Raw genomic sequence first — 141,354 nt, 5'->3', positions numbered from 1 at the left:
TAGCCTGCAGGCTTCCTCCCAGTGCTGCTAAGCTCTCTATTGAATCAGAGCCACTCAATGTTGTTGAAGGGGAAAATGCTCTCCTGCTGGCTCACAATATTCCAGAGAAACTTCGAGCTTTTTCCTGGTCCAAAGAGATAGACATTGTCAACAGACTTAAAATTGCATCGAAGGTAATTGCTAAGAAAAGTTGGCTGGCACCCGCTTACAAGAATAAAGTGACCGTGTACCCCAACATATCCCTGCTGTTCCACAACACCACCCAGGAGGACACTGGATTATACGTCCTACAAACCGTAAATACAAAGTTTGAAGTTCAAGAGGCACATGTGTACCTCCACATATATAGTAAGTGATTCTTTGTGACCTCTGGGCTCTCGTGGGGGTCATTTCATTTTGCACACACAGGATTGACTGTGTGGGATTGATTGCGTCTCCTCTATACTATGTCTCCACATATGGGTTTGAGTACTTAGTACAGGACACACATTGGGTAGACATACTAAAAAAGACCATAGTCCCTCACCTGACTCCACCTATAGAGGAGGCTGTGTGCTGAGTAATTCAGCCCAAGGATGTCAGTCTGCCCCAGAATATTTGAGGTGCTCATCATGAATATGGCCTTGAGCAAGATGTCATGGGAATCAGGAATGGTCTATCATGGAAACTATGGTTTCACCATGGTGAGATGAGCATCAGGCAGCTCTAGATCCAGACCTCTGTTCCAGACTCAACTCTGTTTACCCTGGAGAACTTGTGTCCAGGGCTAGAATTTGACTTTGTGTCAGAGCTGACTCGGAACAAGGCTTTAACCAACTGTTCAAGACCCACAGAGTGTGGAAACAACTGTGTACTGCCATGATGGCTGCAGTTAGCAAGGTCATTGGGGCATCTTCTACATCTGAATCTCAGTGGACAGTTGCCAGGAATAAGCCAACTCCTCTTATGGGCTTAGGAAACTTCAGAGGAAGTCCAGGCTGCCCAAGGGGAGGGACAGAGGAGACAGGTCTTCAGGGTATTCTTTGTCCTTAGGGTTCAGCCTAATGAATACTCTCCTTTAGCTAAATGGTAAAAGATGCTGCTGATTTGGGTAGCTCCCCATCCAAAGATCAGACCATTGCTCACATCTAAGCTTAGCTTTGGGACCTGACAAAAATCATGCACTGTGTGCACTTGTGAAGGGAAGTAGGGACCAGGATACACAGAGAATAAACCAGGGCCACACAGGCCATGGGTGACAGCTCTAAGCCACAAGAAATCTGTGTATTGTCATAGCCTCGAATTCTCTACCCTGGAGGGTTTATTGAGTGTCCATTGACTACAGAGGGAGTGATGGATACGTCTGAAGGGTTATTGTCATTTCCACTCCCTCTTTTGCTTTACAGAGCCTGTGACACAGCCGATTCTCCGAGTCATCAGCACCTCAGTTCCAGAACAGAGCTCTGTGGTCCTCACCTGCCTCTCAGGTGATACTGGAGTCTCCTTCCATTGGATTTTCAATAATCACAGTCTGCAGCTTACAGAGAGGATGACACTGTCCCCAACAAAGTGCCAACTCTTCATCGATCCTTTCAGGAGTGAGGATGTTGGAGAGTATCAATGTGTGGTGTCCAACCCAGTCAGTTCAAAGACCAGTCTCCCACTCAACTTGGTCATGAAGAATGCGTGACCTCTCTCCTCTCATCCTACAGATTTGGGGCATTTCTTTATTGATCTGGTACAGCAACAAGAAAAGTTATGAGGTGAAAATGATCGGTCACCAATCAGGTACAGCCAGCATGGTGACTCATGACTGTAATCCTGGGATAAATGTGTGCACCAGGATAGGCTTTCTAAAGGGAAAAGAAGAAATTAATACAGTGAACATAATTGCAAGATTTCAGAGCTTAGGTTGTGGATCCAACATATAGATAGTTCTCAGAATTCATGGAAGCCAATTTCGTGAGCCCCCCAAATTCTGGATGTTCTGACTCCCCTGTTAGTATGGGGCAGTGTTTGCATGGAGATAAAGGCATCCTCTCATATGCTCAGATATATTGCACTTTTAATTGAATCATATAAACCCAATTCTGCCTAGGCACCAGTCATACATATGACGTAAGAAAGAGTGACAGGAAAAGAGACTGCTCTGTTTCTTTGTACACATAACTGTTTACTAAACAGTATGGATGCTCTGTTTGAGGCACACATGTAAAAAATATGGCAAAAGGCTGACATGCACTGTTTCTATCCAGAGATTGGCACTCATAGGGTGATATCCCACAAGATTACTTTTCTTGTTAACATTTTTTGAGACATACATGGGATTTCCCATTTGGCCATTTTGAAGTGGGAAAATAAGTGGACCTGAACACATTTATCTTATCATGTGGCCATCAGCATTGTCTACTTTCAAATCTTTTTTAATCCAGTCCATTCCCTCCAGTCCTGTCCAACCCATCTATTTCTTTGTCTATGCATGTAACAAAAGAGGGCATCCAATTGTTTGTGGTCATTATTCATTTACAGAAGTACAGCTCAGGTGGGTTTGTTTGCTCACCAGTTTCAGAAATTTCAGTAGAATTTTTAGGATTTTCTACAGATAAGCTTTGTCATCTGCAGACACATTTTACTGCTGACTGGCCACCTTTCATTTCTTTGTCTTTCCTAATTGCTCTGTCTAGGGAATACTGCACAGCAGTGTCCACAGCAGCATCCTTTGTCTATCCTGGATCTAGAGGGAAAGCTGTCAGCATCCCCACTCAGCACTGAGTTGGCTGGGTTTCCACATGTATGCCTAATGCACTGGCCTATCTTCTCACCCAGTTTGGCTGCTTTCAAAATTAAAAACTATTCACTTTGTCAAATGCCTTTACTGATTCATAATATCGAGGCTAGTTCTCCATCAGTTTTAACCACCAGGCTTCTTTTCTGTGCTGTCTAGGTGAGCTTCAGGTCCTGTTTCTTGTAGTGCTGTAGATGGTCAGGGGGAGGGTCGTCTCTCACATTTGTTGAACACACGCGGCCACAGCAGCATCCTTGTGCTGATCCAGGTCTTAGACAGAATTTTCAGTGTCCCCACTGAATTCAGTTGTCTCTGTGTTTCCATGTGTGCCTACACTGCACTGGAATAGTATTCTACTCCTAGTTTGCCTCTTTTTATCCTTAACAACTGTTCATTTTATGTGGGTGGAGATGGCATTCACCTTTAATTAGGCACCACTCGGGAGGCAGAAACAGGTAAATCTCTGTGAAGCTGAGGCCAGTCAGGACTACAAAGGGAGTCCCAGAGTGGCCAAGTTTATATGGAGAAACACTGTCTTGAGAAATAAAACAAAAAGAGTTTTCATTTTGTCAAGTCTCATTGGTTTTGTGTTTCTTCATACTTCTATCTCTGTATGTGCTGGGTTTCTTGGAAGGTGTCTGTTTTATCTGGGTCACTCAACAGTTAGCAAACAAGTATTGAGTAATCACGAAAGTCATAGAATTCTGAAATTGAACTGTAAGGTATCGAATTTCACTTATAATAGCAATAATGTTACTCTTTTAAAAACGTTTTTCTTCTGCAGCTTATGCAGATTGCCATGTCTATAATGACACTGTTCCCCGCTGCCTGAAATGCAAAACAGAGTGCAGCACAGCATTGCCGCACTCATCACCCCTTTTATATGTTCACAGATTACAAACATCTATCTTTACCAGCCACACTTAGGAATGTAGTTTAACACATGAACTCCCCCTCTCACTTCTTAGAAATTACAATCCCCTCCTCAATTTACCCCTTTGCCTCTTAAAAATGCCTGGGCATCTCACAAGTCATGTCCACGCTGAGCCACAAAGGAGGCTGAGAGTTATCCCCTCTGTGTAGCACCTATCTGTTTTTATGACCCTAAGAAATGCAAGTCCTATTGCTCCTATTGCCAGAGAATTGCTGAGTGTGTGTGTGTGTGTGTGTGTTTGTATGTATGTATGTATGTATGTATGTATGTATGTATGTATACATGCAGAAAACTTTGCAGGTTGGCAGAACAATAAAGAAACGGATGTGGAAAAGCACATAGTGGATTATTTATTTCACTCTCAGAGTTTTCTAGTCCCCATGCTCGTCATAGCACTCTCTATGAACCCTGAGTTGTAATTGAGGCTGGTATTCTAGGCCCCTGATACATTCCTAGGTCATGCCTAGATTCATGCTTCATCCTTTGGTAACCAGTGGCTCATGTCAGTCATGAACTACCTAAGAAGAACTGCCCATTTTGTGGTCCAGCTGGACCACTGAGTTGGAAGCAGGCCTGCTTCTAGCATCCTGGTGAGGTTTCTGTTCAGACATCAAGTCCTGAGGACAGGTTGTCAGAAAACTCAGGGAAGCAACAGGGAATTCTCATCACCACCTATCTTTAGGACAGCCTTAGACAGCAAAGTTTTGGAGGGCACTGGCCCAGGCTGAGCTGTGGTGGTCAGTGCATTTGGAGGGACACAGCACTCTGGGCTACACGGCCATCCTAGGTCTGTTTACCATTAAGTTCTTTATCTCAGCTCACATGTAACAATCTGTACTTCTTCCTCTTAGCGCAGGAGGCCCCACCATCTCTGAGCACTTGGATACCATCCATCTGATTCACCTTACTTCATACTTTGGTCAGCAAGGAGGTGGTGAGAGGCCAACACTACTCAAATTAGACCCTCATAAGTGTCAGAGGTCCCAAACAGAGCCACATCTTCTCTGGTGTCTGTACAGCCTTGCTATATACAACCATAAGAAATTACTCCACTCAGTGGCGGTCAAGGGCTAGGTAACATTAACATGTGAACCTTATTCTCAGTATATAACCTACTCTGTGATGTATAAATGGTCAGAGTCTCTCGTAAGGTATCAGAGTGAAGCTGTCAAGGATCAACAGACTATCACTTTTCTCAGTTTCATTAGGACTGGCAGAGAATGCCATAGGTGTGTAACTTGAGACTCAGTGAGTTTAACATAATGTGACCCAGTCTACATAAATGTTACCTGTGAGTAACTTTTATTCCTTCATGGCAACAAATGTGTAATCACACGGGACCAGAGACAGACCCCTCAGTTCCTTTTGGTTTCATGACATGAAACCACCTATACTAACACTTTGGTTGGCCAAGTAGTTTTGTGCTTGCTCAAAAGCATCCATCCATCCAGGTCCCTGCAGGAGCCAAGTATGACACGGGGAACATATGTTTGGCAAATCTCAGGGTTACCACATGATGGAGAAATGTGACATCTCATACACAGGATCACTTAACACCTGCATAGTTGAGGTGGTGGAATCCGGGCTGTTGTGCTTGGCTCAGAAAGACTGCCTACTGAAATACAATCCTAGACTCAACTTGGTGATAGTTTTGGAGGTTGACACGTCTCTCAGAGCTACTGTGGCCTCCTAAAGGTGCGAAATTCTGTTTTTCTGTAGTGTTTCCACTTTTGGATTTGTTCTGTTTACTCCATAAACATTCCACCTGTTAGAATATTCATTCAGGCATGTATTAGGTTTTTTATTTTGTTTATTGTGTAAATTAATTTTTGTTTAAATTAAAAACAATCTTATTTTACACACCAATCTCTGTTACCTCTCAGTCTTGTCCTCCCATTTCCCCCACCAGCGCCCCCAGGCTATGTCTCCCCATCCACTCTCCAGGGATGGTAATGCCTCCCATGGGGGATCATCAAAGTAAGTCACTTCATTTGGGCCAGGAGCTAGGGACTCCTCCAAGTATCTAGGCTGAGAGAGTATCTGTCCATAAGGAATGGGATCCCAAATCTTATTCATGCCCTAGGAATAAATACTCATCCCACTGCCATAGGCCCTGTAGACTGCCCAGTCCCAACAACTGCAGGAGACATGGTTTGGTCTTATTTAGGTTCTCCAGTTGTCAGACTGGGATCTGTGAGCTCGCACTTGCTCAGGTCAACTGTCTCTGTGGGTCTCCCTCGCATGGTCTTAACCTGTTTGCTTATCACTCCTCCCTCTCTAAAATGGATTCCATTGTCTCAGGGTTTAGCTGGGAATCTCTGTTTCTCCTTCCATCAGCTACTAGATGAAGGCTCTATGGTGGCATTTAAGGTAGTCATCAATCTCATTATATGGGAAGGGCATTTAAAGTAGCCTCTCCACCATTACTTAGATTCTTAGTTGGGATCATCCTTGTGGATCCCTGGAGATTTCTCTAGTGCCAGATTTCTCGTAAAGCCTGTGATGGCTACCTCTATTTAGGTATTTATTTTCTTGCTCTCCTATGCTCCTTCTCTACCTTGACTTTCTTGATCCCTCATGTTGTCTTCCCACTCCCCTTCTCCTCTCCTTTTTCTTCTACCTCACTCCGCTCCCCGATGCTCTCAATTTACTCAGGAGATCTTGTCCCTTTCTCCATTGCTGGAGTCCATATAAGTCTCTCTTAGGGTCTTCCATGTTTCCTAGCTTCTCTAATGTTCTAGACTTTCCTTTGCTCTATGTCTAATATCCACTTATGAGAGAGTAAATACCATGCTTTTCTTTCTGTGTCTGGGTTACCTCACTCAGGATGGTTTTGTCTACTTCCATCCATTTGCCTTTAAATTTTAATGTTTCATTGTGTTTTTCTGGTGAGTAGTACTCCATAGTGTAGATGTACCACATTTTCTTCATCCATTCTTCAGTGGAGGGCCTTATAGGTTGTTTCCAGGTTCTGGCCATTACAAATAATGCTGCTATGAACATAGCTGAACAGATGTCTTTGTGGTATGAGTTTTCATCCTTTGGGTATATACCTAAGAGTGGAATTTCTGGATCTTTTTTTTAATTTTTTATTTTTTGAGAAGATAAGCAAGATAGACAGATTCTTGACCCAACTAACCAAAGGAAATAAAGAGGTGACCTAAATGAGCAGAATCAGAAAAGAACAGGAAATAATTACAATAGGCACCAAATAAATTCAGACTAGTATACAGAATACTCTAAAAACCTATAGAACATTAAGTTGTAAAATCTAAAGGAAATGGACAAACATCATAAGAATTGCTGGATCTTGTGGTAGGCTGATTCCCATTTTCATGAGAAACCACCATACTGATTTCCGAAGTGGCTTTACAAGTTTGCATTTCCACCAACAGTGGAGGAGTGTTCTCCTTTCTCCACATTCTCTCCAGCATAAAACTGTCATTGGTGTTTTTGATTTTAGCTATTATGACAGGTGTAAGATGGTATCTCAGAGTTGTTTTGATTTGCATTTCCCTGATGGCTAAGGATGTAGAGCAATTACTTAAGTGCCTTTCAGCCATGTTAGATTCCTCTACTGAGAATTCTCTATTTAGATATATACCCCTTTTGTGTCTTATTGACAGTGTCCTTTGCCTTACAGAAATGTTTATGTTCCAGGAGTTCCTATTTATTGATTGTTGCTTTCAGTGTCTGCTCAATTCGTGTTATATTTAGGAAGTTATCTCCTGTGCCAATTCATTCCAGGCTATTTTCCCACTTTCCCTTCTGTCAGGCTCATTGCAGATGGACCTATGATGAGGTTGTTGATCCATTTCATTTTGAGTTTTGTGCATGGTGATACATATGTATCTTTTTGCATTTTTCTACCCATTGACACACAGGAATGCATCAGCATTTGTTAAAGATGTTTTCCCTTTCCATTGTGTCATTTTGGCTTCTTTGTCAAAAATTAGGTGTTTACAACCAGAGAGTCTGGGAAAAAGGGAGGACTCTAAGGGAGATATGCATGGTAACCCAGAGAATGTGAACAGGACAGAATCTTCTGAGGGGACTGGGAGCAAGTGGGAGGGGTGAGGAAGCTGGGAGAAAGAGAGGGGTGAAGAAGAGGGCAGAGCAGGACATGGGGGAGCAGGAATGTTGAGTCAGGGGAAGAACAGAGGAGAGAAGGATGAGAGATACCGTGACTGAAGGAACTATTATAGGTTTGAAGAGAGACCTGGCACTAGTGAGATGTCCAGAGGCCTACAAGGATGACATCAATTGGCAATCTAACCAATAGTGGAGAGGCTACCTTAAATGCCCTTCCCTGATAACATGATAGACGACTTCCTTGTCTGCCACCTGAGAGACTTCATCCAGTGGCTGAAAGAAGAGGCAGACACCCACAACTAAACACTGAACTGATCTCCTGAAACCCAGTTGCAGACAGGGAGGAGTGATGAGCAAAGGGAGTAAGACTTGGTGGGTGAAACCCACAGAAACATCTGACCTTAACAAGGGGGAGCTCATGGGCCCCAAACTGATAGCTGAGAGGCCAGCATGGGAATGATCCAGACCCCCTAAACATGGGTGACATTGAGGAGTCCTCAGCAATCTATGGGGCCTCAGGCAATAGAACAACATTTAACTCTGTCATCCAGATGAACTTTGGGAGCCCATTCCATGTTGAGGGATGCTTTCTCCACTTGGATACATGGGGGAGGGCCTAGGCCATGCCCCGGATCATATGACAGACTTTCCATGTCCCCCATGAAGGGCCTTATCCTCCTTGGAGAGTGGAGTGGGGGTTAGGTGAGGAGCTGGATGACGGTTGAAGGGGGGCAGGAGAGGAAGGGAGGGAGAGAACAGGGATTGACATGTGAAGCAAACTTGTTTCTTTTCTTTTTTATTACTTTAATATTAAATAGCTTGCTTTGCATGTCAATCCCAGGTCCGTCTCCCTCCCCTCCTTCCACACCCATCCCCACCTCCTCCAGCCTCCCACCCTATCTCCACTTCCTTCCACATAGGGGATATCTAGAGTCTGTCATTTCACTCAGGGCAGGGTCCAGGCACTCTCCTAAGAGTCCAGGCTGAGAGAGCATCCCTCTTTGTGTTATGGACATATGAAGTTATGGATAAACACTGATCCGCTGCCCAGGGCCCCATAGTTTGCCCAGGCCTCCTCACTGACTCTCAAACTCAGGGCTTCTGGACCAGCCATGCTGGCCTCCCAGCTGTCAGTCTGGAGTCCAAGAGCTCCCCCTTGTTCAGATCAGCTGTCTCTGCTCGTTTTGCCAGCCCATTCTTTGCCAATTTTCTCATCGATACTCTCTCTCTGTCACTTGGTTCCATGGGTTCAGTTCAGTGTGTGGGTGTTTGCCTCTGCTTCCATCAGTCACTGGATGGTTGTTCAGATAGCTGTCTTTGTTGGTTTCACCATAATTGTCTTGACCCCTTTGCTTATTACTCCTCCATCTCTGTCACTGGGTTCCTGTGGGTCAGTTCAGTGTTTAGCTGTGAGTATCTGTCTCTGCTTTCATCAGTCACTGGATGAAGGTTCTAGGATGGCATATAGGTAGTCATCAACCTTATCATCAGGTAGGGGCTATTAATGTAGTCTCTTCACTATTACTTAGTTTTCCAGTTGGTGTTATCCTTGTAGATCTCTGGAAATGACAGCTGTCTCCTCAAAGCTATAATGACTCCTACTATTATGGTTTCTCTCATCCTGGTCTCCATAAACAAAGAATACTTAGAGCAGCTAAGAAAAATGTCAAATAGCATATAAAGGCAATCCTATCAGAATTACACCTGATTTCTCCATGGAAACATTGAAAGCCAGAAGGTCCTGGATAGATATTCTCTCAACACTAAGAGACCACGGATGCCAGCCCAGACTACTATACCTAGCAAAGTTTTCAATCACTATAAATGGAGAAAACAAGATATTCCATGAGTAAACTAGTTTTAAAAAATACATATCCACTAACACTGCTCTACAGAAAGTTCTGGACGGAAAACTCCAGTCCAAGGAAGTTAACTACAACCAGAAAAACATAGGCAATAGATAATCCCACTTTACCAACACTCAAAAGAGAAAAGGGGTGGAAATCCACATACAATTCCACCAAGAACAACCATTCCAAAACAAATGACACAAACAATCAAAGGTCATTAATATCCCTCAATATTAATGGTCTTAACTCGTCTATATAAAGGCACAGGCTAACAGCATGGATTCCAGGACAGAACCCATCCTTCTGCTGCATACAAGAAACACACATCAGCTTCAAGGACAGATGTTAACTTTATTTTTTAGAGATTAACATTATTGGCTGGGTCGTGGTCACACACACACCTTTAATCCCAGCACTTATGAGGCAGAGGGAGTCGGATCTGAGTACAAGGCCAGCCAATTCTACAGAGCTAGTTCCAGGACAGCTAGGGCTATACAGAGAAACCCTGTCTCAAACAAAACAAAACAAATCTAACAGAAAGATCAACATGTAAATCAGTCTAATTCAAGATCCAGCAATTCCACTCTTAGGTATATACCCAAAGGATGCACATTCACACAACAAAGAAATATGCTCAACTATGTTCATAACAGCATTATTTGTAAAGGCAGAACCTGGAAGCAATCTAGATGCCCCTCAACCAAAGAATGGATAAAGAAAATGTGGCACATTTACACAATGTACTACTTCTCAATGGGAAAAAAAACAATAAAAATTTGAAATTCACAGGAGAATGGATGGAACTAGAAGAAACCATCCTGAGGGAGGTAACCAGACACAGAAAGACAAATATGGTATGTACTCACACATGAGTGCATATTAGATATAGAGAAAAGGATTACCAGCCTATAAATCCAAAACCCCAGAGAAGCTAGGAAACAAGGAGGACCCTAAGAGAGACACACATGGTCACCAATGAAAGGGGAAGGAAAAGACCTACTGAGTAATTTGGTAGCATGGTGGGATGGGGAGGGAAATAGGAGGAAGGAGAGGAGGGAGACCATAAGAGATAAGTAAGATGGAGTCAAAGGAAGAATAGATAAGAAGAGCAAGAAAAGAGGCACCTTAATAGAGGAAGCCATTGTAGATATAGAGAAATCTTGAACTATGGAAATCTACAGGGATCCATAAGGATGACACTACGAATTCAAGCAATACTGGAGAGACTACCAATGACAGCTTATGCTGGAGAGGATGTGAAGAAAGGTCAATACTTGTCCATTGATGGTGGGAGTGAAAACTTGTACAGCCACTTTGGAAATCAGTATGGAGATTACTTAGGAAAACAGGAATCAGTCTACCACACTACCCAGCAATTTCACTCTTAGGCATATACCCAAAAGATGTCCATTCTTACAGCAAGGATGTCTGTTCCATTATGTTCTTAGCAGCATTATTTGTAATAGCTTGATCTTGGAAGCAACCTAAATGCCCCACAACTGAAGAGTGGATAGAGAAAATGTAGTACATTTACACAAAGGAGTACTACTCAGCGGGGAATAAAAACAACAGAATCTTGAAATTTGCAGGCAAATGGATGGCACTAGGAGAAACCATCCTGAGTGAGGTAATCCAGTCACAAAAAGACAAGCAAGGTATGTACTCACTCATATATTGATTTTAGACATGCATCAGGGGAGTGTCAGCCTACAATCCCAAGGCTAGTGAGTCTGGGAAATAGGGAGGATCCCAAGAGATATGCATTATACCGCAGAGAAGTTGAAAGAGGCAAGATCTCCTGAGCAGATTGGGAATATGGGGGGAGAAAAGAGGGAAAAAGAGAGGGGAGTAAGAGGAGAGTAGAAGAAGACACAGGGGAGCAGGAAGGCTGAGACTGAGTAAGAATAGGGGAGGCAAGGATGAAAGATACCATAATAGTTGGTGTCATTATAGCTTTGAGGAGAGAGGTGACATGAGTGAGATTTCCAGAGATCTACAAGGATAACACCAACTGGAATACTAAGTAATATCGGAGAGACTACATTAATAGCCCCTACCTGATTATAAGGTTGGTGACTACCTCATGTGACATCCTAGAACCTTCATCCTGTAACTGATGGAAGCAGAGACAGATACCACCAAACACTGAACTGAACCCCTGGGACCCAGTAACAGAGATGGAGAAGTGATGAGCAAGTCGTTCAAGACCATGCTGGAGAAAACCACAAAGACAGCTGACTGGACAAGGGGGGACTCTTGAACCCAAAACTGATGACTAAGAGGCCAACAGGGAACTAATCCAGTCTCCATGACTGTAGTGTCAGTGAGGAGGCCCCAGAAATCTCTGCGGCTTTGGGTAGTTGAATAGTGTTCACCATGGCATACAAATGAACTTTGGGAGCCCATTCCACATGGAGGGATGCTCTCTCAGTCTGGACACATGGGGAAGGGTCTAGATCCTGCCCTGGATGAAACGGCAGAGTCTGCATATCCCCACATGGAGGGCCTTACCCTCCCTGGGGAATGATGTGGTGATTGGGCTGTGGGAGTGTGTGGTGGGGGTGGAGCTGGTGGAGGGAAAAGGGGGAAGCCAGGATTGACATTTGAAGCATGAATGTTTCTAATAAAATAAAAAAGCATATGTAAAATTAAAAAAAGAAATGCTATAAAGACTTGTGGTATGTCAGAACAAGGAAAAACTAAACTTTTAATCATAACCAAACATAAAATGAAACATCTGGACATAAAAGTATTTGAAGAAAATTTTTAAAATTATCTGACACTGTAATAAAATATACTGGGAAATCAAATCCAAGAATATATCTGAAAAATCATCCACCATGATCAAGTAGGTTTCTTCCTTGAGATGAATGGACAGTTCGAAAATTGAAAATCTATCAATGAAACACACCATGTAAACACACTGACATGGAAAACTACATGATCATCTCACTAGATGCTGAAACACCTTTGACAAAATCCAACACCCATTCATGATCTTAATGATAAAGGTCTTGGAGAGATGAGGGATAACAGGGACATACTTAAACATAATAAAGGCAATATACAGCAAGACAACAGCCAACAACAAACTAAATTGAGATAAACTCAATGTTTACTCTAAAATCAAGAACAAGACAAGGCTGTCAACTCACTCCATATCCCTTCAATATTGCATTTGAAGTTCTGGCTAGAGCAATAAGAGAACAAAAGGAGATACAAAGTGGAAAAGAGTAAGTCAAATTTTAGTAACTTGCAAATGATATGACATTTTACATAAGGGACCCAAAACATTCTACCAGAGAACACCTACAGCTGATAAACACCTTCTATACAGTGGCATGATACAAGATTAACTAAACAACCACAGTAGTTTCCTTTGTGCAGATGATAATAGGGCTGAGAAAGAAATCAGAGAAACATCACCCTCACAATAGCCACAAATAACATAAAAAATCTTGGTGTAAATATGTGAAAGACCAGTATGGCAAGAACTATGGGTCTTTAAAAACAGAAATTAAAGATCTCCCAAGCTCTTGGATAGGTAGGATCCACATACTAAAAATGGCAATCTGACCAAAAGCAATCTACAGATTCAACGCAATCACTATGAAAATCTCAACACAATTCTCCACAGACCTTGAAAGAAAAATACTCAACTTTACATGGAAAAACAAAAAACCTAGGATAGCCAAAGCAACCATGTACAATACAGGAACTCCCAGAGGCATCACCATCCCTGACTTCAAGCACTACTATAGAGATATAATAATGAAAAGAGTTTGTTATTGGCATAAAAACAGACAGGTAGACAAATGAAATCGAACTGAAGATCCTGATAGTAATCCACATACGTATAAACACCTAATTTATGATGAAGAATCTAAAATCATACATCAGAAAAAAGAAAGTATCATTAGCAAATGGTGCTGGCATAATTGGATGCTGACATGTAGAAGACTGTAATAGATCCATATATATCACCATGCACAAAACTTAAGTCCAAATGGATCAAAGACATCAACATAATTCCAGCTACACTGAAACTCTTAGAAGAGAAAGTGGGAAGTATTCTTAAATGAATTAGTGCAAGAGACCACTTCCTGAACAGAATACCAGTAGCACAGATACTGAGAGAAACAATTAATAAATGGTACCACCTGAAAACTAGAAGCTTCTGTTAAAGCAAAGGGCACAGTCAACAGGACAAAACAGCAAGCCACAGAATGGAAAAAGATCTTCACAGCTCCTCTGACAGAGGGCTGATTTCCAAAATATACAAAGAACACAAGAAGGTAGTCACCAAAACACCAAATAACACAATTGAAAAGTGGGGTACAGAAATCCTGAGCCAGATAACGCAGTCACAAAAAGAGACACATGGTATGTACTCTCTCATATATGGTTTTTAGACATAGATCTGGGGAGTGCCATCCTACAATCCCATGGCCAGAGAGTCTGGGAAACAGAAACTTCATTCACTGGGTGATGGAAGAAGAGGCAGACTCCCATGGCTAAGCACTGAGCTGAACTAAAGAAAGTCAGTAACAGAGAGGGAGGACTGATGACCAAAGGGATGAAGACTGGGCTGGTTTAACCCCCCAAAACATCTGACCTGACAAGGGTTAACTCTTGAATCCTAGACTGATGCCTGGGAATCCAACATGAGACTGATCAAGACCCCCTGAATGGGGGTGTCAGTGAGGAGGCCTAGGTAATCTATTGAGCCTTGGGCAGTAGATCAGTATTTATCCCGAGTATACAAATGGACTTTGGACTCCCATTCAACAATGTGAGATGCACTCTCACCCTGAACTCTTGGGGGAGGGTCTAGGCACTGCCCTGGATAAAATGACAGAGTATGGACACACATATGGAGGGCCTAACCCTCCCTGGGGAAATGAGGGGATATTGGGGGTGTTGGGAGGAGAGCACGGGAGGAGGGGTGGGAAAGGGAGAGGGACCTGGAACTGACTTGTGAAGCAACCTTGTTCCTAATTTAAATTTAAATTCAAAAATAAATAATAAAAAAAGAAAAATGCAGGAAACACCCAATGGAAAAAAATAAAGAATTCTCAGTAGAGGAATCTAAAGTGGCTAAAAGGCATTTTAAAAATTGCACAACATCCTTAGCCATCAGGGAAATGCAAATCAAAACAACTCTGAGATACCGTCTTACACTTGTCAGATGGCGAAAATCAAAAACACCAATGACAGATTATGCTGGAGAGGATGTGGAGAAAGGGAAACACTCCTCCATTGCTGTTGGGAGGGAAAACTTGTACAACCACTTCGGAAATCAATATGGCAGTATCTCAGGAAGATCCTCAAGATCCAGCATTTCCACTCTTAGGCATATACCCAAAGGATGCACATTCACACCACAAAGAAATATGCTCAACTATGTTCATAACAGCATTATTTGTGAAGGCAGAACTTGAAAGCAATCTAGATGCCCCTCAAGCAAAGAATGGATAAAGAATATCTGGCAAATTTACACAATGTACTACTTCTCAATGTGAAAAAATGAAAATTTGAAGTCCACAGGTAAATGGATGGAATTAGAAGAAACCATCCTGGGGTAAGTAACCAGACACAGAAAGACAAACATGGTAGGTTCTCACACATGAGTGCATATTAGATATGGAAAAAAGGATTACCAGCCTATAAATCCACAACCCCAGAGAAGCTAGGAAACAAGGAGGACCCTAAGAGAGACACACATGGTCACCAATGCAAATGGGGAAAACCAAGACCTAATGAATAATTTGGTAGCATGCTGGGATGAGTAGGGAAATAGGAGGAAGGAGAGGAGGGAGAACCTGAGGGATCAGGAAGATGGAGTCAAGGGAAGAAAGGATAAGAAGAGCAAGAAAAGAGACACCTTAATAGAGGAAGCCATTGTAGATATAGAGAAACCTTGAACTATGGAAATTTACAGGGATCCATAAGGATGACACTAAGAATTCAAGCAATACTGGAGAGGCTACCATAAGGCCCTTCCCGTATAATGAGATTGATGACTACCTTAAATGCCATCTTATAGCCTTTACCCAGTAGCTGATTGTAGCAGAAGCAGAGATTCACAGTTAAGCACTGGTCACACACCTGGGATCCAGTTGCAGAGAGAGAGGAGTGATGAGCAAAGAGGTCAAGGTCATACTATGGAAACACACAGGAACAGCTGACCTGAGCAAGTGGGCGGTCATGGACCTGAGTCTGACAGCTGAGGAAGCAGAATAGGACCTAATCAGGCCCCATGAATGTGGGTGTCAGTTGGGAGACCTTGGCAGTCTATGGGGCCACTGGCAGTGGAACCAGTATTTAACAGTAGTGCATGAATGGACTCTGGGAGCCCCTTCTTTATGGAGGGATACTCTCTCAACCTAGATACATGGGGATGGCCTAGGCCCTGCCCCAAATGTGGTAAGAGACTTTGATGATCCCCCATGGGAGGCTTACACTCCCTGAAAAGTTGATGGGTATAGGTGGGGGGTTGGTGGGAGGCATAGGAGGATGGGATGGAGAGGTACCTGGGATTAGTATGTAAAATAAGATTGTTTAAATTTAAATAAAAATTCATGAAAAAAACAAAGAAAGTAGAAACAAAAACTTGCTTAAAATGACCTGATGGCCCAGGTCGTATGACAGGTGTGCTGGTTAGTTTGAGTCACCTGAAACAAGCTAGAGACACCTGAGGAATCGTGAGACATTTCCTCCATCAGCTTCCTGTATGAGTAGATCTATATAACACTAACTTAGTTATTGATTGACGTGTGAGGGACAGCCCACTGTGGGTGGCACCATTCCTAGACTGGCCATCCTCGGCTACACTATGAAAAGGTAACTGAGCAACTGATGGAGAGCAAACCAGAAAGCATCATTCCTTGATCATCTCTGCCTTAGTTCCCATGGGTTCAAATAATGATACAAATAAAGAATAATATTAGAGAAAAATCAGTGAATCAAAAGATTATTATCCAACTTTATTAAAGGCATTGACATGCTTTAATGAGTTTAGCTTTATTTTTTTAACAATTAACATTCTTGGCTGGGTGATGGTCACACACACATTTAATCCTAGCACTTGGAAGGCAGAAGGAGGTGAATCTCTGTCAGTTCCAGGCTAGCCCAGTCTACAGAGATAGTTCCAGGAAACTCAGAACTACACAGAGAAACCAGGTTTCAAAACAAAGCTAACAGAAAGATTACCATTGCTAATACTAGAAGTGAAATGTGAGACCTTGCTGTGCATTCTTTAGATTACTATAAATTCTGTGAGTATACACAATAGCTATGTGCAGACTGTTGAAGTGAGCTAGAAGAGGAAGAGAAATTCCTAGAAGCCCAGAACCTACTGAGATGGAAGCAGGAAGAGACACATACTTGAAATCAATAGAGACACTTGACAAGTTGAACAGTTTTAATGATAAAAACAGTGAAATTAGGTGTAGAGTGTAGGCCATTGCAGTATCAGTGCATGTAGAAACTGATAGTCAGCTCATATGAAAACCCACAGTGAACTCAGTACTCAGTGGAGACACTGACAGCTTTCCCTCTAGAACCAGGATCAACAAAGGATGCTGCTGTGGACACTTCTGTGCAGTATTCCCTTAGAATCCAAGACAGTAGGCAAGACAAAGAAATGAAAAGTGGCCATTCATTCAGCTGTAAAATACATACATATATATAATATATATGTATATATTATAATATATATATTATCAGGAAAAGGGACCATGAGCAAGGTCACATTGTAAATGCCATTCTCAGGATGAAACAGACACTGTGCCCTAACTAGAAGGATATTACATCTGTACATCACACTGTGGAACAAAACTACTTAGGAAGTGGGTATATCCAAAGAGAACCACTGGAAGTCCCTCTCCAAACACATGGATTACGATTGTCCAGAAAATGTTGGTATTCAGTGAAACTATTGGAGCACATGAGAGGGTGTTTATCTCTATGCAAACACTGTACCATTTAATCCCCACAGATTCTGTGAGGTGGCTATGTATTTGATACACAACCTAAGCTCTTAAGCCCTTTGCAGTATTGAATACCATGTCTGAGATCTAAGATTAGATATGAACAATGGCCTGCTATTGGTATGGGAAGCTGCTCATATCATCAGCATCTGTTACTTGTTTCCTCCGGAAGAGAATTCCCAAGGCTGGATCTCTGGGGACAAGGAGCTGCTGGGAGGAACTGTCTCCTCCGTCTTTCGCCTTGGGGACCTGGCATTCCTTTGAAGTCTCCATCAGAACACTTGGCTTATGTCACAGCACCTGTCCACTGACTCTGGAGAAGGAAATGTCCAGGTGACCTGAGAACTGCAGCTGTCATGGCAGTACACAGTAGGTTCCACACTCTGTGGGACTTGGACAGTCAATAAAGCCTTGTTCCCTGTCAGCTCTGATAGAAGCAAAATTCTAGCCATGAGGATGTGTTCTCTGGGGTCAACTATAGTTGGGTCTACAACAGAAGACTAAAGCTGGAGCTTCCAAATTCTCACCTAACTGATTCAGTAGTAAGCTGAGCAGTGATAGGTGACTGCCTACAGGCTAAAAGGGAGGGTAGAATAGAAAAGAGACAAACTCATTAATATTGAGATATGTATTGTCTTTGGATGGAGTACTGAGAAACTTAGGTCCATCATTCAGTGATGTGGAAGGGAGTACCTGTCCGACTCAGAGGAAACAAGAGAGTGAGCTCCATGACCTCAGTGTACCTGCCTATGTCACTTCATCTTGTGTGTAACTCTCTCCTCAGGTGTCTCCAGAATATGTGAGGGATGGGGGGCCTTCCTGTTATCCCTGATCTCTCTAGGACCTTTATCATGAAGGGGTGCTGGATTTTGTCAAAGGCTTTTTCAGCATCTAGTGAGATGATCATGTGGTTTTTCTTTTGCAGTTTGTTTATATGGTGGATTACATTGATAGATTTTCTAATGTTGAACCGTCCCTGCATTCCTGGGATGAAGCCTACTTGATCATGGTGGATGATTTTTCTGATGTGTTCTTGAATCCAGTTTGCTAGTATTTTATTGAATATTTTTGCATCGATGTTCATGAGGGAAATTGGTCTATAGTTTTCTTTCTTAGTTGTGTCTTTGTGTGGCTTGGGTATCAAGGTAATTGTAGCCTCGTAAAAAGAGTTTGGCAGTGAGCCAGTCTGCACTTCCACTAACAGAGAGTCTGGGAAACAGGAAAGAACCTAAAAGATATACATGGTACCCAAGAGAAGAGAAATGTGGCAAGATCCTCTGAACAGATGGGGAACATGGCGAGGGGTGGGGGGGAGGGGAACCTGGGAAATACAGAGGGGGAGAAGTGGAAGAGAGAGTAGGAGGTGGAGGAACAGAAGGTCGACTGGGGGGGTAGGATAGGGGGAAGAGGGAATCATAGGTTAGAAGACAGATCAGGCACCATTGTGACCTCTAGTGATCTAAAGAGATGACACCAATTGGCAAGCTAAGCAATAGTGGAGAGACCACCTCGAATGCCTATTCCTGATAGTGAACTTGATGTCTATAACCATCCTGGAGCCTTCATCCAGTGACTGATGGAAGCAGAGGCAAACGCCCACAGTTAAATACTGAACAGAACCCAAGGAACCCAGTGACAGAGAGAGAGGAGCAAAGAGCAAATTGGCAAAGAATGGGCTGGCAAAAACCAGCAGAGAAAGCTGATCTGAACAGGGGAGAGCTCTTGGATCCCAGACCGACAGCTGGGAGGCCAACATGGGACCGATCCAGACCCCCTGAATGTGAGAGTCAATGAGGATGCCTGGGCTACCTATGGGGTCCTGAGCAGTGGATCAGTGTTTATCCCTCAAATACTAACAGACATTGTGTGTCCACAACACAAAGAGGATTGCTCTCTCTGCCTGGACTCTTAGGGGGAGTGCCTGGACCCTACCCTGAATGAAATGATAGACTCTAGATATCCCCTATGTGGAAGGAATTGGCAATAGGGTGGGAGGATGGGGGGATGGGGGGGGTGCGGGAGGAGGGGAGGGAGAGGGAACTGGGATTGACATGTAAAACAAGCTATTTAAAATATAAAAAATAAATAATAAAAAAATGAAATAAATAAAGGTTAAATGTGATTGAGAAAGACACCAAAAGTCAATTTCAGTCCACATACATGCACTCGGATGTGCACATGGACCTACCCACACACATGCACACAAAAGGCATGAACAACCAACCAGAGGACATACCTCCAAACAAAAGTGACTCCAAACGCTTACTTCCTCAGAATGCCTCCAGAGCTCCTAGCCCATCTGTGATGGAATTTTTGCTGTCCCTGCCTTGCGCAGGTGACCACAGCTTCACCACAACTTCATGTGTGCAATAACCATGTCATGCGCAGAGCGCAGCATTCCACAGCTCTTCCTTCCATCCTCCAGCTCTTAAATTCTTCTGCCCCCTTTTTCTCTATGTTCCCTAAGCCCGTGGTAGGGGCAGTTGACACAGATGGTATCTCTGTTTTGAACAACAAACATAATCACATTGGGTGGTTTTATTCCTCCCTTTCACAGAAGCCTTGCAAGCTCAGGAACAAGATGCGGCAGCAGAGGTGTTTGAACAAGGTGATGAAAGTACGTATTTGTGGCCAACCGCCGCTAAGGAAGTTGGGTGAGAGCCGCACACAGCATTCACAGGAGGAGGTGGTATGCTAGTGTCACTGATCTGTCCACCGGAACCTTCCTTGTGAGTCCTGGGCACGAACATAGTGGAAGGAGCCACGGGGCTCAAGGTGATTTCCTTGGGGTGGTAATTTATGAAAAATCCAAAATAACCTGTAATTCCTGCAAACTGGGAAACAAGCACAGCTTATTTGACTCATTCTAGACACAGCTTAGAGTAATCACCTACCCTGATCAAAATTAAAGATTTTCTTAGGTTTCAAATTAGCCTACTAAGTGACGGGTCTCGTTGTATTTTTTTTTTGCTTCAGTGGTTTTATCATATGCTATACATAATTGGTTTCATTAAATTTTCATTCACCTAGCCCTTCTTCTGCTTTGATCATTGATTTTGATTGCTGGCCACCCAATGTGTTTGATTGGGGTTGCTCCCAGGAGAGTCTAGGTAAGAGACATTTACAGAAACATGGGCGGGCACCTTGCCAGTGGATTCACCACTGAAGACAATCTCATTGCCCCAGCCACCATTAACTACCCATAGGCTCCCAGGGAGGGGCAGGGCCTCGCAGGCCTCAGGTTGGCCTCACACTCTGTCTGAAGCTGGGGATGATCTTGGACTCCCAATCCTCCTGCCTCCACCTCCTGAGTGATCGCATGAGAAGTGGGGGGGCCCCACATCCAGTTTACGTGGTGATATAGGGGTTGAACCCAGGGCTCCACGCATGCTAGGCAGGCACTCTGTTGACTGAGCCACATACACAGGCCCTGTTGCTGGTCCTCTTCACCCAATAGCTCACAGGTGCTGCTGTACAATGTTTCTTCTTCTCCTCTCCTCCACCACCTAAGATCTCTTCTTCCCTTCTCCAGGTCTCTTTCCAGTTTCATCTCTCTCTCTCTCTCTCTCTCTCTCTCTCTCTCTCTCTCTCTCTCTCTCTCTCTCTCTCTCTCTCTCTCTCTACACACACACACACACACACACACACACACACACACACACGAGAAAATTTGCATTGTTTGTCTTCCTGGGTCTGGCACATTCCACCTAACACAGCAATTGACAGTTCCTTCCATTTTACTGAATGAGTAAAATGTCATTGTAGATATGAATCCATACTTTTTTCAGTCCTTGTGTTGACTTACAATATTCCATTGTGAGGCTTGGCATTATCTTTAAATCCCAGCACTCGGCAGGCAGAGGAAGGTGGATCTCTGTAAGTCCCAGGGCAGTCAAGACTACAAAGTTAGACCCTGTCTCAAAAAATTAAATAAGCAAATGCATTCCATTGTGAGGCTAGAGATGGCTCAGTGGTTAAGAGAACTAGCTGCTCTTGTAGAGGTCCAGGGTTCAATACCCAGCACTCATATAGTAGCTTTGTAACCATCTGTAACTCCAGTAACCAGCAATCTGAGCACCCCCCCTGAACTTTGCAGACACAAGACATGCATATGGTATGTATACATACATAAATATTCAATGTTTATTTTTATTTATGTGTATTGCACATCATGTGCCTGTGTGTGACTATGTGCACATAAATGCAGGTGTCTGCAGAACCAGAAGAGGGTGCTCAAACCCTGGACCTGGAGCTGTAGGCTGTAGACAGTTGTGAGCCACCTCACCTAGGTGCTGGGAACTGAACCCTGGTCCTCTGGAAGAGCAGCACTAACCTCAGAGCCCTCTCTCCAGCCTAGACACTTCTGTCCATTAATCTGTCTATCAATCTATCAGACTTTAGAAACGTCAGATGCCAAGAAACTGCCAATCTCCCAGGAATCTCACAGTGGGAGAAGGGAAAGGCTGGAACCTGGGACCAGCCAGAACAGAAGAGATTCCACACAGAGCAGCCCATTTTGTTGGATACACTGGAGGCAAGACCATTAGTCAGTGGTGGGTAGGGATCACACCTTGATGAGAACTATGTAGATGTACATGTCCCTGGACCTCTATCTAGCTCTCTATTTTACCCTCACTTCAGGATCCAAAAGATGGACTATGGGGGAGTCGGATCAATAGAGACCTATTAACCTCTGATCTTTGTCCCATTTTCCAATGTGGCCACACTGAAGAAATTTCATTTTTTCTGCATTTTATTATTAATGTGGCTGTTCTAATTGACTTACTGGTGGGACCTAGCTTGATACCTCTGCCTCCTGAGTGCTGGGCTTACAGATGTGTACCACTCTACACCCAGTCTATGCAATGCTGGAGACTGAACCCCAGGCTTCATTCATGCTAGACAAGCAGTCTCCAGACATCTAACTACCAGCTGAGCTATATCCCCAGCACTGGACTTAGGTCAGGTCATCCTTTAAGAGCCATCTGGTACCCTGAATATTGCTGAGCATCATGTCTAAGCCCAATAACATATACATTTTACTAATTGGCTTAGGATGAAAATCACCCAAAACGCACAGCTGGAGAGCAACAGGGAACAGCTTGGTATTCTTATCCGCTGAGAAGATGTCTCTGACATCTATCTGCCCAGAGTGGCTACAAATTCTGATGATCCTGGAGACAGCAAGGAGATCCCATTAAGTCCATCTTCTGGTTTACCAGATATCATACTCAGAAGCTGTTCAGAGCCTAACGAACAAATTCTTCATCTCAAGACTCAAATAGATAATGGCAGGCACCCAGGACCTAGCACAAAGACCCAACGTTGGAACTTCTTCCCCAAGTGATCTCTTTCCATCCCACCATTTGAGCTCATGTATGGATGACCAGTTCTGACCTCTGATCTTTCACCCAAATCCTTTACTCTCCCTGATCAGTCACCCACTCCCTTATTCTGTCCTCTCTGCTCCATCCAATGAAACTTTATTGACCACTGCCTACCCCGGCCATATGCCAGCCTCTGTCTTTCTCCAATCAATATCAGGGAATAAGTCCTGCTCTCCCCTCCTGACCAACGTTCCTCACCTCTTCCCCCCAAACCTGCTAAACTTAAGAAGGGCCTCCTTCACTGGGTTCACCTATCCAACCTCAAGATAACTTCCTTCTTCGTATCATCCCCATGAGGACCCACTCTCCTAAGTTTCAGAGGACTCCAAGATCAGCCATTTTGTCCCCAGTTCCAAAAGAATGAGGCTTCACCCTGGCAGCCATACTCAGCTCCCCTGGATTGGACATAGACTTTTCCTCCTTTCCCTCTTGTCTGTTTCTGTCCAGGGTCATTCTTACATATGGAGATTTGAGGTTCAAGAAACCCCCACTTGTGACAAACAGTCCTTCCAAATGCAGTTGGAAAATTGTTCCATAGCAGGTTGTCAGGAGCCAACTAGAATTCCTGCCACACCTATGTCTACCCCTCCCCACTGCAATTCTTGACCTTTTTGTCTGCTTCCTCTATGACCAGACAAAAGGCTATTGTAAAGATTGGCCAGACAGATATGAAGGCTGCCCATACTGGTCCTACCAACACCATCATCCACATATGGATCCTCACTTCAATCCCTCTTCTAGCAACAATATGGAGCCCTTTACCTCTGTATCCTGGACCCACAAGACCACAAGATCCTAGGTGGGAAATGGACATTGTCAGTAAGCTCTAGTGTTTCTTCAACCCTGGGTACCCAGGGAGCACAATTAAAATCCAGAGAAAATATATCCTGATTACTCAATCCCTGGGAATAGAGGAGGTTGTTAACATTCCTCCAAAATTATAACCACTTTAATGTCCCCTCTCCTAAATAACACAGACCTGTCACTTTGTCTCCTGCTTCAGACTCTGACCTTGGCCTACCAGCTCCTTAATGTCACCCAACCTGACATCTTTGGGAATTTTTGGCTGTGTGTTCCTCCTGGGACTAGCTCACAACTGCTACTAACACCTTCTCCTGTAACCTTACCTCACCATTCACCAACTGCCCCAGCCTAGCGTTGCTGCGACTCCCTACCTTTTCCGTATCACTCTCTCTGTTGTGGCAAAGAAAGTGAGGGGCATTAAATCTTCTAGACTGCAACAAAACCTTAACCCTCAACACCCAGATCAGCCCCAGTGTCCTGCCATTCATAATACCTCCATTCTTTCCAGTACTCAAGTCTACCATCACCCACCTGCTAACTGGTCAAGAGTTTGCATGTTAGTATTTCTCTTCCCAAGTTGAGAGTGATACATAGAAAAGAGCTCCTACTGATTCTGGCTGTAAACTCAATAGCTGCCTAACGTAATAAAAAGGTGGTTCTAATATCACACCTTCTGTCTGTTGAAGGAAGAACTGCAGATGTTGCCACTGGGATAATTGAAAAAACCACAAGGAAAAAGAAATCCAGGCTAAGCCTGCTCGGGAGGCAATCTTCTCCAATCATATATAACTTTCTCAGTACCTCTAGACTGTGTATCCTCAGGAAACCTGAAAAAAAATGCCCAGCTGGGACATCTGGTCAACCCGCATCCAGGAGAAAGAGAACGAAGTCCAGCCCAAACATTTGATCCACCTGCTTCATCCATGAGAAAGAAAGGCTCACCTGTGGGGGAATACTGATCTTCCACGATACATTCCCACTTCCTGGTCCTGCCTCTGAGATATTGATAAGGACTCTGATTTCCCCCTGTAGTCAGAATGGGACAGACTCACTTTCAAAACTCTACCTCTCTGCTTTTTCTCGTTTGGTTTTTGTTTTGGGTTTTTTATGGTTTTTCAAGACAGGGTTTCTCTGTAGCTTTGGAGCCCAACCTGGAACTCTTTCTGTAGACCAGGCTGGCTTTGACTCAGAGAGATCCACCTGTCTCTGCCTCCCAAGCGCTGGGATTAAAGGTGTGTGCCTGGCACTGATTTTTGTTTTGTTTGACTTTAATATTTGATTTTTAATTATATGCATATGGGAGAGTTGTGTGCACTTGTGGGGGAAGGTGACTGCAGAGCCCAGAAGAGGGCCTTGGATGCCCTGGAACTGGAGTTGCAAATGGCTTTCAGCTCTCAATGTAGATGCTGGGAATCAAACTCAGTTCCTCTGTGAAAGCAATTCATGCTCTTATCCCAGAGTTTCTCAGCCTGTGGGTCACTACCCCTTTTGGGGGAAGGGAGTCAAGCAACCATTTCACAGAGGTCACCTAAGACCATCCACATATCAGATATTTACATTATAACTCATAGCAATAAAATAATGTTATAGTTGGGGGATCACTATAAACATGAGGAACTGTATTAAAGGGTCACAGGATTAGGAAGATTGAGAACCACTGTCTTAGCCACTGAGCCATCTCTCCAGCCTGAGGATGAGCACATTTATTGGCAGAGTATTTATTTCCCCCTGAACCAAATAAGACTTGGGTTTCATCCCTAAAGAATCAAGAATTGGACCCACCTGCCTCATGTGGGTCCTCTCGGATGGCCTGAAAGCCAGCCAGTCAGGTTGACCCACCCTGCCACTACAATGAAAAAAGAGATGATGGAGAGTAGGGAAAGGTGGAAGGGGCAAGCGGTGTGTGTGTGCAATGGACAGAAAGAACTGGAGATGTGACAGCAGAAGTGACAAGTGTGAGAGAGTACTGAGGTCGATGGTGGGACATGTCTATGCCTAGTGGGGTTAACAGGGTAGTGTGCAGAAGTCTGGAGCTTACGAAGATGCAGACTCGGCCCCCAAGCACAGTTCTGAGCCATGGGACTGCCCTGAATCTGGGCAATGATGGAGGTCCAAGATAAGAAATGGTTAGCTTTTCTGGATTAGACCTTCTCAAAGGATCACTGTGGTCCATAATGCCGATGAGGGCCACGTGTGGTCGGCGATCCTGATGCAGCCAGGGGGGGGCCGGGTTAATGTGCATGGTCTGTGTTAGCACCTAACATCATCCAGCTGTGATTGATCTATGCCTAAGCCTGGAGCCATGTTGATACCCACGGGCCGTGCTGCTGCCAGGGGCTATATTGATATGAGTGTACTGTGCTGCCACCTGAGGCTAAGGTGGTATTTGAGTCCGTGCTGCTGCTGAGGGCCATGTCTGGGTCCAAAGTCCTGCTGCAGCTGTGGTCTGTGTTGACGTCCCTGACCCATGTTAACCACCAAAGGCTGTACATCTGTCTATGCAGCAGCCTGAAGTCATAAGGATGTCCACTAGCCATGCTGCTACTGGGGGACCCATACTGATGAGTGACCTGCATTGCCACCTGAGGCCACGTTGACGTCTGTGGTCCGGGCTGCCTACAATGGCCTTGTCTGGGTCTGTGGCTCTATTTTCCCTGGGGACCATGTGCATAATCTGTGCTGTCACCAGAAATCGTGGGAGCCCATGATCCAAGCTCCCATTGATCGTAAAGAACAAGGAAGCCGTTTTTGCAGTGGTGCCGATGACTGCAGACACACAACTGAGAAAGAGGGACATAAAAGTCTTTGGTGGCAACCCCCACCCCCACCCCTACCCCCACTCCCACCCCCACCCCCACCGTCACCCCCACCGTCACCCAAAGAAAAAGTAACAACCTAAGCAGGTTTTTCGAGATAGGATGTCTTTGTATTGTTTTGGAGCCTGTCCTGGAACTCCCTAGGTAGACCAGGCTTGGTCTCGAACTCACAGAGATCCACCTGCCTCTGCCTCCTGAGTGCTGGGATTAAAGGCATGTGCCACCACCATCCAGCTTCAAAGAGAACTCTTAAAAGTGTAAGAAAGAAGCTGGGTGGTGGTGGTGGCACACACCTTTAATCCCAGCCCACCCCCCCAACTCTATGAGTTTGAGGTCAACCTAGTTTACAGTGAGTTCCAGGACAGGCTCCAAAGCTACACAGAGAAACCCTGTCTCGAAAAAAAAAAACAAACAAAAAGTGATAAGGATCCTGAAGCGTAGCTCTCCATACCTAATGGCTTCTGGCAGGGGAGCAGCAGGGAAAGACTCCACTCTGTTTAAGGGGCAGGCCACTGAGAGTTTGACCACCGTCCAGTGACTTTGCAAATAACACGAATTGGACTCTTTTTATTTTGTTAGGGGGGAAGCAGACACGGAAGGACTGGGAAGCGAGTGTGATCCGGGTGTGTGATGTGAAATCCCCAAAGAACCAATAAAAGCATTATATTGAAAAAGGAATTGGGCACTGAACAATGGGTGAAGGAGGAACATCGGGATTAATGAGGTCTTAATGGGGGTTCAAGGCGACAATGTTTCAGTGTGTGACCAAGCACAGACTAGCCGAAGAAACAGCAACGCCCACATGTTTCCTTACTTACAGCCTCCTGTTAACCAACCCAAAGCATGATCCATCCCTTGCCCAGCCTATCCGTGCTGTATACACACCCACCAGCTAGTCACTAGTATCTCAGTCATTCAATGATTGTGGACAGGGAGTCACTCACCCTGTTTTTCATCGTTTCTTGGTGTTTAAAGCAGTGAGATCAGGAGGAACCAGTGAACACTTCCCGATCCCTAGAGATGGACCAGGGACAACAGAGACAAGGCTGGCTTCACACTGGTCATGCTGTCCACCCACTCTCATAATGAAACTAGGAGTGCCAAAACTCCAAACAGTCCTCACTTTGTAAGGGACTGCGTCTACCTCACACATGGCTCAGTGGCCAGAGTGAGCTCGCCATCTAGTGGACACTCTGGGCTATGGCTGACATGATGCAAATAGAAGATCAGTCTGATGGGACTGTGGATTTAAGCACCTTGAAATGGTGCATCCGACAGCATCCAGGTTGAGATTTAATAATAAACAATGTACCCAGTACTTACTTATGTGAAATAGAATTAGGTGTTGGAGAGACAGCTCAACGGTAAAGAGTAGCCCTGGTCCAGCTCCCAGTATCTACATGGTAGCCCATAAACATGCAAAGCTCCATTCCCAGGGGATCTGATGTCCTCTTCTGCCTTTTCCAGCAGGGCACATATGTGGATCACAGACACACAGGCAAGCAAAACACATAGGCATCAACTTCGAGAATGAGCAGAATCAGGACTGGGGGTGTGGCTCGGTTGATAGAGCACTCACCCAGCACGTAGGAGGCCCTGGATTGCAACAGTGAGGGTTAAAAACTGGGCACCGGAGCCGGGCGTTGGTGGCGCACGCCTTTAATCCCAGCACTCCGGAGGCAGAGGCAGGCGGATCTCTGTGAGTTCGAGGCCAGCCTGGTCTACAGAGCAAGTTCCAGGACAGGCTCCAAAGCCACAGAGAAACCCTGTCTCGAAAAACCAAAAAAAAAAAACAAAAAAAAAACTGGGCACCGTGGTACATGCCTGTAATCTCCGCACTTTGGGAGGCGAGGGCAGAAGGATCGGGGATTCAACATCCTCCTTATGCGTACAGTGAGTTGGAGGCCAGCCAGGGCTACTTGAGGCCCTATTTCAAAAATAATAATGATTCCAAGTGAAGTGGCCAGACCCGTAAAGACATGTGTTGTCTCTCATACGTGGGTGCTAGCTTTGAATCTTCAGCTATGTGTGTGTTGAAACTGGAGCACCCATAGAGGTCAGGAACCGAGTGAGAGGCGGGCAGGGTTTTAAGGGCGGGGAGGCCAAATGCAGATGGCGTAAAGAGATGGCGAGTGAGAGAGCAAGAAGGGCCACATGGGCCAAGGGAGAGGCAGGATAGGTGAGGGACAGGGACGACTAACACTGAAGTCCTTTGAAAATGTCATTGTGAGAGGCAGGGGGATCTCTGTGAGTTCGAGGCCAGCCTGGTCTACAAAGCGAGTTCCAGGACAGCCTCCAAAAAAACAATACAGAGAAACCCTGTCTCGAAAAACCAAAAAAAAAAAGTCATTGTGGAAACCTGCTTATTGCAGGAGCATCCAAAAACATACATACATACATACATACATACACACATACATATGTAAATAGTTTAAATGGGGTTGCCCTTTCTAGATGTCATAGGATGTTGCATAAGAAGCCCACAACCAAGAACAGGATGCCTCTGTTGGGCCTAAGAAGGCTCGGATGTGAGGTCCAGTGTAAACTCCTGAGCCTGACTAGAGTTTGGCGACCTGTCTCTGGCCTGTAACCTCCACGTGGGGGTGACTCAGCGAGGCCTCCTGTAAGACTGTCCCCTGCCTGGCTACCTGTCAGCTTGGTGGAATACTATTGGCCCTTACTCCTCACGTCACCTTAGCCCATCCTGAGAGTCCCATCCCCTACCTCAAGCCTCTGTAAGTTCCTGCCTGTTGGAATAAGGCGAGATCCTGCTTCCACAGACTCCCGACTCAGTGTGTATTTCTCCTAACTAGGAGTGGGGAGGGTTTGACACTCACCATCAGGCTCAGCCCCGGGAAGAGACTGGCTGGACCGGCCCTTCGACACAACACCGGACCCAGCATACCTCTTTTGCCGAAGTTGATCAGTAGGGTCCTGTGACGCCCAAACATCACAGGATTGCTCTTGCTTACCTTCCAGACCTTCATGGTAAAATCCTACTGCTTAAGATACCACCTACTTGGGTGGTAGAACATGAAGGAATAAAGCTGGTACTCACCTGGGAGTTTCACCACTACTGACCAGCTATCATAGTGCTAGAAGGTGTTATGCAGGTTACCAGAGGAGACAAGTAATCATTAATTTTACACAGCTGTGAATCCCACTAGCTACAATAACGGCCAAGATACGTCAACTGATACAAAGTGACATGAGAGTAACCAACCACTTTCTATTGGACTTAGAGCCCACTCCACAAGACAGACAGATCCTATGCCAAGAACCACTAAGGACCTATTGCTAGACAGGTCATGGGCTATAGGTAAAAACCTATTACTTTGCTTAAAAAAACATACTCCTAATGATTTATCACTACACCCATAAATCAGTACTTCTGTCTTGGGGTTTCTACTGCTGTGAAGAGACACCATAACTGTGGAAACTGTTATAGGGAAAACATTTAACGGGGTGGCTTGCAGTTTCAGAGGTCCAGCCCGTTATCTTCACGGTGGGACATGGCAGTGTAGAGACAGACACGGTGTTGGAGAAAGGAGCTGAGAGTTTTACATCTTGATCTGCAGGCAACAGGAAGTGGTCTGAGATGCTGGGCGTGGGTTGAGCATGTATGAGACCTCAAAGCCCGCCTCCACAGTGACACACGTCCTCCAATAAGACAGTGCTTACACCTCCCAATAGTGCCATGCCCTTTGGGGGCCTCTTCTTTCAAACTACCACGGTATCTCTCACCCCTCACCCAAGACGGGTCTTCTTGAGGTAGATGGTTGAATGAATGTTTCTGCCCAGGCAGGTCCCACGCCCTTGAGCCCTAAATAAACACACAGACACTATAGTAATTATAAAAACTGTTGGCCAGTAGCTAGGTCTTCTTATTAGCTAGCTCTGTCTTAATTATTAACCCATTTCTATTAATCTAAGTATTTCCACATGGTCTTGGCTTACTGGAGAACACCAGACACGTCCTCTCTTTCTGGTCTCACATGGTGTCTGCTGTCTGCCGATTCTTCCCAGAATTCTCCTTGTCTCCTAGCTCTGCCTATACTTTCTGCCTCATTGACCACAGTATTTTATTCATCAACCAATAAGGGAAACATATATATAGAAGACGTCCCCATCAACAGATGGCAATCAACGTGGAGTCCCTCATCTGGCAACAGGCAGAGAACAGAGACTGCTCTTCCCGAAATGACACGTCTATAACATGCCCACTTCTGTCAAGGGTGAGAGAACATGGTGAAAGAAGGGACAAAAGATCCTAAGAGCCAGCGGTGATGGATGTCTACACTGAAGCCATGTTGCTCTGTTTGCTTGTTTAGAGGTAGTGACACATAGGAACTCACAGCAATTGTGAAGACAGGCGCAAAACCTGGACAACTTCCAGTCAGACAAAACTGCAGCATGGGGTGGGGGTGGGCACAAATCCCCATCCGTAGCAGAACAGCTGAGAGCTTCAAGGAAATGGAGAGTCCATTTCCTTAAAGGCGTGGCCCCTAGTAGGTCTACCATGATCTAGCAGAAGGCCACACACCCAAGGGTGCATGGCAACCCGAGGCAGACTAAATGAGGTTTTTTGTTTTCTTTTTAGACACAAATTTGGGGGAGGTAAGGAAGTATAGGTGCATCTGGGAGAGGTTAGGGGAAGAAGTAGGGGACAATAACACCAAAACATATTGTATAGCAGGGCAGTGGTGGCACACGCCTTTAATCCCAGCACTTGGGAGGCAGAAGCAGGTGTATTTCTGAGTTCAGGCCCACCCTGGTCTACAGAGAGAGTTCCAGGCCAGGCTTCAAAGTTACAAAGAAACCCTGTCTTGGAAAAAACAAAAACAAAAACAAAACCTCCCTCATCTGTCTTTCCTACACCTCTTAATTCAGCCCAGTAACATCGGGATCCTCAGTATACACTTTCATCCAATCAGCCACACACTCAAAATGTTCATTTGGTCAGTCATTGGTCTGGTTCAAGGCTTCTGGCAAACCATCATCACTGACCCCCCCCCCCCCCCACGGAAACTCTTCTCAGATATCCTGCTGTTGGCCCAAGTCGTGGAGATCCTGTGGTTATTGTTCCTCAGGACCAGTCCCTTCACGAGCTCCAGCAGGTCATAGATGGGGTAGATGCTAAGATGGGCCCGGAATGTAGGTCTAAGTGGTATCTGAACTGGTTGGTCTGGACCACTGGGACTGCTCACCTCAGGCAAGGGCAGGGCCAGCTCTCCTAGGCCCATGGTAAGGCATTTTCTTAATTAGTGATTGACTTGGAAGAGCCCATTGCGAGCGGTGCTATCCCTGGGCTGGTGGTGCTGGGTTCTATAAGAAAGCAGGCTGATCGGCCAGATGATGATGGTACAGACTTCGTAGACTTTCTAGATAAGAGGTGGGGTGGAGGGGGAAGTGGGGGTGCAGGAGGAGAGGAGGGAGGGGGAATTGGAATGTAAAAAATAAATTAATGGAAAAAAAGGAACGAAAGCAGGCTGAGCAAGCTATGGGGAGCAAGCCAGTAAGCAGTATCCCTCCATGATCTCTGCGTCAGTTCCTGCCTCCAGGAACAGTCCCTGTTTTGACTTCTCTCGGTGATGGACTGTTATCTAGAAGTGTAAGCCAAAAGGGGGTCAAGACCATTTGGGGGGGTTACCCACGGAAACAGCTGGCCTGAGCTAGTGGAAGTTCACTGAGTCCGGACTGACAGTTGGGGAACCTGCATAGGACCTAACTAGACCCTCTGAATGTGGGTGACAGTTGTGTGGTTTGGGCAGTCTGTGCAGCCACTAGCAATGGGACCAGGATTCATCCCCCTTGAACTGGCTTTTTGGAGCCCATTTTCTATGGAGCGATACTTTGCTCAGCCTAGATATGTGGGGGGGGCTTGCCCTCTCTGAGGAGTGCATGGGGTGGGGAGAGGGAAGGTGGGGGGAACAGGGGGAGGGAAGGGAGTGGGAACTGGGATTGGTATGTAAAATGAGAAAAGATTGTTTTAAAATAAAAAGAAATGTTTAAAAAAAAAGTGTAAGCCCCAACTTGCTTTGGTCGTGGTGTTTTGGGTTTGCTTGCTTGTTTTCAGTTTTTTAGGAGAGGGTTTCTCTGTGTAACAGCCCTGCTTGTCCTGGAACTTTCTCTGTAGACCAGGCTGGCACTGAACTCATAGAGATCTTGGTCATGGTGTTTAATCACAGCAATAATAACCCCAACTAAGACAAGCGTTCACTGGAAAGGGAGACTAACAAAACCAATTTAAGGGCACCCAGCAATTGGAGGGCAGTGATGTGAACCATTGGTTTCTGGTTACCCTGAGAGAGTGTCTTTCTTCATAAGAATTACACATGGGAGGCCGGGCATTGGTGGCGCACGCCTTTAATCCCAGCACTCGGGAGGCAGAGGCAGGCGGATCTCTGTGAGTTCGAGGCCAGCCTGGTCTACAGAGCGAGTTCCAGGACAGCCTCCAAAGCCACAGAGAAACCCTGTCTCGAAAAACCAAAAAAAAAAAAAAAGAATTACACATGGGAGTATTTGGGTGACTGGTGAAGGGTCAGTCAGTGAGGGTGCCTGATGCCAAGTCTGAAGGGGTGAGTAGGATCCCTGGGACCCACAAGGTGGAAAGAGAAACCCAACTCCTGCAAGTTGTCCTCTGACCTCTCTGTGAGTGTTGTGATGTGCATGCTTGTGTGTGTGTGTGTGTGTGTGCACTCACATGAACGTGTACATGCATGCACATGTGTGTAAAGGAAATTAATAAATACATAAAATGCAATATGAAATTTTTCATCCAGGCATGATCGTGCCTGCCTTTAATCCCAGCACTCAGGAGGCAGGGGCAGGTGGATCTCTGTGAATTCCAAGCCCGCCTGAGCTCCACAATGAGACTATCTTAAAAAAAAACAGTAGAAGAAAATATCCAGATATTGGGGTGTTGTGTCACCATGTATTCCAGAGGATTCAGAGAGCAGAGTGACTGACTATCATAGCTCCCTCAGAAAGAAACCAGGTTAAACTGCATGACAGGAAAGGCATAAAAAGTCCTCACCATATAATATGTCAGTGAATTTACTAAATTGTAATATGAACCTAAGCGTGATGGTGCATGACCATGGTCCTAGCACCCAGGAGGTGGAGGTAGGAGGATCAAGAGTTATAGGCCATCGTGAGATACATAGGAAGTCTCTCTCTCTCTCTCTCTCTCTCTCTCTCTCTCTCTCTCTCTCTCTCTCTCTCTCTCTCTCTCTCTCTCTCTCACACACACACACACACATACACACACCCTCTCATATACTCACACTCACTCCCACACACTCTCTCACACTCACACATAAACTCACACACGCGCCCGCGCATGCGGACTGGAAAGATGCTGATCAAGAGCAGGGACTGCTCTTGCTGAGGACCCAGGTTCGCTTTCTCACAATCTTTTGTGACTCCAGTTTCTGGGGATCTGTCACCGGTTCCTGACTTCAACAGGTGCTACATGAATGTAGTACTCAGACACCCATGCAGGCCAAACACCCATGCACACAAAATAAAAATATTTGCTTAAAGGAAAAACTAGAGGCCCGGTTTTGGTCGTGCATGCCTTTCATCCCAGCACTCGGGAGGCAGAGGCAAGAGAATCTCTGGTCTACAGAGTGAATGCCGGGATAGGCTCCAAAGCTCCACAGAGAAACCCTGTATTGAAAAACAAAAAGAAAAACTGGAGCCAGGCAGTGGTGGCACAGGTCTTTAACCCCAGTACTGTGGAAGCAGAGGTAGGAGGATCTCTGTGAGTTCAAGGCCAGCCTGATCTACAGAGTGAGTTCCAGGACAGGCTCCAAAGCTACAAAGAAACCCTGTCTTGGAAAAAGGAAGGAAGGAAGGAAGGAAGGAAGGAAGGAAGGAAGGAAGGAAGGAAGGAAGGAAGGCTGGAAATTTTTAGTTACATTTATTTTCATGTGCAAATAAGAGAGACAAAGAGAGAGAGTCAGACAAACAAGAGACAGAGAGAGAACATATATAGAAGTCAGAAGAATTGCAGGATTCTGTTCTCTCTTTCAACCTGTGAGTCCCAGGCATTAAAATCAGGTCATCACACTTAGTGTTAAGCACCTTTATCAGCTGAGATGTCTCTCAAGCACCCTCAAAACACATCGTTTTTATAATTTTTTTTGGTTTTTCGAGACAGGGTTTCTCTGTGGCTTTGGAGGCTGTCCTGGAACTCACTTGGTAGTCCAGGCTGGTCTCGAACTCACAGAGATCCGCCTGCCTCTGCCTCCCGAGTGCTGGGATTAAAGGCGTGCGCCACCAACGCCCGGCTAATTTGTTTATTTTTATTTTATGTGTATTGGTTGTTTTGACTGTATATGCTCCGAGTGAGGGTGTCAGAGCCCCTAGAACTGGAGTATAGACAGTTACGAGCACATGGCTGCTGGGAATTGAACCCGGGTCCTCTGGAAGAGTAGTCAGTGCTCTTAACCACTAAGCCATCTCTCTAGTTCCTCTCCCTGCAAAGAGAAAAGAACTTAAAATCTAAAATCAATCCATTAAAAATATGTGATGTATGTATGTAAATATTTCTTCACAGCCACATAGAACACAGGCATCAGTAGAGTCATCCCACCTCCTGCCACCAGAGGGCACACCAGGCTTAGTTAGGGCTCCATTGTGAATTTGGCCCCTGCAAACTTCTTGACATCCTTTTAAAACACTGAGGATTCCTAAAGTGAGCCATGTGAAATGGAGAAGTGGGGTATAGTGACCCACTCCAAGACCTTGAGGGTCAAAGGTAGAGGGATCAGGAGTTGAAGTTTAAATTGAAAAATCTCAATGTCAGGTACAGGATACTTCCCTAGGTATCCTGGAGGTCTTGGAGCCTCTAAAAGCTTCCAAAATGATAGAGAATTGTCATTGCTCTTAGCCACCCATGAGAACTAGATAGTAAGACCCTGAGAAGACAGAAGACACAGAGAAATCAGGCTAAAAGGAATCTGGAAGTTTCCTTCCTGCTGCCTCAGGTTCATAGTTCTGGAAGGTGCTGGAGAGGCTGCTAATGGGGAAAGGCATCAATGATTTCACCCAGCTGTAGGCTCTGCATGCTACAATACCAGCCTGCAAGGCAAGGTGTGCTCAGTGGTATAGTAGTGCCACAAATGTCCCAGGCAGAACCAACTGCCTTCTGATTGGATCTGAGGCCCAATCCACACAAGGGGTTTCATGCCTGGTACTGTAAACCTGACCAAAAATCTATAACTCAGAGGGGCATGGATGGACTCCAGGGGGAATCTCCTGCTGATGGCTTCCTAGATAAACATGAAGTCAAACTGCCTCCTAAACATGTCTGCTTGTATACACAGACTAATGCAGCTCTCAGCTGCAGGGACTTACACATGGCCATAGCTGAGAATAGGGTTTTTTGTTTGTTTGTTTAGTGCTTAACCTAAACAAGTCATTTCTGTCACCTCTCCTCCAAGACCAAGGAGACATGGATAAGGGGATGATGGATAGGCTGTAAGGACCAGAAGATAGGGAAGAGAGCCCTAAAATGTTGTCTTCTGGATATGACACGGACATTACAAACATGAGCACACAGCAACCGTGGTTACATGCACACGACCTGCCCCACACACCCCTCAAAAAAAAAAGGCATGAAAGTAGGAAGAGGGCTAACTGGGGAAGGGTTAGAAGTCAGCAAGAGCAGGAATGGATAAGAAAAGTTAAAAGGGAGCCTGGCGTTGGTGGCGCACCCCTTTAATCCCAGCACTTAGGCAGGCAGAGGCACATGGATCTCTGAGAGTTCGAGGCCAGCCTGGTCTACAGAGCAAGCCCCAGACAGCCAGGTATGTCTGGAAAACCTTGTCTTGAAAAAGAAAAGTTAAAAGGGAGTGATTTTGACTACAATGCACTATATACAAGTTTGGACTAATTTAAAACTTAAATTACTATAATAAATTATAGCAAACCCCTCAATATCAGGGCAATGATAATCATCGAATACCCCATGGCTGTTGGGAACCGTCAGTGGACACTAGGGAGAAGAGTGAGCTTTGCCCCTTGGAGGTCAATGGTTAAAAAAGAAAGAAAGAAACTCTGGAAACACCTCAGAGTAACCCCCCCTCCACATGCCTACGAATTCTATTTTGAGGATCCTCGATCTCTACTTCCGGTTCTTACCTCCAGTCAGCTCAGAGCTCCTCAACGATAATTGCTTTATCAACTTCTTTTTATCATTGTGAAGTAGAATACACACATACGGTAGATGCCCTGTGGACCAGATTGCTAAAAAGAACAATGGACTTCAGACTCAGTGGTAGAGCCCCTGCCTAGAACCCCCCAGTGAGGGGCTAGGGGTTGGGGGCGTGGCTCAGTGGTAGAGCCCCTGCCTAGAATCCCCCAGTGAGGCCCTAAGTATGTGGATTTCTAGAATGAAACCATTTTTATTACTGTGTGTGTGTGTGTGCGTGCGTGCGCGCGCGTGCGTGCGTGCGTGCGTGTGTGTGTGTGTGTGTGTGTGTGTGTGTGTGTAAGTCAAAGGACAACTTTCTGGAGTCGGTTCTCTCCTTTCAAGCCGTGGGTCCCTACTAAATCAACCTTCAACCTGGGAGGAAGAGCACTCGAAAATGAGCGTGCAGCATGTCCAAAGGTCCTGAGATGGCGTTTGCCCAATAATCCAAAAACAGTAATGCCATTTCTGCCTGCCGCAGTGTGGAGTGTGCCCAAGCCTGCTGGTGGAAGGAACGCCGCACCGGCACCCTCGTCTGTTGGTGCCCCACCCCCTCTCCAGCCTACACAGGAACGTCCTTCCTTACCCCGCTGTACCGCCTTCCACCTGTCCGTGGTCCCTGCGCACGTCTCTCTCGTCGTTTCTCCGTGGGTGTGATGGAGCTACAGCATATTTACTTGTCAGAGGCTTAATTATTCATCCGCAGGAACCTGCACAGGGAGTTAAGAGAGGCCACGGGGTCAGGGTGGAATGGAAAAGGGGTGGACAAGGAAGGAGAGGTGGGGGCGGGTCCAGAGTGGGATCCCCACAGTGGAGTGTCTCTGGCAGAGCGAGGGGTTGTGGAACACGGATGGAGAGGAGCTAAGTGTGGAGAGGAGAGGTGGGGGCTTGGTACGTTAGGAAAAGGGCAGGGGGAAAAGAGGATGAGGGGCGGTTTGGACGGGGTGGGTGTGGAGGGGCCCGACTGTGGGTGGTTATGCTGGGAGAGACAGCGATTGGGAGCTGGAACGCAGAGAAGAGTGAATCAGAGGGTTCCGAAGTGAACGCTTGGGAGTTCAAAGACTGGAGGGAAATCACGCCTGGCGGGCTCGGACTGCAAGGAAGTCTGAGGCAGGGGCGTGGCCGGGGGTGTGCATTACACAGGATTCCCCCACCCCCCTGGAGTTCCAAGTCTTCTCCTTTAGTCCCTCCTCCTCCTTGGGAGTAACAAGCCCACCTACCAATCAAAGCCGCGGGCTGGGCAAGGAGTAGCCAGTAGCGTGGCAGGGGCGGAGCTGGGGAGGGGGCTCACACGACCAGGGGAGGGGGCGCGGGGCATCGAGGGCTCAGGAACTCCGAAGGGCGAGCCATGGCGTTGGGGCTGCAGCGCATGAGGTACAGGGCTTCGGGGATTGGATGATGGGGACTGGGGGCTCTCCTTGACGGGGGTGTGGGGGAACCCCTCATCTGTGGGGTGTGGCTCAAGTTGAGGATACTCTGGGGTGCGCGATTGGGGACGCATCCCCGACGCACCCTCCACCCTAGAGGGTTGCAGGGGATCTGGGATTTATCCCAGAGCTCCAGCTGTCCCGCCCCCCTCCCCAAGAACTGCTCTGGGTTTGTGAGCTGTGATTTCCTGATACACCGGCTTCAGTCCTCCTGGCTGGGAGTGAAACTCCAAGTTCCTATGGATTGGAGGTGGTTGCGTTTGATCAGTGGCCTCTCTTCCGAGAGAAGCTTTCCTCGAAGCCCCTGGATTGAGTCTTTCTTGGCCGTCAGACTCTTGTGATCTTAAAAAGGGATCCCCAAATTGAGGTTTCCCCGAAATAGGGAGCCCCTGGTAGACTTCCACTTGACTCCCAGAAGAGAGATTATCTTTTATCCTACCAATCTCCCAAGCTTCAAGCTGCCCTAGAAATGACCGGGAAGAATGTCTCGTTAGAGTCTATGTGGGACCCAACCAAGGTCCTTTATCCTTTGGGAAAAAAAAGTGGGATGATATCTGGGGAGGGGAGTTCAACACCTGTAAACCTAACACTTGGGAAGCTACGGGAGAATGATGATTTCAAAGTCAGCTCGGCCCACATGGCAAGTTCCAGACCAGCTTTGGTCTATACATAGAGAGACCTTGTCTCCGAGAGAGAGAGAGAGAGAGAGAGAGAGAGAGAGAGAGAGAGAGAGAGAGAGAGAGAATTTTTAAAAAGTAGGATCACCCCTTTTTAATACCAACGGGACAAGCCTGACCCACTTCCCAAAGAGCCTGGTTCTGTTCCATTCATCTGCCCCCGCCCAGTCTGTAATTGAGGGAGGAGGGCCCCACCCAAAGCCTATTTGAGGGACATCCTTCCGAGAGATGGATGCCCTCACTGATGAAGCGACGAAAGCAGCGCCTTCCTGTGGCCGGGCACAGCTGGGCCACCCTGGGAATAGGTTGGATTCTGTGTTCACCTTGCAACAGGTGCAAAGGCCTTGGGACCATAGCCAGGTTACCACAGGAGACCCCAGAAAGCTAGACCCTCGGCATTCCCTGTGTAAACTGAGGCATCCCTTCAAGTCTCACCACAGTCCCTCCTCTCTGGTTCTCTTGGTCTGATTGGTTTTCTCTACACCCCGCTTTTACCCCCACCTCAACTCACCCGGGCTCCCCTTCTCCCGTTCTCCAGTTCTATTCCAACTCTGGCTCTGAGCCCACCAGGGAACTCCCTCCCCACCCCTGCAAGGACAGCCCTGGCGCCGCCCGTGAGAGCGTCCCCTTATGGTTGTGAGAGGGGCCTCTCTTAGCAAAACTAGGGTGCCCCCCCTCGGCACCCAAGGCCAGCCCTTTCCTGTGGTGTCATCTGATGGAGCACACCCACTGGTAACTCGCACCCGCCTCCCGGCTGCGCTCCGGTCTTCTCCTGCGCCCACAGGATGGCACTTGGCATCCGAGGGGGCTTGGGTAACGGTAAGTGGTTCTCTTCCGGCCGTGCGCACCCCTTCTTTCTTCCAGCTTCCAGCCATCTCACCCTTTGTGGGTGCGTTCTTGGGAAATCCATAATGACCCATTGCCCTGTACCCACCTGAAAGCAGGGATCCCCGTAAGAACGGGACTGGTGACTGGCACCCCACTGGATAGCCAAATGACCACACTGTTGAGACCAGAGAGGTTCGGCACTGGTCCCTACCCCGAGTCCTTTCTCCCAAAAACTTGCCACCTGGCCTCTCAGGTAACCTCCAAGCAGCATCAAAAGGGGTCCCTGCCCAGATATAAAGCTAAGCCTCCACCACAGCTTAAATCCTCTACGGTTTTGCCAGCCCCCCAGTACCAAGCTGAGAGTCAGAAGAGAGGGCCAGAATGTGAAAAAGAGGCTCTCCTAATCTCCTAAGCCTTTGGGGTGGGCAAAGAGATGGGGTCCTTGCTCTCTTGGCTAAGGGGCCCTGGGCCCCAAGTCTCCCTTCCCAGGCCTCACCCTGGGCCTCTTGGCCACACCCTCTGTTCTCAGCTAGAACACGGAGTAAGGGTGGCAAAGTTCCAGGCGCACGTCCCAGGCTGGGCACCCTGCCAAGGGGTTGGACCAGAGCTGGGCCAGCTAGGGAGATCTGCAGCAGACAGGAGAAAACGACTTAGGCCACCAGGCAGAAAGGAGCAGGCAGGGGTCCCTTGGCTGGCGGGCACACCCTCCTGAAGAATTAACCTTTTAGAATGCAGGCCCTAAAGCCAGGGTTCAAATGCCCAAGCTGTGAGATCTTGGCCCAGAGATTTCTTCCCTTAAGCGCCCACTTTAAGTCTTGGATAAGAGGGGGTCGGATCTCTCCCAGTGAGGAAACATGTGCCCCTCCCCCCCACACACACACCCAATGAGGTGCCAGAAGTCAACAGACTTGACTTTCCTAGGGATTATTATGTTATGTGGCCTCAGGCAACTTCTGTCACCTGTCTGAAGTGGCTTCCTTAAGCAGGAAGGCAGTGATGGGTACAGACCGGGGTAGGGGGCTTAACTGAGAAGCCACTGAGCAGGGCAGATGGGAATGGGCATGAGAGTCTAGGAAGGATCGCGTGATTGGCACAGGACGGGGTGTCATCGCTCTGAACCTCAGACTCTACCTGAGACAGACAGCCTGGCCTCGAACTCACCACATCCGGGGATGAACTCCTCACCCTCCTGTTCCCACCTCCCTGGCGCTAGACAGGCAAGCCGGTGCCACCACACCATTTATGTAGTGCTTCAAGGCAAATGCCCACCCCTCTGAGCTACATACATCTCAGGCCCCCTTTCTACCTTTAAAAAAAATCAGTTTACTTCCAAACCCGTGTGGATGGGGGAGGGGCTGTGTGCTTGTCTGTGGGAGTGTGCGAAGGTCAGAGGGCACCTTGCAGGAGTCATTTCTCGACTTCCACCCAGGTGGGTTCAGGGGTTCGAACTCAAGTGGTCAGGCTTGGCCCTGTCTCTGCCTTTTTAAAAGGGAGAGTGTCACTTCTGCTGCGTGTAATAGCTGTAAGGCTGCATGGGGAGGGGGGTGTCGCTAGTTCCTGAGCGTACAACACGCATCACTGTTATTCTATTCCTTTAAGGCATTCCTGTAAAAACTGGGCATGTGCTTACACACTCATAATCACACACACAAATACTTGCATGCATGACTAACTATTGCACATTCAGAGGCACATAGGTTACTCCAGGGTACAAAAGACTCATAAACTAGAGCCTTTCATTACTAACACTAGCCAATGGCTGGGCCTGGCTTCCTAAGCCTCTGACATATATTAACTCATTTAATCTTCAAGCCCCGGGAGGAATCCATCATGGTGATACAGCCCTATGACAGTAGCACCCAGGGAAGAGGCAGGAGGATCTTACGTGTCAGGCCTGTCTGAGCTACACAAACAAACAACAAAAAAAAACACCCTTTGAGGAGGTGGGGGTCATTACTGTGCCCAGGGAGGTTAGGCAACCTGCCCAAAGTCACACGGCAAATGAGCAAGGGCAATAATAGTGTCAGAATTGGAACCCTGACCCAGAAGAGGCAGCCCCCACTGTTTCGCAGTAAGACCAGAAAGTCAGCCAGAGGCCCATACTTCCCGTCAGAACATCCGGAGAACAGACCGAGAGGGGAAGGAGGGTCCCTTTGCAGCCACCAGCTGGCTCCTTCCATGGAGGAAGAAACCCTGCCACCCTAGCCATGCAGAGTAGGATTACAGAACTCAGCTGCCCGGGAGGTGGGGCGCCGGCCCTACCCCCACCCCATTCCCCCTCTCTCTCCCTCTGTCCCAGGGCCCCCAGCTCAGGGAGGCCCGCCCGCCCCCACCCTCTGGGCAGGAAGACAAACAGGACTGGAACAGTACAGTACAGGACGGAATGTCCTCTGGGCAGGCAGGACTGAGGCCCCTGCCCCCACCAGCCGAGAGGGAGTTCATGAGGGCGCCCCCTTGGCTCCTCCAATCCTAGGCCAGCCTGCCCCCGTCAGGGCCTCACACAGCCTCGCACTAACGGCTTCCCATCCCACCCCACCCCACCCCCGCACCGCACCCAGACTGGAACATTTTTGTAGCCCTCCCACCCCCAGAAGTGGCCTCTGCTCCCCGAATTGATGACTATTAGGAAAAGAGCAGCCTGCTATCCCAGAGTCGGCTTCCTGGGATAGGGGGCGGGCATCACACGGAGTTGCTTAGAGAAAAGTTGAGGTACCTCATTGACTGGGCTCAGCCCGGTACTGGTGGTGTGATCTCTTGGGCAAAGAGCTTCACCCTTCAGAGTCTCCATTTCCCCCCTTATAAAGTGGGTTTTAAATTTGTTCCCTCTGTCGAGGCCAGACAGAGTGACGTGCTTACAGATTTATAATCCAGCACTCAAGAGGTGGAGGCAAGATCAGACGCCTAGAGTCATCCTCGACTCGGGCTACGTAAGACCATGTCTCAAATAATAACGGGGCGCAGTGGCACACACTTTTAACCCCAGCTCTAGGGAGGCAGAGGCAGACGGACATCTGTGAGTTCGAGGCCAGCCTGGTCTACAGAGTGAGTTCCAGAACAGCCAGTGCTACACAGAGAAACCTGTCTTGAAAAACCAAATAAATAAATTGGCCACCGCCACCACTCAGCCCAATATACCCCCCTTTTTTTTTTAAGAAGAAAAGAAAACATTCAAAAAGAGACATATAAGTCAAGTGTGGAAGCACAAACCTATAACCCCAGCACTTGGGTAGTAGAGGCACAAGAAGGATCGGGTGTTCAAGGCCAGTCTGACCTACGCAGGGAGACCCTGTCAAACAGACTGTGGTGTCAGATAAAGTTTGGGGTCTTGGTTGGTTGGTTATTAAAACAGGGTCTCACTACGTAGCTCTTACCGGCCTGGACATGTAGACCAGGCTGGCCTCGAATTCAGAGGTCTGCCTCCCAAGTGCTGGGATTAAAGGCGAGCGCCACTAAGGAGTTTTAAATGGGTTTGGCACTTGGCGCGCGGGGGGGGGCTAACAGTGAATATGGGTAATTGATAGATAATAATATTACTGGTGAAAGATGGAGATCTCTCTCTCTTTCTGTGTCTCAGGCATTTGAAGTGTATTTGAAGGGTATAGGTGCTGGGCAGAACACAGGGGTTGGCTTGCAGTGTCACCCTTGCTGGGGCCCTGCCCCTCTTAAGGCCCCTTTGGTTAGGCTTCGAGATATCTCTGTGAGAGTCGGCTTGTCTGAGGAGGGGAAGCTCGGTGGGAAAGGAGCCCGGGAGGGTGCTGGCTCTTAGTACTCCCTTGGATTCAGCTCTCCCACCCCCTCCCATCGGGAGGCCTCCCTATCCCTCTAGCTCCGGGAAATGAGCTGCAGATAAATCCTGGGGAGGACAGAAGGCCTTAGGCACACATCCTGGGGGAGAAGCCCGAGCCAAGGCCCGGCAGGGAGGGCCACATGGGCTGGGACCAAGACAGGTAAAATTTGGGGCAAGGAGAGAAGCTGCCGGGGTCCAGCGATGTCGCCGGGGCCCCAAGTGGGCCCACATGGGACCTGTCGTGTCCAATTCCCTTTCCACACACAGGTCGAGCACGGAGCTGCGGAAGGAGAAGTCGCGGGATGCGGCGCGCAGCCGGCGCAGCCAGGAGACGGAGGTGCTGTACCAGCTGGCGCACACGCTACCCTTCGCGCGCGGCGTCAGCGCGCATCTGGACAAGGCCTCCATCATGCGCCTCACCATCAGCTACCTGCGCATGCACCGCCTCTGTGCTGCAGGTGAGCCCGGAACACGCCCTCGTGTCCGTCCCTGTCCCCCACCCCACCCCACGCCACACCCGCCGCCCCTGCCCCCATGCGGAGGTCCCGCCCCTGGGAAGCCTTTTCCCGCCTCCCTGGCCCTAGAATCCTCCCTGGACGAGGACCCACCCTTCGAGTGCTGGACCAATCGGAGCCCTGGGTTCAGAAAGCCCTTGTGAGGCTCCACCCCTTTGAATCTAAAGGCGGCCCCTTGAAACCTTAGGCTTGATCTTTGGTGGAGACTAAAGTCTCTACCCTCTTGATTTTGTTTGTTTCCTTTTTGTTTCTTGATTTTTCTTTTGTTTTGTTTTGTTTTTTTGAGACAAGTTCTCACTGTGTAGCTCTGACTGGCCTGGAACTTGCTATGCAGACCAAGCTAGCCTTGAACTCACAGAGATCTGTCTGCCTCTGCCCACCCACCCAGTCACCCAGCCTTCAAGTGCTGGGATTACAGGAATGCACCACCACATCGGCAATTTATGTGTTTGTTCTGTTTTTGTTTTTGTTTTTGTTTTTGCCATACTGGAGATTGAACCCAAATCCAAAGGGTGTGGCACCCAAACACTCCACAACTCATGCCCCCAGCCCCTCACTGGGGAATTCTAGGCAGGGGCTCTACCACTGAGGCACACACATCCCCAGCCCCTCACTGGGGCTCTACCACTGAGCTACACCCCCAGCCCCTCACTGGGGGATTCTAGGCAGGGGCTCTACCACTGAGCCATACCCCCAGCCCTCCTTTTACTGTTTTATTTTGATACAGGGTCTTACTAGTTTGCTCAAACTGGCCTTGAACTAACTTAGTAGGCCAGACAAGACTTGAATTCTTGATCCTTCCGCCTCAGTTCCACATAACCACCATGCTTAGCCAATCCTGGTCCATCCACCCCAAGAGGCTCCACAACCATTTTTTCAAAATTTCTTGATAGCCTCTCTTCACCCTCTCCCCTCTCCCCTCTTTTCCTCTAGTTCCATTTCTTATTCTCTTAGCCACCAGAGACTTGGGTACTCACTCTCTCTGTCTCTGTCTCTGTCTCTATCTCTGTCTCTCTCTCTCTCTCTCACACACACACACACACACACACACACACACACACACAAATGAGAGAGACCCCTAAAAATTGGAAAAGGTTGAGCATCTGTCCATTAAATTCATTAAATTCCTTGCCCACCTGGTGGGGGTGGCACACACCTTTAATCCCAGCACTCAGGAGACAAAGGCAGGCAGATCTTTGTGAGTTCAAGGCCAGCCTGGTCTACAGAGCGAGTTCCAGAAACCCTGTCTCAAAAAAACAAAAAGAAAAAAATTCCCTTGCCCCATAGAATTCGGAGGACAGGAGGGATGCCCCTTTAGAATTCTGTCATCTGTCCTCTGATCTCCTCATGCACAGGAAATCAATAAATAAAATGTAATAGAATTCTGTCTTCTAGAAGTCCCTGACATTTTAGAATTCTGCCCATCTGGCAGGCCATCCATACCCTCCCCAGAAGAGTTCTAGAAAACTTACAACTCTAGAATTGCAAGCGCCCCCGCCCCAGGCCACTTTGAATTTCAGCTCCTCAGAGAGTTCAGTCTTAGAATCTTGAGGGGTTCTGTCCCCTCTGGGAGTCCACATTGCTCTTTCCAAGGCTTAGTGGCCTGGCCTGGCTTGAGACTCCAAGTCTCTAGAATTCACCCCCCACTCTCCTGGGCATTTCTTTTTTTAAGGGGGGTTTGAGACAGGGTTTCTCTGTGGCTTTGGAGGCTGTCCTGGAACTAGCTCTTGTAGACCAGGCTGGCCTCGAACTCACAGAGATCCTCCTGTCTCTTCTCCTGGGCATTCCTACGAGTTCATGTGGGTGAGGAAAGATGGAGGGAAGCTAGCCAGGGTGGATCCGTGACTGACCACAGCTGCTCCATCCTCCCCCTCCCCGCCGGCTTGGGCACCAGGGGAGTGGAACCAGGTGGGAACAGGGGGAGAGCCACTGGACGCCTGCTACCTGAAGGCCCTTGAGGGGTTCGTCATGGTGCTCACCGCCGAAGGAGACATGGTTTACCTGTCGGAAAATGTCAGCAAGCACCTGGGCCTCAGTCAGGTGAGCCCGCCTTCTCTGTACCTGCACCTCCCCCACTGATGCGGGGGAGGGGGGCCGGGGCGGGGACCATGGTTCACCACCACCTTGGGTCTTCCTTTATGAAGTTCACAGTGTGGCAGAGGGAAGAGAGGAATGTCACCAGACCGAGTGGGGGAAGCTGTGATGGGACAGCCTAGCTGTAGGGACTGTGGAGCCAGAGGCCTAACCTAGCCTGGGAGGAACCGGACTTGGGGGCTGGTTAGAAGAAAGAGCATCTTAGCTGAAACCTGAACAACTTAGCCGGTCATAAAGAATATGGCGGGAGGGACAGTGGGGATCACAACGGTACATGGAGAAGCCCGGCTCAGGCAAAGGCCCAGAGGTGAGGTGACAAAGGGACGCTTTGGAGAAATGACTAAGTTGATCATGGACCAGAGGATAGTTGATGAAGAGGTCAGATGGTCCAACACACAGATAATGTGTGTTCAAATGAGAGGGTTTGTCTCCAAGGTACTGGGGAGCCATGGAAGGAGTCACAGCGAGGGAGAGGTTGTGCTAAAGAGGAAGAGTCGCATTTGCGGTTTAGAAAGGAGATAGAGGAAGACTAGGGGTTAGGGGGCCTGCAGGGAGTGGGTACCCTCCTCCGATGGGAGAAGAGAAGCTGGGCAAGACATTTGGGGACTAGAATTGACTTTAATTCGTCTTTAGCGTAAACCCTGTGTGAGAAAGTTTGTGTTCTTTTTTCTCTTTCATGTAAATGGCTGTACAGTGGACCTCTGTTCCTTCCCTCTGATGCATAACCCCACTCCTGGTACCAATTTCTCTGTGAGTGTGAACTCTCAGAGTCAGACAAGTGACTGTCCCAAAGTTCCTAACTAGAAATCGATAGAGCCAGCTCTCAAACCCACAAGAGGTGTTTGGGGAAGAGTACTGTGTCATGCACACACCACTGGGTTGGATCCCACTTGTGGGTGATTTTTCATCTGTGTCCCATCCTCCCAGTACCCAGCTCATTTGCTGAACAGAAACAAGTAACAGACTCTTTGACCTGCCCGGGAGGTGTGACTCACCCTTTGCATTTGTGACTCCTGGTTTTATTTTTATTTGTTTTTTATTACTAGTAAAAGTTTCTATTTTATGTGTATGTGGGAGGCCCAGAGAGAGAGAGAGAGAGAGAGAGAGAGAGAGAGAGAGAGAGAGAGAGAGAGAGAGAGAATTGTGTGCATGGCATGTGGGTCCTATATATATGTATGTACATCACGAGCATTTCAGGTGCCATCAGAGGTTAGAAGGGCACATTAGAGCCCCTGAAACCAGAGTTACAAGCAGTTATCAGCCACCTGGTATGAGTCCTGGGAACTGAACCCAGGTCCTCTATAAGAGCAGCAAGTGCTCTTAACCACTGAGCTGTCTCTTCTCCACGCCCTCCTCCCCTTCCTGAGACAGGGTCCTACTATGTAGCCCTACCTTGCCTGGAACTCAACGTGTAGACTAGGCTAGCCTGGAACTCACAGAGATCCACCCATTTCTGCCTCCTGAATGTTAGGATTAGAGGTGTATGTAGGTCGCTTCACCCTGCAGACTCCCGTTTTTAAAGACTTGTCTTACTCCAGAGAGCAACAGACTCACTTCACTTACTTTGTTGAGTTCCCCCCACCTTGAAACAGCATTTCACATAGCCCAGGTTAGCTCCAAACCCACTATATAGCTGAGGATGACCTTGAACCTCTGATCCTCCTGCCTCCACATCCCCACTTCCTGTGTCTGGTATCAAACCCAGGGCCTGGTCCGAATTAAGCAGACATGCTACCAACTTAGCCACATCTCCAGCCCAAACTTTTTTTTTCAAATGTCACCTCCTCAAAGAAACTGTTTGGGGCCACTGTTTTTATACTAGTATCTCATTATGATGTGACCCTACCCTGCTGCCTCCCAACACACACATGTATGCATACCACCCAGTAAAACCCGAAAGGCAAGGATCCATGTATGACTGATCCAGTCACTAGGAAGGGTCCTAGCAATTACTGGGTGCTGATAACGGGTTACTGAACGAAGGAGTGAGTGAATGAGTGACTGAGGAAGCTGTTGACATCGACCAGACTCCTGATTTGGGGCAAAAAATGATAAGCAGAGAGAGAGAAAGGAGGAGCCAGCACGGGGGTCCTGTTAAATGCATTTTCACTACAAACTCTGCCCCTCCCCAGCTGGAGCTCATCGGACACAGCATCTTTGATTTTGTCCATCCCTGTGACCAAGAGGAACTCCAGGATGCCCTGACCCTCAGGCCAAGTGAGTGCCTTGCAAGCCCAGACCCCACTTTTTAGGGTAGGAAACTGACCCAGCTCTCCTCTCCCTGATCCGGCACACCTGCGTAGAGAAAAGTGGAGCGAACTAGCTATGCTCTTAGTGCTCCCTTCCCTGGAGACTCCCTTCCCTGAGGGCTCCCCCTCCCTGGGGACTCTCTTCCCTGGCTGCTCCCTTCCCTGGCTGCTCCCTTCTCTGGGTGCTCCCTTCCGTGGGTGCTCCCTTCCCTGAGGACTGTCTTCCCTGGGGACTCCTTTCCCTGGGTGCTCCCTTCCCTGAGGGCTCCCTTCCCTGGGTGCTCCCATTCCTGGTTCCAGGTTTGGGAATGAGGCTGGGGAGACTTTAAGATTTTATCTTTGCCAGGTGTAGTGATGTATGCCTTCAGTCCCAGTACTGGAGAGGCAGAGGCAGGCAGATCTCTGAGTTCAAGGTCAGCCTGGTCTGCACAGTGAGTTCCAGGACAGCCAAAACTAAGTAGTGAGATCCTGTCTCCAAAAAATAGGCAGGAAGGAAGGAAGGAAGGAAGGAAGGAAGGAAGGAAGGAAGGAAGAAAGGAAGGAAAGAAGGAAGGGTGGGAGGGAGGGAAAGATTTTATTTTATTTTATTTTAAGTAGGGCGTGGGGGGGAGGGTAAGGGCGGGAACGATTGTACATGTAAGTGCAGGTGACTTCAGAGGCCAGACATGGGTTTTGAAGTTGCAGATGGTTGTGAGCTGCCTGACATAGATTCTGGGATCCACACTCTGGTCCGTCTACAAGAGTAGTACCCTCTCGTAACCGCTCTGAGGCTGGGGAGACTTTAACATTCACTTAGTGACATGGCCCCTTTACTGTGCCTTCCTAGGCCTGTCCAAGAAGAAGCTGGAAGCCCGCACCGAGCGCCACTTTTCCTTGCGTATGAAGAGCACACTTACCAGCAGGGGGCGCACGCTCAACCTCAAAGCCGCCACTTGGAAGGTAGGCTGGGCCTGGTCTCAGGGGGTCTGACCCCTGAAGATCTCACTCCCTATTGGATTTGGGGTCTCCCGGGCTCAGATTTGCTGGAACTCCTTCAAACTGAGTCCGATAGGGTGTTAGAATACCTATGAAATTGAGTATCCCGGGGCCAGACATTAAGGATGGAAAAGTCCTCCGCCTCCTGAATTAAGTCTCCCGAGTTTCCCCGAGGGTTAGAATAAGAATCCCAGAGCTCCTCATGACTTTCTAGAATAACCAAGGATCTTTTCTCCCCAGTTCCCTATGGGACCCAGACACAGGTCTCCCAGCCCCGTGGGTAGCCTAAGGCTAAGCTGGGTACTCACAACGCCCCGCTTCACCCAAAGGTGCTGCACTGCTCAGGACATATGAGGGCCTACAAGCCCCCTGCACAGACTTCCCCCAGCGGGAGCCCTCGCTCCGAGCCTCCCCTGCAATGCCTGGTGCTCATCTGTGAAGCCATCCCCCATCCAGCCAGTCTGGAGCCCCCTCTGGGGCGAGGGACCTTTCTCAGCCGCCACAGCCTGGACATGAAGTTCACCTACTGCGACGAGAGGTGGGCAGTGGCTTTGGGTGGAACCACACCCCATACCCCACACCCACACCCCACACCCACCATCTTCTCTCATTGGGTTTACCCGAATTCCCTCTCCCTCCCTCCCTCTCCGTCTGTCTGTTGGGGTGTTTGTGTGTGTGTGTGTGTGTCTGTCTGTCTGTCTTTTTCTCTGGTCTAATCACCCTGCCTCTACCTCCTGAAGGAGGGGGATTGCCAGCATGCTGGGCACGGAACCCAGGGCTTTTTGTGCCTGCTCCGAAAGCATTCTGTGGACTAAGCTACGTACTCAGAAGCAATGACCCTAGGTTCTGCATCCCGGGTCTGTAACATTGACCAAGTGACGTCACCTCTCTATACGTCAGTGTCACCTATCCTGTAGGAAACTAATGTCCCCTCTCTTTCGCCATTGTCGTCAGCACTCGTTGCTGGCACAGTGCATAGCGCAATGCACACGTGTCGTTTTCAGCCTGTATTGGTTTTCATTCTTTCTTTTTGAAGTTTCTGCTCCATCTTTGCTTTATTTTCTTTTCTTTCTTTTTTTTGTTTTTTGTTTTTTGTTGTTGTTGTTGTTTTTTGTTTTTCGAGACAGGGTTCCACTGTATTGTTTTGGACGCTGTCCTGGAATTAGCTGTTGTAGACCAGGCTGGTCTGGAACTCACAGAGAAACGCCTGCCTCTGCCTCCCGAGTGCTGGGAACAAAGGCGTGCGCCACCACCGCCTGGCTCACTTTCTTTATTTTATTTATCTCCTCTGTTTCTTCTTTTTCCACCCTTCCCTACACACACACACACACACACACACACACACACACACACACACACACTAGTGTCTTTTTTCACTTATTTACTTATTGTTGTGATAGGAGTGGAATGCAGGACCTTACACATGCTTGACAAGGGCTCTACCACTGAGCCACACCCCCACGGGACATGAGGAGCCCCCACAGGTGGTGGGGCTGATTCTAGACAGATGGTCTACCACTGAGTCACACACCCAGCCCCTCACTGGGGAATTCTAGGTAGGGGCACTAGCACTGAACCACACTCCAGCCCCTCACTGGGGGATTCTGGGTAGGGGCACTAGCACTGAACCACACTCCAGCCCCTCACTGGGGGATTCTGGGTAGGGGCACTAGCACTGAACCACACTCCAGCCCCTCACTGGGGGATTCTGGGTAGGGGCTCTACCACTCAGCCACACCCCAGCTGCTGGAGAATTCTAGGCTCTACTACTAAGGCATGCCCTGAACCCTCGGCTTTTTGAGATATGGCCTTGCTGTATCCCAAGCCTAAAATTCACAATCCTGCTTCAACGCCTCAATGCTGTTTTCACAGGTGTAAGTTGCTACACTCTATTCTCTGTGTTTCTTACCCTCCCTTTGCCTTCCTGTTGCTGCCCTGTCTCTTGTCTTGCTGCTGTTGTCGTCTGTGACACCTGCCCCTTCCCTCCATCTGGGCCTTGACCAGTAGTACCTCTCCATTTTACTTCAGGATCGCAGAAGTCGCTGGCTACAGCCCAGATGACCTGATTGGCTGCTCTGCCTATGAATACATCCACGCCTTGGACTCTGATGCAGTCAGCAGAAGCATTCACACTTGTAGGTGACCAACATGTCCCCAGGCCAGAGCCAGCTGCTGCATGACCCCCATCTCACAGCAATCCCTGATCTCTTGAACAGAAAGCCCAGGGCTTTGTGGGACTCCTGCCTCCCCCTGAACCCCAATGCTAGGATCTGCATTGTCTTCTAGGACTTCTCATTCCAGTTTCCTGAGCTTTCTCTGCCATGAGCCTGATCCCTACCCATTCTCTCCCCAGTGCTGAGCAAGGGCCAGGCAGTTACAGGGCAATATCGCTTCCTGGCCCGGACCGGAGGCTACCTGTGGACTCAGACTCAGGCTACGGTGGTGTCAGGGGGACGCGGCCCCCAATCAGAAAGCATCATCTGCGTCCACTTCCTGATCAGGTGAGCAGAGGGGTGTAATGCGTGCAGAGGGGTGCATAGGCAGGTCTGTGTGTTGAGCATGTATAAGGACGTGTATACCTGTGCCTGTGCAGAACGCATATCGCCATCTGAACACACTTGTGCGCCATCTCCGTGTGTGTGTTTTTGTTTTCTTTTGTTTTGTTTTTTCGACACATGGTTTCTCTAAGCGGTCTTGGCTGTCTTCGTACTCTGTATAGACCAGGCTGGCCGCAAACTCTCAGAGATATACCTGCGCCTCTGCCTCTGCCTCTGCCTCTGCCTCCTGCCTCCTGCCTCCTGCCTCCTGCCTCCTGCCTCCTGCCTCCTGCCTCCTGCCTCCTGCCTCCTGCCTCCTGCCTCCTGCCTCCTGCCTCCTGCCTCCTGCCTCCTGCATGTTAGGATTAAAGATAACTACTGAGCCAGGCGGTGGTGGCACACACCTTTAATCCCAGCACTCGGGAGGCAGAAGCAGGCTGATCTCTGTGAGTTCCAGACCAGCCTGGTCTCCAAGGCAAGTTCCAGGACAGTCAGGGCTGTTACACAGAGAAACCCTGTCTTGAAAAACAAAACAACAAAATATTTACTGGGGTTTGAGCTGGTCTCAAATTCACAGCAATCCTCCTGCCTCCAGCTCTCGAGTACTGGGATTACAAACGTGAACCACTAGGTCTAGACCAACAGTTCCTTTCTCATGGTGACTAGTGGTCATTGGAGAATGAGTGGACCAATGTTTATTTATCCATGTGCCAGTTGGAGGACTTTAGGCTGTTTCCTGTTTGGGGGGATTATACAAACAGCCATTATAAACATTCTCAAGTGGGATTTTGTGAGAATGGACATTTTCATTTCTCCTGGGTAAACATCTAGGAGGGGAATGGGTGGGTCATATGTTTCCATGAAAATTTAACTTTTTAAGGCACTGAAAAAAACTGTTTTCACAGTGATGTGGTATTTTGCATTCCCTTCATCAATGTATGTGAATTCCAGTGGTGCCAACATCGAATTGATAAAATCCAGGGTAGAGCATCTGCTTAGAATGGCCCAGTGAGGGGCTGGGGAAATGGCTGGGGTGGGGGTGTTGAGCTCCTGCACAGAATCTCTCAGAGAGCAGTTGGGGGTATGGCTCAGTGGTAGAGCCCCTGCCTAGAATTCCCCAGTGAGGGGCTGGGGGTGTGGCTCAGTGGTAGAGCCCCTGCCTAGAATCCCCCAGTGAGGGGCTGGGGTGTGGCTCAGTGGTAGAGCACTTGCCTAGAGTACACCAGTCCAGAGACATTCAGTCACATGTTTAAGGACACATAGCTCAGAAATGTCAGAACTGAGATTTGAACCCAAGCTGCTAGCTTCATAGTCCTTGTTATCAACTTCTGTGTAGTGATGCTTAACTGAAAGGTGTTTGTGGAATGAATAAATGAATGAACTCCATGTAGCCTATATGAATATATATGACACCAAGTACATAGAGGCTTTCTTGTGCATGAATGTGTCTTTTCCTCTAAATACTTGGGTGTCTGAAGGCGTGTCTGTGTGTCTGTGTGTGCCGAGTGTGTGCCTGTGTTGCTATTTATGTTCTGTCTTTTAATGGGATAAAGGTGGCTGTCTTAAATTGGTACATCTCCAGGACAGGTCTAGTGAGGATAGAGTCATAGCTTCTCCAAGAGCTGCAGGAAGCTCTAGACCCACCTGCCTTCTGCCCTATGGGATTATTATGCTAATAGGATGCAAATGAATGCATGGTCCTTACCCTCAGATTCACTCCCCCCAAAGCCAATTTACCCAGCCAGCTTTGGGTTGTCTCCAGATCCAGAGACTGTGGGATGGGAGGTGCGGGGGGACAGAAAAAGGATGTATTTATAAACCTGTTCCCTTGAGGATGGAGATGTCTATGAATAGAAGCTTCTCAAATAAATACTTATTCATAGAAGTATAGCTATGAATTCTTCATATTTGGAAATGTAATGAAGAATATGGTTTTGGGGAGGGGTTGATTTGGGGTTTTTTGTTTGTTTGTTTTTTAGTTTCTTGGAGACACAGTTTTCTACAGAGCAGACAAACATCAAATTCACTGTGTAGCTGAGACTAATTTTGAACCCCTGACCCTCTTGCCTCCCAAGTCTTGGGACTACAGGCAGAAGCCATCAAGTCCAGCACGTTGTTTTGTTTTGTCTTGTTGAGACAGGGTCTCATGGTGGTAGCTCAAGCCAGCCTCTAACTCTCACAATTCCCACCTCAGCCTCACGCGTACTAGAATGTATGTTGGCTCCAGCAATCCCAGCCTTTAAGTTTCTTTTCATCACCGTCACAGGAGCTAGGGACACAGCTCAGTGGAAAAGGGTTTGCCTAGCATGCATGGGATCCTGGGTTCAATCTCCAGTACAGCAAACAAACTAACTAAATAAATAAATGTCATTACAGATTGAGTGTCCCTTATCCTAAATATTTGAGCGCAAAAGCATTTCTGAGGGGTTAGGGATGTAGTTCAGTTGGTAGAATGCTTGTCTAGCATGCTCGAAGCCCGTCGTTCCTCCCCAGACCCCATAATCTGAGCATGGTGGTAAGTGCCTGTAATCCCTGCACTCAGGAGGTGATGACAGGAGAATCAGAAGTTCAAGGTTTTCCATGACTACATAATGAGGCCAGTCTGTGCTACACAGAGACTCGTCTCAAAAACAAACAAAATAAACCCTGGTGAGAAAGCATTGTGGGAAATTATTTTCTGAGAAATTCCTGTCAGCTCCTAGGTGATATGGCCTCTGTAGGAAGACACTGGAAGCAGCCGCCTGGGGGCAGGTGGGTGGGCCAGGACACTCTCTGACAACCATTCTTCTTGCTTCCCCGCTCCCCCACCCAAGCCGGGTAGAAGAGACCGGAGTGGTGCTGTCCCTGGAACAAACAGAGCAACATTCTCGCAGACTCCCTCAACGGGGTACCTCCTCGAAGAAGGGTATCCCTGGCAACAGTCTAGGTATGGATGGAGGCCATTGTGTCCTCAGGGCCCCCTAGAGGAAAGGTCAAATGCATTCACACAGCTCACAAGGCCGTGGGGGACCTTCCGCAGCCTCCCTCCCACCAAGCCACACTGGTTTCCCCTCAGCTCTCGGGGCATGCCGCAGCACATTTTTTTCCCTCCGCTGCTGCCTTCCTGCGTGCAGTTCCTCTGATTAGAACGGCTTCCCCTTCCGTCCTCCCTATATCCACCAGGGAGATGCTTGCTTGAGTTTCTGTGGCCCTCTCTTCCTCCCGCTGTGTTTCCCTACTGCTCACACTTCCCTGCTCCTTGGGGCGGGGCAGGGAGTTGTCTCCAGTAGTCAGTCTTAACACCTCGGACCACATGATGTCCAGATGCCACTAGATGTCTGCAGCCACTAGGCCCTTCCCCCAAGGACCCTCCAGGGCTCCATAGCAATCTGACTGTGAAATGGCCTAGCTTGAAGCCCTCTGGCCATTCATCTCCATCCGTAAACCGTAAACCTAGTCTAGGCTGAGCACAGCAGAGTAGGTCTGGCCCTCGGCCCTGTGTGATTGCACTGTTCTGTTCATCCTGCAGACCCACCTCCTCCCCGGATCCTGGCCTTCCTGCACCCTCCGGCCCTGAGTGAGGCCTCCCTGGCTGCTGATCCTCGCCGTTTCTGCAGCCCAGACCTGCGCCGCCTCATGGCACCCATCCTGGATGGGCCTCCCATAGGCGTCACCCCCAGCACCCCACAGGCTACCCAGAGACCCCAAAGTCCTCTTCCGGTAAACAGTGTCACCTCCCTGAGCACACAGAACCCGTGTTGCTTGGGCCTCTGGCTTGAGTCTGTTCTCAGTTTCTCCATGTTTGGGATAAGACGGGGTTTCTCTAAGGCTTAAGTTACAAGATAAGTATGGTGACACACACCCAAGATCCCAGTACTTGGGAAGCTGAAACTACATGAGACAATGTCTCAAAAACAAAAACAAGCAAGCAATAAACAAAAACACCCTTCTTTGGATTGCTATTTGACCACCTGCAAGCTCCAGCTTAAGATCCCCCTCCCCCTCCCCCAAGATCTTACTGTCAACACTTGCAGACTCAGTCTGTGGTGTTTCTGCTCTCTTCCAGGCTGATCTCCCAGATCAGTTTCTAGAGGGCTTAGAGAATGCTTACAGACTCTCAGCTGCCCGGAAAAGCAAGACTGTGGAGACAAATCTAGATAAAGCTCAGGTGAGGACTGGCTTAGAACAGGTCATCTTATCTGGCTTTACAGAAGGATGGATGGATGGATGGATGGATGGATGGATGGATGGATGGATGGATGGATGAGGATGGGTGGGTGGGTGGGTGGGTGGATGATGATAGATATATGGGTGGATGATGACACTTTGAGAGACACGGAGACAAAGAAGGAGAAAGTTGGAAAGAGACAGACAGGGGAATAGAAAAACAGAGAGACAGGGTTTAAGAAGAGACAGATGGCCGCGCGGTGGTGGCGCACGCCTTTAGTCCCAGCACTCGGGAGGCAGAGGCAGGTGGATCTCTGTGAGTTCGAGGCCAGCCTGGTCTACAGAGTGAGTTCCAGGACAGCCTCCAAAACAATACAGAGAAACCCTGTCTCGAAAAACCAAAAAAGAGAGAGAGACAGATGAAGAAGATGAAGAAGAGCAGATAGCATGAGAGACAGACACAAAAGAAAGAAGAGACAGACAGAGCTGGAGAGGCTTGGTCAAACACAAAGACACAGAAAGAGAGACACAGAGAGTAACACAGATGCCGGCTGTCACAGCTATCACGCCTTACAGCTAAATGGGAAAGACACGCAGAACCGTGTCTGACCTGACTGACCTCTGTGGAAGGGGCTTGGACCCAAGGAGAATCCTTGGAGCATCTTGGGAACTGACTATCACACAGTCATTGTACCCATTTGAGAGATAGGGCAGGAAAAGCAGCTCTTCAGACAAACACCTCAGAGGAGTGAACACCCAGCAGCCAGCTTAGGGCTGCCTACCCAGGCCATGGCTCCTGCTGTAAACTCGCTCTGCCCCCTTACAGGACCCTGACACTCTGGACTTGGAGATGCTGGCCCCCTACATCTCCATGGATGATGACTTCCAGCTCAACTCCAGCGAGCAATTGCCCAGAACCCACCGCAGACCTCCCAGGGTGACCCGCAGACCCCGGGCTCGGAGCTTCCATGGCCTGTCGCCCCCGCCCCCGAGCCCTGAGCCCTCCCTGCTGCCCCGCTGGGGGAGTGATCCGAGACTGAACTGCTCCAGCCCCTCCACGGGGGATCCCTCCACAGCCTCCCTGGTGCCCGGAACTAGGAAGAGGTGAGCCATATGAAAGACATAACACAGGCATGCAGAAGGTCTGTGCAGCAGCCCCCTCCCTCAGCATGATCCCGTCCCCACATCTCCAGTCAGGTCCTCCATGTTCCCAGCGTACTCCAGGTTTATTCCAACCTTTGTAGCCCCCTCTGGAACCCCGCCCACTGCTCTCACCATTTACCCAAATACCACTGCAGCCAGCCATCAGCCATTAAGGACACATTTGCATATGACTTATTGGCACTTTTTGTTACAACGAGAAACCGGGACTGGGAATATAGCTCTTCAGTAGAGAACTTGCCTAAAATCGACCAAGCACTTGCCTAGAATCCCCCAGTGAGGGACTTGGGGTGTGACTCAGTGGGAGAGCACCTGCCTAGAATCCCCCAGTGAGGATTTAGGCACGTGGTTCAATGGTAGAGCACTTATCTAGAATCCACCACTCCAGATACATCAGTCACATGTTTAAGGTCACATAGCTCAGCCTCTCATTAGGAGATTCTAGTCATAACCCCAGCCCCCTCACTGATGGGTTCTAAGCAGTTTCTCTAGTGCTGAACCGTATTGCCGTTGTGGGGGGCGATGGGTGGATAGATGGATAAATGGGTGGGTGGGTGGGTGGATGGAGAAATGGGAAAAATCAGTGGATGGATAGGGGGATGGGTAGGTAAATGGGTAAATGGACAGATAAAAAATATCAATAGATGAGTGGTTGGGGGCTGGAAGGTGCCTGGGTGGCTAGATGGATGGGTAGCTAAGTAAACGGAACACTCAGAGGATAGGTGAATGGGTAGCATGAGAGACAGAGACAAAAGAAGGAAGACAAAAGATGGAGCCTGCGAGGGTGGGTTAATCCGTCGATGAATGGAAGTGTAGATGGGTCACCGGATGGATGAACAGGACGATAGAACGAATGAGAGTGAACGAATGAATGAGTGGACTGATAGGTGAGTGGGTGGGCGGGTAGGCTGAGCGAGTAGGTGGGGGGAGGAATGTGTGGATGAATAGACAGGAGGGGAGGGGAGAAGGTAGAGGAAGGCTCATTGTGTGGAAACAGATGGGTCACAGTGCCAAAGAGGGAGACGATGGTTGGTGGGGGGAGGGGTGGATTGGCAGGCCTGTATGCAAAGGACTAAACCATTGTTTGGGGCAGGCGTCAGCTTCCGACACGGGGACCCACGCTTGCCCAGGTTTGCTGTGTTTTGAGAGTCTTGTCTGTGTCTCTACAGGGCGCTGGCCCAGAGCTCCGAGGACAAAGGGGCGGAGCTGCTGGAAATAAAACCTGCCAAGCGGTCCCCCAGCCTAGAACCTGGAAGCTTCCGGCTGCCTCCCCTCAGCCTGGTAAGTTTAGAGAGTTGGGGGTGGGGTTCTTCAACCCTCTGAACCTAGCAGGTTTCAAACCTCCTGTTTCATAGATGGGGAAACCAGAAAGAGCCAGGGACTGGCTGAAGGTCAGATGGAAGACCGGACCTTGATCCTCTTAAGTCTGCTAATGAGCGTGAAATGGCTTTGCAAATACACGGCTAACACCAATAAGAGACGAGAAGTAGATTAAGAGGAGTGAGGCAGTTCATCGGATGAGGAGGAATCTTCTCTGCTTCCCTGGGGTCCCCCTCCAAAATGAGACGCCTCGGTTCTGGGGTACCCATACAGAGTTTAAAGAATAAACATTGAGTGTGGTGGCCACGCCCATAACCCCAGCCCTAGAGAGACTGAGGCAGGAGGATGAGCAGATTGAGGTCAGCATGAACTACAGAGTTAGAGCCTGTCTCAAAAAACAAAGTGAGAAAAAAGATTTATTGTGCACAACAGCAAAATCTGGATTCTTTCATAAAGCTTCCCTAGATTGTATGACTTCCACAATACCTCTGTTTAACGCCTCCCTGTCTCCCAAAGAACTCAGCTCCAGAGTCTACAAGAACTGTTTGGATATGAAGGGGGGGAATGATAATATCAGTAGCTCTCATTTACTGTGTGCTGATCCTGGCCTCAGTAAGTACAACGCACAAGATTAATTTATTTAGCCAGATGTGGTGGCTCGCACCTTTAATCCCAGCACTCCTGAAACAGAGGCACGCAGATCTCTGTAAATTCCAGGCCAGCCTGGTCTACAGAACGAGTTCCAGGACAGCCAGGGCTACACAGAGACCCTGTCTCAAGAAAAGCTTAAATGAATCAGTGTCATTATGGTGAGACAGTTACACAGAGGAAGTTAAGCAGTTATTATCCCTCAGCCTAGACAGCACACCTAGGTGGAGTGCAGAGAATTTAATGGCAAGATTGTGGCGTGAGTACAGCGTCTGCAAGCCACAAAGACTCTGTAGCATTGGGGCCAGCACTACCTCTAGACGTTAAAGCTTAACACCTTCCAGAATGGGACACGGCCAACCTACTGCAGCCCAGCAGGGAAAGAGCTGTATGCCACCTTCCTCCTCCTACACCTGCTAGGGTTACCCATCTTCTTAGTACAGTAGGAAAACAGCAAAATTGCACAGCAATGGAGTCAGCCTCTGGGGGCACAGTCATCCAAGAGACTAGTACTCTCCAGACTCCAGTTAACCCCTGCACTATACAGTCTTGTCAAATGTATGATGATGGTGGTGGTGGTGGTTGGGATGGTGATGGTGCTGTTGTTGATGATAATGATGGTGCTGATGCTGATGATAACAGTTATTATGCTAATGATGGTGATGGTACTGCTGTTGCTAGTGATACAGATGGGACTGATGATGTTGAAGATGCTGTGCTGCTGTTGATGATACTCAGGCGAATAGTGATGCTGCTGCTGATGGTGTGCATTCTGACGATGGTGATGATGACCACTCTGTCTCCCTAACTTTCCAGAGTTTCCTTCTGCAAGGTCGACAGTTCCCAGGGAACCAGCAGGATCCAAGAACCCCACTTCTGGTTTCCCACGAGCCCTTGGGTGAGTCCCAACAACCTGGGTATACAGAAACTTCAGGTCCCTTCCCCTGATGGTTCCACAAATGACTAAGAGAAGAATGGAACCGTCTTGGGGGTAGGTGAAGGAGGGTGTCTTGGCTAGGGTTATTTTTGCTGTGATGACACACATGGCCAACAGCAACTTGGAGAGGAAAGGATATATTTCACTTCCACTGCCACACTGCAGTCCAACACGGAAGGAAGTCAGAGCAGGAACTTGGAGGCAGGAGCTGATATGGAGGCCATGGAGAGGTGCTGCTTACTGGCTCTCTCCTCATGGCTTGCTCAGCTGCTTTCTTAGAGAACCCTGGACCACCAGCCCAGGAGTTACTCCATCCACAATGAGCTGGACCCTCACCCATCTATCACTAACTAAGAAAACGTCCTACAGACCTTCCTAAAGTCGCATGGGGGCATTCTCTCAGTTGAGGGTCCTTCCTCTCAGATGACTCTAGCTTACATCAAGTTGACATAAAACTATCCAATGTAGAGGGTGCCCTCAGGTAGCCCTCCCCTCTTCTCCTGAGCCCTGTGGAGAGAAACAGAGACTCTAAGGAGGGTAAGAACTGACCAAGGCTACCCCTTGGGACGGAAGCCAAGGTCTTGTGGACCCAGATGGGGCTCCCCTTCGAAGCTTGCCCAAGTTGAAGTCACTCCACAAGGTAGCTCCCAGCCGCACAGCTTTGGGACAGGTGCTATGAAGCCTCACCTCTCCTGTCCACCGGTGGGAACCAATGACTACAGTTCTTACCTGGAGGACCTGTTTGGAGAAATTGATTTATGAGGGGGGGGGGATGCATGAGCAGAATTCACCCAAGAACTATTAGGTAGTAAGTACTCAAGAAACACCTCCCCTTGTGGCTGCAGGGTGGGGTGATCCTGAATCTGCAGCCTTTTGCTGCACCATCTTTTTGTTTTTGTTTTGTTCTTTTGTTTTTCGAGACAGGGGTTCTCTACAGCTTTGGAGGCTGTCCTGGAACTCACTCAGTAGACCAGGCTGACCTGGAACTCACAGAGATCTGCGTTCCTCTGCCTCCCGAGTGCTGGGATTAAAGGTGTGTGCCACCAACGCCCGGCTTGATTGGGTGCTAATCCTCTTCTGATTTCCCTTCCCTTTTTCTGCAGGCCTAGCTCCCTCGCTGCTCTCTCTCTACCAGCATGAGGAAACTATCCAGTCCCGGAACCACGTCTCACCAGCAGTGGGCTTGGCCCAGGTCCACTGAGTCAGCCCTCACCCCAACTCCCTTCTTCTACCCCAGAAAGGACTCATCCACACTCCACACCATCAACCCACACCCAGGACAGAGCCTCTCTCCTCTGAGTGCCCCTCACCAAGCCTCCGGCCAGCGTCAGACCTACCTCAGTCCCCAGCCCTCTGCCTTCACCCATTCAGGGGCTTCCTGGAGTGTTTGCAGCTCAGTGACCTCTGGGAGGGGGCGTGTGACCCCTCCACGTCCTCAGGACTTCCCTTGGAGTTCTCCATAGTTGGTTACCTCACTATCCCTTTCTCTGACTGTCTTTGCTTTATTTGAGGGGGTTGAGGGGTTGAGAGAGTCTGGGATCTGTCTCTGATCCTGGCTCCATGGAGTTCGGACGGCCATAATCACATTTTGTTTTGTTTTTATGTTTTGTTTTGTTGTGCTTTCCATCACTCTACCATTAGCTTTACTTTGTCCTTCTCGCGATGACACATTCAGGCACCCTGCGCTGCACAGGGTCCACAACAATGCGGGACTCTGATCTTCCTCCTCCTCGGTGACAGAGGGGGATCAGGATCCCCTCACCCGCGGCGACTTGTGGAGTCTCAGCCTCCTGAGCTGCCACCCAGCTCTGCCTTCCCTTTCTGCTCCTGACTTCCTGCCCGGCACCAACCTGGCCTGAATCATGACTTCATTTGTGATCTGTTTTAAGGCGTACCCAGCAACTTCCTCCACTCTGCAGACCCATAATATCTGACCCTAGATTTAGAATACTTGACTCCTACCTTCATTGTTTGTAGACTGTGCAACATCTGGCCTTCCCTGGTCTTAGGCTATCCCACTTTCCATCTTCCCTGGTTCTACACAGCAAGAACCAGGGCCTCCCTTGTATCTAGACCGTGCAGCCCCTGGTCTTTGTTGGTTCTAGGTTGTATGTCCTCGGGCCTTCCCTGGGCACAGGCCTGTGCCCTCTCTGGTTCTAGAGTTTCTACTCCCTGGTTCTGAAGTGTTCAATCCATGGTTTCTCCCTACCTTCATTGTTTGTAGACTGTGCAACATCTGGCCTGTGCCCTCTCTGGTTCTAGAGTTTCTACTCTCTGGTTCTAAAGTGTTCAATCCATGGTTTCTCCCTAGCTTTTGGACTCAGCACCCTCATCTGTTTCTAGACTGAGAGCTGTGGGCTTCCTTGACTCTAGACTGTGCCACCATTAGTCTCCTCTGGTTCTAGACCCATGACCTTTGGCCTTCACTTGTTATAGACACTGTGGCCCCTGGCCTCCATGGTTCTAAGCTGTGTTATTTCTGCCTTCTTCAGTTTAGACTAGGCAACCTCTGATCTTCTCTCTCGTCTGTACGTTCTCTGGTGTTTTGCCTGATTCTAGACAGCACACCTTATGACCCTGCTGTGGTTCTAGACCATGCCATTTTTCCGGCCTTGTCTATGATTCTAGACTGTGGGCCCTCTGCTCTTCTGTGGTTCCAGAGGAATGGTTCTCAACCTTCCTAATGTTGCAGCTCTTGACTACAGCTCCTTGTGTTGTGGTAATCCCCGACCATAAAATTGTTTTATTGCTACTTCCTAACTGTAATTTTGCAACTGTTATGAGTCATAATGTAATTATCTGCTATGCAGGATATCTAATATGCAACCCCCAAAGGAGTTGAAACCCACAGATTGAGAACTGTTATTCTAGATTATACAGCCTGTGACCATCTTTGATTCTAGGCAATGATGCCTCTAGTCTTCATTGGTTCCAAACTATATGACCACTAACCTTCTCTGGCATTCCCTGGTTCTAGACTGTGCTGTCACTAACTTCCCCTTGTCTCTAGACTGCATCACCTCCAATGTGGTCTGCTACAGACCTCAGTTTCTTCAAACCCTTCTAATTCCAGATCTCACAGTCTTCAGTTCTTTCTTTAACTGGCTCTCACAGTTCCTGGTTCTGTCTGTTTTCAAACCTCAGTGTTTTAAAGTGTGGTTTGAATTACCTAATCTCTGTAAGGCTCTCTGAGGCTAGAGCCTATAACTACTAGAATCCTCTTGATACCAAATTCATTCTCTGATTTCCTCTGGTTCTACCTCTTTTTAAAAATCCCTCTAGTTCCCATGCCCTCTGCTCCCCGTCATTGCAGACCATTTGCATGCATGGTGTTGAGAATTAAAACCAGGACTTTGCACCTCCTAAGCAAACACTCTACCACTGAGCTATAACCTTGGTCCTTTTTTTATCTCTTATTTTGATACAGGATCTTGATCAATTGCTCAGACTAACCTTGAACTCACTCTGTAAACCTATGCAGGCTTTGAACTCATGATCCTCCTGCCTCCACCTCCCAAGTAGTTGGGACTTTCAGGCCTTTGAGACAGAGGCCAGTTGATCTTTTAACTGACGATTCCATCTTGTTTCTGGATTCCACAACTCCAAGCTTCCTGTTGGCTCCAATCTTTTGATTTGTAAGATATTTGGTTTCAAGTCAAGATCTCATTTTTAATCGCTTTGGTCCCAGACCTCACAATGTCTTATTTCTCTTCATGTTTCTGCACTCAAGAATTCAAGAATTGCTTTCCCCCAGTAAGGAAGGGCGAAGTGAGTCTTATGTCTTGAACTTGCAGCCAACTCTTCTTGAATCAGACACCATGTGCCCATTCTCTTGGGTTCTCGATTTCACCACCTCCATCGTCCCCAGGTTTTGAACTATGCAAACTCTAGACCTTGAAACTTCCGGGATTCTCTGTTCTCAGATGACCTGGTGATCTGCCTATTAGTAAGCTTCAAATATCAAGCTAGGGGTTGGTGATGCACACCTTAATACCAGCACTTGGGAGGTAGAGGCAGGTAGATCTCTGTGAGTTGAGTCCAGCCTGATCTATAGAGAAAGCTCCAGAATAGCTAGGGCTATGCAGACAAATCCTGTCTTAAAAAAACAAAACAAAACAAAAAACTCCTGCGTTTTGATACTGTTTTGAAACAGTGTCTCAAAAGGCACTGACCACTACTAAATTGCCATGTAATCAAGGAATACCTTGGACTTGTGATACCCCTTCACCCACCTCCCGAGTGCTGGGATTACCTGCATGTCTGGTTTTATGTGGTGATGGGTATTGAACCCAGAGCCTCATGCATGCTAGGCTGGTACTCTACCAACTGAGCTACACTCAGCCTCTGTAAATGTCTTCTAAATCTAGACCTTGCCCCATGAGTTCTTTTGGTTCTAGACCCCACAATTGTCAAGTCCTCCTTACTTCAGCTCTTATGACTGAAATTACCCTGAATCTAGAACACATCTTGAAAATAGCAGCTGATAATGTCTTGCCTTATAGATTTCTCTAGTACTAAACCTTAGAACCCCAACTCTTTCCTATTTTAGATTGTAAGATCCAAAAAATCCCTGTGGATTCTAGAATTTAGTTTGGGGGCTTTTTTTCCCCTCCCAGAGAGGAGGCAGGATTTCATGTAGCTCAGGGTGGCCTTGAACTTCTGATCCTCTGCCCTCCACCTCAAATGTTGGGATTAAAAGAGTGCACCATTGCAATCACTTTATGTGCTGACAGGGGTGAAACCCAGCTTTGTGAGACACACGCTCCGTCATAGACCTTTTCTAATGTGCCACCACTCATGAATCACTGGGGTCTGGGCCTCTGACTTCTGATCCTATTTCTTCAGGTTCTAAGAATGCAGCCTCCCAGTGGGCTTGTAGAATGTTTCTTGTTATAGAATCTAGAACTCACTCTGTAGGTTCCCCACATGCCTTGATTCTTTAGGTCCAGATCTAATCCTTCTAGCTCTGCTCTGGGCTTCCCAGCCCTCAGTTCTTCCCTGACCTCTCAAGGCTTCCCAGGCCAGATCCTCTGCTCATGAACTTCATCTCCAAGCCCCTCCCGTCTTGTAGCCCTAAAATTTCTCTATCCTAGAACCTCTTTCACTCCTCACCCCGAGCCTCCAGGCATGCCCTTAACCTTAACTTTACTCCAGGTATCTAGGGACCTGGGGCTCCCTCCCCTCCCTTGGGGTTCCATCATCCAGCCACTCAGGCACACGCACAGCCCTATCTGCATATCTTGGGGTGGGGAAAGAGGGCAGGACCCCTCAGCTGTCTCCCACCAGCTACGCACCCTCCTGACCCCAGCTCCCTTTCTACAATGGTGCTACTCTTGGTCTTCCACAGGAAAAGGCTCCCCTCTCTGTCCCATTCATGATTCTATGGAAGGCACCACTCAATCTGTCTCTTGTCAAGACAGAGGTGGCCTGTCCAGGTGCTACAGGGAAAAGGGTGTGAGCCTCCTCTCCCCTCATGGGTTTTGTGGGCCCTCAATGGAAGGAACTGTCCTGACTAGGAGAGAGGAAGGACATGCCCCAGCCATGCTGGCTCAGAAACCCAAAAATGTCTCCCAAGCCACCATAAAGACCTCGCCTTGGCAGGCACCAGAGAGATGTGTGTTGACTCATCTGTGGGGCCACTTTGGAGGGTGTGGGTGTACTGTGTAGCTGGAATCCATTGTCTGCTTGTGGACAATGAGACAAAGCCTATTGTAGGCCAGGTTAGCCCCAAAACTCACTATGCAGCCAATGATAACCTTCAACTTTGATCCACCGCCTCTATCTCGTAAGTGCTGGGATAACATAGGCATACCACCACATTTGGCTTCTGTGTTTCTTTCCAATCCCCATCCTGCCTGTCTCTCTCTCTCTCTCTCTCTCTCTGTGTGTGTGTGTGTGTGTGTGTTCTTGCATGAGTCTGTGTTATGTATGCTGATGTCGACATTTTGGGTACTCATGTGGGGTCTGTGTGCAATACTTCAGTATTGAGAACAGGTGTGATAACTCTTACATTTTGATGCTAGGATCTGTATGTTTTTCTGTGGTTACTTGTGTGGAAGCATTGTGATTTTTTCACTGTGTGTGTGTGTGTGTATACGTGCGTGTGCACGCACGCATGCCATGTGTGTAGACATCAAAGGATGACTTGCAGGAGTTGGTTCTTGTTTTCCGCCATGTGGGTCCTGAGCATCATACTCTCAGGGCATCAGGCTTGGTGGCAGCATCATTACTTGCTGGCACTTCTCAGGAGCCCGTGGAGTTTATTTAATTCGGGGTCTGATATATCCCTGGCCAGCCTTTAATTCACTATGTAGCTAAGAGCTTCTTATCCTCCTGCCTTTATCTCCCTAGGGCTGGGATTACAGGCATGCTTCACCACACCCGTTTTATTTGGGCCTGGGGATCGAACCCGGAAGCTTGCTGCATGCTAGCCAAGCACTTTACCACTTGATCTATATGTCTCCAGCCCGGCACTGTGGTTTCTTTTTTAACGTCTGGATGGTGTTGTGATACTGCATATGCGTGTGGGACTGGTTAGCACACTAATTTCAGAAGAGCGAGTGAGTGTGTGTGAATGTGTGTGCGTGGGTGATTGTGAGTCTGCAGATTTCTGCGTAGGAGGGTGTGTCTGTTCCGTTTCATCTCTGTACATGTATGTGTCACTCTTCTATCCCTGTCCCTTGCTCCTCGCAGGCAAGAAGACCACTTTTAAGTTGTTGCACTTTGCTGTGCCTTCTGCTTTAAAAATGTCTTTCCCGAGGATGTACCTGGGTTGATAAAGCGATTGCCCAGCACGCACGAAGGCCTGGGTTCCATCCCCAGCATCACGTAAAGCAGTCAGTGGCACGACCTGTAAGGCCAGCACTTGCTAGTTGAAGGTGGGAGGGTGAGGAGATCAAAGTTATCTTCAGCTGCAGGGCTGAGCTTAATGCCAACAGAGGCTACATGGGACCCTGTCTTTTAAAACAATGCCTTTCTCCGTCTGCTCTCATTTGGTCAAGGAGCTCGGGTCTCTGTTCTAACACGCCTCCTCCAGGAAGCCACTTTTGCCTTCCCCAGTTGGGTAAGGTCCTCCTAAACGCCTGGAAGTCCCCTCATTCCAGCTCTATTGACTCTGTCGCACTCAGGCTGCCTGTAAGGTACTCAACGTTGAGTGTCCTTATCTGCATCTCTTGTTCAAACACTGTAACTCACATGAACTTTCTGTTTGGTTGGAGGGTGTTTGTTTTTTAAGCTGGGAAAAAAGAGAGAGAGAGAGAGAGAGAGATCAAAACAGGGTCTTACGCTACAACCTAGGCTGACCTGGAACTCACTCTATGGCTCAAGCTGGCCTCAAACTCATGGCAGTCCTTCTCCCTCAGCCTCTCAAACTCTGGGGTTGCAAGTGTGAGGCACCAGGCCAGGCTTCTCTCAAACCTCCTCTCATTTATCTATACACGGGCACCATGACTATTGCCTCTTTACAGGGGAAGTCATACAATGCCTTACCCGAGGTCACGCAGTCTCAGGAAAATTCTAAGCTGGATTCGAATGTATTAAAAACATATTGCCTCCAAAAAAATCCGAAGAAAATTCACCATCCCACATGATTCCACTGGCACCGACAGAGGCAGTCAAATTGGAACTTAGTTCCTAGGAATCAGATTCGGACTCTGACTTCAGGGAGACTTCTCAGGGGTATATTGATTCCTGTGAATTTATGTCCTCACGTGTAAAATGGACAAGATACCAACACTCCAGGGTTGGTTGTGGTGGGGAGGGGGGCGCGGGGGAAGTATTTACAGAGACTCACCTGTGAAGGTAGAATGGGAAGGTAACCCAGTTATGTGGGGTCTAAGGGAGCAGTGCAGTCTGGAGATGTTGCCGAAGGCCAGCCTAGTTACAGCTTCTCATCAGAAAGAGTTTGCGTTTTCTCCTAAGGGAGTTGGGGAGCTATGGGAGGCTGGGGCGGGTGCCAGCCTTCCAGTGTTCCAGCAAGATGCCTCTGACTGCCATATGGAAGGTAAACTGGAGGAGGGAGGATGAACCTAAGTAAGCATCAGAGGAGGCTGAAGCTGTGATCTAGGCAAGGGAGAGGCAGACAACAACCCGGGTGTCACTTAAGACATTCCGGCGTGTTTGTGACAGGGTCTCAAGCACCCCAGTCTGGCCTTGAACTTGAGATTCTGACCCTCTTGTCTCCCCACCTACCAAATGTTCGGATTACGGAGGTCCGTCTTGCAGTCTGGTTTTATGTGGTGCTGGGACGGTACTCGAGCCTGGAGGGTGCTAGTCTAGTTAGAGCTACATCCCCGGTCCTGGTCCTTTAAAAAGGACCATGATGCAGCAAGCCTTTAATCCCAACACTTGTGAGGCAAAGGTAGGTGGATCTCTGTGAGTTCAAGGCCAGTCTGGTCTACACAGCAAGTTCCAGGCCAGCCAGGGCTACAGAGTGGGACCCTGTCTCAGAAAAATCAATAAATAAACACTATTTTTAAAAAATTCTATTGAACCCAGAACACAGTACAGTTGATACTTGTACAAGACTTGAGAATCCAACGCCCTGTTCATAATCCAGAAAGACTGATTTGCAAGGTTCAAATTTTACTCGGTTTCCTTGGGGAACTATGCATTTTCCAGAAGGGTCGGTCACTGGGGCGTCAGGAGGAAGGCTTATTCAAGGTCACATGGGGAACAAGGCAGCACCCAACTGCGGAGCAGGTTCCCGATTGGGAAGGGTGCTGCTTTGGAAGCAGCCCCCGCCCCACCGCCCGAGGCATCACAACCCAATCACCAAGCCTAAACGAATCCCTGAATCCCGGGTCTCTGAGACCCAAGAAACTTTTGCTGCCTCAGAACTCTCTAACTTTGGGAGCAGGCGCCCTCCGAGCCACCCCCACCCTCAGCACTACAACCTCCGTCTCTTTCTGATTGGCTCCTTCCGCGAGGGGCGTCTGGTCACCTTGTCCTCCCGGCACTCTAGAGCGGGTGGCGGGAGGGGGGCCCGGCGACGCGCAGGCGCGTCAGGCGTGCCTTTGGGGCCCGCGCTTTACGACACTTGTGCGGCAGCGGCGGCGGTCACTCGGCGCTCCTTCGCGACGGTTCGGCCTGGTGCCGCGAGCGGCCGTTGCCAGGGTGGGGGGTCGCTTTGCGGCATGGCGATGGCGGAGGGCGAGCGGACTGAGTGTGCTGAGCCCCCCCGGGACGAGCCCCCGGCCGATGGCGCTCTGAAGCGGGCAGAGGAGCTCAAGACACAGGCCAACGACTACTTCAAAGGTGCGTCCGGTCCGGACCGGGGGTGAGGGAGGGTGGACGAGCGGCCCAGGCCGTGGGGGTGCTGGGCCCCCGCGGGGAACCATGGCAACGCGGAGCAGTAGCCAGGGCGCCGAGCAGGTACTGCCGAGTAGCCCGGCGCGAGGAGGAGGCCCAGGATGGACGCCAGACCGGGGGGAGAGCTCCTGAGAAGTGGGGTACGGAGCAGAAGCTACTCACTGGGGGAGACTGAGGCAGGCTCTGCCAAACGATAGGGGGCAAGCCGGGAGGGGGACCGACATGTGATTGCTGCCAAACGTGAGACCTAGGTGGAGGTCAGACCTGAAGAGGGCGCTGCCAAATAGTGACATGTGTTTAGGTGCCGGCGATGGCGCTTGCCGAGCGGGGGAGGTTGAGTATGACCCGTGGAGGGGGGGATTGTGGGGACGGAAACAGGTAATCAGATCGGAAGGCGGCTTGGGGGTGATCCGAGGTAGCGAGTGGAGAGCAGAGGTGGAGCAGGAAAGAATGGCGTGGTCTTGGGCTCACATTGAGGTGTGGGGACGCGTGTCCATTCATTCCCTCCGTACATTTGCATGGGCTGTCCTGTGCTGGGCTCGGAGGCTGCGGCGATGCATGAGACGCCTGGCTCGGGTTCAAGCAGGATCGATAATTGCTAACTTTGTGACGAGCGCTTTGGATCAAAGTGTCAAAGTAGGGAGTGCAGGCTAAAGTCTGCTGTGGATAGCGGGGTTGCCTGCGGGGCAAGGCTTCTTAAGGGGAATAGGGAAGGAGTTTTGCACGTGGGTCAGTTGACATAGCTCAAGGACCCTGCGGCTTAGTTGGAGTTTGAGCAAGCTGGGGGTGGGGGGCTTGGAAGACTGATACAAGGTGAGATCAGCATAAGGGAGCCAGATCATGCAAAATCTGTGAAGTCATTACAAAGACTCGGTGGCGTCTCCTGGGCTGTCCAGAGAGACACATGCAGGAGGTAGCTGGGCCAGTCTGGGCTGGAGAAAATGTTGGGTGTGACCAGCCTATGGTTGGAGGTGCCCTGGGAATGGATGGGTGAAGTCACCTACAGTAAGCGGGAGCTACAGAGAACCTAGAATGGCATTTTCCTGTTTCAAACGGAAACGGGCCTGCTGAGGAAAAGTGAGATCTAAGGGAAACCAGGGGAGGTGCCACAGGCTAAGAGAGGCAGGCTTCTCCAGAAAGCACTCCAGTTGCCTGATCGCCCCAGGCCTTGGCTCCCAGATGGAGGTGATGATGTTGACTGAGCAGTTTTGAATGATAGAGCCAGCCCAGAAGGTCCTGGCTTGCAGGTGAGTGCCAGGGAGGAATTGGGGGCCCACAGGGCTAAGTGTCTCAGTTCTGAAGGAGAGTGTAGAAACGGGGGGCAGATGGCAAGAGGGAGTGGGTGGGGGGGTCCCCAGGAATGCTATCTCAGACATGGGCCAAAAGAGATACAGACCCAGGGAAAGAGATCCATCTGCAGGAAGTGGGAGAGGGTAAGAAGGATCTAGAATCTTAGGGAAAGGTGGGCCCTAGCGGTGCTAAGTCCAGACACTGTGGTGCATGCCTGTGAACCCAGCTCTGGGGAGGCTGAGGCAGGAGACCTGTGAGTTTAGTGACAGCCTGGAATACACAGCAAGACTGTGTCAAACACAATAAAGGGGGAGCGGGAGGTGGAGCCTTAGAAGCCGGGTGGGCTTAAAGATGGCACCCGACGGGCGGCAAGGAGATATGGAGGGTTTTAAGAGAGTGGTCCAGCCGGTTCTGGGTTCGGGTACTGGTCCTCCCGGCTGGAGAGAGGAGGTTGGAAGTGAGGGTAGTTGAGAGGGTGGAGCCTCTGACCTGACTGGAGGGAGGAAATGAGGCTGGCTTCCTAGAGACAGAGACCGGCAGGATTGGTCAAGGCCCAAAGGGGATGGAGGTGGTCAGAGTTAGGGTGAAACTACACACAGCTGTTTTCAGCAGGCCCCTGGAAGGGACTTGAGCCTTCAGCTCTGGAGAAATAAAGCTGCTTCACATCTGTGTCTTCTAAAGACTGGGGTGGGGGACAGGAAGCCCGGAGGCCAAGGTAGTGGCTTGAGCGGAATAGGACTCTGCAGGGGAGGCAGCGTTTAAAGTGGGAGGGGAGTTAATGGGTGCAAGAGATGCTGTCCGGACCCTGCAGAGCTTGTGGGGCTTAGGAGGCTGCCAGCACCAGGTGACCAGGCCCATCCTGAGGGAAGCGACCGGAAACTGGGCTGCTGTCGCAGCTGTGGGAGAAGGAGTTAGCCATGGGGAGGGACCCTTCCCCCTAACCCACACACCCACCTTCCAGGTCCTCAGGTCCAGGCTCTCAGGAACCTAGGGCAGGGCAGCCAGCAGAAGAGCCTGGCCTAGAGCTGGCTTGAAGGAGCGCCCTTCCTGGTCCAGGCCTCCCACTGAGGACAGGCAGTGGCAGGCACAGACCCCCAGGCTCAGACTACAAGAATACCAATAAAAGTAATAATTGTAGCTGGCTTTCTCTGCACCCCTGTGGTGGCCAGGGGCATGGGGGTGGCGGTCGGTCTAGGTTTATAGAGGAAGCCGACTCAGTGAAACTTCTTGCCCAAGGTCAGAGTGTAAACCGAAGGCGGATATCCCCTTCCTCCCCACGTGCTCAGCTCTCCTTGTTGGGCTCTTCTGGCCTCAGCTGGGAGAGAGGGGTGCTCTGTGAAGGAAGGGGGTGTCTCAGGGACTCGGGAGGCCCACCCCCGAGTCACAGAGGATTCCTCAGTGAGCTCAGCCCTGCTGTTAAGGCTCTGGGTATAGAGCCTGTTTCCCGACTCAGCCTCGGTCCAAAGGAAGCGAGGCCTCTGCTCTTTCCCCGTCTTCCTGAGGAAGGAGGCTGTTCTCACCTAGGCGTCTTCATGATCTAAGGGTTGGGCTGGGGAAGGACCACATGGTGGTTCAGGGAACTCCTCTGTGAAGGAAGATAAGCAACTGAACCTCTTCATACCTGGAGGGTCTATCTGCACTTTTGTGTTGGAATCTGCACCACTGGGGTCAGGCTACAACCCCTCTGCCACTTGGTGAAGTCCCGTCTCCCCAACTGAGTACTAGCCAGCAGCCTCTGGAGCCCAGCCAGGACACCAAGGAAGCCCTCAGAGGCACTGACATCCCCGAGAGGGGCCCTCTAAGCCGTGCCGCCCACTGCACCTTCCTGCCTTAGTGGCTTCTGGAAAGTTCTGGGTCCTGCCGTCTTGGGGCTTATGGGCCTAGGAGACAACCAGAGTGACAGAACTGGGGTGGGGAAGGTGGGGACCGGTTGGTGCCTCGCCCAGACCAGAGGTCAAGTGGAGCTTCCTGAGGGGACGTTTGGGCCTTGTGACCAAAGTCCAGGAAGGACTGCGGAGCTGCACCCCAGGACCAGCTGCGCTGCCTCTGCGGTGCGGTCTGCCTTCCCTCATTCTTCCCTTCCTCTCCCCTCCCTTGGCCAATTGCTTCCTTCCCCATTCGTGGAGCCGCCTCTACTGACCTCTACTGACTCTCTCCCCCAGGTCTTGGATCAGGCCCTCAGGCTGTCTGGGCCTGGAGCACTTTGTCACTGTTATCTGGGGTCAGATCTCTCTCCTTGACACACCAGCAGTCCCTGGAGGGCTAGGCTGTGTATCCAGACCAGGTGCGAGCTCTAGGAACGAAACAGACACCTCCCTTGCAGTGTGTGGGTCGGGCAATCAGTCACTGTGTGCTCTGAGAGCTGTGAAGGGGGCTCAGGGCAGGAACCCCCCTTCAGGTTGAAACTCAAGTGCAGAGAGGGTCTTTAAGTTGTCCAAGTACACCCAGCCTGAAAAATCAGATCCACGCCACCTTCCCGTTGTCCGAGCCTGGTGCTATGCCAGGCTCCCACCAGGGCACGTGAAGGGGTAGAGGCATTATCATTCCTGCCTGCCTCGGGATTCCCATTGCCGCTTGCCGTGTGACCTCAAGCACAGGCTTTTCCTGTCTGAGCTTGAGCAACCCTCATCGGGAGATGGGCAGATGTGGCTTTCCCCCTCTGGTTCCTTGAAGGGTTGTGTGGCTGCTGGCACATTCTAGGCCCCCAGCCTGGGCAGGTCTCTCAGAGGCAGCTCAAGGCCTTAGTTCTGTTTGTTTAGTGAACCCTGGGGAGGAGGGGTCAGGCCTACCTGTGCCAGTACAGACCGGGGCTGTGACCTTGAACTAGGCCTCTGTGGTTTGTGTCAGGTGAGCACCAGATGGTGCTTGTGCTGTGGAGACCGGAGAATCCCACAGGTTGGTGAAGAGCCCAGGGCCCAGCTGGGGCTCAGGTCACGTACAGTCTGACCTTTTGCCTTTGGTGGGGAGTTACCCTTGCCCCTCCCCAGCCCCTGCCCGCTGCACCAGCTGACTTTCCTCTCTTTCTCTTCCCGTGCTCCGCATCTCTGGACCTGTCTGCTTGCTCTGGGCATCTGGGCAGCCCCAGGCCCCAGCTGTCTCAATTTGCCTGGCTTAGATGCTGGCACTCCCTGACATGTCCCTCTGATCATGGGGAGACTAGGAGCCTTGAAGGAAGTAGCGCCCAGCCTGGACTTCGTTGGGCTGCTGTGTGGATTGACTCAGGTTCTGGAGATTGTAGCCTGAGCCTCAAAACCTGGGCTATGGTCAGACCTTGGGGACAGGGAAAAGGGACAGATTTCATACTGAACCCCAGTCTTCTCGTTAAAAAAATGTTTTTATTTTATATGCACTGGTGTTTGCTTGCTTGCATGTCTGCGTGGGGGTGTCGGATCTTGGAGTTACAGACAGCTGTGAGCTGCCGTATACGTCCTAGGAACCAAACCTGGCTCCGCTGGGAGAGCAGTCGGTGCTCTTAACCACTGAGCCGTCTCTCCAGCCCTAGTCTTCTCTCTTGTAACAAGGACCGTCAGTCTAGGGTGGATTCCTACCTGTGGCAACAGGGCTTCATGCCTCCTTCTCCTCCTCCACAGCCAAGGACTACGAGAACGCCATCAAGTTCTACAGTCAGGCCATCGACTTGAACCCCAACAATGCCATCTACTATGGCAACCGCAGCCTGGCCTACCTGCGCACCGAGTGCTACGGCTATGCACTGGGCGATGCCACTCGGGCCATCGAGCTCGACAAGAAGTATATCAAAGGCTACTACCGACGGGCGGCCAGCAACATGGCACTGGGCAAGTTCCGAGCTGCCCTACGTGACTACGAGACGGTGAGCCGGGCCTCGGGCATGGGCCAGCTCCCGGCACCCTAGCCAAGTGGATGGGGGGGGGCACCAGGCATGGGTAGAAGCTGCTCTGTGTCACCTCTATACACGGGCTCGCCCAGAATGGCCGTGAGGCCTCCAGCCAGCTCCACGCTACCCCTCTTCCATCACGCACTCTGTGGCCCTGGACAAGTCACCTGGCTTCTCTGGCTTCCTGTGCCCTGAGCGTGTTGAGAGCAGACCCAGCCTCGGGTGGCTGCAGGAGAGTTTCTGCTGTGTGCGTGCTTGGAGCCGTGCGGGCACAAGGCCTGTGGTCGATAATAGCTCAGCCCTGTGACTGCTGTGACCGCGTCTAGTGGTGGTGATTAGTAGTGGTAGCAGTTGCTGGCAAGGACCGGGCAAACCTTTGACAGCTTGAGACTGGCAGGCGGGAGCCCTGCGTCACCGAGCAGGGGAATGACTGTAGGTAGAGAGTAGGGCTTGCAAGAACATAGAGCAGGGTGACACACCGTGGAGGGACAGCCTCCAGGGACATGCTCCCCTGTGGAAATGGGAATGAGAGAAGGGACCTAGGTGGCAGTTCCTCATCCACTGCTGCCTCCTGCTGATGTGCTCTGACAGTCCTGACGACAGTAGTAGGGACTGCCAGAGCATCTGCTTGGGACAGGTGTGCTCTGTGCCCTCCACAGAGACTGGCTGGCTGAGTCAGTGCTGCCCAGAGAGTGGAAGGACATTGCCCATGTCGTCCAGGCGAGGATCCTGAGGTCCCAGCCGGTAAGTGCCGGTGCTGAGATCCGAACCACTGCAGCCCCTGACGGCATCTCTCCTCCGGACAGTCAGCTCCCGGCTCAGGAACTCTGACCACTGCTGACCTTGCCGAAGGCAGCCCTTTCACAGAGGACCCTCTCTGTGTGCGCACAGGACCCCAGGAGGGCTGAGGAGCCGTGCCTGCTGTCACTCAGGGTCAGACCAAGTAAACTTAGGTCAAGTGACACTTAGCACAGGGCAATAGTATGAAGGGGACCAAATGCTACCCCTGGGGGTGGGAAGCAAAGCGTCTTTGTGAGCGTGGTATCCAGTCCCCTCCCTGGTCCCTTGATGTCCCAATCTGAATTACAGTAGGCAGAGCAGTGGCCACCTCCAGAGCAGCGAGGGTTCTGGTGCAGTGGTGAATACAGGTCATGGGGGCGGGGAGCAGGAAGCCAGGTAGTGAATGAACACCCAAGGACAGGCGGGGTCTCTGCCCCTCTGGCCTCACAGAAGCATCTTTACTCAGGGTAAGGAACTAGGTTCTTTTGAGTGTTCTCAGGGTTGTCGTCTAACTCTGATTCCCTGTGAGACTGGGCACGCTGCATCCGAACTGTACCCCAGGCTATGCGGATGCCACCGCGATGAGGGACGTCCGTAGCAGTCTGCAGAACCAGCTTGAGGTGGAGCCACACCCAGCACCTAAGTTTTCAGCCCTGGACAACCCCAGCAGGAGCCTGGGATCCTTATCCTCCAAGCCTGAGGGGCTGGGCTTAAGGCAGCTCCCAGCCCAAAACTTCCTCCTGGAAGATGCTGGAGTTCATGGAGGACCTACCCAGGTCGTGACCTCTGGGTCAGGAACTGTGTGGTGTAAATGGAGCTTTCTCTCCCATCTGCCAGTTCTTGAATAAAAAGGCTTAATATCAATTATAATTGCTTGACCACTGGCTCAAGCATATTATAGACTAGCTCTCATAATTAAATTAGCCCATTTTTACGAATCTGTATATCACCACGCCGCCATGGCTTACCGGTAATGTCCTGGCTTCTTACTGCTTCTTCGGCTATATGGCGTCTCCCTGACTCTGCCTTCTTTCTCTCTGCATCTCTGTTTGGATTTCCCACCTAGCTATATTCATCCCTGCCATAGGCCAAAACAGCTTTGTTCGTCAACCAGTAAAAGCAGCACAGATTCGCAGCATGCAGGACATCCTTGTGGCCTTGGATGGAGCAAATGAACCAATGGCTCCCCCTCTATGGCCTGTTCCAGCCTCCCTGTGTACCTGGAGGCCTCGGTATGGCTGTGAGCGTTGTGCATGTCGAATTTACCCCTGTACAGAAAGGACACACCCCTCTCCAAGGTTACCTGGAAGGAACGACAGCTGGGACTGAAACCCAGCTTCATGGTTGAAACGGAGTGGGTCTCTGAGTCAGGAGCCCTGTCTGCCATCAGCCCTCCGTCTCCAGCAGAAGAAAAGCGGCTCGTTCTGTGAAAAGCCTTGTTTGCGTGTGTGAGCATAGGTGCTGTCCACTGCCGGCAGCATCAGTTTCTTCCTGTGGGCTAGAGTCAGGTGTGCAGCCACGGGAGCAGAATGTGAAGGCAGGGACTCCAAGATCTGGATGTCTATGTCTAGGTTGGTGGCCGGCTCAGCTCAGACCCAGCTGTGTTACTTCAAATGCCTTGGTCCTCGCCTGTAACCAGGGAACACAGAGGCCTACGTTGGCAGTGTCACTATGAGGGTTGAGCGAGTGGGTACATTTGGGGAGGGCCTGCTGTTTGCTCTGCATCAGCCATGTGGTCTGGGTAGCCAGCCCACGGTGAAGCGGGCCTGTGGCCCCTGGTTTATGCCAGTGCCAGAGCGTTGCAAGGGCACAGCACCTGGGCATGCGTGTTTGCTCCCCCACTCGGGGGCACACCTACACACACTTACCCTCTTCTCCCAGCTAGCCCTTCCACGTGGGCCCACCCCTTTCTGGGTCACATCGCAGTTGGTGTCACTGTGTTCTTTACGATGCACTTGGAACAAGGTCAGCCATGCAGACCCAGGCCAGACCTGGGCAGTGGGAGGGTCTTCCTCTACTCTGCCCTGTCTCAGGCTCCTGTGGAGATTTGTTTGGTTTAGGATAGACTTTACCTTTGTGTGTGTGTGTGTGTGTGTGTGTGTGTGTGTGTGTGTGTGTGTGTGTGTGTTTTAAGATTTATTTATTTATTTATTATGAATGCACCATCCTGCCTCTGTGTGTGCCTGCAGGCCAGAAGAGGGCACCAGAACTCATTACAGGTGGTTGTAAGCCACCATGTGGTTGCTGGGAATTGAACTCAGGACCTCTGGAAGAGCAGCCAGTGCACTTAACCTCTGAGCCACCTCTCCAGCCCCCACCTTTGTGTTTCTTAGAAATATGTTTTGATGCCCCGATAGGGTGATAGAAAAGAAACAGACAGAGTTGGCCATGAGAGTCATTTCATCTCCGTGGTCCCCTGATTTACAGGTGAGGAAACCGGGGCTCAGAGGTAAGGCACGTCACTCCCCGAAGTCTCACAGGAATCCCCAGAGTCAGGCTCCTAACCATTGCATATGTGCAAGCTCCTGGCACCATGCCGGCCCCTGGGCGGGTAGCACTGGTGGTATCCCCACCCGCTTCATCATTCAGGCACTGGGTGTGTCGTGGTAGATTCGCTCACTAGAGAAAGGATGTGTTGTGTGTAAGGCTGTCTCTGTCTACCTGCCGGGAAGCCTGGCTTTTCTCTGCTGTGTAATGTGCCATCTGGCCCCTCTGGGCCAAATCTCATTGTCTATGCTCTGCAGGTGAACCATAATGCCCTTTTCTGGTTCTTCTTGCTGATCTGTCTCCCTTATACTCAGGTCTGAAATGTAGGTACTTTGCTTGGTATCCACAGCTGACCTGAATGACTGGAGCTCTGATGGTCTGGATTGCTCCCAGGTGGAGGGATTGTAGGCCTTGTTGCCAGCAAATCTGTGTGAGTAATAGTGGAACTGCCTGTGTCTGCTGTGGGTGTCATGATGGAGGGTATGTACCCTGAATGGCCTATGCTCTCCCAGTGAGTCCAAGTTCCCAAACACGTGTCCCAGTAGTAGTGACTACTGGTGAACCCTGACAGCGGACAATGCCATTTGTTGTTGTTTTTCAACGCTGAGGATGAAATCCGGGGCTGTGCAAGCACTTCACAGCTGAGCCATGCTCCCTTTCTATTCTTTCTGTTTTTATAAAGTCCTGGATCCTACCACGGGGACCTCATCTAATTCTAATTACCTCACAAATATCAAGCACTATGCCACGAAGCCCTACCTTCAGCCCCTGAAGATGGCAGCCTTTAGTTTAGTTTGGTTTTTCAAGACAGGGTTTCTCTGTATAGCTTTGGAGCCTATCCAGGCACTTGCTCTGTAGACCAGGCTGGCCTTGAACTCAGAGATCTGCCTGCCTCTGCACCACCACCACCACCGCCTGGCCAATGGCAGCTTTTAAAGCCATCTCATTGCTTCAGAAGTATGGTTGATCGCATGCACCTTGAACAGATCCCAGTTTCCCCCAGTGCTGCAGGGTGTACTTGAACCCTATGAATATCACAGAACACTGCCCCAGATGCAGTCCACATGGAATCTTTTGTTGCTTATTTTTGCCTTATGAGAGAGTCTGGATGTGTGACCCAGGCTGTCGTTGAACTCCTAGAATGAAGACATCCCCCTGCCTGGGCTTCCAGAATCACAGGTAGACTGGGCACGTCACTGCCCCTGGCTTCGGTCGCCACTTTTTAAAGACATGATCATGGGCCAGGTGTGGCGGTGCATGCCTTTAATCCTAGCACTTGGGAGACAGAAGTTAGAGGCTAACAGATCTTTGAGTTCAAGGCCTGCCTGGGCTGCATAGTGAGACCCCGTCTCGAAAAAAGGAATGAAATGTCTAGTGCTGCCACTAAGTTCTGGTGCAGTGGGTCTCAGCCCCCAAGGAGTCTGTGGTATGAGACCGTACCCGTCCTCGGGAGAGGAGCTTGGCAGGGCCATTTTCCTGTCATACCTCGCCATCACTGCCACACTGCCTAGCAGGCTTGGGAACGGAGTGCTTGCTGCTGCTGGGTGGGCCTGCTAGTAAAGTCTCACACCAGTCTTTGTGGGGTGCCAGCACCACTCCCTGCTCTAGAAACTGGGGGTGTTGAATGAGCAAGACACATGCCCTGGAAGGCCAGAACCCCGAGCCTGGAGCACTGTTAACCTCTCTGCTTCGCATGGGTGGTTGCGTTCAGAAGCCTGGGCTTTGACACAAGCTAATCCAGGAGTGCGCAGAACCCTGGCCTTTTGGGTTAATAACTGTACCACTCTGTCTAGTGGGGATTGTGCTGCTCCCCACCCCCCCATACACACACACACACACACCACACACACAGAGTCGTTCACCGCAATGGCCGCACCCAACTCCATCTTTCTCCTTAGCCTGCAGTCCACCTGAAGACAGGTCTGGCTTCTGGGACATCCTTGCCACCCTTTCTTCCTTTAGGAGGCATTCGTGTCCTGCTGAGGACACAGCTCTGTAGCCCCAGTGCCAGGTCAGGTGGGAAGGACATTGTTCCCAGCCTGGAGGCTTCATAGGAGAAAGGAGGTTGGAATTAGAAGTGTGTGGGCAAGGGCAGTGTGGCATACTTGGCCCTGTGAGAGGCAGAACCAGGCCACATAGAATGAATGGGTAGGCCTTGAGGGCCAGACTTGGAGCCATGTGGATTTCATCCGGGGAAGTAGAGGGAGACTGGCCACCCCGCCGCTCCCTGGGAAGGACTCTAAGGGCTGCCTAAAGCTGGCAGCCCTCAAGCTTGACGCCACACCCACTCCCCAGTAGAACTGTCTGGCGGGTGGCCCGGCCCAGGTCTGCCCAGCCTGCTCCCGGCCAAGCACCTGCAGGGAGTAGCGGGTGTCTTTGCCCAGGCTCTGACTCACTCAGCCAGCCAGCTTTGGGGCAGGAGGGGGGGAGCAGGGAGCATTCTGAGGGCCAGCGCTACGACTTCCTTCTCTAATGCACAGAAGCTGTAGAGGGCCAGTTTTAGGGTGGCTGTGAAGGTCAGCAGGGATGTAACAAAACTTTTGGGGGGTAGATACAACACACGTCTGCTTTCCCTAGATAGGGATCTTGCAACAGACCGCACCGCCAAAGTCCAACTTCATGAACCAGTGAGTTTTATCGGGATTACCTAATAGGATTGAAATGACCGGCTATCACCAAAGCCTGCCCCAGCATGGATGACAGCTCACAGAGCTAGGAATCTGGAGTGCACAGCTACAGACAGCTCAGCATACTGGAGAATGTTCTTTCCTGGTGCCTCAGTTGGTCTAAACCTCCTGCAGGCACATTGGCTGGTTTCTGTTTCTTCTAGGCAGCTGGTCTGGTCTCAGAGACTCCCTTGTAGTTTGGCTACTCTTAGCCGTCTTCATTGCTTACTCTGGCAGGGAGGGCCTAGTGAATCCGGGCAATTTTAGGGACTTCCTGAAGCCATTTTGAGCTGTTTATCTGTCTGCTTAAAGAGTCTTTCTGTAGGATGGAATGATTCAGTCTCCGAGGAAATTGTTAGACATCAGCAGGTCAGACTGGTCCCCTTACAGTTATGGCAGCCGAGCTAAGGCTCAGAGATGAAGTCTGTTGCCCAGAGTCTCACTCTGTAGGCCAGCTAGCCTGGTATTAACAGTCATCGTTACCTCCTAATCGCTGAGATTAGATTTGCACCACCAGGCCCGGCTCTGTCTCTGAGCTCCTGGAATTGGAGTTTGCAGGAAGCAGGACGGAGCAGTGCAGGCAGGCTCCTTTTCCTGCTGTGGCCCCAGAACTGCCTCATTCATTCTTACAGCTCTTTCCGGTGATACTGTTACCAGTGTCCCCTCCCAGAGAGGAAACTGAGGCCAGCTCGCCTACCCCAGGCTAAGCTAGGAGGGCTTGACTGCGTCTCCCATCCCATTACCAGAGGACACAGGACAGTTGGAGCCTCAGTCTCCAAAGCCCCAGGGGAAGCAAGCTGCTGGCTACCACCTGCACGGCCCACCTCGTGTGCCAAGGCCCTGGTTCCTGCCTCTGTCCTTTGAGCAGACCCCCACTGTAGACTAAGGGACAGTAAGGTGTCAGCAGTCCATGCTGCTCTAAGCCTAGCATCCCCTCCGCTCCCCACACTGGCTGTGCTGGGAGCCTGGGACCTGTGTGCTCAGCTGGGTCCCCGTTTGGTTTTAACGGGGCCACAGTTGTTTGGTGAGGGCATTTGAACATGCTAATGCCCTGACCTCGAAAGCCACCCTGGGGGGCAACTTGGCGTGGGGACATAAAAACTGAGCCCTGGGTGGCAAGGCCAGGGTTGTCCTGCTACCATGTGATAGCCCCCAGGCGGTCTGACTCTGGTCTTTGCTCCGCTCAGGGCTGTGCAGTCCAAGGCAATTGCAGTGACCCTCCCTGGTGGCTCACGTGGGCTAGGTGGCTGACCCTCCAGAGTGTGACACCTCTTCCCTCTCTTCCTGGCCAGGTGGTGAAGGTGAAGCCAAACGACAAGGATGCTAAGATGAAATACCAGGAGTGCAGCAAGATTGTGAAGCAGAAGGCCTTCGAGCGGGCCATCGCGGGCGACGAGCACAGGCGTTCTGTCGTGGACTCTCTGGACATAGAGAGCATGAGTGAGTGGGCCTGGCTGCACGCCACAGTCCCTACAAACTCTTCACTGCCACACTTAGTGGGCAAAGGCGGGGTCTCGGGGGACGTTTGGGAATGTAGGCGTCACCCGTAGCTGCCGACTGTCTTCCTTAGCCCTCTCCCCTCCATCTTAATCATAAGAGTGGGAACCCTTGCCGGGCGGTGGTGGCGCACGCCTTTAATCCCAGCACTCGGAGGCAGAGGCAGGTGGATCTCTGTGAGTTCGAGACCGGGCTGGACCGATAGCCTCCAAAACAATACAGAAAAACCAAAAAAAAAAAAAAAAAAAAAAAAGAGTGGGAACCCTTGATTAAGCATGAAGTGGCTCGGAACTTTTCTTGTGTCACAGCCTAACGAGTGCCTTGCTCTAGTCCGTTCCCCTGCAGTTAGGCTCAGGGCCCGTGATGCCAAACAAGTGTTGGTTCCATTGCCACCACCATGTCTTGTGGATGGTGTGGCCTTATTCGCTGTCACCCTTGGCTTTGCCCGATGGGGTGTGGACACTGTCTTCTATCGGCATGGGGTTTCAAACCACAGGGAGTGCCATGCCTAGGAATCCGCCACAGTTCCAGTACTCTGTGACAGTGCTTCTGACTTGGGGACAGAGAAGGAACACGGAGATGGGGAGGAAGAAACAGTAGGATTGTGTGACGTATTTCTTAACAAGAGCTGTCTGCTCACAGCACCCTCTCGCCCCCAGTCACGTGTTCCTTGGGTTTTTCTCAGGTGTGTGAGTCCAGGCTCTGTGTGTATGGGGGTCAGGGACATAAAGGATCTCTCTCACTCAAGTCCAGACTGGCCTCAAACTCATGACAATCCTCCTGCCTCAACTTCCCAAGTGCTGGGGTTACAGGAGTCACCCTGGCCCATATCTCCTCTCACCTTAGTCAGTCAGACCTTTGGGTGCCTGTTCCACTTCTGGTGAGCTGGCTCTAAGGAGCAGGTCTCCCTGCAGGGTTAGATGTTATGGTCTGTACTGTCACTGGGTGTGAACAGATGACAGTTGTCCCCCAGGTCTGTGCATTGTCCTTTGGTTTCCTGAGCATGCTCCGGCCATTCCCCAGCCAGCCACCCACACACCAGGCAAGCAAAGCCACAGTCTCTAGAGACAGTGTCGAGTCCTGTCAACCCGTTTGTAGCCCCCAAGGCCACCAGCATCACCCCAACTCGCCAGCTATTGAGGGTGCTTCCCCATAGGACTATCCCATAGCTCCCAGCACTTGCACCATCTTTACAGTGCTGCGGCTCCCATGTCCACTCGTTTTCCTGGAGCAGGTGACCTTCTTGCATGAGCCCTGGGGACATGAGGGAACTGCTGATGGGCATCGATCATTCCTGCTTCAGTGAGCTCCTCCGACCTTCCTGGGTCTGTGTTCCAAACACATACCCCTTTACCAGGCCAGGCTCCCATTGCCTTCCCGTCTGACTGTGTGTCAGCCCAGGTGCAGGCATGGGCTCAACACCACCCAGTCTGTTGGAGGCACCAAGCAGAGCTGTTCCCCTGCTTCTGTGGGGGAGGCATCCTCCCGGGTGGAAGGTTGTCCTTTCACATTGGGGTGGCCATGCCTATACCTAGCAGCTTTAGGTCCTTTGCAAGCTGTGAGTAGGCACTGTCCAAATGTCAGGAAATACCCAGCTTCTCAGAGTGCGCCTGAGGAGCGGTCCCCCTGCTCCTAAGGGCCTCTCCCCACCTTCCCAGGTGTCGCCACTTATGTGATGCTTGTGAACCCTGCTGTCCCTAGAGTGACTCACCTAGAAGTTATGGTTTCTCAGGTTGTCCCCTTCAACACAGGGACAGCCTCAGTCACTGTCCCACTGCAAGGTAGAGAAAGCCCTCACATTGAATTTGTCTGGCCCAGAGTTTTTGCTATAAACCCCAGTCAAGGCTATGCCTAGGGCTGCTGCCCAGAAATGTTCCCTGACTAGCCCTCCTGTCCCTGCTGCACGTGGCTTGGGCAGCATGCCCAGTTCTTATTTGATAATGTCCACTTACTCCTGCCAGAATGTGGACTCCACGCTTGTGTTTAATGGCGAAGGCAATTCCTGGTGAGGTATACTGTACATCCCATAATACAGTCAGGTGAAAGGGGTATGTATGTCACAGGAAGTGTGTCCAAATATACCAGCTGTGAACCTTTAGCACAGCTATTAACACTCCGGGTCACAGTCCTGTCAACCTGTGAGGTCTTACTCATTTTATTTCAGTGTGTGTAGGTGTTTTGCCTGCATGTGTATATCTGTACACCGCTTGTGTGCCTGTGCCCTCAGAAGGCATTGGATTCTCTGGGTCTGGAGTTAAAGGTGGTTGTGAGCCACCCTAGGGGGCCTCTGCAAGAGCAGCCAGTGCTCTTAACTGCTGAGCCATCTCTCCAACTCCAACCTTCACATTTTTTGGGGTTTTTTGTTTGTTTGTTTTTCAAGACAGGGTTTCTCTGTGGCTTTGGAGCCTGTCCTGGAACTAGCTCTTGTAGACCAGGCTGGCCTGGAACTCACAGAGATCCGCCTGCCTCTGCCTCCCGAGTGCTGGGATTAAAGGCATGTGCCACCACATGCGCCTTTTACATTTTTTAAAGATTTATTTATTATATATACCCACAGTGGGCAGGTCTTCCCACCTCAGTCAGTACAATAATCTCTCCATAGACAGGCCCGGCAGCCCGTCTCCCCGTGATTCTGGACTCTGTGTAACACTAACCATCACACAGCCTGGTGTATCCTCAGCTCTGCAACATTCTAAGCCAAAGCCAGGGTCCTGCATTCGGACCCTCAGAAGCCCCTGCAGGACAAAGCCAGGGTCCTGCATTAGGACCCTCAGAACCCCCTGCAGGAAGTCTCCCTTAGGGAGCTGCTATTGGAATCACAAACACCTCCTTCACACCAGGCCTTCTGCCCTCAGAAGTGTCTTGGTCTTCCCTCTGACCCTTCCTTTAACTTTTGGTGACCAGAGGTCCAGCAGGTGCTGTCTGTTGTCCCTGTGTGACGTTTCCCCGGATGCTGCTGGAGGCTGAAGTGGGTCTCAGGCCAGTGTGGGACCCAACACTGTCTGCTGCAGTTGTAGCCATCTTAGAAAGCTTTGCCAAGAAAGTGAGCCCGTCACATTTTCTTAGAATGTGGAGCTGGCGCCTTTAATGAGAGCACAACACAGCTGTGTCCCTGTACAATGTGTGACCACGTGGTCACCCAGAAGTCATACTCCTTCCTTCCCCCTCTTATCTTCTTCCTTCCGGACCACACTCCTGTGAACCAGAGCCATCCCAGCGAATCCCACTCCGGGCCCTAGTATATCAGCAGATCACAGTGTTTCCTCGTCTGGCTTAGCAGTCAGCACAGACTCCTGGTCACCAAGACGGAGTGCAGATTTCTCCGCCAGTAACCAGGTCCTCCAGGCTGTAGTGGGTACCATCTGCAGATGGCTCTGACTCTAATGAGTTCTGACACACTGGGGCGCAGCCCCAAGCTCCCTCCCACAGACACCCTTTAGAGACACATTCATTGAATACCGTGTTGGGTGAGTGTGCCTGTGTGTGCCAGGGTGCCTATGTGGGACCTGCCGCCTCCACGGCATTGCTTGTTCCAAGTCCCAGATTTGTTTTGACCATGCCTCTGACCCACCGGGGATGAATCAGGCCTCCCCACGGTCCGCTCCTCAGGCTTCCTTAGTTTGTCAAGTGACTCACAGAACCCAGGAGGGTGTTTACCAGTCAGTGAGTGTGCAGTCTGGAAATGAAGAGCTGCAGAGGGGAAGAGCACATGGACATGTGAGCTGCCCTCCAGCGTCCTCCGTGGGTCCTAGACTAGGAGCTCCCAGGTCCCTGGCTTTGCCTCGGGATCTTGACTACATAGACGGACACTGGGTTAGACCGTCACCATTGTGCCACCAGACTCAAGTTCATCTGCTCGCCCCGAGAAGCCTGGGAGCCAGCTGTATTGGAGGACCTGCCTCCTGACAGCGTGACAGGAGCTAGCTAGTCTGCCTCCCTCCCAGACACACCCTCTCGGGGTCTTCATCCTCCAGGGAGTGCGTCATCGTCTTTTCTGGCCTGAGTGTCTTCACAGTGGGCCTTGACTTCCTGGAGGCACGGTGCACCGTGCCTCTGATGGACATGCCACGCTGCTGTGCAGTTCAGCCTGTGTTGCTGGTGCACAGTACTAGGAGGAGTGGCCCACATTCTGATGTCACCTGAAGGTCACCAGGTGCTCTGGGCTGTGAATCTGAAGAGCAGTTGTTTGGCAGTCACCCTCTTAGCCGCTCATTTACAATGTGGGGCACAGGGAGGGGGAACCGGCTCTCCACAGGCCAGGTGCCAAAGGAGGAAGCCACTGCCTAGAACTGGCCAGAGGGTTGAGGGAGTTTAGGAGCTGTGGGCTAGCCCAGGAGCACCGTGGCATCATGGGAATCTTAACTGCCTCATCTCATCACCCCATCCTTCCTGCCCCCCCCATGGCTGACGTCACTAACTGTCCCCCTTGTCCACACACCAGCCATTGAAGATGAATACAGTGGGCCGAAGCTGGAGGACGGCAAAGTGACAATCACTTTCATGAAAGAGCTCATGCAGTGGTACAGGGAACAGAAGAAACTGCACCGGAAGTGTGCCTACCAGGTAACACACCCACATGCCACACACATCTGAGACCGGGCCAGTGCTGCGTGCTGGGCACCATGCTGAGGGTTCCCACACATCCTCATCCAACACCGCAACACTCTGTAGGTGTTGGGCAGTGCCATTACACAGTGCGGGGTTGGAAAACTACCCCGGCTCCAAGGGAGACCTTTGGGAAGGCATCAGAAAGGAATTCTTTGAGAGCATGGCTGGCCCAGGTTGGGGCTTGAGTAAGAGAGGACGTGCATGGTTGGGAGGGAATCTCAGAACTCAGATAATAGAAGTCACTAGTTTTGTTTTTGTTTGTTTTTAAAGATTTATTTATGTATATGAGTGTTCTATCTGCATGTACTACTTTATGCCAGCAGAGGGCATCAGATCACGACCATAGATGGTTGTGAGCCACCATGCGTGTGCTAGGAATTGAACTCAGGACCTCTGGAAGAGTAGCCAGTGTTCTTAACCGCTGAGCCACCTCTCCAACCCCTAATAGAAGTCGTTTCTATGATAGAGTTAGCCTCCTGTGATACAGTCACAGCCTGCCATGGTCACTGCCTTCCCCTTCCCCAGTGCTTAGCCCCAACAGGAGCTACCCACCACCAGCCTGAGCAGCTGTTATACCCCGCCCCTACCCCACCCCTCTGAGGGACTACTTGTCACTGTCTGTGGTGTGATTCCTTCAGGATTTTTGCTGGTGGTTTTTTGGTGACTTTGTTAGTTTTCTTTTTGATTGTGATGTTGGCTGTTTGGTGTAGCAAGATCAGCAGTCTTTTACAGCTTCCTGAGTGGCCTCCTCCAGTGTTTTGTTTTGTTTGGGGTTATTTGTTTTTTTGGTTTTTTTTTTTTTCCGAGACCTGTGGTGGAACTCTCTGTTAGACCAGGCTGGCCTTGAGCTCACAGAGATCCACCTGCCTCTGCCTCCCGAGTGCTAGCACTAAAAGCATACACCACCACTGCCTGGTGTTTTTTGGTTTTGGGGTTCTTTTTATGATGCTTTCTCTTCTCCCCAAATTTTTGGGGGTTTTTTGTTGTTGTTAAACATGCATGGAAGTTGAAAGACGAGCAGTTAATAGCCACATACTTCTCAAGGGTGTGGGAACTCCATCCCTTGCTTTTAACAGAACCATTTGAGAATCAATTGGAGCATCCTAACCTGTATCCTAAGACAAGAACATCCACTTGCAGGACTGTGGTGTGTTCACTTGTCTCCCTGATAGGACACCGAGTAGTAAATAATATGGGCAACCCACAGGCTGTCCACACAGCCTAGAACACTGGTAAACACACTTGGCTTTTCTCGAAGTCATGTCAGTGTGTGAAAGTAACATCAGCGAGCGTCCTAGTGTTTTCCTATCTTTAAGGTTATTGAAGGGGTTGTTGAGACAAGGTCTTAACTGTATACCCCAGGCCATACAGTGTGTGGTGGCGCACACCTTTAATCCCAGAACTTGGGAGGCAGAGGTAAATATATCTATGAGTTCAAGGCCAGCCTGGTCTACATAGGGAATTCTAGACCAGCCAGAGATATACGGTGAGTAAGACCCTGTCTGAAAAATAAAAAGAATAAAACGAATATATCCCAAGTTATTAAACTTAACCTGCCGGGATTACAGGTGTGTCCCCACACACCCCCTTAAGCAGATTGTTAGAACGCCAGTACCCCCTGCAGGGTAGGAGGTCCCCCGCCCCCTTCTCTGCAGAGAGAGGCTTATATTTTCAGGAGCTTTATGACCATGTATTTACATGTGTGCAGGCCCTCTGTGTATGTGTGCGTGCACCCACATGTAGTGCATGCATGTGTGTCTGTAGGCGTGAGAACACCTGTACATACCTGCAGGTGCCAGGGGAGGCGAAAGACAGGGTCTTATCAACTGGAAACTCACAGGCTCCGGGAATCCGCCTGTCTCTGCCCCCTCAGTGCTGGAATGACAGACAGACAGACAGGCGTGTGAGTGCACACGCGCGCGCGCGCGCGCACACACACACACACACACACGCTGGGGATTTGAACTCAAATCCTTCAAATCCTAGCCAAGCAAGCATTCTTACACACTAAACCAGCTATCTGTTTCTAGGCTGTTTTTTTTTTTTTTTAAATAAGATTTCCTATACTGTGAACCCACCATTGTGTTTCCTAATGCTGATGAATTATAAAAGATGAGCCACCATGTGGGTGCTGGAAATCAAACCCTGGTCGTCTTTAAGAACAGCCAATGCTCTCAGCTGCTGAGCCCCCAGTCACGGTGATTGAATGACACATGGGCCCCTCAACCCCTCTTGAGGGCCACCTCAGTCTCTGGTGAGCACCCAGTAGTCCGGGCCATCGCAGCAGCTCCTGGGCAGCTGAGGTTTCCAAGGGCCTTAAAGGGGCCGCACCTCGAGCTCTCACCCCAGCCAGCTCTCCTTACAGCCTGCCCTGTCTTCCAGATCCTAGTACAGGTGAAGGAAGTCCTCTGCAAGCTGAGCACTCTGGTGGAGACGACGCTGAAGGAGGTGCGCCTTGTGCTGCGGGTGCAGGGTGGAGGGGCACGTGCAGTCGGGGAGGGCGAGCAGCCCAGTGGGTACCTGAGAGACCACCTGCATGACCTTCGCCCCTCCCACCCGCCCCCTTCCTCGTTGCCATGTCCCCTGCCCTTGTGTCTTGCATGGGTTTTCTGATCTGTTGTGACCTCTCCCCTCCCCTCCCCTCTGCCCCCTCCCCACATCTCTCTCTGGGCCCCTCCCTCTCCGGTGGCCTCTTTTCTTCCAGACAGAGAAGATTACAGTGTGTGGGGACACCCACGGCCAGTTCTATGACCTGCTCAACATATTTGAGCTCAACGGTTTACCCTCAGAGACCAACCCTTACGTATCCTCCGTGTGCCCCCATGTGGAGAGGGCGGTGTCCCGCCGGGAGGAGCCCCAGAACCGCCATCTTGCTGCTCCAGTCCAGTTCTTTCTGTGACACCAGCAGTGGCCACCCTGCCCTCGTGCTCCAGCTTCCGTTCCCTCATCTGGGCCGTGGGGTGCTGAGGTCTTCCTCGCAGGGCTGTTGGGGGGTGATGAGCAGAACCGCGCTCAGTATTTTCGAGTTTTGTCTTGTTTCATTTGGGGCTTTTTTGAGGTAAGATGCCTTGTATAGCACCTGCTGGCCTTAACCCTTGAGCTTCCTGCCTCCCGTCTCTCGAGTGCTGGGCCTGTAGGCGTACACCACCACCCAGCCTCTCCTCGTGTGTCTGGCATGGGATAGTTTCCTGATGTTTAGCCACAGTGTAGGGTCCCTAGGCTGTGTGCTCTTGGGAGGAAGGGTCTGTCCCATCTCGTGTGGTTTGAGGACTGCTCTTGGGGAACAATGGCTCTGCCATTGGCTTCCCCAAGACAGGGGACGTTGGGTCCTTGTGACGGCCTCAGTCCAAAGGCGGGCCAGGGGTGCACTCCCTTTGGAGGTGCTGACAGGAACCTTGGCACCAGGGGGACAGGAGGGACTGCCCCCGACCCATCCACCTCCCGCACCATGGTTTCCTTGACAAGAAAGATATTTAATGGTGACTTTGTAGACCGCGGCTCCTTCTCCGTTGAAGTGATCCTCACCCTCTTCGGCTTTAAGCTCCTGTACCCAGATCATTTTCATCTTCTTCGAGGTAAGGAGGGTTTTATCGTGACCACCACCACCCCCAGTCTCCCCATCTGAAAATCAAAGAGTAGTTGAGCCACACATTTCGTGAATTCACCAAGCTCTGCGTGGGGCCGCCAAGTGAGGTTGCACAGCGTGTGTGCTGAGGTGCCACACTCGCCACAGACAGCTCGGTGCGGGGCTTCCCTGCCCTGTGCTGGCCGGTGCCACACAAGAGGTTCAAGGGTGCCTTTATCTGGTTTATATGTAGCAGAGGTGTGAACAGCCTTCCTGGGGAAACGAATCTAGCACTAGTGAGTAGGGAGGTGGACACTCATTTGCCAGACTCAGTGCCAGCCTGCCACCACTGGGCAGTGCCATGTTGTCTCCAAGTCTACGCCTGAGATCGCCAGGTAGGTATGTGATAGCCTGGAGGCTGAGGGGCCCTCTGCTGTCCCCCTGTTGCGGCCAGGCAACCACGAGACAGACAACATGAACCAGATCTACGGGTTCGAGGGCGAGGTGAAGGCCAAGTACACGGCCCAGATGTACGAGCTCTTCAGTGAGGTGTTCGAGTGGCTCCCGCTGGCCCAGTGCATCAACGGCAAAGTGCTGGTGAGCAGCCGAGGTCGTCCCACCCCGTGCCGACAGCATGCTGGTTCGAGGTGGCGGGGCAGGGCGGGGCTCCTCTCCTCAAAGAGACACACCTCCCCCAGATCATGCATGGAGGCCTGTTCAGTGAGGATGGCGTCACCCTGGATGACATCCGGAAGATTGAGCGGAATCGGCAGCCACCAGATTCAGGTGAGGGGACCCCCCCCGCCCGTTAAAGTCCCAGAGACTGTGTCACTGAGGACATAGATGATGTGGGTGGCCTCTGCAGGGTGGTGGCATTTGAGATGGCCCCAGAGGAAGGGCGAGGGTGTGGCCAGTGGGGGGGGAGAGCAGAGAGCGAAGGGGTGGGGTGGATAGGGCTGGCCCTCAGGGTCCTGCTGGACGGCACACGGGAGGCCACACCCTGAGAGCTACGGACATTGTGGGAGCATGGGCCCTGCTGCTGGACACTGGGGAGCCACAGGAGGCTTCGGGCAGCTTCAGGCTTGTAATGCATTGGATGGGGGGGAGGCTGCAGCCAGCTCAGACCTGGTGCAGGCCCTGAGCCCTGGCCAGAGTGATGTCCCCGACCGGACCCCAGCACCGCTACCACCACGCTGTACTGTGGGGTAGGCCCCTGTCTGGTCAGCCCAGAAGACAAGGCTCTAACACTCTGCCCCTCCCCCAGGTCCCATGTGTGACCTGTTGTGGTCAGATCCCCAGCCACAGGTGAGTGTGGTGTCTTGCTGTGAGTGTGGGCTGAGGGGGCCAGCCAAGCCGGCAGTCACCCAGAGTCTCTTGTCCCCTTGCTCCTCCCAGAACGGGCGCTCCGTCAGCAAGCGGGGTGTGAGTTGTCAGTTTGGGCCTGATGTCACCAAAGCCTTCCTGGAGGAGAACCAACTGGACTACATCATCCGTAGCCATGAAGTGAAGGCTGAAGGCTATGAGGTGGCCCATGGTGGCCGCTGTGTCACCGTCTTCTCTGCCCCCAACTATTGGTATGTCTTCCCCCCCAAGCCCCCCCTGCCCAGGCACAGAGTTTGTTTTGTGTGGCTTTTGAGACCAGGTCTTAATGTAGTCCAGGGTGGTGTCACACATACTTATGACATTTCTGTTGCAAGCCTCTCAAGTGGTGGGATTATAGGCATGAGCCACTGTGGTAGGTTTGGGCTTTGACTTTCCTCACGGGAAACTTGTGCCATCGAAGGAAGGACACCAAAGAATGGATCCGTGGTGCTGTGGTGAACGCTGTGGGCCGGGCGCTGTCCCCAGCCCCGGGTGTTAGGTCCTCATCTGAGTTCGCCCCCCCCCACTCCATGTGTGTGGAGGAAGCCAGACCACGGGCTGTGTGGGCTCTCATTAGACTAGACCGTGACATCCTGGTGGTGTCACGCCGCTCTGTCCCCTACGCCTCCAGTCAGTTCAGTGGTGGTGAGCTGGGGTCTCCAGGCTCCCGCACCTTTCCCGGGCTTTCCTCCTCCTCCAGCCGTCTGCGGTGCGGGCAGAGTGTCTCTCCCTTGTCTCCTCCTCCTCCTCCCTGCAGCCCCCTCCCGCGTCCTCCTCCCTCCCGCCTCTGTCTCCCGCCTTCTCTTCATCTCTAGCCCCAACCATGCGGCCCCTCTGCCCCTGTCCCTGCAGTGACCAGATGGGAAACAAAGCCTCCTACATCCACCTGCAGGGCTCGGACCTGCGGCCTCAGTTTCACCAGTTTACAGCAGTGGTGAGTGGTCGGCTGGGCAGAGTCCCTCCCGGGCAGGGGCTGAGCGTGAGCGGGGCCTCTGACTGCCCCTCCCCTTCTCCCGCTGCAGCCTCACCCCAACGTCAAGCCCATGGCATACGCCAACACGCTGCTGCAGCTAGGGATGATGTGAGCTGTTCTACGGCAGTGACCCGAGGCCCGCCCAGCCGGGTGGCCCCGCCTTCGGCCTGCTGCCCCGCCCCAGGGCAACGTTGGACCCCCTTTTACTTTGTAAAGTTTGTATTTATTCCCCTTTAGGTTGCAGAGGGGGTGGGGGCAGCGCGGGGCGGCAGAGGACAGGCAGAGGACAGGTCAGAGGAAGGAGCCGAGACTGGGGTAGGGCACAGCCTGGGCATTCGAATGGTGGGAAGGCCAACCCGGGTAGGGGTGGGGCCAAGAGGAGGTCCCGCCCCCTTGTCTGCATGGCTCCTCCCCTGGTAAAGCAATAGGGCCTTACCATAGGAAGATCCCAAAAGAGGGTCATCAGGGAGGTCTTCTCCTGGTAGCCTCAGGGTGGGGCAAAGCTGGGGCCCACCCCCCCAGCTGTTTTATGTTCTGTAATTAAATATGTTAAAATAAAATAAAGTCATTATTGTAAGTCAAACCTCATCGCAGACCGGCATCAGCACTAGAACACCGCGGGCTGACCCTACCAGGGTGGGTCCGGTTCGGTTCTGGGCGCCTCACAATGACGTGGGCATTTCGGACTGAGAGCGAGTGACGACCGAAGCATCCTCTGACTCTGAGGCCCGTGCAGGCTGCCATCTGACCTCAGACCCCTTCAAAGGCCTCTGCACCTACCTGAGCTCTGCAAGGAAACCGGCTCAGATAGTCTCCCGACGGCACCAGCGAAACCAATGTGTGCAGCCCAGATAGTCCCCCGACGGCACCAATGTGTGCAGCCCAGATAGCCTCCCGACGGCACCAATGTGTGCAGCCCAGATAGCCTCCCGACGGCACCAATGTGTGCAGCCCAGATAGCCTCCCGACGGCACCAATGTGTGCAGCCCAGATAGTCTCCCGACGGCACCAATGTGTGCAGCCCAGATAGCCTCCCGACGGCACCAATGTGTGCAGCCCAGATAGTCTCCCGACGGCACCAATGTGTGCAGCCCAGATAGTCTCCCGACGGCACCAATGTGTGCAGCCCAGATAGCCTCCCGACGGCACCAATGTGTGCAGCCCAGATAGTCTCCGACGGCGCCACAAAGCTGGCGTGTTGGCTGCTGTGGGCTCTCAGCAGGGCAATGCCCGGTGCCTGCTCTCCCGGGCTGCATATGCCAGTGGGAGCCAGCCGCCCTGTTTCTCCAGCCTGGGGGCGTGGCTTATCTCAGGTTCTATTGCTGGGAAGAGACACATGACCAGGCTACTCTTAGAAGGAAAGCTGGTTTGTAGTTTCAGAGGTTTGGGCCATTGTCGTGGCGGAAGACAGGCAGACATGGTGCTGCCGAGGTCGCTGAGAGTTCTGGACCTGGATCTCCAGGCAGCAGGGGGAGGCCGAGACACAGACCAGACTTGAGCTGAAACCTCGAAGCCCACCCCTAGAGACAAACCTTCTCCCCACAAGGCCACGCCCCCTAGTAGTACCGCACATGCCGTTAGGGGGCGCCATTCCTATGGAAGCCACCACAGGGCTCCTCTGTTGCCCTGTAGGTCCGGCAGGCACCAGGACCTCTGTCTAGTGGGGCTCGGGTTTAGCTTCACAGCTGAGAACACGGCGTGCTGCGACGGGACATGTGACAGGCCGCTCAAGAACGGTTGTCGGTCACAGCTGAGAAGAGCATGCTAACGAAGGCGGGTGACTGAGGAAGCCGGGCCGCCCTCGGGGTCCGCATCCTCCAGCTAGGTCACGTGTCCAGAAAGTTCTGTCTCCCAGTATTGCCAGCTGGGGACCACGTGTGGGGGACAGCTCCCTTCAAGCCGTGCCAGTCTGACCCCCACATTTCCACAGCCCTTTCCACCTGTTAATACTAACTCAGGAAACTGAGTGTCGGGACCAGTAAGAGAAACTGTTTGCCAGGCAGGCCTGGTAGCCTGAGGTGGATCCCTTCGAAAAGCTGAAGGAGAGCACTGACTCTGACCTCACACGTGCTAGGCAGACGTGCCCTACCCCCAGATGGCCCTGTGTGGTCCTGGCTGGCCTGGAACTCAGCTCTGTAGACCAGGCTGGCCTCGAACTCACAGAGATCCGCCTGCCTCTGCCTCCCGAGTGCCGGGATTAAAGGCGTGCGCCACCACCTCCCGACCACAAAATACATTTCTAAAGTTGGGCTCTGATGTTTCTCTGGACGGTTGTTCAAACCATGAGCTTCCCGTGATTTACTGCACCCTTAACGCCTTAACACGGTGCTGTTTCAGCCTTCTCTAAGGCACAGAGGGGGGCACATGTCATAAAAGGGGACAGCCTCCACTATAGGGACCGTGTGGCTCAACAGTGACCGTTTGCGTGCTGGAGAGCTGGAGAGCTGAGCCCCTCAACAGGGTGAGCCAGGGAGATGGCTCGGGGCTAAAGGAGCTTGCCACCGAGCCCGCCCGCCTGAGCTCAGTCTTCGGAACTCACGTGGTGGGAGGACAGGACCAGCCGTCCTCACACAGTTATCCTCCACCCCACCCTGCCACACACGCATGTTAAAGAGGAAAACTGAAGGCATGTTAGGTTGTCCGCGGAAAGAGCTGGCCGTGCATTTCTGGATGGGCCACCAGCTGCCAGCGTCTTCAGACCTTATTTGAGCCTCCCCAGAAACAGCTTCAAAGATCTACCCAGAAGCACGACTCTTCGTCGGCTCCAGGGTTCTGTCTAGTTGCCAGCATACCCAGCAGAAACATCCTAGACAATGCCAAGAGGAGCGAGGGGTGTGCGTGATTCGACCACAGAACGCTTACCCGGAATCCACCAGTGAGGGCCCAGGAAGACGGCCAAGGAATGCTTAGGAAACTGTCAGGAAGCAGGCCTGTAAACACCTACGGAATTCCACGTGCAGAATGCTGCCCTGCCCCGTCCACACTCTGCTGGGGTGGGGAGCGGAGCGTGGGCGGGCCGCCGGGAGAGCTGCTTCAGAAGGGGGGGAGACACAGACAGACTCAAGTTCAGCAAGTTCAGGCCAGCCTGGCAAAAGTTGGGGAGAGCGTAGCCCAAGCCGGGCTCACCATCGCCCCCTACTGTTGCTGGCGAGTAACCGACTAGAAGGCTGAGGCCAAGGTGTAGGAAATGGACTCGGCTCCACCCATCCATGTGCAGGCCAGGCAGAGGAACACACCCCCAGGCCTTCCGGGTGTGTGACCAGGGCCTAGAAAACTCGAGGGGAGGAATGGGGGGGGGGGGGAGACCTCCGTCCCTCAGCCCCTGCCATGCAAGACCGGAATCCACCACCAGGTGGCGCTCCAGGACCGGTTAAAAACCCACTAGCGATGGTGCTTACACAGGTGTGGGATAAAATAAAGTGTCCGGCCCCATGAACCCTGCCTAGAATCCCCCAGTGAGGGGCTGGGGGTGTGGCTCAGTGGTAGAGCCTCTGCCTAGAATTCCCCAGTGAGGGGCTGGGGTTGTGGTTTCATGGTGGAAGGCTTGCCTGGCATGAATAAGACCCTGGGTTCCATTTGGAGTCAAGAGCTTCTTTTTTTTTTTTTTTTGGTCTTTGGAGACAGGGTTTCTCTGTGTAGCCCTGGCTGTCCTGGAACTCACTCGGTAGACCAGGCTGGCCTCAAGCTCACAGAGATCCGCCTACCTCTGCCTCCCGAGTGCTGGGATTAAAGGTGTGCGCCACCAACGCCTGGCAGGCAATATTTTTTATAATTTATTCTTTTAATTTTCATTTTATGCCGGGAGTTGGTGGCGCACACCTTTAATCCCAGCACTCGGGAGGCAGAGGCAGGCGGATCTCTGTGAGTTCGAGGCCAGCCTGGTCTACAGAGCAAGTTCCAGGACAGCCTCCAAAACAATACAGAGAAACCCTGTCTCAAAACCAAAAAATATATATATATTTTATTTTCATTTTACATTCCAATCACAGTTCTCCCACCCCACCCCTCCTCCTGAACCCTTGCCTCCCCCTCAGAACCCTCCCTTGTCACTCTTCCTCACAAGGGCTCCCATGAGGAGTCAACAAAGTCTGACACAGTAGGTTGGGGCAGGGCCAGGCCCCTCTCCCATGTGTTAAACTGAGCATGGCGTCCCACCATAGGGGGTGGGCTCCAACAAGCTAGCTCACACAGCAGGTCTGTATCGTGCTTCTACTGCCAGGGGCCCCTCTGATAATTCAAGCTTCACAACCATCTCCCACATAAGGAAGGCGTAGTTGGGTCCCCTGGAGTCTCCACAGCTGTAGGTCTAGAACTCATGAGTTTCTACGAGCTTGGTTCAGCTGTCTCTATAGATTTCTCCATCACGATCTTGACCTCTCTTGCTCATGCATCCCCTCCTCCCTCTCTTTGCCTGAATCCCCAGAGCTCGGCCTGGTGCTTGGCCATGGACCTCTGCTGATGGTCCCATCAGTTACTGGATGAAGGCTCTACAATTGACAGTTGGGGTGTTCACCCATCTGATTACAGGGTAGGCCAGTTTAAGCACCTTCTCCACTATTGCTAGGGGACTTAGCTGGGGTGCTTCTTGTAGATTATTGGGAGTTTCCCGAGCACCAGGTTCTCCCTAAGCCCATAGTGGCTCTCTCTATTTTCTCTCTCTCTCTCTCTCTCTTTTTCCAGACAGGGTTTCTCTGTATTGGTTTGGAGGCTGTCCTGGAACTCGCTCTGTAGACCAGGTTGGCCTCGAACTCACAGAGATCCATCTGCCTCTGCCTCCCGAGTGCTGGGATTAAAGGCGTGCGCCACCAACGCCCTGCAGTGGCTCTCTCTATGAAGATACCATTTTCATTGCTCTTCCACTCTGTCCCTCCCCGCCTTGGCCATCCCATTCCCTCATGTTCTCATCCCCCCTCCCCTCTCCCTTACCACCCCCAGTTTACCCAGTAGTTCTCACCCGTTTCCTTACCTAGGGGGATCCCTGTGTCCCTCTGAGGGTCCTCCTCGTCACCCAGCTTCTCTGGAGCTGTGGATTGTAGTCTGGTTACCCTTTGCTTTACATCTACTATGAGTGAATAGATACGGTGTGAGTCTTTGAGTCTGGGTCACCTCACTTCAGGATGGTTTTTTCTAGTTCCATCCAAGAAATGGGCAATATGAATGTGTTCTTGGTGCAGGATACCCTCAGTCAATCATTCTGGCAGTGTCTCATGTAGCTCAGGCTGGCCTCATTGTCCTTATTGTCCTAATGCTCCCGTCTCTTCCTCCTGGGAGCTGGCACTTCATGCATTTGTCATCATGCCAGCCTATTATGCCCTTCGATGTCAAAGGTGTCACCCACCACGATGTCAAAGGTGTCACCCACCACACGAGAGCCAGGGGTTTCGCTCCATCTGAGACAGACAGAAACGGCCCCCAAGTCCCCCGCATCCGGTTAACACCTCACTGCCACCCACTCATCAGAAGGGGCATCCACACCAGAGCAAGAAGATAATACACTGCTTAGCTTGTGGCCTCCAAAGTGTGATTTCACCTGTCCCCCCCTTCACCAATTCTTTTTTTTAAAACGAGACAGGGTTTCTCTGTTTTGGAAGCTGTCGGTCCAGCCTGGCCTCGAACTCACAGAGCCCCTGCCTAGAATTCCCCAGTGAGGGGCTGGGGGTGTGGTTTCATGGTGGAAGGCTTGCCTGGCATGAATAAGACCCTGAGTTCCATTTGGAGTCAAGAGCTTCATTTTTTTTTTAATTTTGGTCTTTGGAGACAGGGTTTCTCTGTGTAGCCCTGGCTGTCCTGGGACACACTCTGTAGACCAGGCTGGCCTCAAGCTCACAGAGATCCACCTGCCTCTGCCTCCCGAGTGCTGGGATTAAAGGCGTGCGCCACCAACACCCGGCTTCTTTTTTCTTTTTTTGTAAAGTCACATTTGTGTGTGTGTGTGAGTGTGTGTGTGAGTGTGTATGGAGTGTGTGTGTGAGTGTGTATGGAGTGTGTGTGAGTGTGTATGGAGTGTGTGTGAGTGTGTATGGAGTGTGTGGAGTGTGTGTGAGTGTGTGAGAATGTGTGTGTGAGTGTGTGAGAGCATGTGTGAGTGTGAGTGAGTGAGAGTGAGTGTGCGTGTGTGTGTGAGTGTGTATGTGAGTGTGTTCGAGCGTGTGTGCCTGTGCACTCATGTGATGTGTGTCAGGTACCTCGGGAAGCCAGTGCACACAGCATGTAGGATCTGGAGCCGGAGTTCCAGGTGGCTGGGCGCCTCCGGATGCGGATGCCAGCGCGTGAGCTTAGGCCTCCGTAGGAGCAGGGCCAGCGCCACACTCGTCATCACAAGCTGTCCCTCTAGGCCTTGCCTCAGCCTCCAGGTGCCAGGCCATGGGGCCGAGTGTGGTTTGTTTACTTATCCATCCGTCTGTCTATGTGTTTTTCTATGCAGGGTCTCTCCTGTACCCAGGCAGGCCTCGAACTCAGGCTCAAGTGGCCCTCCTGCCCCAGTCCCCGGAGCAGCCGTCATGCCGTCTAAAATGCGATTTTTAAAAAACAAGCGAGAGGGGCTGGAGAGATGGCTCAGAGGTTAAGAGCACTGACTGTTCTTCCAGGGGTCCTGAGTTCAATTCCCAGCAGCCACATGGTGGCTCACAACCATCTACAATTCAATCTGGTGCCCTCTTCTGGCGTGTAGGCAGAACACTGTATATGTAATACATAAATAAATCTTTAAAAAAAATAAAAATACTCCAAAGCCACAGAGAAACCCTGTCTCAAAAAAACAAAAAAAATAAATAAATAAAATAAAAATAAAAAACAAGCCAGAGACAACACGGAGGAAGTTGTTCGGGGTCGGGTTGTGTTCCTGCCTGTGTCGTCGTCTTTTTTTTTTTTTTTCCAGCTCCATAGGGCAGAGGGGGCTCCATGATGAGCACAGGAGTTCTCACCCCCATCCCCTACAATGATGAAGCTTAGGGAGGCCAGGAGTTTGAGCTCCACGTTGTCCTACTCCAGGTGATGTGGCATAATCATCCCAGCTGCAAAGGAGATCTGAATGGTACCTGCAAACTCTACACTATCAGGAGTCATCCCAACTTGGTCATGACTCCTGGCGCCACAGTCTGAGGCGCTCGCGTGTGAGGACCCTCCTTCCCCTCGGCCTCAGAGCCTGTCTCTGCCCCTTGGTGTGCCCAGGAGTGTGGCCATGTTCTAGAACTGTCTAGAATGGCTGCAGAAGTGGGCTCTCACTTTGCTCCCAAGACAGCCACAGCCAAGAAGCCTACTTACACTAACTGCACTTCTCATTATGGCCACTAGAGGGCGCTCCAGTCCCGCTGGTCCAAATAACGCAGATGACTAGGCATCTTGTGTAAACTGGATGTTCTGGGCATACTCAACGCCTAACAGCACCGAAGCTGTGCCTGGCTGAATTTGGGAACCAGCTGAGCAGAAATCCCTTGGGGCTCGGTTGGTAGAGTGTTTGTCTAGCACGTTTGAAGCCCTGAGTTTGATCCCCGATGCCATAAACCCTTGGTGTGGTTGTACATCTCAAGTGTCGGTGAAGACTAGGGGACTGGAAATTCAAGAGTATCCTCCACAGCACAGGGCGCTCAGGCAAGCCAAGGCTACATGAGGTCCTATCTTTAAAACAACAAAAACCTTGGCCTGACAATTTGAAGATGCAACACCACTTACCCTGTTGGTCTAGGGTAATGCCAGGGTTTCTCATCTGGATTCTCTTTGGATGCTCCTGCTCGGTGATACAGAAAGAGAACATCATGTTCACTCAAGGGAGGGACAAGCTAAAGGTCAAGCTGACCCAGGTCCGTCCATGTTTTAGGGCTATTCAGTGAGGCGGGTTTCCATAGTGTTATTCCATTCTGGGTTTTGGTGGCGTTGCATGTTGTCTACAGGGGTGTCTAGCGGCATGGGTGTTGATGGTAACATTTGGGTTTTTGAGAGGGGTTGTTTGTTTTTGTTTTTCGAGACAGGGTTTCTCTGTGGCTTTGGAGGCTGTCCTGGAACTTGCTCTGTAGACCAGGCTGGTCTAGAACTCACAGAGATCCTCCTGCTTCTGCCTCCCGAGTGCTGGGATTAAAGGTGTGAGCCACACACATTCCTCCCCCTCCCCGGCTGATGCTAAGTATGGTGAAGTATGTCTGTCAGGTGGTGAAGTATGTCTGTCAGGGGACAGAGGGTTTCCTGGTGTGTGTGGGAACCTGGTGGGTCTGTGAGTCAGAGTGTGAATGAACACTCTGTGTGTGTGTGTGTGTGTTTGTGTGTGTGTGTGTGTGTGAGAGAGAGAGAGAGAGAGAGAGAGAGAGAGAGAGAGAGAGAGAGAGAGTTCATGCACATGTGAGCCAGTGAAGTGAGATACGACATTCATTCACCAAGGACAACTGATGTCTATGAAGTCCCTAGTCCTGTGTCTAATCTGCCCAGCCTCTGTTGTAATGGCACACACCCTCATCCCTGCTTGGGACTCCAATATTGTCCCTAAAGCCCACTGAGCTCCTGGCCCTGTGAGGGAGACTGAGCACAGTCACTAAGTGATACTGTCCGTTGATACTTTTCTTTTTACCTTTAAGGGACTGTGGACAACAGCACGGCCCACCCCTGACCTCTCCCCCTAACCTGGTCATTCCAGACACCTCCAGCTCCCACCAAGCCCACTTTTCCAGGTGGGGTCAACACATCAGTGGGACTTTTCTCTGGACAGGCTGTAAGGGAACCAGCCTTGTCCATGACCAGCAATGCCACACTGAGAACTGCAGTACATTATGTAACTACTCAGTTTCAGAACACTGCAGGGAAGGAAAAGAAAGGTGGGTTTACAAGGGTTCATCATGGAGCCCCTGCCTAGAATTCCCCAGTGAGGGGCTGGGGGTGTGGCTCAGTGGCAGAGCCCCTGCCTAGAATCCCCCAGTGAGGGGCTGGGGGACATGGCTCAGTGGTAGAGTACCTGCCTAGAATTCCCCAGTGAGGGGCTGGGGGCATGGCTCAGTGGTAGAGTACCTGCCTAGAATCCCCCAGTGAGGGGCTGGGGGCATGGCTCAGTGGTAGAGCCACTGCCTAGAATCCCCCAGTGAGGGGCTGGGGGCATGGCTCAGTGGTATAGCACCTGCCTAGAATCCCCCAGTGAGGGGCTGGGGGCATGGCTCAGTGGTATAGCACCTGCCTAGAATCCCCCAGTGAGGGGCTGGGGGCATGGCTCAGTGGTAGAGCATCTGCCTAACATGGGAGCCACGCCCCAACCTCTCACTGGGGGATTCTAGGCAGGGAGGCTCTATGATGAGCCCTTGTAAACCCACCTTTCTTTTCCTTCCTTGTTGTGCTGTCTTGTCTCCCCAGATATCTCCCCACAGGGGGAGAAGAAGCACGGGAGAGCTGCTGGGATAGGATTCTTCAATCACAAGAGCACTGGACCGCTCTTTTCCACCAATGCTCTTTTCCCCGGCTGACTTTCACCGAGGCTGTGTGTGCACATTCATTCTTTCGCACTGCTAGCGGCTGCAGGCTGCCAACCATCAGAGAGAGACCACTCAATGCAGGCTGCCAACCATCACAGAGAGACACCCTCACCTTCCTTCCACCCCCGCAGGCCCTTGGCAGCCCAGTGCCTGGCTATGAGAGGCAATTGTGTACACCGCTCCCCCTTCGAGCATGCTTCCAACCCCAGATGTTTGTGAGCTCGTTCAAAACAGACCGAAGGGGGTGGCAAGGTGACTCGAGAGGTAAGGGCGATTGCTGCTGTGCCTAACGACCGAGCTCAGTCCCCAGAATCCATGTAGTAGGAGAGACCCAATCCCAGCAAGGTGTCTTCTGACTTCCACGGGGACATCGTAGAAGCTGAGCAACAGTGACAGCATTGACAAGAGAGATAGGGGGCTGAGCAGTGTGGCATACACTTGCAATCCCAGCATTCAGGAGGCAGAAGCAGAAGGACCGTAGATTTGAGGTTATATAAGGAGACCCTGTCTCAGAAAACAGACAACAAAAAGACCTCTTCACATTCAAGGGCCACACAACCATCTCAGGCTAAACCACGTTACATCAGGGGCCCCAGACTCGATGCTTTGAGTGCATTTCCTGATGGCTTTTTGTGTTTTTTCAAGACAGGGTTTCTCTGTGTAGTCCCAACTGTCCTGGAACTCACTCTGTAGATCAGGCTGGCCTGGAACTTAGAGATCCACCTGCCTCTGCCTCTCAAGTGCTGGGATAAAAGTGTGAGCCACCCAGCACTCGGGAGGCAGAGGCAAGTGGATCTCTGTGAGTTCGAGGCCAGGCTGGTCTACACAAGAGCTAGTTCCAGGACAGGCTCCAAAACAATACAGAGAAACCCTGTCTCAAAAAAAAAAAACAAAAAACAAAAAATAAGTGTGAGCCACCACCACCCAGCTATAAATTAACTTTCAATTATTATTTTGTGTGTGGGTATTTGTGTTGCATGTATGTGTATCGTGTGTGTGTACCTGGTAAATGAAGACCAGAAGAGGGCGTCAGATCCCCTGAAACTGGAGTTACATATGGTTATGAACCACCACATGGGTGCTGGGAATTGAACCCAGGTCCTCTGCAGGAGCAGTCAGTGCTCTTACCCGCTGAGCTGTCTCTCCCTCACCACGCTCCCTGTGGCTTTTCTGTGCCTTGTCACCAGATCAGTGTGATATGTGAAACCCACACCCTCCTCTAGCACTCAGCAGCCAGAGCGACAGCTTAAACACAGGGCCATCATCATCGAGGAGCCAGCCAAATCACCCCCAACACTGTCCATTAAGAAACCACCTTGCTGGGACCAATGTTTCTCAACCTGTGGGTTGCACTCCCTTTAGGAGTCAGGCATCCCTTTCACAGGGGCCACATACCAGAAAGCCTGCACACCAGATACTTACATTAAGATATTTACATTAAGATTCATAACAGTAGCAAAATTACAGTTACAAAGTAGCAATGAAAATAATTCTGTGGCTGGGGGGTCACCCCAAAATGAGGAACTGTATTAAAGCGTCACAGCATTAGGAAGGTTGAGAATTACTGTTGTAAACATTTTTATTTGCATATCAACTTGAGCCCTCTCTGTAGGTGCAAAGTAGGTGTCCATCAAAGTTAGCTGTAGACACAAGAAAAGGACAGAATAATCCTCCTCTGCCCACTTCGTTTGCCAAGCTGTTAAAGCACTATCCAGGCAAGCAGGCTCCAGGGGCTTCTTTCTTTATATTCTTTGAGATAGTATATCCAGTATTTTTTAAAAATCGATGTATTAAAAAAATCAAGTGTGTCTACAGCTACACCCCCCCAAAATGATGTAATCATAGAAAAACAAGATCATAAAAAGGACCACGGGAAGGCAGGCTTGCTGGCACGTGCCAAAAGTCGTAGCAGAGGCAGGCGGATCTGAGTTCGAGGCCAGCCTGGTCTACATAGCGAGTTCCAGGTCAGCCAGGGCTACAGAGAAACCCTGTCTGAAACAAAACAAAAACAAAAAACCAGGTCACTGGAGCCAGATGGAGTGGAACCTGGAATCCTAGTGCTCAGGCTACTACGGCAGGGGACTGCTGTGAGTTGGAGTACCAGGCCAGCAGGGCTGCATAGCAAGACTGTCTCAAAAAGATTTTTAAAAAAGGAAGAAAGTAAGGGAGGAAGAGAGGAGAGGAGGAGGGAGAAAAGCCGGTAAAGGTGCGCGCGTGCGCGGTGCTGCCCGCGTCCTCAGCCTTCGTTTTCAAACATGGAGGTAGAAAGAGCTTGCAAGGGAGGGGGGCAGCTCAGGGCAGACAGGGTGCAGGGACCCTGGCCCCCCTCACAGCTGTTCCTCTTGTTCTCTGTGCTCCATTTCTGCTCTAGCCTCAGCCCTCAGCACCCTGAGGCTCCTAGCCTCGCCTGCCCTGGGGACTCTCTTGGGCAAGGCTGGCAAGCGGGGCGTGCGCCAGAAGGCCCTTCTGCGCTTGCGAAACCACGAGAACCGTCCCGGGGTCTGAAACCTCACTGTCTTGACCTGTTTCCGGGCCCTAGGTCCTGGGGCTGTCCCTAGGGTAACCGAGCCAGCTGCGGCTTCCGCTACAGCCTGAGGCTCAGCCTCCTCCCTCTGGTCAGCTGGGACCTCCACCCTCTGATTTTCTGCAGCTCCAGTCCCTTGGTTAGCTGGGCCTTCTGCCCTCTGACTATCTATGGCTTCTGCCCTCGGGTCGGGTAGGGCTTCTGTCCTCTGATTGGCGGCAGCCTCAAACTCATGATCAGCTGCAGCCTCTGCCCTCGGATCAGCTGCAGCCCCTGCCCTCGGGTCAGCTGCAGCCTCTACCTTTGAATTAGCTGCAGCCTCTGCCCTCAGATCATCTGCAGCCCCTGCCCTCGGGTCAGCTGCAGCCTCTGCCCTTGGAGAAGCTGCAGCCTCTACCTTCGAATTATCTGGAGCCCCTGCCCTCGAGTCAGCTGCAGCCCCTACCTTCGAATTAGCTGGAGCCCCTGCCCTCGGGTCAGCTGGAGCCCCTGCCCTCGGGTCAGCTGCAGCCTCTACCTTCGAATTAGCTGCAGCCTCTGCCCTCACATTAGCTGGAGCCCCTGCCCTCGGGTCAGCGGCAGCCCCTGCCCTCGGGTCAGCGGCAGCCTCTGCCCTCGGGTCAGCGGCAGCCTCTGCCCTCGGGTCAGCGGCAGCCTCTGCTCCACGTTCAGCTGCAGCCTCTGGCCCCTGGATCTCTGCAGCCTCTGGGGGCCCCTCAGCTGGCATGCCTGTGCCCTGAGCTGGGAGTGGCGCCTGCTCCTTCCTGAGCCGCCTCAAGGAGACCCACTTGACTTTGGGCTTCCAGCATGTGGTACCCAGTGTCTGGTCGCTCCCGTCCTCTGTGTTTCTGGAGCTACCTTCCCCGCTGGAGTGGCTGTGCCTCAACTCTCCAGCCCTCTCAGCAGCGGTGGAGGCCTGCTGGGCCTCGCCCACCTCGGAGCCTGATCTGGGTGTCCAGGCCTTCACCCTCTGTTTCAGCTTCCCCCAGGACACCTGACTGACATACTCCCGCCATCTGTCCGCCTTGGACGGCCTGGGAGGCAGGTTGTCCTCGAACATGGGCACTGGCAGATTGACTCGGCGACGCGGAGGAGGCGCGCTGGGCTTCTTCTCTCCACGGCGGAGGAAGGCCTCCACCAGCTCCTGATCGTCCTCGCTCTCCACGTCGCTGCCCAGGAATTTGCTGCCCAAGTAACTGACCGGCATTTTGCGCACCTTTCTGGTTCTCTGGGAGTCCCTGTTGCCTTTGACTTTGGAGGTCTCGAAGTCACTCAACTCGCTGTCGCTGGCGTTGCTGCTGTCATAGGTGCCTACAATCAGCCGAGGCGGAGGAGTGACCATCAGTGGGATTCTCCTCACTCGGGGCTCCTTGGGCTTTTTGGGGGGCTGGGGTGGGTGTGGAGTGCTCTTTTCGATGATCCGGGCCACGTCTTCCAAGGTGCGGCCCTCCTCCTGCAGAAACTGGATCAGCCGCTCCCGAAACTCGGCTTCCTTGGTGGCTGGCTTGGAGATTACTCTCCACACGCCCCCAGCCAGCCGGACCTCCCGGGGGATGAGCAGATGGTCAACATCCTCCCCAATCTGCAGCATCCCCACCGTGGAGTCCTCCTCTTTGCGGAACACCTTCCCGATCTTCTTAAAGGTGCCCACCGGCCTTAAGGCCTCCACTAACACGTCCAGATCGACATCTTTGCAGACATCAGGGACACTCCAGAGGATCAGGCAATCGGGGGAGGGGAGGAAGCCCCAGGGGAACCAGCCCCCCACGTGACTTTTCTCGAGAGTCTTTAAGATCTCCAGAGTGGACTCTGGGGTGGGGGGCAAGAAGCCCAAACAAACAAACAAACAACTTAGCTTCTAGTCTTGGGGAGAGGGCAGAGAGGGCTCCAGCAACTCTGCTCAAGCAGAGTGTCACCTCCCCGCAGGCGACAAGTACCAAGTTGGGTTTTCTCCCTCCCCTCGGAGTTGTAGCGAGCAATTTTCCAGGATGCTTACGTGAACCGAGGTGCGGTCAGTCCCGAGGCTCAGAGCTCGATCCAAACTGGAAACGCCGGTGTCCCGGCTCGAAGCTGAGAACACACGGGCTCCGAGCGCTTCTCCCTTGGTCCCGACACCCGGGGTGCAGCTGAAAGTTTGTGGGAGGACTCTGCAAACAAAGGCGGCTCAGCGTGGCTGTCCAATATGGCGAGGAGCTTAAAGGCCTCCGCCCAGCCCCGAGGAGGGTCTCCCGCCCCCAGGCAGGCTGCCACGCGCTTCGGGCTGACCTCGCTTGCAGTCTGCGGTGGAGCTGAGTGTGGCAGGAAGTTTCTGGGCGCCCTCCCCTCCAGGGTGAGGCCCACCTTCTTCTCATCTTACACTCTCAGCCTGGGAAGACTGGCAGCGGAACTGGCCACTCCCTTCAGGGCAACCCCCCACAGAGGTGTGGCCGCCCCCTAGGGCCTCGCTGGGGCCAGGGCTTCCCATCTCAGCTTCCAAAACCCACGTCCTCACCTCCCCTCCCCCCGAAAGGCAGCTGGTCTCCAACCTGCCATACTCGATGTGCAAGGCTAAGGCCATCGCAATTACCGGGATGGGACCAGAGAGATGGCTCAATGGTTAAGAGCATGGGCTGCGCCGGGCGGTGGTGGTGCACGCCTTTAATCCCAGCACAGGCAGAGGCAGAGGCAGGCGGATCTCTGTGAGTTCAAGGCCCGGCTGGTCCGACAGCTTCCAAAACAATAGAGAGAAACCCTGTCTTGTAAAACCAAAAAAAAAAGGCTGCTCTTGCAGAGGACCTGGGTTGAGTCCCAGGACCCACACGATGGCTCATAACCCTCTGTTATTCGAGGCCCAGGGGATTCAACACCCTCTTCTGATCTCTGTGAGCACTGCACACACGTAGTGCACGTACATATACGCAGGCAAGACATTTTGCGCACGTAAAAAAAGGGACCTTCAACATAACTCAGTGGGTAAAAACATTTGCCATGCAAGCCTCACGACCTGAATTCAATCCCCAGAACCCACATAAAACCACCTCTACAAATTGTTGTCCAGTCCCCACACGCATAGATTAAACATACGTAAATATGTACACGATGATAAAATTTTAAAATAAAATATTTTCTTAAAAAATAAATCTTTAAACCGGGCGTTGGTGTTGCACGCCTTTAATCAGGAGGCAGAGGCAGGCGGATCTCTGTGAGTTCGAGGCCAGGCTGGACCGACAGCCTCCAAAACAGAGAAACCCTGTCTCGTAAAACCAAAAAAAAAAAATAATAATAATAATAATAAATAAATCTTTAAGATCAGAGAGATGTTGTGGTACCATTAGTTCTTTTTTTTTTTTTTTTTTTTTTTTGGTTTTTCGAGACAGAGTTTCTCTGTAGCTTTGGAGGCTGTCCTGGAACTCCCTTTGTAGACCAGGCTGGCCTCAAACTCACAGAGATCCGCCTGCCTCTGCCTCCCGAGTGCTGGGATTAAAGGCGTGAAACACCAACGCCCGGCCCATTAGTTCTTACTTTACTGTGTATCCCGAGTGACCTCAAACTTACAGCCATCCTCCTGCCTCAGCCTCTGAGTACTGGCCTTGGGGAATGCCTGGGCTGCCATGCCAGGATGAAAGACAATGTTTTCAACGACGACAACTACTGAAAGACCTCGGCATCAAAGCGCCGGGCACTGAACCGAACCCTCTGCCCAAGAACCGGGGCCAGACCACTGGCTGCAAATGCAAGAGGTGATTTATTGAGTACACAGGCGCCTGCGGATGCTACTGCAACTCGGGTGCAGAGCATACCGGGCTTGTAGGGAGTACAATATTTATAGAGTTTTAATGGTTACATAAGTATCAGCATAGCAACAGGCATTCCATTGGCTCATCTTGGGGGCAGGGGTAGTTCCCATGGACTAAGTTTCCTGGTATTACTTTATGAAAGACCCCGGCATGCTTCAGCAATTATTATCCGGGTCCCATGACTACTATGGTGATCATAGACACAACTGGGGGCAAGGGTAGTTGCCAAGGACTAGGTGTCCTGGTATTGTCATATGAAAGTTCCCAGCACGCTTCAGTAATTATTATCCGGGTCCCATGATTGCTATAGTGATCAGACACAATTGGGGGCCAGGGTAGTTGCCAAGGACTAGGTTTTCTAGTATTGTCATATGAAAGTTCCCAGCACACTTCAGCAATTATTATCCGGGTCCCATGACTGCTATAGTGATCACAGACATCCTGTTTTGAGGGTGAGACACCTGGTCTGGGTTTCTTTCATTAGGCAACGGCCTGGCCTTGCTTTTCTTTTCCTAGTGGGTCCTGGGTAGGGGTCTTTCACTACAAAAAAAAAAAAAAAACAAGTAAAGAAGTGACTTTAGGGGCTGGAGAGATGGCTCAGTGGTTAAGAACACTGACCACTCTTCCAGAGGACACGGGTTCAATTCTCAGCACCCATGCGGCAGCTCACAACTGTCTGTAACTCCAGTTCCCAGGGACCCAACACCCTGGCACAAGCATGCATGCAGGTAAAACATAAAAATAAATAAATCCTTTAAAAAAGGATTAATATCAACATATAGCAATTAATTTAATAAATCCTTTAAAAGGATTACTATCAATATATAACAATTAATTTAATACCGATATAAAAACATCTACCAACCGGGCGGGGGTGGCACAAGCCTTTAAATCCCAGCACTCGGGAGGCAGAGGCAAGCTGATCTCTGTGAGTTCGAGGCCAGCCTGGTTTACAGGGTTAGTTTTGAAACCCTGTATCAGGAAAAAAAAAAGAAAGAAAGAAAGAAAAAATTCTTCCAAACATGGAGTGCATACTTGTGATCTCAGTACTTGGAGGCAGGAGGATGAAGAGGGTAAGGTCATTCTCAGCTACAAAGAGAGTTCAAAGCCAGCGTGGGCTACAAGAGACCCTGTCTTAAATAACAACAACCCCAGGGCCTGGAGCGGTGACTCAGTAACTAAGAGCACTTGCTGCTCTTGCAAAAGAGCTGGATTTGGTTCCCAGCACCCACATGGTCACTCACAGTCACCCAAAACTCCAGTTGCAGGGCATCGGACTCTTCCTAATCTCCACAAGAACCAAACATGCACAGACATAGATTGGGGCAAAACAATCAGGCACAGAAAAAAAATAAATCTTTAAAAATTAAAGTGAAAAAACGCTCATGATTGTATTTAACTCGAGAAGACTTTGGAGGTCACTGTTAGCAATGCGGCGGGGAGGGGGAAGGGAGAGAAGGAAGGTACAGGAGATGCCATTTCAGACTGGGGCGGGGTGGGGGCGGGCGTTGCCGGCATCTTCCCCTGTGTCGGTGGCCGTTTCTGCTTACTCTGCCTGGGTAAACATTCCTCCTTTTCACGTGGCTGCGTTCTGCTCGCTCAACCCTCGGCCTTGAACGGTGATTGCCTCGGTAGACTAGCAGTCTCCAAGGCAACCAGGCCAGCAGAGGGGCCCTGGTTGAGCTTAGCAGGGAATTTCCACAGGTCAGGCACAGAGGCAGCCCCTCCTCTGGCCCCACCCACCGTCCTTCGGCCTTTTCTCCCCAAGCCGGGCTGCTTTGAAAGGAAATGTCAAAACGGCCCGGAGACACCGGCTTTAATAATTGGCGGCATGTGATACGTTCTAAATATTGAGGTTGAGGATTTGGCACTGTGGAGGAGCATTTGCCTAGCTAGTACTAGGTCGGGGTTATAAAGAATTCCAAATGATGGGGCTGGAGTCATGACCCAGGAAGTTTGAGCTCTTCCTGCTCTTTCCAGAGGACCAAGTTCGGTTCCCAGTACCCACAAGTTGGCTCACAACCACCTGTAACTCCAGTTCAAGGGGATCCAGTGCCCTCTTCTGATCTCCAAGGGCACCAGACGCACACATGCCACACATACATACACACGGGCGAAACACAGACTGAAATAAATGTAATCCACACATGCATGCACACGGGGGAAACACAGACTTAAATAAACATAATTTTTTGTTTGTTTGTTTTCCAAGACAGGGTTTCTCTGTGTAGCTCTGGTTGTCCTGGAACTCTCTCTGTAGACCAAGCTGACCTCGAACTCAGAGATCCACCTGCCTCTGCCTCCTGAGAGCTGGGAGAACTCCTGCTTAGAATTCCCCCATTAAGAGGCTAGGGATGTGGCCAGAGTGCCAGCCTATAGGAGGCAAAGCCCTGGTTCAATTCCCGATAACAATAATTGAATTTATTTTTTAAATATTTTATTTATTTATTGTGCATATAGTCTTCTGCCTGCAGGCCAGTGGAGGGCACCAGCTCTCATTACGGATGGTTGTGAGCCACCATGTGGTTGCTGGGAATTGAACTCAGGACCTCTGGAAGAGCAGCCAGTGCTCTTAGCCACTGAGCCATCTCTCCAGCCCCCAATAATTGAATTTAATAAATTTGAAAGCTGGTACGCCAGAGCATTATGGAACTGTGGTGCTGTAGCTTGCAGACAAGGAATCTGAAGAAATGAGGCATTCTCCCTTCAGTAGGAGGGTTACTGAAGAAACTTAGCAGGGGAGATTCTCACTATCCCTTCCCTCGGTCTGACTCGAGGCAGGATGGAAATCCTCTGCCACAGGAGACAGCCGACATCTCCTGGAAGAGAGTGCTGAGGACTCAGTCAACCAATCTCCTCTCTATTTGCCTTCCATTGCTTCCCCGCTGTGAGTCCCTGGTTGTCTCGTGAGTCCCTGGCTGCCTTGTGAGTCCCTGGCTGCCTTGTGAGTCCCTGGCTGCCTTGTGAGTCCCTGCCTGTCTCGTGAGTCCCAGCCTGTCTTGTCTTGCTCTGATCCTTCTGAGGCCTGGGGTAAAGTTATTGTCTGGCATGAGGGAGACCCTGGGCTCTATCCACAAGTAAAAACAAAGACCTGCGGCTTTACAAAGTTTGCAAAGTATCTCGCTTTGCTCACTGCCTTCAGGCTTCCCTTTCTCACAAGGATCCCCCAGGCTTGTAACTTTAAAAAAATGTTTGGTTCTGTAATAATTACCGAGCCAGACAGAGTCCCGGATAGAACCGAGGGTGTGGCTCACTGGGATTCCAGCTCTTGGAAGGCAGAGAAGATCAATTCTAGGCTATAGAGACCTTGTCGTAAAGAAATATATAAGGGCAGGCAAAACAGCTCAGCAGTAAAAGGCACTTGCCACTAAGTCTGAGTTCAACTTCTAGGGCCCACCCCATGGAAGGACAGAACCAATTCCCTGCTCTCCTCTGGCCCTCCCACACATACACACAAATAAATACAATATTTTTAAACAAATAAAAAGAACAAAGTAGAGCCGGGCAGTGGTGGCACACACCTTTAATCCCAGCAAATGGGAGGCAGAGGCAGGCGGATCTCTGTGAGTTCCAGGCCAGCCTGGTCTACAGAGCGAGTTCCAGGATAGGCTACAAAACAATACAGAGAAACCCTGTCTCAGGGAAAAAACAAAGTAGGGCTTTCCTTTTTCTCTTCAGGGATAGGAAAGGATAGTTTGAGTACCTGAAGAGCTATTGGGGGGCTTGGGGGGAGGCTGTTTGTAGCCCTTGCTGTTTTGGAACTCCTTATGTAGATAGACCAGGCTGACCTTGAACTCACAGAGATCCTCCTGCCTGCCGCCTCTGGTGTCAGGGTATATAATAACCAGCCAGGGTAGGAATAAAGGAAAGCCTTCTTGAGGAGCCTTCTGGAAGCCACTGACGGGTCTCTGTGTCATCAATCCCGACACCCTCGCCACATTCTTGGACACAGGCTGCACAGCGGGCACACAATTGGAGGTTCCACAGAGATCGTGAAAGCTAGGTAAGTGGACAGGGTTGTCCCTTTTGCCGGCCAGGGACACATTGGGGAAAATAAGAAAGAAGCAATGGGGAATAGTTCCGGGAAGCTTGAATTATAGTATCAAGTAAAAAAGTTACTTGAAGGACAGGGGACCATAGTCAAGGCTAAAACCCTAGAAGGCTTTCTAAACTCGATGGAACGAGCCAGTCCATGGTTCATTACTGGGGGAAGCTTAAATATCACAGATTGGGAGGAGGTTCGCCGTGATCTTCATAGACTTTTACGAAAAGAGGGATCTGAGTCCTTGCCCCTATTCCCATTCTCCTTATGGAGATTAGTGAGGGGTGCACTTTTGACAGAAAAGGTTCACTACCGCCAGGTAGTCCAGGCCACAAAAGAGGCTTTTTCAGAGTTACAAGAGACTGAGACTCAAGCCTCCTTGAGTTCAGGGGCAGAGAGTGAGGATGAATCATCTGAAGAGACCCTGCCAGAAACTAGAGGCTCCATTGTTAGTGAGGATGAGGAGGAGTCTCTTAGCAACAACAACAACAACAACAACAACAAAAAAAATGGGTAGAGATCTCGGGGCACGACCCAAAAAGAAGGCCTCTGGTCAGAATCGGTTATATCCTTCTTTGTCAGACCTAGAAAATGGAAGTAGCTCGGACTCTGACTCATCAGAGGCTGAGAAGGAACAGTAACTTGCTGAGGTTTGGGTCCTTAAAAAAGCACTAAAAAAGACTCAAATTAAGAAGAGCCAGGACAGGGAGAGAAACCCTCCTCCATACTCTGAAAAAAAGGACACCTCCTATCATATGACCCAACCCTTCTTGGACCTTGAGGGAAGACCCAGAGGAGGGGTCCAATGCTGCCCGGTGGTAGACCCAGTAATGGAAGTTCCAGACCGGAACAATCCCCGGCAGGTCATTCGGCGTCATGACCCTTTAAGTTTCAAAGACATACAGGCCATTGTGGAGCACACCCATGCCACTCTCAAACAATATTTTAAGAATAATTTGTCTGCTATGGAGAGACATTGGAACAAACCCTCCCCAGTCTTTGGGATGGGTCAGATGGAAGGATTTGATTACAGGAAAATGGCAGCCACCCACTCCCCTACTAGCTAGGGTCTGAGGGGCTGTTTGTGTTTTCCCTCCAGGAAGTGAGAAGCCCATTTGGTTCCCTGAACGGTGCATCAGGCATGTTGACCCCGATACTACTCCCAATACTAGGATGCTCACCATGATAAAGATGGTCCAACCATCGCCGTACACTCAGGTAAGGGAAGTATGGGCACTGGTGAGGATCCCCTCCATGTTGATGCCAGTTAGTCATTCCAGCTCCCTGTTCATCAATTTTATAGCACCAATAATACATTGGGAGCGGCTGCTGCCAATGAGAGATTAAAAAAATCAGAAACTAGGCCGGGCGGTGGTGGCGCACGCCTTTAATCCCAGCACTCGGGAGGCAGAGGCAGGCGGATCTCTGTGAGTTCGAGGCTGGGCTGGACCGATAGCCTCCAAAACAATACAGAGAAACCCTGTCTCGAAAAACCAAAAAATAAAAAAAAAAATCAGAAACTAGGCCGGGCATTGGTGGCGCACGCCTATAATCCCAGCACTCGGGAGCAGAGGCAGGCGGATCTCTGTGAGTTCGAGGCCAGCCTGGTCTACAAAGTGAGTTCCAGGACAGCCTCCAAAGCTACAGAGAAACCCTGTCTCGAAAAACCAAAAAAAAAAAAAAAATCAGAAACTAAACATTCTGAGTTTCCCCCTCCTAAAAGGGAATCTCTGTTTTATTAAAAATATTTAATATCTCCTGGATTAAATCTCCAGGCCTCCGCCTGACACCGAGGCCAGGAAAGAAAGGGGAACCTGAGAGATCGCCCTCAGTTGGAGGGTGGATTGAGTATATCTTAAGGCTTTTGCCTGAGGGAACATCCTCAGTTGGAGGATGGATTGAAAATGGGTGAATAGCCGGGCGTTAGTGGCGTACACCTTTAATCCCAGCACTTGGGAGGCAGAGGCAGGCAGATCTCTGTAAGTTCAAGACCAGCCTGGACTACCAAGCAAGTTCCAGGACAGCCTCCAAAGCCACAGAGAAACCCTGTCTCAAAAAAAAAAAAAATGGGTGAATCAAAAAAATTGGTAACAGTAAACGAGGTACTGGTATTAAGTAAAGAAAAAGGAAAAAGGTATATGGAATGGAAAAAGTTTGTTTGCATTTAAGGTCAATTTTGTGAGTCATCTCTAAAAACTTTTGGCCAGAAGCCTGGCCTCTCAACCTTGCATCTACAGAATTACAAGGAGTAGGTATGGCTGTAGACCCTGACTGTAGCTCAAATGGAGGAATGATGAAGGGCATACAGACTTTTTAACTTTTTAGTTCAAGAATTGGCTGGAGTTGTTCTTTTACATAGATTTCAACTAAGGAAGTTTCATTTCAACAGACTAATCATGACCTAGGGATAAAGGATGACCGAAAGATGCATGTATGTTCTGAATGTATGGTGTGGCCACACTGGTATATATGAAATGTGATTGTGAATGCGTGAGTGTGAACTGCTTATATGATTAAAAGGATACTTAAATCCCTTCAAAAATAGTCTCGGGAGGCAGAGGCAGGCGGATCTCTGTGAGTTCGAGGCCGGGCTGGACCGACAGCCTCCAAAACAGTACAGAGAAACCCTGTCTCGTAAAACCAAAAAAAAAAAAAAAGTCAAAAAGCTGCCTAAATTGCTTTAGATATAGCCAAAAGGAACATCCAGCCAGCCGGCTAATGTCTTAACAGAAAAGTTAAGATGCAAATGAGGCCTTGTCAGCTAGTGAGAGCTCTATCGGTTAGATTGGGAAAGACTGCTCACAGACTTCAAATAACTTTCAAAAGTTATTTGGGACACAGTACAAGTTACAATCTTTGAGTGATTTTCAGAAGTTTTTGGGAAATACTTAATGGATATGTCCTTTTTAAAGGGCATCTACTAATAATCTAGATAGTGATCCCAATTCACCTAGATAGTTAACTAAGGAGGGTAGACAAATCCTTCTACTGTTATGGTCCAGCTTCAACAGTTCAAACAAAATTTAGAAAATTAAAAAGGGGGAGCAATGTCCCCAGTCCCCACATGACTCATCAAATAATACACTCCTCATTTAAAAATTTTTTTAATGTGAATGCCAGTGAGCAATCTGCTTCAGACAGATTCTGACATGATGGAACTTGAGCAACCATTGCTCAGGTCAAATAGAGACATCCATACACTAGACAGTGGAAAGACCCTAATTTGGGGTTGAGGGCATGTTTGTGTTTTCTTGCAGGAAAAGAATAAAGCTTTGGCAGCTGTCAGAACGTTTGGTGAGATGCATGGAGCAGAGAAAAACTGGACCTGAGACCGTGGGAGCCTACCTAAGCCAGTTTGAGTGAGATCTCCTAAATCAGTGTTCCTGACCCTTGATGTCATCGAATCTACAGCCCAAGAAAGAAAGAAAAGAAAACAGTTGGTTCCAGATTTCCAGTTTCTCAACAGGCCTGCTGCATCAAGCTCCCGGACCCGTGAGTTTTCATCCCAAAGCCAACAGAGAACTGGAAGATTAACAGTCTGTCTGCCTACCTGGTAGTGGGTCCCTAGACACAGAGTTGCAGATGAAGTCTGGGAACTGAACACAGGTCCTCTGGGAGAGTAGCCAGTGCTCCTCACTGCTAAGCCATCTCCCCAGCCCCTCATACAGAGTGAACTCAGTGTACAGTTGAGGATAATCTTGATTTTCTGATTCCCCCCCCTCTTCCTCTCAGAAACTGGAACAACAGGTGTGCACCTCCAAGCACAGTTTTTGCATTGCTGAGGACTGGACCCAGGGGCTTCCTTCATGCCAGCTAGGCAAGCAAGCACTCTACAACAGAGCTACATAAAAACAGCCTGGGGTTTAATTTTTTTTTTAACAGACAAGGTTTCATGTAGCCAAGGCTGGTCTTAAACTCATCCTCCAGTCTCCTCCTCCCAAGAGTGGGAATCAGATCTCAGCACACCCATCTGTCTCTCCACCACTTGTTTTTATTCTAAACAAACTGTTCCACCTTTCACCTCAGCATCAGAAAACAGCCTGGAGTCCAGGGAAGCCAGCCAGGTAGAGGAAAACTTGGAGTTCTGTGTTCTCTCAGCCAGTGGCATCAGATAACATCTCTTTTTTTAAAAAAAAATTATTAAGCAAAACTCAGTTTTTGGAATTTAAAAAAATGCCTTTGTGTGTGTGTGTGTGTGTGTGTGTGTGTGTGTGTGTGTGTGTGAGAGAGAGAGAGAGAGAGAGAGAGAGAGAGAGAGAGAGAGAGCTGTACACACGTGTATGCGGAGGCCAGAGAAGAACTTTTGAGAATCTGCTCGCTCCTTCTACCCTAAGGGTGCTGGGGGTCCAACTCAAGTCATCACGCTTAACAATTTTACTGACCCACTTTTTTTTTAAGTAACCAGATCATTTTCCCAAAGGAAGTCTAATGTGGCTCCCCTACCTCCCCAGCATACTCAGGACACACTGTGGTTTCATTAGCATCCATTTATTTCATTAGTTTATATTTATACAGTAGAGTGTCAATCACAAAGAACAAAGAAGGGTAAACCTGCTCCTCAAACGGGGTTAGGGGGAAGGCTGTAGTAATTTTCTTGGGGCTTTCTGCCTCACACCTGCAGCATGGATGCAGGTAAGTACCAAATCGTTCCCGTTTCATGACCATCTGCAGTGCCCTGTCAGGAAACGTCACCTGGTCCCAACGACTTCCCAAGGATAATGGGCTCCTGGATTCTGGATTCGTGGGCAGCATTTAGTAGCGGTCCACGTTGCTTGCCACGGACACAGTGGCCATATGAGAAATGCCGGGAAACACATGCACGTCTCCAGCTGCAAAATGAGAAGAAAAATGTCACATTGTCCTTTGTTATGCAGCTACTGTGCTGTTATGTTAAACAACTTGCATCAAGCAGGTGCACTGGAGGCTATGCCGCATCTACGGAAGGTCAGGCTGGCGTAATAATTGACACAAGACACACAGTGTTCTGACAATGGGAGAGCCAGGGCCAGGACTGACAAGTTAAATATGGAGCCAAGAACCTCTTCTTTTTTCCCTTTTTCTTCCTTTCTTTTCTCTTTTTTTGGGGGGGGATGTTTTTTCAAGACACGGTTTCTCTGTGTATTCCTGGCTGTCCTGAAACTTCCTCTGTAGACCTGACTGCTCCTGGCACTCTGTGCGTGCTGGGGTGGATGCTCATGCCATCCATGACTCTTATGTGGAGACTTTCCACCATGTGGGACCTGGGGATCAAACTCAGGAGGACAGGCTCTGCAGCCGCATCCCTGGAGTCATCATCTCTACAGCCTATAGAGCAAACAAGCTTCGTGACCATGGATTTGTAAGAAGCTCAAAAGTGTTTGTGGAGACAGCAGGAAAAGCTCTATCCTGTCTGCCCATCGCTGTAACAAAGAAAAGGATGTTGATGCTGGTACCAGAAAAAGCCAACTTGGGAAATGGATAGAAACCAGTGTCTCCGTTTGGGACTTTAGGTTGTGTCAATCAACTGAATTGGAAAACTCCCTTTGGTGTGTCTTGCTGGAGACATACGGACAGAGACAGGTATTTCCAATGGTGTGGCTGCCCAGATGGAAATGCAGAGAGCCTTTGGCTGTGGTGGTGAGTAGTAACTTCCAAGGAATCAAAAGAGGGGATGGAAAGTAAAGTCACAGATAGATCTGTGCATACCCGGGTGTGGTGGTGCACACCTTTGAGAAGTATTTGCAGGTGGATCTCTGTTAGTTCAAGGCCAGCCTGGTCTACACCATGAGTTCCAGGCCAGTCAGGGCTATAAGTTTAAGTCTCGAAACAAAACTAAGAAGATGTACCTGGTGCCCATCAAAGGCAGCACTGAGGCAAGGATGAAAGAAAGGCTCCCACCTACGATGCCAGCACTTGGGGGCAGGGGCCAGACTACTGAAGGAGCTACAGTAGCCCCAAACAAACAAGATATGGGAGTCTCCTTGTTGTAAGATAGTAGAAAAATCAACACATGGGCCTAGGTGGTGGTACAGGCCTGTAATTCCAATCCTAGGGGGACTGGGGCAGGGGGATCATGAGCTAGACAGAGGCCAGCCTGGGGTACGTAATAAGTTTCAGACCAGCATAGGCTACATAGCAAGACTCTGTTTCAAAACATTAAAATTTTGTGTATACACAAATTACAGTTTTTAAGGAGGGGGATAATTTATTTATTTTTATGTGCATTAGTGTTTTTGCCTGTGCATGTGTATGAGGGTGTTTGGTCTTGGAGTTACAGTTCTGAGCTGCCATGTGGGTGCTGAGAATTGAACCCAGGTCCTCTGGATGAGGAGCCAACGCTCTTAAGTTTCTGAGACATCGGGCCGGGCGTTGGTGGCGCACGCCTTTAATCCCAGCACTCGGGAGGCAGAGGCAGGAGGATCTCTGTGAGTTCGAGACCAGCCTGGACTACCAAGCGAGTTCCAGGACAGCCTCCAAAGCCACAGAGAAACCCTGTCTCGAAAAAACCAAAAAAAAAAAAAAAGTTTCTGAGACATCTCGCCAGCCCCTATAAATTACATTTTTGAAAGGCAATTCACCTGGAGCCGTCATAGATGCCTGAAGCTGTAGAAGTTTGTAGGTGTCCTAAAAGGAGACATTCTCTCCACCCATCCACAGCTGGAGTTCATCATGTGTTTTCTGAGGGGGTCCCTGCAGGTGTCATACAGGGAAGGGAACCACTCAAAGAGATAGGAATGAAAACTGGGTGCAGATTGATTTCAGTTGGGATCAGATTTTGGGGAATCTAATAACAGGTAGTTTATTCTCAATGTATTTAAACCCAGTATAATTTGAGAAAAAAAAAAACTTCCCTGGTGTAATACTATCTTTGATGCACAGGAAGTGTATTACATTGAAACTCAACTCAGGTAATGCCATTTCTTCCAAGAAAATGGGTTCTGGAGATAGGCTACCTGTGCTAGTTTAAGAGCCTAAGGGTCTGGACTGGTCTCAGTCATACAGACAGCATAGAGGTCATTTGGGCTATTAGCCACCTCTGGCCATGGTCATTGGAGCCTGGGGGAGCCTCTAGCTATTAGGGTCGCTTAGATTACTAGCCACTTCTGGTCTTGATTGTAAGAGCTTGATATGGCCTGACCCAACAGATAACATAGATCACCAGGCTGTCAATCACTTCCAATTCTCAGCTTTCTGGATGGAAGAACAGGTTTTTCATCTTTCCCACGGCGAAAACAATCCTGTATGCTTAACATTCCTGGTTTCTCTGGAGATCTGCAAGCATAAGGACTTTCGTGCTGTGCTCCAACATTTTCCCTCTTCTCTAGCCTCACATGATACTCAGCTCATAGACCTCAGGACTCATTATTTATTGATACAGAATCCCATGTAGCTCCAACTGGCCTCAAACTTACTATACAGACAAGGATGGCCTCGATCCCTTGATCCTCCTGCTTCTGTCTCCCAAGTGCTGAGATTCCATGAGCCATCATGGTTGGCTTAGTGATTCTCTCTCTCTCTCTCTCTCTCTCTCTCTCTCTCTCTCTCTCTGGGAAGTTCAACTTATTTTTTTTTCTAGAAGAATGTCTCCCCTCTAAGACATGATTACTCAGACTTAATTTGGGGAGACCTACGTGCTTATCTCAGGGTCCATTAGGGGTTGAAGACTCTCACCACTGACCTCCCTTCAGAAAGGGAGAGTTGCCACATATTGAACAGACCCAGCCCTTTAGGGACACATACAGAACAGCAAAGTCCTCAGTGCAGTGGAGCCCAAGGGTAGCCTACGTGTCAACCATGATTTATGAACTGTCCTCAACATCAAGAAGCCCCTGGAGATGGCAGGAAAATAGTGACCTTTGTTCCCGGCAAGAATCTTCACGATAAGTTTTTATGGGGTCAGCTCCAGTTTGGGCAAGTCTACCAAAACAGTTTCAAAAGCTTGCCCTTCATGGATCTTCTCTTCGGGCAGTGGCTCGCAGGCACCTGTCCCCTCTATGGTCTCTATGGCAACAGTCACATGCACTGCTGTGGATTTGGTTCCCTCTGAGGGGCTGGTCCTGCTGGCCTCCAAGTGGCTAAGTCTTTACAAGTCTCTGGGGCCTTTGTCAATCAGAAGTTGCTCTCCTTCACTCAAGCAATAACTCCCACATACATTGGGGATATTCAGTCTCAAATGTTACCCACAATTCCTCAAATACAGAATTAGAGCCATGAGGGCAAGGCTAAAAATCATTGACTGCGTGCCAAGCTCCTGGTACATTGTAGGTGCTCAGAACATTTTTGCTGGTTGGATGAATAAAGTGTCCCACACTCAGCCGTATATGATCTCTCAGCTTACTTTAAATTCACTTTGATGAAAACTTTGCTCACCTAGATGTATCCAAGTAACACCATTATTACTCATGAGTGTCACAGACTATTGGGATTTTTCACCCCTCATTATCCCAAGTACCATTCTGGGATACAGTAGGGATGAAATAGACATATGTAGAGTGAACGAAAGAAAAAAAAAAAGAGAGATGACCCACATCCAACCGGATGTTAGCCACACCCACTCAGCTGTAGTCCAAAACACAGATGAGAGTACCAGGCTCAGGCTGTAGCAAGAGCTCATTAGCAGTTTGCCTAGACCCTCCTAGCGAGGGAGCTGGGTGCATGGATTCTGATAGAGCCCTTGAGGAGCATGCTCAAAACCCTAACACAGTGCAATCCGTAGCGGTCAAGTACCATGCGCAACACTAGGTGATACTCACACTGGCTCAAAGGTCGCCCACTCACTGGCCCAGCTCCTCTTATCCACGCTTACTCTCAAGTGCCACAATGCGATATGCCCTCCCACAGTCACCCCACGCCCACTCGGATGACTCCCACCCGCCCTCCGCACACCCTGCCCCCCCCCACTCACCCAACATCACCTCACAGCTTCTTATCAGAAGCCTGCTGTCGGCGCCGACTTTTCTTATTTTTCTTCTTGCCCTTCTTGCCCTCTTCAGCCTTGCTCTCCTTCCCTGGGTCCTCTAGAGGGGGCATCCCATGCCCCGGGGGCGGTGGCCCCCTTGTCTGCATTCTCCTCCCCCTGCGGAGACAGGCAGCACTTCCTGGAAAGGAGTTCTCCAGGACCTGCTGTGGTGGGACACAGCTCCCGCCTGAGAATGCGAGCCACATCCTCTACCGTCCTGCCCTCTCTCTGCAGGAACAAATTGAGCTTGGTGAGGAATTCGATGTCCTGCCATTTGGGCATGTAGACCACCCTCCACATGCCGCCCTTGCCCCTGATCTCCCTGGGAACCACGTCGTAATTGAGGTCCTCGGCCAACCTAATGATAGCCGCCTTGGATCTATCTTCCTCTAGGTAGGCCTTCCCAGCCACTTCGAACTTGCCCAGTGGTTTGAGGGGAGTGCGTATGATGTCTTCAAATTCTTGGTGGCTACAGTCCTCTGGGATCCCCAGGATCATCAAGGACTTGTAACTGTCCACCTCCAAGGCCTTGCATCCATGTTCTAACAACGCAATGTCCTGGGCTCCAAATACCATCTTGCCCAGCTCCTTGAGGCAGCTGTATGCGCGCAGCTGCGCGGTGGAGCTGCCTCGAGAACCCACGGAAGGATCCAGGGTGCCGAGAGCTGTTTCTGAGGGTGATGAGAAAACGAGGCCTCAAGGGCGAGGCTACTACTAATAGACCCAACCGGTCCAACTCAGTCAAGGGGAATCCAGTCTTCTGCAGCCTGCTCCCTCTGAGCTCACGCTTGGAAGTTGCTAGCAACTCACATGGGCCACAGAATTGGAGCTGGGCGGTCGTGGCTCCCAGGTCCTGGGCAAGGCCTCTCCCAGGAGAGTTTTATGATGCAGACTCCCCTGAACTGGTGGTGGCCTTGACAATCTCTGTGGACCCGAGACCGCTAGTCTCCCTGCTGCTATTGTCACCCTGAGTGCCGTGGGTGGCGACTTGGCAGGTTGGAGTTGGTCGCCTCTCACTGCTGGCCCAGAGGTCGCCCTCACGTGCCCTGTGACAGAGTTAAAGACCAGGATGTGATGGTGGCGGCTGCACTTGCTCCGGCAGTGACGTCATTGCTTTCTTTGCACTGCGGCTCCGCGGTCTCCATGGCAACCGCTAGAGCATTGTCTCTGCCATTGGCGGGGGTACTGCGGCATTGAAATCAGAAACCAAGGCAAAGAGGCGTCATTATAGGAAGCAAGGGTCAGCTCCATCTTTCCTTTCTCAGGCAGGGCGTGTGCAGGGAGGCAAAGAAGATACAAAACAAGCCTGCAACATGGTTAGCGTTCTGAAAGTTATGGTATAGTTAAAGAATAGTGACAAAACCGGTAAGGACGCAGAAGCCAGCTTGAATTGTATCCACCGGCCAATTCAGGGGCGTCTTTCTTTTTCTTTCATTCTTTCTGTTTCTGTCTCTGTCTCTCTGTCTCCCCCCTCCTCCGGCTCCCCAGCCACCAGACATGATCTCATGTCTCCCAGACTGGTCTTGAATTTACTATATAACCGAAATTTTGGACGTCTGATCCTCCTGCCTCCACTTCTCAATGTCCAGGGCTAGCTAGCTACTACATGCCTGCACCGTCGAGCCTGATTTATTCAGTGCTAGGTATGGGACCCAGGGCCCCTAGCTGCCCGGCAAGCTTTCTACCAGCTGAGATACACCCCAGCCGGAGCATTAACGTTGAAAGCAACAGATTGTAACAGACTGATACTCCCCAAATAAAATAAAAACAGCTGGGTCCATGTAAATATACACACATTGAAAGTAATTTTTAAAAAAGTCTTTCCTTTTTTGTTATATTTTTTTTGTGTGTATTTATGGTTGTATGTTCTGCCTGTGTGAATGCCTGTGTACCACAGGCATGCCTGGCGCCGTGGAGAAGAGGATGCCTGATCCCCTGGAACTGGAAATACAGTTGCGAGCCCACCCTCATGAAAACTTCCATCTGAACTCAGACCCTCTGGGAACACAGGAAGTGAGCCTGGAAGATGGCTCAGTGGTTAAGATCACTGGCTGCCCCTGCGGAGGCCCTGAGCAACCACATGGTAGCTCACAACTACCGGTAGCCAAGGGTGGTGACATACACCTTTATTTCTAGCACTCAGGAGGAAGAGGAAGGTTGATCTCTGTGACCTCAAAGCCACCCTGGTTTACATAGCCTGATCCACGTGGCAAGTTCCAGTCCAGACAAGGCTGCATAGTGAGATTTGCACTAAATAAACAATTAAAAACCTAACTACTTAAGCCGGGCGCTAGAGGTGCACGCCTTTAATCCCAGCACTCGAGAGGCAGAGGCAGGCGGATCTCTGAGTTCGAAGCCAGCCTGGTCTACAGAGTGAGTGCCAGAACAGCCGGGGCTACACAGAGAACCCTGTCTCAAAAACCAATAAATAAGTAACCTAGTTACTTGTAATAATAATGCACTCCCTGGCCCCTTTAGGCACCCACACAGGTACACACACACACACACACACACACACACACACACACACACACTTAAAAAGAAATCTTAAAATATTTTAAATGTAACAGCACATAAATTGTCTATGCAACATGGGAAGCAGTGTGAATCCAGCCCTGTGGACACACTTCCTTTCTCAAATTCCAAAGGCACTGGGCTGGGTACAGGGTTCATCAGTCGAGCATTTGCTTAGGACGTTCCTAAGTGGCATGCATCACACCACTGCAAAAGTCACACAAAAAGAGGGCAGGAAGGAGCAGGAGAGATGGCTTAGCTGTTAAGAACACTTGTTCTTGCAGAGGACCCGAGTTCAGTTCTCAGCACCGACATGGCAGCTCACAACCATCTTGTAAGTCACATACAACAATAAATATGTATGTCTTTAGAAATAAGTAAAAGTAAAAACATTCACTTTTAAAAGAAGACGGTGGGAGAGAGAGAAATCACCTTCAACGCTTCTATATAAGCTTGTGGTGTGTGTGTGTGTGTGTGTGTGTGTGTGTGTGTCGCATGTGTGCAAATCCTCTGAGAGGCCAGAAGAGGGCGTCAGGTCCCCTGAAGCTGGAGTTGCAGGGGGTTGTGAGCTGTCTGACCTGGATACTGGGAACTGAACTTGGATCCTCAACAGGAGTAGGAATCATTCTTAACCCATATGCCAACTCTCCAGCCCCACACCCCTTCATTCCTATGCATAGTATCGTGCGTTGTAACCCAGAGATGCATTCTCCTTCAAAAGGGAAGTAAAAATGCTGACCCATAATATTTGCTGCTGGGTTTATGAGTCCCTGGCACTCAGCTGCATGTCCCTGGTCTTATTAGGTACATTCCAAACTGAGAAGCCAGCAACAGAATGGTTCATTTATTTGACACCAGTGTTTATACCTTTCGCCAGGCTCCGGGTGGTGTGCTGAGCATACTTGAGTGTTCAGATGGGACAAGCTATGCATTTAGGAGCCCCGTCTCGTGGTTACGGCAGGCTGGCTCTGGCTGTTTACAGTGGGGGGAGGGAGGAAGACGAGAATGTTTGCTGGAGGGAGGCGAGGCCCTGGTGTGGGGTGAACAGAATACACTGGTTGGGCTTGGTGAGCCTGGAACACATTTTGCTGTCGTTTAGGGGGCGGTGCTGGCTTCACTGCCATTACTCTGGAGGAGTGAGCGCTTGGTACATTATTCTTATTCTTTCTAGTAGTTGATGGGCCGTAGGCATTTCGGATGGATCGGGTGGGGCAGGTATTCTGTAACTCGGGAGTCACTTAGAATACTAAGTGTTACACAGCTCAGATGGAAAGGTATTCTGGAGCTCGGGAGCCAAGGACTACCACAGGCTTTAGTAAGTATAGCAGCTTACAGCCCCGCCTCAGGGAAAGGCGTCCCCAGTTTATTGGCTCTGCTCTGGCAGCAGACAGTATTCCAGCTAGGGATGTTTTGCCCAGTGTAGCAGTTTTACTCCCGCAGGAGAGGGTTTCCCGGGTGAAGTTGCTACAGTTCAGCTCTGCTCCCGGGAGAGTGGAGAGCCCAGTGTAACAACTCCATTCTGCCAGTAGAGAAAGTGTTACAGCCCTGCTGGCTCCCCTCTGCCCAGGGTGGTCTCTGCAATGCAGTAAAAGAAGATCTTCACCCAAAGCTCATCCAAGGGGTTTATTGGGAGGGAAGAATCCAGGAGAGTGGCTGCCCTCTGCCAGAGTGGCAGAGGACAGCCTGGTAGTGCCAACAGCCACAAGCTGAACAGACACAGGGTTTATACAGGGCTTCCAGAGTGAGGATTGGACAGATTTTAATCTCCTGCTCAGGGATTGGCTAGTTTTCTGCACAGGGTTAGGGTCAGATTTGGCTCTGTGTGAAGGCATACATGGAGGCAGAACATTGTATACATAATAATAAATAATAAATAAATCTTTTTTTTAAATGAGGAAACAAGCCCAGAGAGGAAGATAGATGGCTTAGGTTTAGCCTAAGATCACTGGCAATGTCAAGGTCATCGGATAGCAGAGTTGCGGACCCTCCACTTCTCTGAACTCCTTTCTGGTGGAGCAGAGCCTACAGCTCAGCCCTGGAGGTTTTGAGGCTGGCAGAGGTGCGTCTAGGTAAGGCAAGAGAAGAGGCTCAGAAGGCCGAAGTTTGGTAAAAAGGAAAGTCTTGGAGGTCTGAGACTCTCAGATTCTGGCCCGGTTCTCGGCTCAGGGCAGAGAATGGCTCTTGCAAGGGAGGGAAACACAGAGGCCGATAGGCCTGGCCTCTCCCCAACTTCAGCCGCAGCCAGCTAAAGCAAGCCCAGAGTTACGCAGTTCCGTCCTCCCCCCCCACCCAGTCTGCCACTGGGTGACCCGCATGACCTTCCCAGCAGGCACCTGGTGAACCCAGCCCTCAAATACAGCCTGGCTGGAGGGAGAGCAGCCCCTTAAGAGCAGTTTCAGGCTGGGGCCCAAAGAAAACTACTTACTCACAAGCAGCTTCGGAGGCCCCGGGGGTGGGGGGACTGAATGGGCGGGATTAAGCCCTTTCCAGGGTCCCTGGGCCTCGGAAGCTGCTGAGAGGCGGTTTTCAGAGCAGGCAGCATCATCCGGGTAAAGAAGTGTCTGTAGACTGCAAAGGGAGATGATTCGGGATTCTTTTCTTTTTTAATCCCTGACCGTGTTATCACAAATATCCCTGGGAAGGCTTAAAGCAAGAGAGTTGGGTAAGGGGGCTGGGAGTTGAAGGCCAGCCTGGGGGTGAAAGACCCCAGGCGGGGGACTTTCACGGGAGGGAGACCCGAACCCAAGGAACAACGAGACCACGAGCTTGGATGCAACAGCAAGAGGCTTTATTTACACACGGGTACCCGGGCGTCTCAGTCTCGGGGGGCTGAGCGCCCCGAGCTGGGGACTCAGGGGTCCTTTTATAGCAAAAAGCGCAGTACAGAAGCGAGAAGCCTAGTAACAGGACCCTGATTGGGCAATTTAAATGAGGCTAGGGCTCAGAGCGCGGGCAAATAGAGATTTTTCTTGGAACTCAAGTTTCGGCCTTGGCCCTATCTGTGAGACGTATCTCAAAAAGAGAGGGAGGGAGAGAGAGGAAGAGAGGAGAGGGAAGAGATAAAGCAAGAGGAGAGGGCAGGGGGAGGCCCTGCAGTGTGACCTAGAACGCAGGGAGCCCTGGGCTCCATCCTCCTCCATGCATTAATGTTGTAGGAAGCTCACACGTGTGATCCCAGCTGCAGGAGGTGTTGGCCGGAGAGTCAAGAGTTCAGGGCCTGGGCTGCAGAGATGGCTCAGAGGCTAAGAGGCTGCTCTTCCAGAGGTCCCGAGTTCACTTCCCAGCAACCTCGTGGTGGCTCACAACCACCTGTAAGGAGAATTGGTGTCCTCTTCAGGCAGAACACTAAACACTTAAAAAAAAAAAAAAGAAAAGAAAAAGGTCAAGGCCATCTACAGAGTCTTAGGGAGTTAGAGGCCAGACTCAGCCAGAGACTACTTCAAAATGGAGAGGAAGAGGGAGAGTAGGAAGAGAAGAGGGAGGGGAGGGGAGGGAAGGGAAAAAGAAGCCAGGAAGGATCCATGGCAGCTTGAATGACAATGGCCCCCATAGTGTCATATATTTGCATTCCTGGTCCTCAGCCTATGGAACTGACTGGAAAGGATTAGGAGGTGTGGCCTTGTTAGAGGGGGGTGTGTTACTGAGGGTGGGCTTTGGGGTTTCAAAAACCCATGCCATTCCTAGGTAAGGCTCTCTGGGTCTGCCTCACAGAGATCAGATGTGAACTCCCAGCTGCTTCTCCAGCAGCACGGCCTCCTGCCTGCCACCAAGTGTGCCCCCATGATAGTCAAGGACTGTTGGGCCTAAGAAGGCTCGGATGTGAGGTCCAGTGTAAACTCCTGAGCCTGGCTAGAGTTTGGCGACCTGTCTCTGGCCTGTAACCTCCACGTGGGGGTGACTCAGCGAGGCCTCCTGTAAGACTGTCCCCTGGCTACCTGCCAGCTTGGTGGAATATTATTGGCCCCTACTCCTCACGTCACCTTAGCCCATCCTGAGAGTCCCATCCCCTACCTCAACCCTCTGTAAGTTCCTGCCTGTTGGAATAAGGCGAGATCCTGCTTCCACAGACTCCCGACTCAGTGTGTATTTCTCCTAACTAGGAGTGGGGAGGGTTTGAATAATCGACACTCACCATCCCTCTCAGCCCCGGGAAGAGACCGGCTGGACTGGCCCTTCCCAGCCCTACCTGCTGGAGGACCCGGCAAAGGACCAACCCTCTGAAACTGTTATGATAAAGGGCAAGGGGGACCTTGGTGGATTCCACAGCAAGCAAGGCTGACCAAGGCGGAAGGACAAACACACCAAGCAGACAGAGCTTAGTGAGAAGTTTTATTAGAAAGAGGAGGGAGGTGGTAAAACATGCCTTTAATGCCAGCACTCAGGAGGCAGAGGCAGGCGGTTCTCTGTGAGTTCGAGGCCAGGCTGGACCAACAGCCTCCAAAACAATACAGAGAAACCCTGTCTCGTAAAACCAAAAAAAAAAAAAAAAAAAAAAAGAAGAAGAGAAAAAAAGAAAGGGAGGGGAAGGAAAAGGAAAAGAGACACAGAAGATAGAAGAGGAGACAGGAAAAGCCCTGTCTGTCCCAGCGGAACAGAGGGAAACAGAGGAGCTGGAAAGAGAGGAGGGTGGGCAGCGTAAGTGAGCAAAAGTCTCTCTTTTGAAGGGGTCCTTTGTACCGGGGCTGACCATGGTACTGCTTGAGTGCATTCTGCCAGGTGGCAGGGGCAGGCCAGCATACTGCCTGAATCCTTACAGAAGCTGTAAGCAAGGCTCCAATTAAATGATTTCTTCTGTAAGTTACCTTGGTCATGGTGCTATGTCACAGCAGTAGAAAGGTAACTAAGATAGGGTCAGAATCAGAGAGGGAATGGTGTCCATGGCAACAAGAGTTCTGAGTGATGCAAGAAAGAGTAGTGAGTAAGGGAGTCAGGTGACTCGGAAAAGCCTGGAAATGAATCTGTGAACCCCAAGGGAAGCAGCCAGCCTCGCCTGCAAATTGCAGCCTGGAAACCCGCAGAACTGTCAGATAATAACTATACGTCGCTTTAAGCCAATAAGCTTGTGGTCATATGTTACAACAATGGGCACATGACCAGCAGAGATCGGAACCAGAATGTTTCATGTGAGCCATTATTATTCACATGTGCATAAGCATGCATAGACAGATACATGAAAACAAACATATTTACACTATGCACATACACCCAAACATATATAGGCATAGAGATGCAGACATGCATTTCCATTGTTTATGACCTGTACTGAAATTTGCATTGTAGAAATGGCAGTATACTCATGTCAGAAATGATTAGGTTGAAAGCATTAACACTCTTAAAACTGACATGGAAATGCTAATGTATCTAAAACTTACGTTTTGACAAATTCAAAGGATTCTTGTAAGTTCCAGGGAGCTGAACTGAACCCACCCAAACAGTTCAGATTTACTCCAAATAAATATTATCCAACCTTTCCCTGGTCCCGAGACTCCCTTCCCTCATCTTGGGACCCCTTGGGAACCACTCTCTCTTTTTATGATCCTCCTCTCCTCAAGTATCAGGACCTAAGAAAATTTTTTCTTTAACTTAACCTTGTCCTCTGCTCTGCCAACACTTTGACAGGTCTAAGAGGTGCCAGAGAGTTCCATACAGCCTGAACTGCAATGAAACAACCCCAGGACATGGCAGCATCCCAGCTTCCTCAGGTCCCCCCAAAGATGGTCAACGCCCCCCAGGTCAGCAGGAAATTGTCTTGAGAACTGGATGCCCTAATTCCCTAACCTGACGCACCTAACTCCCCACCTTTTTAATGATAAATAAAGGTAGGAATGTAAGAATTCAGGCACTACGCTGGCCTGCCCCTGTCACCTGGCAGAATGCACTCAGGCAGTACCCTGGTCAGCCCAGGGTTCCAAGATTGTGTAGTCTGCACGCAGGTGCAAAGGACCCCTTTAAAAGATAGACCCCGCCCACACACACTTATGCTCTCTTTTTCCAGCTCTCTTCTCACTCCTCCCGCTGTTCCCTTGGGGCAGACAGGACATTTCCTGTCTCTCTGTTCTCTTCTGTCCTCTCTCTGTGTCTCTGTGTCTCTTCCCCTCTTTTCTCTTTCCTTCCCCCTCCCTCCCCTTTCTAACAAAACTTATTACTCAAGCTCTGCCTGCCTAGCATGTTTGTCCCCGCCTCAGTCACCCTCGTCTGCCATGGAACCCGGCATGGTCCCCCACACAAGAACCCCCTCAAGCTTTATCGTAACAATGCATACGTGCAATGCATGCATTTTTACATAAACACAAAGAGATGCGTGCTGTAAATATTTTTTTCTCTTTTGGACGGAAAATGAGAACCGCTGTGGTCATTGCCTTTAGGAGACAGCAAGGGACAAGCAGAAGGGGCACCCTGTAACTTCAGTTCCGCACTGTTCAAGTGTCTAACGCCCCATGTTTCTGCTTTTAAAATGTCTCCATGTGCTATTTTGACAATGAACTTAAGGGTCACTTCTTGTGTTTGCCTTTATATGACTCCTTTGAAAATAAAGACAGAACCACATGACCTAAAAATAAAACATGTTAGAAGCCAAGACTGTATTATATGTAACCGCCATGGTGAATCTTTTTTTTTTCATTTTTCTCCTCTTTCTCCAGGTCTATTGTAAAACCTTTCTTTCCTGTGATTTCTTCTTGGATATCTGTCACTATATAAGACATAGAGGGCCTGGCCAGGACACCCCCACCCCCACCCCTGCAGGAGCACATCATTTGTAAGGCTGCCCAAGCCAGCAGCTGCCAAATGCTGGGCATTTCTCCCTGTCCAAGAATGGACGGATGGCGCACGCCTTTAATCCCAGCACTCGGGAGGCAGAAGCAGGTGGATCTCTGTGAGTTTGAGACCAGCCTGGTCTACAAGAACTAGTCCCAGGACAACCTCCAAAGCCACAGAGAAACCCTGTCTTGAAAAACAAAACAAAACAATCAAACAAAAAAGAATGGATGGAGGATCTGCTAAGGATGCCCTCACCCTGGATGACATAAGAACGCTAAAACAGCATGACATCGCGTGATGAGCGTGAACACACAGTTTACTGTTCTAGAGGTCTAGCCAGGGTGATTTCCCTTGTAAATGAGTGGAGATTTTGCACTTCTACTCAGAAATAAATATTCTTTATTTGAATTCCCCATCATGCCGCTCTTGGATTCTTCAGGATCTGTGGGAGCAAGCTGGAGTCTGCACTTGTCTGAACACTGGAGCAAGGAAGGATGGCACTGAAACAAAGAGTAACGTTTAAAACAAACAAAAAACCAAAAATAACAACAAAAAACAAGGCCTTGGGGCTGGAGAAATGATCCAGCAGTTCAGAGCACTGGCTCCTCTAGTAGAGTCACGGGGTCTAGGGAAAACATTAGAGCGCGACAGTTGCTTCTCTGTGTATCTAGGGTAACAATAGAATGTGTTAGTGTTAGCCAGGTGGTAGTGGTGGCGCACGCCTTTAGTCCCAGCACTCGGGAGGCACAGGCAGGCGGATCTCTGTGAGTTCAAGACCAGGGACCAGCCTAAGCTACAGAGCAAGTTCCATGACAGCCTCCAAAACAATACAGAGAAACCCTGTCCCGAAAAACCAAACAAAAAAGAATGTGTTAGTGTTTGTTGAAGGTACTTAGACCTTGAAGAAATCATGTAGACAGCAGTGGTTGTTTTCTATGATTAATAGAATTGATTTTCTGAAGAGGTTTTCCATCCGTTGCATGACTTTAGTCACAAGACTATCCAGACACACTTGGAGGTCTTGCATTATTGGACGCTGAAAACAGTGCACAATAAGGACTAACGGTTTCGGGAGTGTGATGGTTCCCCTTCAGAGAACATATTGAATAGATCAAATGGGCTTTGGTATGAGAACTTGTCCCCAAACACAACCTTTGTATACAATCAAACTCTGGACAGAGTTTCGAGGTTCAGTTCACAAAAACCGTTCCTTCTGCTGCCAGAGAATCTAAAATTACATTCTGAGGTGACTCTCCTTCCTTGAAAGTCCCGTACAACACAGAACACCCGATACCACTGGTCTTAGCTCACAACCTAATCTTTCACATTTTAAATTTTATTATTTATTCGGCAGCACACATGCAAAGGTTTAAGTATGGAGGTCAGAGGGCAGCCTGAGGAGGTCCCTTCTCTTCTCTCCTCCCACTGTGTGGCTTCCAGGGATCAAACTCAGGAGGTCAGACTTGGCAGCAAGCACCTTCATCCACTGATCCATCTCACCCAGCCACTGATCATTTATTAACATTAACATGCTCAAAATGCTCACACATGTAATCTTCAGGAGGCTAGGGCAGAAGGATTGCTGCAAGTTCAAGGACAGCCTGTGTTACATGCTGAGACTGCCTCAAAACAAAAACAAAATAATAATAGCTGGGCATGATGGCTCTTGCCTTTGATGCCAGTGTTGTGGAGGCAGAGGCAGGCAGATCTTTGAGAGTTCGAGGCCAGCCTGGTCTACAGAGCGAGTTCCAAGACAGCCAACTTTTATTTAAACATTTGTTTGAGACAAGGTCTCTCTACGTAGCCTTGTCTGTCCTGGAACTCACTACGTAGTTCAAAGTTCCCAGACTGACTTTGAACCCACAGAGATCTGGCCAGACCCTGCCTTCCGAGTGCTGGGATTACAGATGTTTGCTCCTACACCTAGAGTGTGTTTGTATTCATTATAGTGTGCATTTGTATGCATATATGTGCTTATGAAGGTCAGGGGACAACTTGTGTGGAAGGATGCTCTCTTCTTCCACCTCACAGGTCCCAGGAAGCCCAGAAGGTCAGGCTAGGCTTGGCAACAGAAGCCTTTTCCAGTTAAGTCACTCGGGTCTCCAGGGAGGGACTTGTCATCCTGTGTAAAATCCTGGAACTGGATGAAGGAAATAGACAGTTTAGCTTTTCAGTTTAAAAACACCACCAGGGTGGGACAGTGGTAAGGACAGTAGCTTCCTCAGCCTGACAACCAGAGTTCAGTCCCCAGATTCGCTGGTGGAGGGAGTGAACCGTCTCCTTGTCCTTATGCTCACACGGATGCATACAAATGCTTGATCTCTCTCTCTCTCTCTCTCTCTCTCTCTCTCTCTCTCTCTCTCTCTCTCTCTCATGCACACAGACACATTGATAATAAATTAAAAAGTTAGGGCTTTGAAAAGCCCAACACTCAAGTCCGGTGGTGGTGGCACACACCTGTAATCCCAGCACTAGGGAGGTAGAGGCAGGTGGATCTCTGTGAGTTCCAGCCCAGTCTGGTCTACAAAAGCTACACAGAGAAGCCCTGTCTTGAAAAAAAAATACATAAACATAAGTAAATAAATAAGAGCCCGACACTCCTGGCAACTGTTCACACAGTAGACTCAGCCTGAATGAGAAAGTCCTAGGTGGCCTCCAGAAGGTGCTACCACCGGCATGTGACCCCATCTATTACTCATTCACTCATTTTTATGGGGCCAAAGCTTTTCTGTGGCCACTGGGTGGAGGAATGAAGCATGACGAGGCATGTGCTTTGCAGAAATAGTCCATCAAAATTTTTTCAGTCGCAGACACGCCCATAGTGGAGTGAACTTTTCAAAATAACTGGCCCTCAGGCAGGGATGTGTCTTCCAAAGTAAGGACAATTTATAGGGAGGGCAAATATCTGCTCAAATGTGTTGGGAAACACGTCTAAGAGCAGCACAAAAATCTGGTTGACTTACCCATATTGATGAATGTGGTTTGGTGTGTATGTGTGTCTGTGTGTGTATATGTGTCTGTGTGTGTGTGTATATGTATGTGTGTGTATATGTGTGTGTCTATGTGTGTGTGTCTGTGTATGTGTGTGTATCTGTGTGTGTATCTGTGTATGTGTGTGTGTGTCTGTGTGTCTGTGTGTATATGTGTATGTGTGTGTCTGTGTGTCTATATATGTATGTGTGTGTGTCTGTGTGTGTATATGTGTATGTGTGTATATGTGTCTGTGTGTGTATGTGTGTCTGTGTGTGTGTATATATATGTGTGTGTGTGTATATAGGTATGTGTGTGTCTGTGTGTATATGTGTATGTGTGTGTCTGTGTGTCTATATATGTATTTGTGTGTGTCTGTGTGTGTATATGTGTATGTGTGTGTCTGTGTGTCTATATATGTATGTGTGTGTCTGTGTGTGTATATGTGTATGTGTGTGTATATGTGTCTGTGTGTGTATGTGTGTCTGTGTGTGTGTATATATATGTGTGTGTGTATATAGGTATGTGTGTGTCTGTGTGTATATGTGTATGTGTGTGTGTATATGTGTATGTGTGTGTCTGTGTGTATGTGTGTGTCTGTGTGTGTATATATGTATGTGTGTATGTGTCTGTGTGTGTCTGTGTGTGTGTGTATATGTGTGTCTGTGTGTGTATGTGTGTGTGTAGGGGGTTGTCAAGGCACTTACTCAGAGGCAAGGGACAACTTTCAGGAGTCAGTTGTTGGGTGCTAAATGAACTCAGGTTGTCAGTCTGGGTGGCAAGCACCTTTTACCCACGGAACCTTCTTGCCTGGTCTTACTTTTTTAACTTTATGTGTGCTCGTGAGATAGGGTGTTTAACATGAAGAGTTACATCTTCTAATGTGAAGTTTAGTAAATGTCTGCTATATGTGTGAATGACCCCAGTAGAAGGGCCTTACCTTTTTTCTAATTCATTTATTTAATTTTAAAGATTTATTGTGTATACAGTGCTCTGCCTGCATGCATCCCTGCACACCAACAGAGGGCACCAGATCTCGTTACAGATGGTTGTGAGCCACCATGTGGTTGCTGTGAATTAAACTCAGGACCTCTGGAAGAGCAGCCAGTGCTCTTAACATCTAAGCCATCTCTCCAGCCCCTATTTTCTATTTTATTTCATTTTTTTAAGTCTGATGCTTGGAGCTGACCAGATGGTTCAGTAGGTAGAGTCACTTACCAGTAGACCAGAATGACCTGGAACTCGTAGACATAGATCCTCTTTCTTCTGCCTTCCTTCCCAGGGCCAGGATTAAAGGCGTGTGTGCCACAACACCCAGTAGGCTGGCTTTTTATTACTATTATTATCGCGTTTTTATTACCTTATTTTAAATCTATAGGTGTGTTACCTGTGTACCACATACATACTCAGAAGGCCAGAAGAGGGTGTCAAACTGTATGTAGTTACAGACAGTTGTGAGCTGCCTCATGGGTGCTGGGAATCAAATCCAAGTCCTCCAGAGAAGTGGCCAGTGCTGTTAGCCGCTGAACCATCTCTCTAGCCCTGGTTCTTTTTACTATCCCAAGGATTCCATCCCCTATGGTGAGGCTCCAGTTTTTTTGTTTGTTTTGTTTTGTTTGTTTGTTTCGAGACAGGGTTTCTCTGTATTGTTATGGAGGTTGTCCTGGAACTCGCTCTGTAGCCCGAGTGCTGGGATTAAAGACATGCGCCACCAACGCCCGGCTCGAGGCTCCAGCTTGTTTAACCAGCCCTATGTCGATGGCCTTGGACTGTTTCATTTTTTGAGGGCATTCGCTTTGTAGTTTAAGCCTGGCCTACTGTAGTAAGACCCTCTCCCCAAAAAACAAACAAATAATAAAATAAAATAAAATAAACTCTCCGGCACTTTGGGCTTACTTGGTCTCTTTTTATCTTCTTTATCTTTTTAATGTCTACAGTATTCTGCATAAAGAAAAGAGCACCAGATCTCATTATAGATGGTTGTGAGCCACCATGTGGGTGCTGGGAATTGAACCCAGGCCCTCTGGAAGAGCAGCTAGTGCCTATAACCTCTGAGCCACCTCTCCGGCACCCCCCCCCACTTTAGTCTTTTTTTCTAAAGCTCCTCTCTCTGTCATATGGCTGCAGCCACTATGTGACTGGACTCCATGTTGGCTATAGTGCCCATTCTGCTGCCCAGGGCAGATGCCAGATTTACAGCTTGCCTGCCCTAGGGTGCTTTTCTTTTATGCTCCAATAAATTGTTCTTGAGCCTGCATCTAAATCCATCCTTAATTTTGCCGAGACTAATTAATATAACCCACTGTAATACTTGCCAGTGGCCACGCTGTCTCCCCCAGCAAAGATCGACTGGCAAGATCTCCTCAGCTAGGGTGGGTCTCGTGAGCCCCTCCCCTGCCTCTTTCCTTTCTGGCCATTTAGTTCATATTTCTCCCCCCTATTTTTCCCTGTTGACCGTTTTAGAAACAGCTTGCCTTGCACAGATAAAAGGAAGCTCAGTTAAGTCCACACAGTCTTGAGAAAGTAATGATAATGCTTCAGACTTAATCGGGAACATTCTGTACCTACTTCTCATGGAAGATCAAAAAGCAAAAAGAGAAACATCCCGAGCTCTCCTGGAGCATGGAAAGGGCCTCTAATTGCTGACATTGGTTACACATTTACCACTGTTCTAGGACATTCCCACAATATCTGCAGGCGCCTCTGCCCCTGGCTTGAGACTTTCTCTCACTGGCTCGGTCCTTGATCTGCCCACCCCACAGCCCCCCTGGCTTTTCATGCTTTACCAGAATAGATAAAAAGCTCACGCTGGAATTTTCAAAACTGATCTTTGAAGGCAAAGCCTGTTCTAACTAACACTGACGTTATATAACAAAATGGTGATGGGAAATGACCCGTGCAAGCTCTGCAGCCGGGTTCACGCAAAGGGCAGCAAGAGGGAGGAGATGTGGCCTCCACACATAACACAGGCGTGTGGCTCTGTCACGTTTGCAGTTTCGGGTGTGTGTGTGCATGTGTGTGTTTTGTTTTGTTTTTTTCAAGACAGGGTTTCTCTGTATTGTTTTAACAGCTGTCCTGGAACTTGCTCTGTAGACCAGGCTGGCCTCAAACTCAGAATGTGGTTTAATGTAGGAACATTCTTTAATTTTTACTGATACGTGTCTATGCACCACATGCATGCAGTACCTGCAATGCCCCAGAACTGGGGTTCCAGATGGTTTTGAGCCATATGGGTGCTGGAAACCCAATCCAGGTCCTCTGGGAGAGTAGCCAGTGCTCTTAACTGTCGAGCCATCTCTTCAGCCCCCGGAAGATATGTTTAAAAGACATGTGGCAGCAGGTGGTGATGGCCCATGCCTTTAATCCCAGCACCCGGCAGACAAGAGGCAGGTGGAACTCTCTGAGTTCGAGTCCAGCCTGGTCTATAGAGTGAGTTCCAGGGCAGGCAGGGATACACACAGAGAAACCTTGTCTCAGAAGCTAGAAGAAGAAGAAGAAAAAAAAAAGGCATATGCTTCAAGCTGGGTCTGGGGGTACCTGTACGAAATCCCAGACACCCTGGAGGCTGAGTTCAACACCGGCCTGGGCAGCTCAGTGACCTAGGAGTGCAGCTCAGAGGTACGGCCCCGGTCCAGGGCCCCAAGAGTGAGGGGCTGGGAGAGGGGTTCAGTGGCAGAGCACCTGTCTAGTGCCTAAGAGGTCCTGCATTCAACCCCAGTCCCTCAAAATACAGAAAACAAGAGAATAAAAGTATGTGGGCGTGGCTTGGCCAGCCATGGTGATCTCAGCACTCAGGCGGCTGAAGCAGGACATTTTTCTCCTTGGTATGGAGCTAATAACAAAAGATTAGATGTTGTCATCAGGGCTGGGGCTGTAGCTGAGTGGGAAGAGTGCTTGCCTAGTGTGCATGAAGCCCTGGGTTCTATCCCCAGGCCTGCATAAACTTGCATTCATCCTCTCAACATTTAGAAGGCAGAGGCAGGAGGATCTGAAGTTCAAGGTCATTCTAGGCTACATATTAAGTTCAAGGCCAGCCTGGGCTCTGTGAGGTCCTGTCTCAAAAGGTGTGGAGGGTTGGATATTGACCAGGGCTTAGTACTGAAACACTCACCTAACATGTACAGGGATCCCAGGTTCAAAACTCCAGCACTGAACAATACAAGATGGTCATGGTGGTTTGCACCTATAACCCTAACACTTGGGAGCCTGAGGCAGGAGAATTACAATGAGTTTAAGACCAGCCTGGGATGCATAGAGAAGTCTAGTCTGGCCTACAGAATGGGCTAGTAGCCTACAGAATGGGACAGGGTCTGACAAGGGCTACAGAATGAAACAGAAGCTGATTGCGTCTTGTCCCCCCCCCCCCATTTTCTCCACCCTCTGCTATTTCTCAGCACACTAGCAGGCCAGCTCCAGAAGGCTGGCGCTCTCTCCGGCTGACTGGCAGTTTGGCTCTGAGATGGCCTTCATGTCATCCCCTGGACCTGGGTCCCATCCATGGACCTCCCCCCATTAGGCCCAAGGGGATTTTCTCAGTTTCCTAATGAGCTTAACAGACCCCAACAGATGACCATCATAGGTGTTCTTTGAAGACCTTGCCCAAAGATGGCCGACCAATCGAAATCAGTGCTTCAGATCGACTCCTGTTCAGCCCTAGGTCTCTTCATTCCTTGACACGCCCCTTTCACTTTTCACAGGAGCTCAACCTGACCCTTGGATCCCACTTCCCTGTAGTTGCAGTTCCCCGTCTGCGTTCATCACAATCCCCAGAGCGTCGTAAAGATGTCAGCTCTGGGCATCAGTCAGTGATGTACTTGCCATGCAGGCATGAGGACCTGAGTGCGAGTCTCCAGCATCCACATAAGAATCCAGACACAGCAAGCTGGGTGGTGGTGACCCTCACCTCTAATCCCAGCACTCAGGAGGCAGAGGCCGGCAGATCTCTGAGTTGAGGCTAGCCTGGTCTACAGTGCCAGTTCTAGGTTACTAAGGGCTACATAGAAAAACCTTGTCTTGGAAAAACAAAAACAAACAAACAAACAAAAAACCAGGTGCAGCAGTGTTGGGGAACAAACACAGGAGAATCCACAGAGCTCACTAGAGGGCGAGCCTCACCCGGTCAGTGAACTTCAGTGAGAGATCTTTTTTTTTGTTTGTTTGTTTGTTTGTTTTTTTTTTTTTTTTGGTTTTTTACGAGACAGGGTTTTTCTGTATTGTTTTGGAGGGTGTTGGTCCAGCCCGGCCTCGAACTCACAGAGATCCGCCTGCTTCTGCCTCCCGAGTGCTGGGATTAAAGGCATGCACCACCACAGCCCGGCTCAGTGAGAGATCTTATCCCACAAAGTAAAGTGGAGAGCATTTGAGAAACCATCTAACATCAACCTCTGGCCTATATGCACTCACGCATGCACACACACACACACACACACACACACAGAGGAATATCCCACATGAACATGTATCCACACACACTAAGGTGTACCCGCATGAACTGCACACACTAAGGTGTGTCCCATGTGATCTTGTACACAGACACACACACAAACACACACACACCAATGTACCCACACACATGAACATGTAGACACAAATCCTCAAGATGCTATTTCCAAGGCACAATGCCAAGAAATGCTGATTTTACAGTTGAGACCACAAAGCAGCATAATAATAGAGACTGCAGGGGACTCTGGCATGGAGGACTCCTTACTTCGGGAGCCCCTAGCATGGGGGGCCTTCAGCAGGAGAAATCTTTAACTAAAAGACTTTTGTTTTAGTTTGCAAACCAGGGTTTCTCTCTGCAGCCCTGGCTGACCTGGAACTCACTTCGAAGAACAGGCTGGCCTAGAACTCAAAGATTTGCCTGTCTCTGCCTCCTGTGTGCTGGGATTAAAAGCGTGCATCACCACAGCCAGCTAAAAGACTTCTAAGGCTCGGAATGGTAGTTCATGTCATTAATCCCAGCACTTGAGAAGGCAGAGAGAGGCATGTGGATCTCTGGGAGCTGCAGGCCAGCCAAGACTATGTAAGTTAAGACTGTGCTCCAACTCATACACATCTCCCCTCCAAAAATAGGCTTCTGCCTTGGGACAGGTGAAATGGTTCAGCAGGTTAAAGGTGCTTCCTCAAAGGCCTGTATTAAATCCCAGGAACCCATGTCAAGGTGGAAAGAGAAAACTGGTCCCACAAAGCTGTCCTCTGAGCAGCACGGAGTGTGTTGGCGTATGTTCCCACACACACACACCATGCTCCCAGACCATAAACTGTTTAAAGCCCTCTGTCTCTGCCAAGGGGCAGGAAGGAAGAAAGAGTTCTCACTCTCCAGATACTTGTACAATAAACTGGTATCATCCAGGCCCGATGACACAGGTCTATAATTTTTTCTACTTGGGAGACTGAAGCAGAAAGGTCACAAGTTCAAGGCCAGCCTGAGCTACACTGACCACACTGAAACCTTAGCTTGGAAATAAAACATAAAAAAAAGGGATAGGTATATGGCTCAGTGGTAGAACCCCTACCTAGAATCCCCTAGTGAGGGCTTAGGGGTGTGGCTCAGTGGTAGAGCCCCTGCCTAGAATCCCCCAGTGAGGGGCTGGGGTGTGGCTCAGTGGTAGAGCCCCTGCCTAGAATCCCCCAGTGAGGGACTGGGGCCGTGGCTCAGCAGTGGGGTGACTACTTAATATGTGTGAGGTCCTAGATTCAATCCCTAGTACCAAAACATAAGTAACTAAATAAACTAATAATTTCAGATCATCCAACATCACTTTTTACCTATTCTAGACAGCATAGGGCCATTGGGGGCATGGAAGACAGATCACAACCACCAATAACAGATAGCTTCTTCTTCTCTTATGGGAAATTAACAATGGTCATGTGAATGAATCCCTTACTGCTCATCAGAGAAGTACTTCCTCCAAGCGCCACCCTGCACACACCTTCCTCCAAGACAGACTACACAGAGACTTCATTTGCACAACTTTATTTTACACTCACACATTTAAATTCATTGATTGTTACATCAATGCACTATTTCAACGAAGGTGTCTCGGGATTATCATGAGAATTGGGCCTGGTGGTTGACGGATTCACTGACAAATGTCTAACAACTGATGACAGTTTCTGAATCAAGAAAACTGAAGCGGGAAGAGAGCTTGAAAACTCACAAGGGCTGGAAGGAAATCCAGGACAGAAACCCAACTGGGTATCAGGTCAGCCCAGATTAGCAAGGGGCTCTGTTGTCAATCACAGCTGAACAGGAAAGGGAAACGCACAGCTGCAGACTCACTTTGGACTTTATGTTATGGAACGCGCAGGGGACCAAATCCCTCCACTTCCCGACCAAATTCGTCCACTTCCTTCGTACCTTTCTCCTCAAAGTTCACATCTAGAAGAAACTTTAATTAGAGAGTAGGCGTGGTGCACAACACCTCAGTTAGGAAACTATGTTTCAAGGACAAAGATCTGAATTTGATCCCCAAAACCTGTGCAGTAAAAAAAAAAAAAAAAAGGCAACATTGTAGCAAGGCTAGAAGCCCCTGTGCTGGGGAGACAGACCGGAAGATCCCTAGCATCCTCTGCCCCGCCAGCCTCCTAGCCAGTTTCAAGCCAGTGAGAAGACTGTGTCTCATGAAAAGGCCGTTGGTGGCTGAGGAGTGAACACCGAAGGCAATCTGCCTCCACACACGTGCTCATCTGCACAGATGAACACACACACACAGAGAGAAAAATGCGATTATATACAATGTACAGTGCCAATGACTAGTTACACTTATTCTATGCACACAAGGGAATATTCCAGTATTTTGGATTACAACATAGTTATCACTTTTCTACACTTTAAAAAAAAGTTCCTATTTAC

The 141,354-nt window shown here is 50.0% G+C and overlaps 6 protein-coding genes and 1 long non-coding RNA gene across 10 annotated transcripts in view; 3 read left to right on the top strand and 4 right to left on the bottom strand.

Moving 5' to 3' along the window:
- Nucleotides 1-2,078, top strand: part of LOC121135454 (carcinoembryonic antigen-related cell adhesion molecule 3-like) — an 11,396-nt gene extending 9,318 nt beyond the window's left edge. The window contains exons 4-5 of the mRNA XM_040734237.1: nt 4-348; nt 1,386-2,078. Coding sequence (XP_040590171.1) covers nt 4-348; nt 1,386-1,669 — 629 coding nt within the window. The 3' untranslated portion in view covers nt 1,670-2,078. The remainder of the gene's footprint in view (nt 1-3; nt 349-1,385) is intronic.
- Nucleotides 2,079-30,703: 28,625 nt separating this feature from the next.
- On the bottom strand, nt 30,704-37,923 carry LOC106022559. Its single transcript, XR_001197512.3, has 3 exons — nt 37,423-37,923; nt 36,788-36,892; nt 30,704-32,019 (listed from the first exon to the last, which is right to left on the bottom strand). It is a non-coding gene; the product is annotated as an uncharacterized LOC106022559 (long non-coding RNA).
- A 261-nt stretch (nt 37,924-38,184) lies between these two features.
- Nucleotides 38,185-65,746, top strand: Hif3a (hypoxia inducible factor 3 subunit alpha). Of its 4 annotated transcripts, none has more exons than XM_021223250.2 (15): nt 38,185-38,210; nt 43,823-44,013; nt 45,965-46,110; nt 48,297-48,381; nt 49,240-49,352; nt 49,718-49,926; nt 51,417-51,523; nt 51,742-51,889; nt 54,739-54,851; nt 55,434-55,624; nt 55,971-56,072; nt 56,898-57,175; nt 58,402-58,513; nt 60,017-60,098; nt 61,241-65,746. In XM_021223250.2, the coding sequence occupies exons 1-15, from the start codon at nt 38,185-38,187 to the stop codon at nt 61,336-61,338; spliced, it is 2,001 nt and encodes a 666-aa protein (XP_021078909.2). In that variant the 3' UTR covers nt 61,339-65,746. The 4 variants fall into 4 exon arrangements, with proteins under 4 accessions (XP_021078909.2, XP_021078911.2, XP_021078910.2 ...); XM_021223252.2 differs by lacking the exon at nt 38,185-38,210 and adding an exon at nt 39,662-39,759; XM_021223251.2 differs by lacking the exon at nt 38,185-38,210 and adding an exon at nt 43,696-43,715.
- A 3,443-nt stretch (nt 65,747-69,189) lies between these two features.
- Nucleotides 69,190-93,113, top strand: Ppp5c (protein phosphatase 5 catalytic subunit). The gene is made up of 13 exons (XM_005086417.4): nt 69,190-69,392; nt 74,327-74,568; nt 81,818-81,965; nt 86,464-86,585; nt 89,013-89,078; nt 89,335-89,433; nt 90,100-90,205; nt 90,650-90,792; nt 90,894-90,981; nt 91,460-91,500; nt 91,591-91,769; nt 92,410-92,491; nt 92,580-93,113. Exons 1-13 carry the CDS (start codon nt 69,272-69,274, stop codon nt 92,640-92,642), a joined length of 1,500 nt encoding a protein of 499 aa, XP_005086474.1. The 5' UTR covers nt 69,190-69,271; the 3' UTR covers nt 92,643-93,113.
- Nucleotides 93,114-103,537: 10,424 nt separating this feature from the next.
- On the bottom strand, nt 103,538-106,876 carry Ccdc8 (coiled-coil domain containing 8). The gene has a single exon (XM_005086419.4). It carries the CDS (start codon nt 106,089-106,091, stop codon nt 104,304-104,306), a length of 1,788 nt encoding a protein of 595 aa, XP_005086476.2. The 5' UTR covers nt 106,092-106,876; the 3' UTR covers nt 103,538-104,303.
- A 9,914-nt stretch (nt 106,877-116,790) lies between these two features.
- Pnma8c (PNMA family member 8C) lies at nt 116,791-122,486 on the bottom strand. The gene is given in 3 exon segments (XM_013125500.3): nt 116,791-117,147; nt 121,213-121,351; nt 121,353-122,486. Coding segments are annotated over 2 exon segments (618 nt in total). The 5' UTR covers nt 121,833-122,486; the 3' UTR covers nt 116,791-117,147; nt 121,213.
- Nucleotides 122,487-140,459: 17,973 nt separating this feature from the next.
- Pnma8a (PNMA family member 8A) overlaps nt 140,460-141,354 on the bottom strand; it is a 4,760-nt gene continuing 3,865 nt past the window's right edge. The window contains exon 2 of the mRNA XM_005088250.4: nt 140,460-141,354. This exon is cut by the window's right edge and continues 1,614 nt beyond it. The gene's annotated coding sequence lies outside the window, so the exon portion shown is untranslated.

The sequence above is a fragment of the Mesocricetus auratus genome, unplaced genomic scaffold (assembly GCF_017639785.1).
Source record: "Mesocricetus auratus isolate SY011 unplaced genomic scaffold, BCM_Maur_2.0 Super-Scaffold_100038, whole genome shotgun sequence".
In the NCBI taxonomy this organism is placed as follows: domain Eukaryota; kingdom Metazoa; phylum Chordata; class Mammalia; order Rodentia; family Cricetidae; genus Mesocricetus; species Mesocricetus auratus.
Note: the sequence above shows the minus strand (reverse complement) of the source record. Positions and strands in the feature narration are given on the sequence as shown.

Coding starts and splice junctions, on each gene's coding strand:
- Hif3a (XM_021223250.2), top strand. CDS start 38,185: ATGGCGTTGGGGCTGCAGCGCATGAG. Junction 38,211..43,822: donor TTGGGGCTGCAGCGCATGAG/GTACAGGGCTTC, acceptor TTCCACACACAG/GTCGAGCACGGAGCTGCGGA. Junction 48,382..49,239: donor TGCCCTGACCCTCAGGCCAA/GTGAGTGCCTTG, acceptor GTGCCTTCCTAG/GCCTGTCCAAGAAGAAGCTG.
- Ppp5c (XM_005086417.4), top strand. CDS start 69,272: ATGGCGATGGCGGAGGGCGAGCGGACTGAGTGTGCTGAGCCCCCCCGG. Junction 90,793..90,893: donor GCATCAACGGCAAAGTGCTG/GTGAGCAGCCGA, acceptor CACCTCCCCCAG/ATCATGCATGGAGGCCTGTT. Junction 91,770..92,409: donor TTCTCTGCCCCCAACTATTG/GTATGTCTTCCC, acceptor CTGTCCCTGCAG/TGACCAGATGGGAAACAAAG.
- Ccdc8 (XM_005086419.4), bottom strand. CDS start 106,091: ATGCTGCAGATTGGGGAGGATGTTGACCATCTGCTCATCCCCCGGGAG.